The 131,478-nt window shown below is 45.9% G+C and overlaps 2 protein-coding genes and 3 long non-coding RNA genes across 5 annotated transcripts in view; 1 reads left to right on the top strand and 4 right to left on the bottom strand.

The window, feature by feature from the left end:
• The window catches only part of cntn5 (contactin 5), a 205,952-nt gene extending 200,419 nt beyond the window's left edge, over positions 1–5,533 (bottom strand). The window contains exon 1 of the mRNA XM_064301519.1: positions 5,069–5,533. The gene's annotated coding sequence lies outside the window, so the exon portion shown is untranslated. The remainder of the gene's footprint in view (positions 1–5,068) is intronic.
• A 7,439-nt stretch (positions 5,534–12,972) lies between these two features.
• LOC135236722 (uncharacterized) lies at positions 12,973–64,342 on the bottom strand. The gene is made up of 4 exons (XR_010324659.1): positions 63,656–64,342; positions 45,919–46,067; positions 28,760–28,934; positions 12,973–14,181 (listed from the first exon to the last, which is right to left on the bottom strand). It is a non-coding gene; the product is annotated as an uncharacterized LOC135236722 (long non-coding RNA).
• Positions 64,343–79,387: 15,045 nt separating this feature from the next.
• LOC135236552 (uncharacterized) lies at positions 79,388–82,216 on the bottom strand. Its single transcript, XR_010324612.1, has 2 exons — positions 81,807–82,216; positions 79,388–80,997 (listed from the first exon to the last, which is right to left on the bottom strand). It is a non-coding gene; the product is annotated as an uncharacterized LOC135236552 (long non-coding RNA).
• A 25,947-nt stretch (positions 82,217–108,163) lies between these two features.
• LOC135236545 (F-box only protein 40-like) lies at positions 108,164–115,714 on the top strand. The gene is made up of 3 exons (XM_064303002.1): positions 108,164–108,246; positions 109,116–111,002; positions 114,613–115,714. The coding sequence occupies exons 1-3, from the start codon at positions 108,244–108,246 to the stop codon at positions 114,826–114,828; spliced, it is 2,106 nt and encodes a 701-aa protein (XP_064159072.1). The 5' UTR covers positions 108,164–108,243; the 3' UTR covers positions 114,829–115,714.
• On the bottom strand, positions 114,690–118,359 carry LOC135236549 (uncharacterized). The gene is made up of 3 exons (XR_010324610.1): positions 117,141–118,359; positions 116,728–116,807; positions 114,690–114,801 (listed from the first exon to the last, which is right to left on the bottom strand). It is a non-coding gene; the product is annotated as an uncharacterized LOC135236549 (long non-coding RNA).
• Between the last annotated feature and the right edge of the window lie 13,119 nt (positions 118,360–131,478).

Below are 131,478 nucleotides of genomic sequence, written 5' to 3'. Positions count from 1 at the left end.
TAAAATGTTCTCACCACAATCGTTCTCAGATGCAGGCGTCTGTGTATATACATATACGTGAAGCATTTGGACTGAAGCTCTGCGCGCAGTGTATTAACACACACTAATACAGGCTGGCGTGGGTGGTGCTGCCGCAACGCCATTCACTAAGAACACCGCTGAACAAGCCTCCATCTCCTCTATTCAAAACAAACACCGGTGGAGATGAGCCTGACCTTGGAGGCCCTGTCATACTGATTTCCTTTAATAAAGCTCCCCGCGCATGCAGTCAATCACAGAAGACCAAGAGAAACCGAGGCTCTGCGCTCGGCTGCGGTAGCCACACCCAAGGGAAAGGCAAGCAAGCAAGCCCCTGCCGTTCCTCGGGGGAAAGCAAATGAAGGAAGGACCAGCAGAAACACGAACATTTTCCCAGCAAACGAACCCGGGCCGCCTGCAGGTATTCCCAGGGCCGGTATCCGTCAAGGCCTTCCATTAAAGAAGACGCTGCGGCACGGCGCATTTTGAAATAGATCTTCCCGCCGCACGCGTCCGCTCCTCACAAACGTACCGATGAGTAGCCTGGGCGTGAAAGATAAAGCAGTGAGGTGCAATAAGCATCAACCCTGATTTAGCAGCGCTTCAAGTAAAATAGTTTAGGCTAATGCAACACGGAAGCTAACTGTCCAAAGAGGATGAACAACGCCAGTGCGGCTTGTTAGCGTTCTGTACGCTAACTCCGCTTGGAATGTTAACGTTTCATATCTTGTTCAGGCCTGGGATCGATCCCAGTTTAAATTCAGTCGATTCCGGGGAAATTAACTGAAATTCAATCAGTTAACTGAAAGATTCCCCCACGATGTTCTGCAGAGGTTTATTGGATTCATCGGTCAAATTTCAATTAGTTTCCCTAATCGACTGAGCCGAAACGGAATGAATCTCCACCGTGGCCTTGTTTTCTTTAGCGCATGCGTGTACATTAAGTCACGTGTGGACTTAATGCTCAACCAAAAACCTTAATACTCAGTGACTGGGGGGGTGGTAACGTGCAAAATGATCCTGCCATTCAAAGAGATTCAACAACAAAGTGCTCCTTCATAACGCACAGTTTCAATCAGGCTTCACTCACTGACAGCCAGATTAAATCTTTATCGTTTTTTTTTTTTTTGCAAATACAGTGTGAAGCAAGGCGTGTGCATACACGCCGAGAGAACAGAGGGACAAGACGGCGGAGTATTGATGTACGCTCATATTTTATTTAACATAAGCGAGCTGGAGAAGATTCGCAGCAAGGTGCTCTTTTAAGAGATATATTTTCATAGGGCAAAAGGTGAAAATGTAGCATTAATTGGACTTCACAAACAACCCCCCCTCTCTCAGACACACACACACACTCTCTCCCCCCTCCCCCCCACCCCCCACACACACACCCCCCCCCACCCTCACACACTACACACACACACCACACGCAGCACACCACACACACACACACAACACACACAACACACCACACACACACACCACCACACACACACGCACACACACACACACACACACACACACACACACACACACACACACACACTCCTTTGGTCCCTGCTGATCTCTGATCTGAAGGACAGCGTTCACACGCTGACATGCGGGGACCAGCAGGGAAGGAGGGAGAATTTGCACAACAGAGGTTTCTAATGAGAAGAGCCCACAGGCACAACTACCATCACACGCTGAGGCCAACGCGAATTAGGAACAAGGCGACAAATGTATCTGCAATTAAACTGGAGGATGTCTTCTACCGGTCAAGTATCCGATTTTTAGGATACTTTAACTAGCGACTCGGACACAAATTAGCCTTGGTTCCCAGCGTGAGATTTCGGCTGAAATGAGGGGTGTGACCTAACCGCGGGACGCCCTGCGAGCGGCCCAGTCGCAGCTGCAGCAGAGGCCTCAGACCGAGGCCAGAGGAGCTGGCACAGGCCCCCGCTATGGAACATGGCCAATAAAACCACCGGGCGTGCTGGAGCCAAGTCCGCATTCGATATCAATCCCTCTCATCTACAAGCAGACCGCCTGCAAGCTTTGGGGACATTAGGTGACAGGTAACTCCCTATACACATATATATACACACCGCACCCCACCGCCCCCCACCCCCCCCAAAAAAAAAACTTTAAAAAAAACTAAATAATAATAACAATCCATCCATCCATCAGCCTGGTCAGGGTTGCGGGGCTGCTGAAGCCTATCCCAGCATGCATTGTGTGAGAGGAGAGAATACACACTGGACAGTTCGATCACAGGGCACACACACCATTCACTCACACACCAAGGACACTATGGCCCTCCAGGACTGGAGTTTAACCGGCAGACACTGCGACCCTCTAGGACTGGAGTTAAACCTGCAGACACAGCGCCCCCTCCAGGACTGGAGTTAAACCTGCAGACACAGCGCCCCCTCCAGGACTGCAGTTAAACCTGCAGACACAGCGCCCCCTCCAGGACTGGAGTTAAACCTGCAGACGCTGCGGCCCTCCAGGACTGGAGCTTCAGAACTCTCCTTTCAATGTTTCTGTGCATTGAAATGGATTCAAATATTGTTGCCGTGTAACAACAAAAAAAACCCTGTTTTTAAATAGAAAACTGATGGAGTACATTTTATCCCCGTAGGACTGGTATAAACTCAGCCACAGCCGAGTGTAAACGCTGAGGCTGTTTCTGCGCGGATACGCTGAGCGGAGACGCCTCGTTTTGGACAAGCAGAGGGCTCTCCCTAGTGGGCAGGGAGCTGAGAACGAGGCACAGCCGGGCTGGATGAAATAACAGCCTCCTCCTCCTCCGAAACTAAACAAAGCCGTCCCACGGACCTGTCTCCAGTGTGCTGCTCGGGTCGATACAAATCAAACCACAGGCCCCTCCGACACAGGCTCGTGCTTACAACACCGTTAGACGCATCAAAATGATTAGATTTCTTTCTTTTTTTGTGCGTGTGCGTGTGTGTGTGTGTGTGCGTGTGTGTTGTCGCCTTTTGGCTTTCAACTCATTGAGTTCATCTGCTGAATAAACTCCCCACCGCCCCCCCCCCCCCCCCACAACCCCCAGCAAGACGTGTCGCTAGGCCGACCGTCGCTAGGCCGACCGTCACACAGCGAAGGCAGATTGCATTGCGGCTGTTTCCAGGGAAGGATCAGAGCGGAGACGCGGCTAATAAATCCACCCCCGGGTCAAAGGTCACAGCGACAACGCGGGGAGGAACGGCGAGCCGGGAGATGGAAACGAACCGCCGGTCTTCAGACGCGCCAGTGAGGTTTCATTAGCATGCGCTACGTAGCCCAGCAGCAACAGCGAGCCCCGTTTGTGTATGTAAAGCAGCCCCCGCCAAGGTGAACCCCCAGCAACAGTCTCCACGGATACAGCAGGGGGAACGGTACCTGTGACATCACAGGAGCGCCTATGTACCGCCTGACACGGAGGGGTCCCAGAGCTTACGTGGAGCGCCACTCGCGGTGCACTTGCAGTCAACTCCGCCAGGGTTCACACAGCCCTGTTCAAAAGAAGCTCCAGCAGCACAGAACCTCAGAGACTTTTTCCAAAAAAAAAAAAACTTTATCGCTACAGCTGCTCAGATAACAATGCACACAGAGAGTCAAACGGGGAGCGAGCAGATGCAACCTGACTTGGCTAATCACGGCTCTGCTCTTAAACGCGCACAGCTGCTCCGCCCGCCCCTGCGTTTGAACCGCTCTGAAGCTAGCCGGCGTAGCTCAACTTCAATGAGGCTGGCGCGAATCAAAGAGCGCGCGCCCGTAATGAGCACTCGATGGCCTCGGAGCACCACTGGCCACTGCCCATCCGCAAGGTATAATTTACACAATGCATCAGGCGCTGATTGTCTGCCGTCCCCGTTTGTTCGCTCGCGCTGAGTAGCCTGTAATCATGCATTTAAATGCCCCTTCATGTCCAGAGTGCCGGCACTGAACAAACAATAATAATTTTTTTAAAATGACTGACAGGTTCTGTGGACCTACCATAGAAATGCTGCCACTAGGTCACAGTCTATACCAGTCGCACAGCTAGCTGGTGGATGCATTGCACGAAACTGTGGCTCTCTCATAAACAACCAGCCTTCCAAACTGTCAGGGCTGTGTCATATCTGTCTCCACAGCAACTTAGCATCTACTGAGCAGAATATAGTTACATCAATATTTCATCAGAAAAAAAAGCTCATATAGATTACCGAGACTGGCAATACTTTGTACATTTAAGACATGGCAGTCAAGCCCAATAAATTGTCAAGAATTCCGTCTGCTGTCAAACGTGCGGCAGTAGGGAGAGCGCTCAGCGCGCCTTGCTGTTAACACGCACTGAGCCGAGTGAATGGGTATCATCCAAGCGCAAGAAGATTAATAAATGAAGAATTGGTAGCGTACAACAGTGACTGTTAAAAAATAAATGAATTCCTCATAACATAATAACATGGGTGGTACGGTATTGATTTTTTCCCCCTCGGTGCAGCTCTGTAATGTAAAACAGCGTCTCCCCCTGTAGCTGCTTTTAATGGGTCAATTGCTTTAAACGTGGACGCAAGCTGCGAACCGAGCTGGCAGGGTCCGGTTGATTATTTAAAACTACAGCGTGAACCAGGTTTCAGAAAAAGCGTTTCTCGGTGGGAAATTGCAACGTGCAAAAATCCGATAACTCCTCCACAACCAGCGGCACCATGCATGAGTGATCAAGTAGTTTCAAATCAACCTGTTAAAGAAGTCACACGAGTTGGAGTAGCTGTTTATAAGTCAACCTTCTTTCCATAATAGTAAAAACGAGATTAAGAAACAATGGATAAATTTGGCAGCTAAAATATAATAATAATAATTATTATTATTATAATTATTATTATTATTATTATTATTATAAATAAACAACGTATATTTTCCAGTAAACTTGTTTATATTTGTTCTTCAATAGTTTGTTGATTTAAGAAGATACTAAACCCGTGGCTTCGATTTTATATCACTTTCATTCATTATAAATGTTTTCATCTTGCCCGAAATATATCGGCTGATCAATCAAAAATAACTCGCTCCGTAGGCTACTCACTCTATATGCGGAGGAATGCAATGCTGTTGATCATTCGTACTGCTCCAGCCTCGTGCTGCACGCTCCGTCCGCGAGCCCCGCTCGCCTGCAAACCTGGTGGGAATGCGGGATGGCAGAAGAGCTTGTATCCAGAGGGGTCCTCTCGAGTCTCTAACTAACGGACCGACGAGTGTAGTACATCCTTCGTTTCAGACCTGGACGAACTGGATTCGGACCACTCCCTGGTTTGTTATCGTCTGTCTTCGTTGCTTTCTCCTGTGCGAGCCCCCTTTCACTCGGCGTCTTACGTCGTCACACGGAAATAAAGCCACTGTGTGCGTCGCCGCAGTTTATTCCACAGCTGTTCGCCTCCACTTGAGCAGCGCGTGCCTCGCACTGGAGCAGTGTGCTACACTGCTTCTGGCAGCTTCCCACCCCGCACGCGCCTCTCGCCGAGTCCGGCTTCAAGTGCGCGAGTTGCCATTCGAATTCCACATTTTTCATCTCTCTTATGGGATGCCGCACAGTTATGCCTGATGTGTTATTTGTTTGTTTGTTTATTAATTTATTCATGTGCTCAAATTGTGTATGGTCTGTGCATTTTCGTATTTAGGTTTTTTTTTTAAATCGCATGCTCATTTTCTAGTGATTTCACATTTATATTTAGGCAGTATAATTCTGTGGTTAGGGGACTGGGCTTGTAATCAAAAGGTTGCAGGCTTGATTTCCGGGTGGAACCCTGGAGGCAACCCCAGTAATTGTACCGAAGTAAAAAAAAATGTTCGGCATTAACTTTCATTTTGACAGGCTTCTTTGGAAGCGCAGTCAACAAGTCCATACGACACAACAAATATCATTCCTTTTAATGGAGCCCAATCTTTAAAAAATCACCCCATTCAGATTGTGCAGTAGGTACCTACTAACCACAAGGCTCAGTTGGTTGCAATCAGAAGACTGAATAGGTACAAGATCAGTCTTTAAAAAGCACCCCCATTGAAATCGTGCACCGCGAGATTTTGCGAGGAAGTTAGAAGTCGGTTGGGGCGAAGGCAACGTGAATCCTACGCTAGTACTATTAACGTATTACAATAGATTGCTTGCATTGTTCAGATTGTATTATATTATTATTATAGGTTATATGTATTATCCAATGCGTCATCCAGTGAACATGCAGTAACTGACTACGTTTTTGGGTGCCTTGTGTGTCAAAGAACCTTTTTTTTTTTGGCTGCATGATGAATCTGGCTATCGACAGATTTTCTGAAGCTGGAATGCGTTGTAATGTTTGCTGAAACGATCGGAGCCGGGTTAAAAGTGAGACAGGCCGAGTGGCTGATTTGGCTGTCTTCATTTAATTTACTTTCAGCATTCCTTCGTCCAAAAATGTTCCAACAAAAGCAGTCCAGAAACGGATACAGTCCAACATTGAATCTGGCGCAACGCATCATATTACTAACTGACACACGTACAAACAGTAATATTTACATAATGTTACACTGAACAGCATTTCGGGGTGGAAGCGAAAGTGTAGTTGAGTTTTTTGTGACCAAATATTTTTGTTTATTTATTTTTTGAGAGTGAAAGTTGTGTAGAAGAAATGTGAATTCAAAGTCATTTTGTGTATGTGTTACGTTTTTGGAATGTTCTCTTATGCCTGCACGTATCTGAATTTCCTCTTGAACATAAACTATCTATCTTATCTATCTGTCTTTCTCTGACATATTTTCAGATAATGTGAATACATGTTTTGATATATTCCATATATGTCATTATTATTATTAATAATAATAATACATTTATTTTATATAGTGCTTTTCATGGTCTCAAAAACGCTTAGAGGGTTTGGATGGGTAGAGAGGTTGAGGGGAGGTGGTGCTGAGTTGCTGTTCTTCAACCTTGTTCAGTTGGCATGCGTTACATTACATTACAGGCATTTAGCAGACGCTCTTATCCAGAGCGACTTACACAACTTTTTTACATAGCATTCATTTTACATTGTATCCATTTATACAGCTGGATATATACTGAAGCAATTTCGGTTAAGTACCTTGCTCAAGGGTACAACGGCAGTGTCCTACCCGGGAATCGACCCTGCGACCTTTCGGTTACAAGTCCAGTTCCTTACCCACTGTGCTACACTCCTCCGCTACACGCATGCCTCAACTGCACCCCACACTCTGTGTAAGACACATTCCTTGCTCATTGCTTATGTATGCATTTAGTTTACTGCATGCATTTTAAATATCAGCGGGTTAAATACAATTTAATTTAATTAAACATGACACTTTCATTCTTGTGCCCTCTTGAGGTTGCCTGCTGTTAGCCTGTTACTCACTAGGAGATATCTCACACACATATAGGACAATAACAGAACAACAAAGCCAGATCTTGCAGGTGTGAATGGGTGAGGCTCGCATGTGTCTGCATCTTTAATACCCATAGCTGGCTCTGGTGGAAACAATTAACTTTTCCACTAACTATACTATTTATTGTGGGGGTGGGTGGGGGCAGCAAATTAAATGCAAGTGTACGGTAAGTTGCTCTGGTCTGCTAAAAGCCTGCAATGTAATGTAAAAATGTGTGAAATAAATTAAGCTGATTACGACAGTACAAACACCTTGCAAGTTTAAGCAGTATAAACAACTGACTATGAATGGGTAATAAAACATATACATATATATATATATATATATATATGTGTGTGTGTGTGTGTGTGTGTGTGTCTATATACTCCAAATACCATGTATTTGCTCACAGTGATTAAATCAGTCTAAAGTGGTACATGCATAATCTGTATTGTGCATAACACCACAAATGATGGAATATCATGAATCCCTGTACCAAGGATGCGTGTTCACCTACAGCATGCACGGTGTGAAATAAGTACAATTACTGTATGTTTAAGTAGAAGTAGCAAAAGTCATGGTAGCATTGCGGCAGTAGTAGTAGTAGTAACAGTAGTATTTGCTGTATGACGTGGATGAGCAGCTCTCCCCGTAGTAGCAGGAGCAGTGTCAGGATTGCCGGCCGTATAAATAATTGAAACACCAGTAATGGCCGGATATCAGTTAATCTGCTCTTCAAGTACGCGCCCAAAAAGGGCCATCGACTGCAGGAAACCCTCCCCAGTCTGCCGGCGCAGTTTATGCAAGGCCTTTAAATGGCCTCCTTCTCCGTGGTTGACTGCCTGTGCTTGGAGAGCTTCTCATTTGATATATTATCAGACGCCTGTGTTTATCCAGCAAAGTAGCTCTCCCGGCTCGCTCGCCCGCCCGCCCAGCGCGTTGTTTGCTCTCTCTCTCTCTCTCTCTCTCTCTCTCTCTCGCGCGCGCGCACGCACGGAAGACTCATTCTCTTTCGCTTCTGAAGCTCTGCTACGGTGGTGGCATAGCATGCCATGAGCATCCCAGTGTTTATACTCATGACTGACTGAATGGAACTGCACGTGCATTTCATATTCTTATTCATATACTTATGGGGTAAAATTCGAAATAAGATTTTTCTTGGGCGTATCTAATTCCAGCCAGATAAGAACACACTCCAGTGTTAAATGTGCTTAATGGAGCCAATTTAGCGCTGACCATTGCGCCGTGGCTGCGTGCATGCGTATGATGTAGTCGAGCAAATAAGGCTGTGGAGAATAATACCGGTAATGAAGTCTACTGAGTGCCTGAAAAATTAGAATCTCTTCACTAATTCAACGGCTAAGACAGAGAGAGAAAAAAAGAGATGTTTCACATTTATTCAAAAAAAAAAAAAAGATATGTCACAAATGTTTACACCCCTAATAAATATCCATCCATTATCTATACCTGCTTATCCTGGTCAGGGTCGCGGGGAGGTACTGGAGCCTATCCCAGCGTGCACCCAGGACAGGCGGCCGATCTACCTCAGGGTACCCACACCATTCACTCACCATTACTAGTAATTATTTTAAGTGAAATCTACCAAAATATTTCTTTATTAATATGCTACTACTTTATTTTTTTATACTGCTGAGTCATGAATATGTGCATGCATATGATATTGTTGAGCAAGTAAGGCTGTATGTAAATAAATACATACTGGTAAAAAAAAAACAAAGTATATTGCATGCTTGAAAATTGAGAATCTTTTTTACTTAATGCAACTGCTTGGAGAAAAAAAAAGATGTTTCACATTTCTGTTCGTAACAAAAAAAAATTGTCAGAAATTTTCACACCCCTAATAATTATTTCAAGTAAAATCTACCAAAAATATATCTTGATTAATATGCCGCTACTTTTATTATAAAAATTTAAAAAAACTTTTCCAGCTGAAAATTTGTTCTATGGTCCCTTGGCTTCCAGTTTCTCAGAGGTGTAAAGATGACGTAACACACATACGCAGTCCATATCCCATCCATCGTGTTTGGGGAAAAGGCAAACAGACTCTGCAAAGAAGGAAGACAAAAGGCTGTCGACCTTCACAAGTCGAAAGACGGTTACAAACAAATAAATAAAAGATAGCACAGCGCTACCACTAGCTACCATTTTCACCTATGATGAAAAATGGAGATGGGTATGGTGGGACTGTTTCACATCTGTTTCGGTCCTGGGGGCTCTTGTTAAGGTCAGCAGAATCATGAACTTATAGTGTGTACCAATACATTTTGCCCATAAAACTTGGTTCACTCTGCCAGGAAGTTCAAACTTCGTATCAAAATCGAACTTCAACGCTAGACAAGAATCCCAAGCATACACCCCAAACAAAGAAGTGGTTTCAATGGGCATCTCGGTGTTCAGACTCGAACTCCATTTTGAAATTAAAGAGGGCTGTTCACAGACCAAAGGTTCTGGAAGACCATGAAAGATTGTGTATGTACACATGGTCCCTTTTAACCCTTTCATGCATGAATTACTACAAAACAGAGCAATATTATTATTATTATTATTTTACTTCTAAGAACATGTGAATGGATGTGAAAATTGGTTGGCTCCATGAGAATATAAGCCACACATGCAGATTACAACTCTTAATGCATGATGTCCACTAGAGTGTCATACACAATATAAAAACAAATGTAATTTTTTTGTTAAAACTTGACTCATAATGCTCCTTGCATCATACCTAACAAGAATTTTTTTTTTTTTTAAATCACCTCAGTTTTCTCTTGTATAGAAGGTTTTCACAGTTATGCCATAGGTACTTTGAATGTCTCTACCTCCACCCACCATTTTCACCTCCAATGTATCTAAAACTAGAAAAACCAATCAAATGTAAGGATATGGAGAATTTTATTGAGCGATATGGAGCATTCAAATTTTAGGCAAAGGTCCAAGGACACGGCAATCATGCGGTCTGGAGATCAGAAATGTTTTTGACTAGGCAAAAACAGACTTTGAAACAGACTGTAGTGGAAACCATGCATGAAAGGGTTTTAATATGTTCACCAATCTGATAAAACACTAGAGGATTCAGTGGTGTTATACAGAACTGTACCCTCTGAAGATAGAGGTGTTAATATCGTTTGGGAAATGAATGTGTAATTAAGAGGGAAATGTTATTGGCCGATTGCATCTGACCATTATTAAAGTAGAATGTGTTCCATAATTTTGTGAATTAAAACATAGTGTGGTACATTTTTAGTGTCTTTTCTGTTTCAGCTGCTGTATATGAAGGGTACAGAGAGAGAGAGAGAGAGAGAGTAACACGCGCGAGAGAGCTAACACTCCCCCGAGCCGCCCCTCCCTCGGTAGCTCTGGGTAAAGATATGAGGCAAATAATATTGCATTAACCCGGGGTTCAATTAAAGGACGCGCTAATAGATGTACTCCGCGTGTTCTTCACGGCCAACTGCACACCACGCGCAAAAAAAAAGAAAAGAAGAAAAGTAAAGAGGACAGGGAGCGAGTCGTCGCTTGTCGCCAGCCCCCCACCCCTCCCCCCCAGACGTCCATGTCAGTGTGAATCTTTCATGATGATGTCGGGCGGCGTTGCGTTGTTGCGTTGTGGTGATTCAGCCCGAACGCTCTTCCCCCGTTCCGCAACCCTAATTTAAAATAACCGTGGCGCATAACTCCGCCTCCCCCTCAGCCCTCTCTTCGCGCTGCGCTTCCTGCGAGGCGAACGCGCCGCTCCTTCACGTGCACGCGTGCTGTTGGATGCATCTGTTGTTTTTTTTTTTTTTTTTTTAAAGGAGGGGAAAAAAACCTCAGTAAAGTTTAAAAAAAAAGAAAAAAAAAAGAAGGCAGGACAGCAAAGTTAGTGTCTGTGGGAATTTATTAGGCATTAAAACCTTTATAGCAAAGGCAATACAAGGCAAAAGTGCATTGGCAATAAAAGAACATATTCTACCTTTCAAAAAAGTAAAGCTATTATTTTTTTACGATCGTTTTTGCGATGAGTAACCACCACACCATAGCGGAAATGCTCTGGTTTGTAAATCAATTGAGCTTTCTAGCTTTCATAATTTTACACATCTGCATAAACCACTTTATTATTATTATTATTATTATTATTATTATTATTATTATTGATCTGGTTGCAGACAGTTGGTTTGATTAGCCTGCTGCTGTAACTAGACATTTAAGAAAAATCACTTTTTTTATTTTATATTTTTTTTAACTTATGGATGCTGCACAGGAAGTCTAGGAACGCAAGCACAAAAACATGCGCGATATTACCACGCAACTTTATAAATGCGTTTTAGAAAATGGTTATATTTTCCATGGAAACCACAGACCTGCCAGCACTGCACTGATATATATCGCACCAGACGTCATATTTTTAAAATGGTGGCTCACTGGGCCTATCACAAAAAGTACCGTATTCAGAGCTCATAATCTCAAGATCATGAGGTAATTATTTCAGGATTATTCATGATTTTAGCCCAGGATCAGAAGAAGCATGGGGAGATTTTAAACGGACAAATCCAGCCATGTACATAGTTCCCCTAGTTACCACTGAAAAGCTTCAGCGAAACATCTTTATCTTATGGGTGGGCAAAACATCTCCAGAGCGCTCGCCGCTTCGTGTCAGGGAAAGCGCCGCGCTGACGCATTGTGAATTCTCCCCCACGCTTCCTGTAATAAAAGAGCGGCTTATCGCAGTGGTCCTCAGAGTGGATTGTGTTTCACCCACAACACAAGAAGAAAGAAAGAAAGAAAAAAGAAAAAAAAAAACGCGCAGCTTTCCGTAAATGACAGCCGAAGCCGTGTCCGTTTGACCTGTGGACTGAATTCTGTGTAAACAGGACACAGCCTTTCCTCAATGTTGCTGCTCTCCGCCATCAACTCCCTCCCCCTGCCACACAGGAAAATATAAAAAAAAAATAATAATAATTATACTAAATATGTATGTGTCCCTTCTGTTCCTCATATCTTTCATATCTCTTATTGTCCTTTCACATTCCCCCCACCTCCTGTCTGTGGCCCTTGAATGGCACCTCCCTGCCTATCCGCCTCTCCTCCATCACTAATTACCCAGCATCCCCTAGTCCCGTCGTTACATCCATTCACCAGCCTCCACACATTCCTCCCTAATCATCCGGCATTATACCGGCTCTGTGCTTTCTCTAGAAGCTGGAGGAAATGGAGGAATGGCTCACAATATACATTAGCCCCTACTTCCACCCCAATGCCCCCCCCCCCGCCCCCACTCCCAAAAATAAAACACCCGCCCACCCCTTCCTTTTTGGGTGAGGGTGGGGCAGGGTGGGGGCATTGAATGGACTTCTCTGTGATTCTCAGCGCAACACTGACAAAGACAGGGATTCATTTCCAGGGGCTTGCCTAAGCCCCCCCCCACCCCCCACCGCCCTCCCAGATGTGGGACACATCTGTTGCTTTGCTTTTTTTTCTCCATAATGTAAAGAAAGGCGAGACAACCAAGTTAGTATCCTTAGGAATTTATTGAGCAATAAAGCTTACAGTGTGGCAGTACAGTAGTATTAGCCAGGCATTCATTTCTGGGTGGCTGGCTGAGCATAAACCCAACCCAACCCCCATACCACTCAACCGCACCCCATCCGACACCACCCCCCCTGCTACCCACCCCCAGTTCAGGATTCAGTCTCGCTCTTCTGCTTTCGAGGGCTGTGCGGCACTTCCTGTCTCCTAAAATCCTGGAAACAGTTCCTCTCGTCCGAATGCTTTCGTGCGGCTGAGACACGTTCGCAAATTCGATTGTTATGGTTTTTTTTTTTTTGACGCAGGAACTTAAAAAGACAGACGCTAGGAAATACAGCTAACACAAGTGTTAATCGTTGTCGCTTCTGCATTAGAACAGAGAAAGATTTTTGTATTTTTCTTGTGTTCTCAGCCATCGGCTGAACGGCAGTCACTGATGCTAATGTCTAAGCATTGTACCTGTCGCACAAACATACTGTTTTAGATTTCCATCAATTTGGAAGAAAATGTATAGGAAAATTACCTAGCCAAGAAAACAAAATCAAAATCAAATACAAAAAAAAAAAAAATACACAAGCAGGTTTTCTTGAAATATCTGATGTTACCAAGATCCATAGACCCACAAAAGATTCATATGTAATGAACGAGTTTCGAGATTTTCCTGAGTCTGAGGTGGGTTTGAACCCGGGCCTCTCACTCGACCATACATTTCAAAGGCAGTCAGCTAAAGGCAAAGCCTGCTACACATAGACCCACAAAACTGCCTCCCCCAATATAATATATAGATAAGATTTGTGAATTCATGTTCATGAGTTCACAAGGTTGAAATAAAATGGCGATCCTCAGTTGGAAAGGATTCATTTTTAAGAAATAAGATATGGGGTATTGGGTTTGGGGGAATCGATCGGGCCCTGAACTTATCGATCGGGTCTTTTGAGTACAGGCATGAAACAGCTTCATTACATCAATACAACACAGACAGGATCAAGCATTTCACCGTCGGAATACATATAAGAGTGAGGCGATGTTATTCTGCTAGGACTGGAGTAAAAAAATTTTTTTAATCTTAGCTTGTTAGTAATACTTGTGTAAAAAAAAAGCCTCACCAGAAAGTTCCATTTTGTCAAGAGGACGTGAAGAGTGGTTTGTGTCGGACCAGTCACAAAGAATGACGTCAAGCTGAAACCTCGCACAATGGCCACTTCATCCGGGGAGAATGCCAGTACTCAGACGCTGCGGTTTCCTCGCCGTATACGAACAACAATTCTTCAGTTCAAAACGACATGAAACAGAAAACAGGCACACTTGTAATCTACTTTATTTTTTTCATTTATTTTATACTTTTATACTCAAATGATTTGCTGAAGCATTCCTTCCGTTGCTTAACACACTACGCTGCCCCTGGCTGGGCGCGATGCGACACAACTGCTCCCAGCAGACCGATCTGCCTGGGACATCCACGGGCCTGGGCTGGTCAGCGCTGCATCTGTGCAGAAATGCGTCCGAAACGAAAAGATATACGATCGCCTCGTAACCGAGAGCGGTGATATATATATGCACCCTGAAGACCGGAGATGATGAAGCCGGAAAAATATGCGCTCCTCGGCACTTCTGCAACGTAAAAAAAAATGACGGCGTGCGTTCTTCGTGAACTCGCGGGGCCGCACCGAGCGAAAAGACAGATGTGCCTCTGTCCTCATATCTCACTCCCGGGGGTCGCCAGTCTGTCAGAGACGCCGCTGGGTCGCGGTGATTCCCCCCCCCCCCCCCCAGGTCTACAGAGCAGGCCCGCCGGCAGCCATGACAGGCGACTGTTTAATATCCAAACTGTTTACTAAACTAAGGAAGGAAACACAATCTCTCTGTGTTTATAAAAAAGTAGGCCCTGTCCCTACTTTCTTCAGTTTGGGCTTGTCCACTCTGCTTTATGTAAATGCTAGACTCAGGAATAAGGAATAAATCATATATCTTATAAGGATTATGCCTCTTTTTGCCTGGCCATTTTTAGTGGAGTTATAAATGGAGAATTTTCTTGGCTCAAAAACCTCCTCTGGCAAAGCATACAACTGCATGCATTGCAGAGGACTGCAAGTCCCACAATGCTTTGCTTTCACAAGCAAGAGAAGGGATGACAGAAATGTAGGTGCATAAGTCAGTGCAAGTCGCAAGTGACTACAAATGATAAAAAGCCATATTGAACATGAATAATAAATAACATGAGCAATTAGCCTGTAGCGATGGAACAATTATAGCAAAAAAAAAGTTAATTCATTGAAAGTAACAAAAAAGTGAATAAAAGTTTAGTGCTATTAGCTTAATCATTAAAACTTGATTTGTCAAAGCTAACTTCAAATATTCTTTACATAATGGAATAGTTCCAAAACAGTATTCATAAGTGAAGACAAATGCGAGGTATTGAGATGAACTTGAAAAAAGCACTTTTTAATGTGGATTTTATCTGAAAGATATGAACCTCTTAATGGTAATGCGCAGGTAAATGGAAGGAAATTAATTTTAGCAGCTAAAACATGGCAGCTCACAGAAGCTATCGAATTATATTTGATTAATAGATGAAGTCGATGATTCTCCCAAACCACCGTCTCATATATCATTTTTTTTTTCTTTTTTCTGGGCGCACATTTCTCCCCAGACAGAAGAAAACTTCTGTTTTCATTTGTTTTTGGAAACCAGTGAAGAAACTTTAGGACGGTTCTGGCCGGCCTGCAGACCATATGGGGCAAATGTATGACTGATTACAAGTTCCTGTTCAGCCCAGCAAACAAGGCTCAAGCACTGGGTAAGAAAATGCAAATGTTGAGGGGGAAAAAAAAAACATTTTTTCAAATGTTTGAATGGTACAGGTTACGCATCACAGTATTTGTTGTCGATGTGATTAACGAATAAAGATTTTCGTTTTTGTAAAATAAAAAAAAACACAAGTTTTTCAGTTTCTCTAAATCTACAGAACCTGGACTGTCATCTTCCAGAGACAAACTCATGTCCGTAAACACACCTAGCACCAGTGACCATAAGCAACATTAAATATAACAACAAATGTAACGGGGTAAAAAAATGCTATGCAGTTCTACTTCAGTATAGCAATGAAATCCATCATCACTGGTTGAAACACCATTACAGCTATCCAAGGCTTTTCAAAGAATATGTGCTGTAATTGTAAGGAAACTGGGCTTGTAAATCCATGGTTGCAGGTTTGATTTGGTGGGACAGTGCCACTGTGCCACTGGACTGAACTGCTTGAGTAGATATAAATGGATGTATATGCCAGTGTGTGTTAATGACTGTTATGTTAGTTACTCTGGATAAGTCTCTGCAGAAAGCAGAAAATTACTATGAATCTGTATTTTAAGGATAATTGCCTCGGTGTGTTTGGTACATGCAATTAGAAACTTTGCACGGAGTTGTTTGCTTTTGAAAATATGAAGCTCCCATTTACATGTGCACGACACATTTCAAATAGCGAGACAGATCTGGGAGCTGTGATTCTGCAGAAATTAGCACATCACTGCTTTTCCCAGTACGCTTTCATACTAAGTTACACACACACACACACACACACTCACTCCTAGCTGTTCATTTAGATGTATAATCGGGGTAAATTTATGCCACGTTACTCCTGTCTCTCCACAATATTTGCCCGTACTTCAACTGTTTATGTTTTTTCTATTTTTTTCAGACAAATAACTATTCCTGTCTATTCTATTCTATTTCCTGTCCCCACTCTGTTGTCGAGACTGCAGGAAGCTGAAGTTGCTAAACTGGTGACAGGCGTCATCGTGCCTGAGAAAAAAAACACCAGAAATATAATTTTATGGCACAGCAGATGCTGAGGAGACAGAGGAGGTGTATTATCATTTGAGTGGTGGATTGCTTCCTTTGTGTTGATGACAGTGAGAACATCTGCAGGTTGAGTATTTATGGCACGCGAGAACAAGCATAAAAAGAAATAAAAAAAATCTTTCACAGCTAAACGATTAAGGACGTGTTTGATGTGATATGAGGAAAAGAGAGAGAGGAAAAAAAACAACTGAAGCATAATTACAGTTTTGCCTCATCAGAGATCTCAATCTTGAGGACTGAATTTCGCTTTTTTCTGATAATTAAAAAAAAAAACGAATTCTCAAAATTATTAGTTAGATGCTGCAAAATTGTATGTATGAACGAATACACTTGTACACGTAAACAAGCTCATTTAAAAAACATATTAAATACATTCTACTGTATTTCAGGGTTTTGTCCTGTTATCCAAATGTGTTAATATTTCCCATGTATGTTTGGGTATATCAAATGGTTTGAGATATTTTCCAAACCTGATTTGAGATGCATTTTTTTCTTTTTTTGGTCAGCAATTCATGGGTCGACCAGACGCCTAATTTTTCCCGGGACACCCCCATATTTCAGCCCCCTTTTCACGCGTCCCGACTTATTGGGAGAAAAGCGTGCTCCGCCATTTCAGCCACAGCGTATTTCTGTGGGTTCTCCGACGGTAACCGCCATCACTGTCTCAGTGCGTTACAAACAGCGTCGTCCGGCCAATCAGATCACACGGGCAAATCACCTCACAGAGGCGACAACAACAACAAAACGGAGGACATTTGTTAACATAATTGTTGAAAGAATTGCACAAAGCGAAATAAATCCACTTCTGCTTCACGCAGAGGAAAATACACGCCTGTCAGGGCGAGCCTGGTTTGCTTTGATTTTTAGCTCCGGGGTTTATATCGAATTTTTGTAAATTTTAAATCGCATTCTGCGTGAGCCCGCTTCGTCTTGCGTGCGCCTCGTGGGCGTCGCCCGGTGCCGTTCAGCCGCCCTGGCTCGGTGCTCCGCCTGCTCTCGCGCGATTGGTCGACGCCTGTGTTCTAGAACGGTTACGGGTTTTCCTGATGACAAGCCGTCACTGTGCGGCACTCTGGGGCTCGAACACCTGCCGGTCATGATGGGAGTCTGTCACCCCCCCCCCCCCCCCCGACCCCCGCACGGGTGAGACGCACATTGTCTGAGAGGGGACTGGTCCGAACAGATGGGGTTGAGACCTCATTACAATATGGGGGGAGGGGGGTGCGGAAAATGGGCATCTCCCCACGTTTCCACAGCAACTCAGCACTAAGCATTTCCAATCCAGGCCCAATTAAAACCGATGAAGGAGACAACACACATCTACGTGCAGCAGTGACGACACGGAAAGAGAGGCCCCATAAAAACCCCTTTTAAATAATACATTTGTGAACACGCTATTTAAATACTGCTACAGATGTTTTTCCCCTGCAGGCAGAAGGGGAGTCCATATCCATCCCGGGCATCGGTGTGAATTTATGATTCTCCTCTAGTTCCTCCCCTTTTTTCCGGAGCTTTCTTCGCGCTCTCTCCTGCGCGCCTCCACGCGCCTCCTCCTCCTCCTCCTCCGGGCGTACAAGCTGCACCGGGCAGATAAAGGGAGGCGCGGGAAACCCGGAGACGTCCCCCTGAAGAGCCCGGAGATTAAAACGAAACGCAGGCGGCCGCAGCGCCTGTGGCCTGGAGCAGGCGGCCCGGAGGCTGTCAGAGCCGGGCGATAAGAGCGGCGATAAGCCAGCCCCGCAGCCCCCCCCTCCCCCCCCCTCCCTCCAGCTCCACACCCCCCCCCTAACCCCCCCACAGCCCCCGACCTTCTCGCGTGCACCCTGACCTTCTCATAGAGCTGCTAGCGTACTCCCATGTCCCAATACGGGACGCGACACAGCGGCGACCAGAATCAATCACAATGCCGCTCATGTCAGGGTGAGGGGGCGGGCAATGCGTGCGGAGTCTAATTTTCTCACTTCTTATCGAAATTAAGTGAATGTGGAGTGACCGTACACAAACCAAAATTCGATCGGTCAGCCAACCGGAGGACTATACACGGGGCGAACCGTTTTTCGGCAGAAATCGCCAGGATGTCACGACTAATGCAGGTTTTTTTCTTTTTTCAGGTGACCCTCGCCCTCACAGGTCTGTCGCAGTAGCCGGTCCTCCTGTCATCCGGAGGTCAGGGAGCACCTGGAGACAGGTAACCGCTCTGACACGGATCACACACACACTCTGCAGAGCCCAATGGCGGAGGATTCATGCGAAATAAACACAATTACAGAACAGGGACCTGCATCGGCACAGACCAGGCCCCTGCATTATCATACATCGATCTTGTCTCGTTGTGACTGTGTGTGTGTGTGTGTGTGTGTGTGTGTGTATGTCAGGGGGCTGGGAGAATCCGGTTATGATCAATTTAACAATTTAATTATATCCTCTTGTAATGAAGTCACTGTAGAAATATCAATTATGTCATGTCATAATAAATTGGGTGCTTCCTCGTACAAGGAAGCAATGTAGACCATCAAAGGGTGAAATCTAGTTGAATTTCATGCGCTGAACAATATGTATCAAGCACTTAGATCTGAAACGGAGATTATATTGTTCCGCTGACCCAGTTGATACCCTCCACACACACGCTTGGAATTTTAATAAATATACATGACGTTGGCGCATTACAAAAGGCTACATACGTGTGTTAAAGGCCTATGCACATTTAGGGTATGCTAAAGTGCTATATAAAGATATATGTATATAGATGTTAAAAAGCTATGTCCATGTACATTAGAGGGTTATGAATATGTATATTAAACCTCTATGTACATGCATATTAAAGCGCTACATACTTGTGCACAGCAGCAACTGCCCTCCCTTAAAAAAGACTTCATATTTTCACAAGTAGTATTCTTTTCTCTTCTTTTTTTTTTTTTTGCTTCATAAACAGTTTATGTTTCACCGAGTCCTGAACTCAATAAACTGTTTCTGCAGAAAAAAACATACATTTATATGTGGGGCTGAAAGCTAAGCGAAAAAATGTTGATTGAATCCAAGGCCGTTTTTATTTCTTTATTTTCGTCAGAGTGAGCACCCCCAGCATATTGATTTCCACGCTCAGATGTCTTTTGTCAGAGCGCGGCTGGTAATTCACCTCTAATCCCCTTGTTTCTGGCCCGAGCGCCGCTCTGCGATTCTCAGAAAAGCCCGGGTTCCGCCGTCCTCCGGCTCGCTTATTACTTTCGTGTCACCCGTGGGCACGACCTTGCAAATTTCGATGGATTTAACATTACACTTTTCCGAATATCGACTAGGGAAAAGGGGGTTGCCTTACGCGGCTGAGCAAACAAGTGAGAAATGACCAAACTGGAGGCTTCTGTATGCAAAGGATACAGTTTTTTTTGTTTTTTTTCCCCTCCCTCTTTCTGCGCATCATATGAAGCATTTTCTTTTCTAATCGTTATTTGACTTTCTGTTGTGTGTGACGTCGGGTTGTTGTGTGTACCGTGTCCTGGTCTGTTTTGGTCGTTGATTGATAATATGGCCCAGCAATTAATTGCCCCTCAGAGATAGATAAATAAAGTTTATTAAATTGAATCGAGCCCTTTCAACCACGCCACACTACCATCCGCAGTTACCTGAAAAAAAGAGCGGGAAAATTCGGGTGACGCTGCTCAGCGGGAGTCACGCAGCCAGCTCCTCGTAACTTTCCAAACTTTCGTGTTTTTTTTAAATATTCACTTTCAGCCTTTCAGACCAAAGCACGTTTAAGTTGATGAGAAAAGCGGCTTTATCACCAGCTCAATTTAACACAGCCCCCCTGTGTGTGTAGCAGTGTGTACCTGTTAAGCTCCACTAAATTTCCACCGGAAAACCATTGGGTGTCGTGACAGAACAAAGCACATTCGGGTTAGATAAGGCTGCTTTAAGTACAACTGTAAATTGGTTCTCCGCTTCCGGATGGAACCGGTTTTAAGATTCACTTTGGCTTTAGCCGAAGACGTAATAAAATCTTTAGCATGAAAAAAAAAATAAAAAATTAGGTTGAACAAAATACCAACATTCGAGATTCGTAGAGCCACTGTGCTCCAGATTTAATACTGGGGAGACAGTACCACAGGGAGGCAGTGAACACAATGCCTGTGAGCAGAGTGCAAGGAGCACGGCAAAGCACTTTCATAACATAGCCCAAGCTACGTAAACCTGTACCCAATTAATGCGACTTCACTGTTTACATCCCTCGATAGTATTACAAATAATTTTTGGTCACAGCAATGGATTCCGTTGCTCACGTCTTTCATTCATATTCATATTCATATAAATCCAGTCAGTAGTATTCTACATAATCATCTGTGTTTTTGTGCTTCAAACAGAGATGATAAATATGCAAAAATAACTATGTTAGCTATATAGCTAAATTCTCACTGTTTAACAATAGCCCATAATAATGTCCCATTTTCAAAATAAGGACTGATACAATACAAATATGGCCAGAAATTAGCTTCCACAGCTGTCTGGTGAAAATATTTTTGATGAAAAAAAAGGTACAATAACAGAGAAGTAAACAAAAAAAGAAGATTCTGGAAGTATACGTGAACACTGAACCATACAGCACATACATCTGAACATGCCTAATGGGGCCAGGACTTATGCATATTTTCCAGATGACACATATGTAATCGCTCGTTTAACATTTCTTATCCCATTTAACTGATGGGCCATTGTGCCTGCCATTGGAACCCGGGCGACCTACTATAACCACCACAGAACTTCCTCATTACCGCGAACGTGACGCGGGGATATCATTAGAGTCTCTATGGTACTTTCAGAGTGCGTGTGCGCGATATCATTTCCAAGCGGCACGCGTCCGTGCACTTAACGGTTGAAGCCTGCCATTGTGCTCATTGTTGAAGGAGAAAATGGAGATAGTTAGAGAGGTGTGATGGGCCCATTCAGCACAGAAAGCCGAGCCGGGGGAGAGGTAAAATGGTGGCATTGTACTGAGGAGAGCCGGGACATTAAACGACGGGGGGAGACGAACCCAATTCATCCCCGCTCGCGCTTTCGCTCGGCGAGATCGCACACCTGCCCTACGGTTTTCATTAGCGCTCGCCGGATAGCGCCGATCAGGTGGGCCGGCTCAGCCCATGAATTATTAACGGCGGCTCGACGTCCGCGCCGAACGTTGGGTTTGCGTTAGCCGAGCGGGCCGAACGCTGGGTTTGCGTTAGCCGAGCGGGCCGAACGCTGGGTTTGCGTTAGTCGAACGGGCCGAACGCTGGGTTAGCGTTAGCCGAACGGGCCGAACGTTGGGTTTGCTTTAGCCGAACGAGCCGAACGCTGGGTTTGCGTTAGCCGAGCGGGCCGAACGCTGGGTTTGCGTTAGCCGAGCGGGCCGAACGCTGGGTTTGCGTTAGTCGAACGGGCCGAACGCTGGGTTAGCGTTAGCCTGAACGGGCGACGTGGGTTTGCTTAGCCGAACGGGCCGAACGCTGGGTTGCGTTAGCCGAACGGCCGACGCTGGGTTTGCGTTAGCCGACGGGCCGAACGTTGGGTTTGCTTTAGCCGAACGGGCCGAACGCTGGGTTAAGCGTTAGAGAACGAGCCGACGCTGGGTTTCTTAGTCGAACGGGCCGAACGCTGGTTGTTAGCTGTTAGCTGAACGCTGGGTTTCGTTAGCCACGGGCCGGCGTGGTGCGTTTGGAACGCTGTTTTGCGTTACAGTGGCGAACGCTGGGTTAGCGTAGCTACACGGGCCGAACGCTGGGTTGCGTAGCCGACGGCCCGAACGTTGGTTTGCTTAGCCAACGTCCGACACGCGGGTAGCGTTGACACGACGCCGACGCTGGTTGCGTTAGCCGAACGGGCGACGTTGGGTTGCTTTACCGAACGGCCGAACGCTGGGGTTAGCGTTAGCCGAAGAGCGAAGCTGGGTTGCGTTATGAGGCCGAACACCTGGTTAGCGTTAGCCTGAACGCTGGGTTTGCGTTAGCCGAGCGGGGTGAGCCTGGGTTAGCGTGCTAAGCTGGGTTTGCGTGTAGCGGTGGGCGAATGCGGTTATGTTGGGGGGGAAAACTAGTTTGCTTTAGCCGAACGGGCCGAACGTTGGGTTTGCTTTAGCCGAACGGGCCGAACGCTGGGTTTGCGTTAGCCTAACGGGCCGAACGCTGGGTTAGCGTTAGCCTAACGAGCCGAACGCTGGGTTTGCGTTAGCCGAGCGGGCCGAACACTGGGTTAGCGTTAGCTGAACGCTGGGTTTGCGTTAGCCGAACGGGCCGAACGTTGGGTTTGCGTTAGCTGAACGCTGGGTTTGCGTTAGCTGAACGCTGGGTTTGCGTTAGCCGAGCGGGCCGAGCGCTGGGTTAGCGTTAGCTGAACGCTGGGTTTGCGTTAGCCGAGTGGGCCGAACGCTGGGTTTGCGTTAGCCGAGCGGGCCGAGCGCTGGGTTAGCGTTAGCCGAGCGGGCCGAGCGCTGGGTTAGCGTTAGCTGAACGCTGGGTTTGCGTTAGCCGAGCGGGCCGAGCGCTGGGTTAGCGTTAGCTGAACGCTGGGTTTGCGTTAGCCGAGCGGGCCGAGCGCTGGGTTAGCGTTAGCCGAGCGGGCCGAGCGCTGGGTTAGCGTTAGCCGAGCGGGCCGAGCGCTGGGTTAGCGTTAGCCGAGCGGGCCGAGCGCTGGGTTAGCGTTAGCTGAACGCTGGGTTTGCGTTAGCCGAGCGCTGGGTTAGCGTTAGCCGAACGGGCCGAACGTGTTAAAGAGAGAAAGCCGCGTGCGGGTTCTTCCTTCTCAGCAGCCCTCAGTTTTTTTTTCTGAGAGAAACCCTCCCCTCCTCTCCCTCCCTAGTGGTGGAAGCCCATTTGTACTGGAATAATTCATTACCTGTTCAGTCGGCGGTGACAACACCCGGCTCCATCTGCCTCGCTCGCCAACCCCCCCTCCCCCCCTCGGGGATTTTGCTGCCCTCCACACAACGAGGACGGTCAGTGTGAGACATATTCGCCCCCTCTCATCGCATCCGTTACCGCTGCTTGATTGATTCATATCCGATCACCGCACGCGTCAGGAAGCGTTTGTGGAGCCAAGTTTAAATGGGAGATGTATGAGGCCCAACACCTGGTGACTCGATTTACCAAACCTGCGGGTGATGGACTATGCGTGCGCAGAAGCGGGGGTGACCAGGGTTACGGCAGGGTGGGGTGAGGTGGGGTGGGGAGGGGGGGTAGACAGGTTATGGGATTTGGGGGAGAAAAATCATACGTCATTTCCTTTATGACATTTCTTTTATTCAGAAGATTTATTTCCACCGGAACTGAGGAGAAAGGAAGAGCTGAGGCAGGTAAGCTTCGCGGCTCGTATGTGGACTCAAGGCAGCGCGTGAACTATGTTCATCGCTCGTTTGACCCCTTTCTGACTGAGGGACAGACTCCTGACACATCCAGCCCTGACACATCCGCCGAGCGCATGCGCAAAGGGAACTCACAATCTGTGAGTGTGTGATTGGCTCTAGCAAGTTTTATCGAGCGTTCTCATTGGTCAATACTCAAAACTGGCTGCCTCCTATTAGAATCGCCTCCACAAGACACCAGAGTCTCATCAGGAGCAGAAAGCGGCCACCTTGCATCATTAGTAAAGCACATCCCCATGGACTCAGCCAGCCCGGCCCGGAGAGGCGCGGGGGGGTACAAGCCCATGACTGTGACCCGTGAGGTTAGGGCACCTGGCTCGACCGGCACTTTCCGTCTGTCGCACCTGCTGACCTGTAACCACGGAGAAGCTAGGCCTGCGGGGCCAGCTGTGACCTCATAAACCGTGTGTGATAAAGAACCGCCTGGCCCCGGATGAGATTCAGCTTCTTTTTTCTTTTCTTTTCTTTTTTGGAACTCTTCTCGCCCAGTTAAAACCCTGAGCAGATGAATGGGCTCTCCTCCCTCCCTGGTTAACCTTAAATTGCAGCTCTGAGACTTGGCATCGTGTAATTACTCATCCTCCTCTTCTTCCAAAAAAAAAAAAAAAGAGAGAAAAATGTTCCGAGCGTGCCAGCGAGATAACTCCGAGCCGTTGACCTTGAAAAGTGTTGTAAGACACGAGGAGGGTTGTGACACGCTGGGACACGGTCTCTCAGTCCGGGGGGAGAAGAAAAAGGGAATGACGTGACGGAGAGAAAAGCCACAGCGCGGAACTTTATCTGAAAGGCTGGAAGTATCAGTGTTTACAGGAGTATTACAGGGATGTGCGATATTGATTGCAGTCACACGCGGTGAAAACTGGGGGGGATTTTTATTTTTAGACGTCCCCTTTTAGCTGGTTAAGGGCCTTTCAGATTGCATGAGCTGCATAGAGGTCATGACAATGAGGATGATGAAGGTGTTGATGATGGTTATGATGATGAGTATAGTGTTGACAAGCAAAAGACTGCATCACATGACAATGCATTAGAATAAAATAAGTTATGCTATTAGAAAAGCATGAAGTTAGTACTTCTGGTACTAGCTCTGGCTCTTTCTGAACACACTTGGTGCAGTATACCCTTCCAGCACAATATTTCCCACAATCCCCTTCACCTTGCACGGTCACTGCCGGCCACGCCCTCTCCCAGAATCTCTCGGGGGGTACGCAGCTGCAGCTGGCGCCCCACCCCAACCCCCCCGCCCCCTGGTCTCCGCGGGAAACGCAGGGGCACATTCTCTTCTGCTTTGACCCACCTCCTGGGGAACAGCAGGATCAGCAGCGGGACGCAGCGGGATCCCAGGTCAGACACAAGACTGGCATCCGCCATGCGAAGCCTGCCCCGTTTCGGTGCCCCCTCTTCAGTTATGCGGTTCAGTGATGGGCGTCCCATCCCTGTGCTGCGAAACTGCTAAACCCCACCTCACACCCCCCACCACCCATCCCTGACCCCCCCATCCCCCAACCCCGACCCCCCCACCACCCATCCCTGACCCCCCCATCCCCCAACCCCGACCCCGCCACCGCCCATCCCCGACCCCCCAGTCCATCTCCGACCCAGCCCCTCCCACCCCTGCCCCACCCCCCCCACCCATCCCCAACCCCAGCCCGACCCACCAGCCCTACCCCGACCCCCCATCCCCATCCCTGACCCACCACCAACCCGACCCCCCACCGCCCATCCCCGACCCCCCACCCCATCTCCGAACCCAGCCCCCCGACCCCCCGCCTCCCACCCCCACCACCCATCCCCAACCCCCCAACCCCCAACCCCGACCCCCCAGCCCTACCCCGACCCCCAGCCCCGCCTCCCGCCCCCACCACCCATCCCACCCCATCCCCCAACCCCGACCACCAGCCCCATCTCGAACCCCAGCCCCCACCCGAGCCCAGCACCATCCCACTTCTCGTCACTCACTGCATTTCCTTATTCAAAACTGGGTACAAAATAAATTAATGAGAATAACAACTGTGCTTTCTAAGCATATTTGTTACCAAAACTTTTTGCTGTCACATCAATAAATTGTTTATGCGCCTTTTTTGTGAGCCATCTTTCGAATGTAATCATAAAAATATGAATGTTAATGCTATGAACATTAATAATATGAATGCTAAAATGTATGTTAATAAAAATGTCTAATCAAACCAGTTTAGAGAAACACTAAATATCTGTATCAGGCTCATCATACTAGAAGACGTATGATCAGATATCAATTTTCATAAAGTATGACGTTTTTTTCTCATCATGCTGTGTCACAATATAATTAAAATGCACTGCATTATTTTTTTTTAAATGCACTCAGAATTGTACAAAAACAGATCATCCTGAAGCAAATTAGCCCATAATGACTGCCGTTACCAGACAGACACAAACACGCATTAAATATTGAGGCAATGGCAGAACTGTAAACTGCGCAAACGAGAAGCCATTCATTCCGGTGCCTTTTAATGACAATGTAACGTCAGCCTAGCCGTAGTGGATTACTTTTTAATGAGCGATATATTAATGCTTTTCCAACACAACCAAATTCACTTTGGGCCCATTTCTCATCGCTTTCTCATGTCTTTTTAAATAAATTTTATTTATTTTTTTGTCACGCATTATGAATTCATCCGAGGTTTTTTTTTTTTTTTTTAGCCGAGGGGAATTGCAGTTAAGCTTTTTGAGCTGCTGTCCAAGCTAATGGCCACAGCTGTACGCTAAACCGTGTCATCAGTAATGCATTATTGATTTATTTCTTTATTCATTTATACTATTCCTGTTTATCACGGCTTCCTGCTGGGCGGTCCAGCAGCCAGAATTAGCCGTGAATAATTGCAGCAGCACCGAGCAGCCGATTCTCCGGGATCGCTCCCTCTCCGAATTGGAGATTGTATTTATATTTAGACCTGCTCGGCTACGCGAGTAAAAACCTGCAAATGAGATTCCCATCGCAATTAAGCCCCAGACATCCTCGTTCATTTCAATCAACACGTTCCCTCATTTTCTCTTTTACACTAATTGCAAGAGTTTCTTTTTTTTTTTTTTTTTTATCAAGGCAAGCAAATATTTTGAGTTAATTTTTGGTGACTGCTAAATTCACAAAACCGCGTACGTTCAGTCATAATCGGCGGCTGGGTAGTATAATGGGCAAGGCATTGGTCTTTCCAGAGGTTTGACTCCCGGGTAAAACAGCGCCATTGTACACTGCGTCAGTATATATCCAGCTGTATATATGGATGCAGTATAAATTCTACGTTAAAAAGTTGTGCAAAAGTCGCTGTGGATAAGAGTGTCTGCTAAATGCCAGTAATGTACATTTAATCACTGGGGAAGTACAGAGGGTTATAGACAATATATATATATATATATAGGTTATAGTTAGAGATAGGATCACAAATATGGAAGGTATCGCGAATCAAACCTCTAGCCACAGGCGAGGATTTTTGAGGGGGTTGGGAGTGTACCGGTTTGTGGACTAGACTGAGCCACACAGACCCCCCCCCCCACAGGGTGTGTTCAATCATATCCAAAAAGTGCCGATTTCAGCGCAAATTTGCTCCAGCCCAGCATGAAGACAGCAGATTCTACTTATCGAGGTCTTGACTGAAGAGCGCGGTCGGTTAACCAGGCTAGCTGGATCAGGTGCCATGGCGCTGGGCTAACACAATAACGTTTTCTCGGGTAAGACCGGACACTTCTGTTCCAAGACGCTGAACTAAGAGCACAGGTCCGCATCTACAGCAAATCGAACGGTTTGCAACCAACAGCCACTCACGTTGATTTAGAGGTTTTGCACCAGCAGATCAGTCCCTCTCTTTACTCGGTGATATAATTAATTAGCTGTTTCCAGCCCTGTAATTACCGGAGATGATAACCTTGCGATATCCCCCACCCTGAAGGTTCACACGGCTCGTTAATTCCCGGGCATATTGGCACATGCTGAATTATGTCAGCAGAAAAGTCACAGGCTCACATAACGGATGTCCCGACAGCAGCAGAGGCACGGGGAGCGGGACAGGGGTGAATTACAGACCCCACACTCCTGTGTCATCCGCTGCCAAAATCCCTCCCCGGATCTGCTGCCCTGCAGTGGGACACCCCTTATCTACTGCCTCTGCTTCAGGCAGAAGAGCAATCCTAACCCCCAAACCTCCACCCTACACACACACACACACACACACACACACAAATGAACATGAGCGCACACACACTCTCACACACACACATACACCCTCACACTCATGCACACACTCACACACGAATGAACACGAGCACACACACACACTTTTTCAAATACACATGCACACACGCATACACACACACGCATACCCACACACACACACACACACTCACACACACACATACACACACACACTCATGCACAAATGCACACACACACACTACACACGCACATGCACGAACACACACACACACACACACACACACACAGGCACACCCTCACACTCATACATGCGCACACACACATACACACACACACACAGGCACACCCTCACACTCATACACACACACACACACACACACACACACACACACACACTCACGCACACACACACTCACCTCCTCACACGCGGGGTCTATTTCACTCTGAGGACAGTACACCTGGGACTCCGTGCAGCAAATGAAATTGATTGACCGCGCCCCTCTCCTCCCCAAACTGCTGACTGCGGTCCTGCGGTCCTGCGACGGAGTCTCAAAATGAGGGCCTCCGCGCTCGCGTCACCAGGACGAGCGTCTGAAAGCAGATAATGAAGTCATCAGGAGGGGGTCTGGGCCTGGTGCATAGAACAGAACCGCACCGGCCAAGGCTGAACAGACAGCGTTCTCCAGCGAATGCACACAGGACCAGCTTTTTAAGCACTAAAGCTTTGTAGCATTATACAGTCAATACACATTTCATGTACTTTATCTGAATGCGCCAAGTAACTTCTTCTACGCATTTTAAATACCATAAGCTGCTCTTCTGTTATTGCGATATCACTTTGCTGGATATTTAACACAGGAAATTTTCATTTAAGGTAATACTTAATCAATAAAAAACAGAACAGAAATCCTTGTAGCCATGCAAAACATGGTCACTATTATTACCTCATATTTCCACAGTTTGAAAGCAACAAAGATATACATATGCATACGTGCAAGTCGCCCCCCCTCAGGAAATAATTAACATGAGGCTTGGATTCATGGCAACATGCTAATTATGCTATGTTTGTTCCAAGAAAAAAAAAACCAATAGCTATGAAGGACGGTCCGGAGGGCGATGACTCATCTTTCCCTTGCATAAGAAATGCTTACAGAACCTCAGTGATGGAATCCATGCTTCAGTTCTGAACAGTCACCTGTCTCCTGTGGTTTTCCTTTCATCAGGTCACACACAGGTGTGTCACCTGATGCCTTTCAGCCTTCCAGGTAAGTCTCTGTCAGAGAAAAGCCAGCCTCAGCGTTTACTCTAAACTCTAACTGTGCAAATTGCCTCAGTGGAATGTCAACTGATTTTCTCATGGTGGCAATCAATTTTGTCTTGGATAAAAACTACAGGACAACATTTAAGGGACATTCAAAAAATGAATGCGCGAGAATGTCAAATGGAGGAGGTCTATAACAGCTGTGTGTAATCAGAGCTGTAGTCCTGGATAAACTCTAGTTTAGTCACCAAATTTATTTCTGTATTATATTCTATTCTACTTATTTCCCCTGTAGTGTCATTGATCAAGGAGTAGGCACTAAATTACCAGTTAAGCACCCCAGAAATTCATCCACCTCAAAGTGTGCTTTCTGCTTCCTACCCGCAACCAACAGCTACACTCTACAGCTATGCTGATTGGTCAGCGTAATATGGTTACTAGCACACAGACTGGATCGGCTCATCCTATTGGTTGCTCAGACAGGCAGCCTATCCGCATGACCAATCAAATGACAGTATCTATCTTCCTTGGTCCATCATGGCAAACGTTCACTGAAGATGAAGCTACTGATATCCAACCACACGTGGATAATGTGTTTACTGACAGCGACTGATTACATTGCACATCATTAAACTGCAAATCATTTCAATCAAGTGAGACAGAGAAACAGCTAATTCAAATTTTAACATACAAACATCAATGAAATTATCAGCTGATCCATTACAGCTACTACAGTAACAACGGTGATGAGGAATGAATATTGCAATTTTAAGCAAACCGGTCCTGACTCTGAGATTTGGAGATATGCAGATCGGAGTGTGCGGATTGACTTGTTTTCTGAGTGCTGATGGATTCAATTAGCGTTTCAGAAACTCAGACTCTCTCATCAATCTTAATTAGCAGCGGCTGCCGAATTCTCTGGAATCATCCAAGGCGAGGTTTTCTGAGGCTATCACACGCTTGGAAAAGTGCGCACTTCCCCCGGAATCTGCCTCAAACGCAGGGCCACGTCAGCGTGTACGTCCTCCGCCATGGTGTTGGCCAAAGAGCTTCAGCGAAAACCCACTGTGCTGCCCCCCAAACCCCTCCCCTCCCCCGCCTATCCCACCATCACAAATAAAGCACGTCTTTCTCCCTGGGGCTCCTGCCCCTTCCTCACCCTGAGTTCACAGACCGCTCCAGCCCTGTCCCTTTCCTGAGATCACAGACCGCTCCAGCCCTGTTCCTCTCCTGAGATCACAGACCGCTCCAACCTGGTTTCCCTCACCCTGAGTTCACAGACCGCTCCAGCCCTGTTCCTCTCCTGAGATCACAGACCGCTCCAACCTGGTTTCCCTCACCCTGAGTTCACAGACCGCTCCAGTCCTGTCCCTCTCCTGAGATCACAGACCGCTCCAGCCCTGTTCCTCTCCTGAGATCACAGACCGCTCCAGCCTGGTTTCCCTCACCCTGAGATCACAGACCGCTCCAGCCTGGTTTCCCTCACCCTGAGTTCACAGACCGCTCCAGCCCTGTTCCTCTCCTGAGATCACAGACCGCTCCAGCCCTGTCCCTCTCCTGAGATCACAGACCGCTCCAGCCCTGTTCCTCTCCTGAGATCACAGACCGCTCCATCCTGGTTTCCCTCACCCTGAGGTCGCAGACCGCTCCAGCCCTGTCCCTCACTCCTTGGTCACGTACTGTTGCAGCTCTGTTCCTCCCCTGCTTCATGCTCCACACCTTGATGCAGCCTGGAGCTCCTGATGCATCACCCTGCCCCTCTAAACTCCACCATACTGAACAGCACAATTTGGACTTCTACTACTCCACAGTTAGCTTATTAGCTCAGCTGTAACCTGCTAAACCCAGTTTATTTTCTGTGATTGATCCCTTATTACATTTCTGTTATGTCCATTCTACCACTACTTTACACCAGGCTGGCCAGCGAAGGATGGGCTCCCCCTCTATAGCCAGGTTCCTCCCCAGATTTCTTCCCATTGGGGCTGGCTATTTGGGGGTTCAGGCCTGATATTTGGCTCCATTCTTGCTCTTTTTTCACTCTTTTCTGCCACTCTGTAAAGAGTCTTCGTGACAGTTTTCTGTAAAAAGCGATAAACAAATAAAACTGATTTTATTTGATTTCAGGTCTGAAACCAGCCAAGCCTCGCTGCCATGACAGCAAGCGAAATAAAACGTGCCGTAAACACATCGGTTTGTCCTAAAAAACCGTTTCTGCAGCCCATTCCAAACTAAAAACAGAACGTACCGTCCCTGTAATGAGTTTTTTCCCTCCCATGACAGTTTTTTGTCTGTTTGAGGAAAAAACCCATTCCTACAAGTGATTGGTTTTTGTTTCATTGGGGAGGGGGGTGGGGTGGGGGGGTGGGGGGGAGAAGCTGTGCTAAAAAAAAAAAAAGCAACCATGCTGAAGTGTCCAAAAGCAAACGGCATATTTCCCCATATCCAGGCAAGAGGAGGCGCAGGCAAGGGGAGGCACATGCAAGAGGAGGCGCAAGCAAGAGGAGGTGTCGGCAAGAGGAGGAGGTGTCGAGCAGTAATAACAAGCCTGAAAGACGAGAAGCCTGGCGGGATCCAGGCGCTAATCTCATCACGCACCGAAATGCACCCCCCCCCCCCCCCCACGCAAACGCAGAGCCGCCAACGTAGAAACCGGGCCTCTGAAAAGGCTGTAATTGAGATATATAATGTGGCGTATATTGAGTGTTCAATCTTGTGTTTATATCTAAAGCAATTAACCCAGGACCTCCAAACTCCACACAGACCCCCTCGCTCCTCTGCTATCGACTCTCCCCGTATCCGATTTAGGCTCAATCTGTAATGAAATCAGATGCAAATCAGTTTTCATCCCCCCCCATCTCACCCAAACTCCCACAACCCCCACCACTTCTTCCCCCCTCCACTCCTGTCCTCAACTGATCCTCAGTTTCTTCATCTCAGAAATTCAGCAAACAGATTTTGGACATCACCGTTTCTGCGCTGTCTCAGTTCCTCAGTCACTCGCACACAGCAACAGGAAGTAGACACAAAAACTGCTGTGTCACACGTGAGCCAGCCGATACACACTGAAGCGCGCGCACCTGCAATCTGTGCACAGACTATCCATTACCCACAATGCACAGCCATGCACAGTGGCAGTTAACGCCGGGGTGTCTCTGGAGCTTTTGGGGGCCCTAAGCAGAATTTTATTTGCCCCCCCTTAATCATGGGTCGTGGGGAGGGGGCAGCAGGGGGGAATATTTCATATTTTAAAAGCTTTTTATGCAGTGAAAAGGAGCCCTTTTGCAGGAGGCTAGGTCATACGCACAGTGTAGTGTTGTAAAAGGCTAACCCACGTTTGTTTAATTTATACATTTCTCTCATGAGTTTTCCATCTCTTTCATAGGAGTGAAACAAATACGAGTTTGGAACACGTCCTGCCATTAGGAAACAGAGAGTGTATGACAAGACTCCTTTATGTACTTTACTCTCACTGAAACTTAATGCCTTTTGTCATTGTCGTCACGTGCCTGCTAATTGCTAATCTCTAACTGGACTCTGACTGCTCTTAGTTTTAATAAACCCACAGTGTAAAAAAAATCACATTCGGTGACAGAAACAGTCAAAAAGAAGCTGCAAAAAAAACTGGTACCAGAGAATGACAAGGCCTGCCTCCTCATGTCCATCTCATTTAAAATAAAATAAAATAAATATGCTGATCCTTATTACAGCGACGCCGAGGATAACCTGAGTTTAACCCGAGTTTAACCCAGGCAAGCACACTGGTATGCCCGGCATGATGCGTTATTTTATGCATGAAAGCAGCTGATATTGGTGTAATTCCATCCGTTGATCTGCTTGATATTTCCTTATTGTTTGCCATGTAGGTGGTTAATATTACCTGCACTATACCCCTGGCCTTACTCTTTCAACCTGCACACTTTTTTTGTTACACTGTGTTCTCAGAAAGAAAAAAAAAAAAAAAAAAACACCTCTCGCCTCAAAGCAAATTCAATATTTCAGGACTCCAAGAGAACAAGGGTTGCACAAAATATGCTTTGATATTTCTGAGAAAGGTGGCTGTCAGATATTTTCAAAGAAGATATGAAACACAAAAGTCCTGGTGGTGTACCACCCCTCTGTTCAGTGTCACCGCTCATGAAATGTGGCTAAAAACAAAAGAACAAAAAAAAAAGAGGTTAAAGACCTATTGACAAGGAGGAAGGTAGAAACTGTGTTTTTATTGCTCCAAATACCAAACATCAGCAACAGGAAAGAAGAGGAGGAAAAAAGAGAAATAATCTGATTGATTTAAACTCAGGATTTAGTCCCAGAAATAGACACTGTGTGCTCACTGCAACTGGTCTCGAAATTCAGCAGGTGCACTTGGAGTACGAGGTGTCTGGAGGATGAAGCCGTGTGTGTGTGTGTGTGTGTGTGTGTGTTTGTAAAAATGAAAGGGAGTAAAAATGAAAGGTCAACTTCACCAGAGTATAATGCCAAGCTTTCACTGTCCTCACGCCGACAGGAAAGAGAAGCTAATCGCTGCCCTTCATCCTTACCGCCGTCACACACAGCCAACCACAGCGGGCGATGCCGTCTCTGTGTCTCTCACACACACACACACACACACACACACACACACACACACACACACACACACACACACACTCGCACGCACGCCGACTCATTCAGCCTCGTCCTGCTCCATCTCCAAACCTCCTACTCCACCTACCTCCCGCTGTACCTCCTCCTCCATCTCCCTACCTTCTGCTCCGCCTCCTAGAAAAAGTACAAACACTTGTCACCTGCTCTTCAACATACTCCACCTTTCTTCTCACTGTTCTCCTCCTCCTTTTTTCTCCACCTTGCCCACTCTACTTCCGCCACCTCCTGTTCTAAATCCTCCCCAGGGGTAAATCCTCCCACAGTCTCCTCCAAACTCAGGTAGGCTGGCTCGCTTGCTCTCTCTCTCTCTCTCCCTCCTCTCTCCCTCCTGAACCATAATTGATTAGGTTAAGTAGCGAATGAGAGAAGGTCAAGCCCAAACACTGCAAGGCGAATGCCATTGCTTGTACATACTCTCCAGCACACGCATCACATCCAGCCAGCCAGCCAATCACAGCGTACACCACACCCTGATATACCCTGCGCTGGAAAAGCTTCTACACCAGCCAAAAATAAATGAGAATTGTTAAAACCTGATTGTTGAGTCTCAGTTCCACTGCAGATCGAGGACTACACAGGCTGCACAAACACGGACACAAACAGACACACAGTCACAGACACACAGTCACAGACACACAGTCACAGACACCCAGTCACAGTCACAGAAACCCAGTCACAGACACAGACACACAGTCACAGTCACACACACAATCACATACATTTACACAGACACACGCACACACAAATAAACACCACACATGCACACACATACACACACACACACACACACACACACACACACACACACAATCAGGAGGAAAAGGCTTACGCATTAGAGCACATTCGCCCGCCCGTCACTAAATTAATCAGGAGGCTCAGCGGAATCTCCTCGCTAATCAATCCTGAAAGAGCAATAAATATCCAGAGAAAAAACGTGTACCCGCTAGGAGCGGAGACGCTCGAACCCGCTGCGCACAAACAGCGGTTCCCAGGGGCCCAACGTGATATTTAGGGAGGATTTACAGAACGCAGAACTCTGCCCTGAATAACGCCAGCGACCTGGATACCAACAGGCTTAATGGGCACAGGTTACGCACAAGAACATCCATCTGGTTTCCAGTCCGTGCTGTTCCTGCTCGCTCCCCAAACAGAGCTGAACGACGCCCCGCTCATCTCCACACGCCCGCTTCAGGTCATCGTTAGAAATCCGGGTCAGATTCAACCCGTCCACCGAAGCAGACTCCTGCTTATCTCTGACATTCAGCCCCACGCACACACGGAAGCGCTCGCCATAAAAGGACAAAGCCTGTGGCCTCTTTGAAGCGTTTGGAAGCGGTGAAGGAGGAGACATTTCTCGGGTTCCCTCGTGATTTCGGCACCGATGCGAAGGCCCCACGCTGGACCCCGGTAACCCGAGGGGCGAGCCACGGCTCCCTAATTAAGCAGACCTGACCGGGGCGCCTCACTGCAGCGAAGCCGCACGTGTGACAATGCACTTTAAAACGTTCGGTGTCAACCGCAACAGCGCTGCGTTTATAATGAGAGCGACAGGGAACACGTGTTCTCTGTCAGAACAAAATGTAGGCTACCGCATCGCAGGTGATTTTATCACTGGACTTTTTTTCTTTTTTTTTTCGTCAGTCTTTATTTTTGTTTTGACATGACCGTTTCACCTTAATCAGTATCTGGATTAAGAGCAACTAACAGGAGCAAGGCGGAGTCGAGCTGTCAATCACTGGGCTCCACCAATCAATCAGGTTCTCGCGCCGCAGCGAAACAACGATTGGCTCAAATCAGCGAATCGCTTATGTCATGCAGCCGTAAACTACGCAGGCAGGCAGGCAGCAGCTTGTCTGAAACGCAGCCGCCAGGCCTGATCGACTCCCGCCCACAGGACTGGACACATCGCCGTGTTAAAAAGCACGGCGTCGGCTGCCTGTTTAACAGGGCATCGATCACAAGGTAGCAATCGCCACGCGTACGGGCGTTAATGAGAAAGAGTCCTCACACACCGCAAACATGCTGACACCACAACCGTGTGCCAGTTAGGTCCTAGCAGCTGGAAGGCAAGGAACTTATTAGCACCCAGGTGTTCAGGGTAGTTTTTAAAAGCCAGCTGAAAAAAAATTCACAGTAGCTGCCCCCCATTTTTGATTTATGGAACCGTGCTCTCGCATGACGGTGGGCACGGTGGCATAGTGGTCAGCACTGCTGCCTCGCAAGGAGGAGGTTCCGGGTTCGAATCCGGGTCCGACCGGATCCTCTCTGCGTGGAGTTTGCATGTTCTCCCCGTGTTCGCGCGGGTTTACTCTGGGTACTCCGGTTTCCTCCCACAGTCCAAAGACATGCAGGTTAGGTGCGCTCCTGCAGGTGCCCTTGACCAAAGCACTGGCCTCAGAGCTGGAGTTGGTCCCCTGGGCGTTGCACTGTGGCTGCCCACTGCTCCTAAGTAACTATGATGGGTCAAATGCAGAGGACAAATTACCCCACGGGGTCCAATAAAAAGTATATCTATATATCTTATCACTAGTCCAAAGCAACAGGGGCCAGGAGGTGTTTCTGCAAAGCACAGCTTTGTGCTTTGCACCCACGCTACACAGCTGCCTTACAGTGCGCTAGCTCTCCCCTGTAGTCCAACAGACCCTGAACACGAAGGACGAGGAAGAGGAAAGGGGAGAACACGATGGCATTGAGCCCATATAAGGCAGGAAACAGTGTGTGCAGCACAGCTAAGAAAAAACATCGCAGCCTCACTGAAAGAAACCAAAAATCAGCAGCTGCCACATATCAGATTACATCACTGCAGATAATCAGTATCAAGTGATAAACACAACATTTTACATAACGGCACAGAGTAAAAAAATAATAATTTAAAAAACACGTTAATAAACAAAAACGTCACCGAGATATTTTTGAAAAGGAGCTGTCATCACATTTTCCATAGCTGCGATTTCGACAAACCGTTAAGACGAGTTGGTTCAGACGTGTTTTCGAATGCTTAGTAACATACGCATTCCGGTTTTTTTTAAACCACATAATTCTTATATTTTTTAAATTATTATTTTCTAATTAAATCGAAATAACTGTCTTTTCTTGTCCTTCCGTAACATCCTGCGCCTGTCAACGTAAAAGAAATGACAGTTAGACGTACGCAACAGAAAGGAGGAGGAAATGTATCCACACACCCACTTTCATGTTTTATTTATAAACTCCGGTTATCAACTGTCAGTGAGATTAAAAGCGGGATCTGAGTGATGTTCTTATCGCGGCTCAGCGATACCTTTTACCGCTTCCGCACGGCCCCCGCCGCCGCCCGTCCCAGACCCACGCCACGCCAGCGCGCAATTTTCTACCCAGGATTTACCGTGATGAGATAGACATCACCGCTGGCCTTTTGGGGGGGGGGGGGGGAACCACAAAACCCGCCACGTAAATCAGTCTCCGCAGGCCTGATGTGCTTATTCCTAATCCTGTCACGGTTTTCAAACAAAAAAAAAAAGAAAAAAGGAAATTCCCCACATATTTCACACGGGCTATGACCTGACCCATCGCCGGGGAAAGCTAACCCGAAGCAGTCTTTGAAGGTGGCATATCATAAAGAGTTCCATCTTCTGTTTAATCTTGGTTTGAGGCAAATGGGCAGTTCTGAAAATAGGTTTGCTGCAGATTCCAACAGTGCCTGGGATATTTGAATTATGACCAATCCCTCCGATTAAAAAAAAAAAAAAGGTGACAGACTACTGTTCGGGACTGTACTCATAAAGAGAAGGAGTAGGATGGCTCATTGCAGAATTCTTCTGGTGATTTGACAGCCTATTCCCATGCTGCTGTTCTCATTGGCTGTTTTCGCAGGAAAATTACGGGGCAAGCCAATCACAGTCAGCCAATCAGGCATCTGTAAAATGTCACGTCTTCCTTTCTTCTCCCAAAATAACAGCGCTCGCTGGCCAGCGTTCCAACGTGAGGCGCCGTTGCGGAGAAAATCGTTTGAACACCTTGAGAGGAAACGAACAGTTTTTTGCGCGAGAGAGAGATCCAGTTACGTACCGAGGAAGGTCCAGTTTGCCCACCAGAGTAACCGACACCCTGAATGATGGACAGAACCCCTCCAGTGAGAGAGGCCCATTGGACAGCACCCACAGATTAAAGCAGGGGCGCGCGCTGCCCTCAGGGACCCCGTCGAAACCCGGAGCGTAATTAAAACGCAGGCTCTGGCCTCCCAGGGGACATTCTAACCTGGTTTAAAATGAGATCTTTTGGGTCAAGTCTCAGGACAGAGGCAGAGCCGCTGAAAAACAGCGCTGGCAGTGCTGGCCCTGCCGCTCCTCGGAGTCTGAAGCGTCTGATCTCTGATCTCAGATCAGCCGCCACCGGCTGCAGGGCTCTCTCACAGTCCCGCCTTTCTGCCACCTGTCTGATATCTGCCCCGCGTCTGATACCTGCCAGGGCGTTATTACATCTCTTACCAGATCAAACTCTTCAGCTGGCACTCTGTCATCTGCTATGGCTACACACACACACACACACACCCATACACACACACACACACACACACACACACACACACACACACACACACACACACACACGCATACACATACACACACACACACACACACACAACACACACATACACACACACAAACACAGCATACACACACACGCACAACACACACCATACACACACACACGCATACACTACACACACACACCACACACACGCATACACATACACACACACACACAACACAACACACGAATACACATACAACATCACACACACGACACAAACATCAGCACAACACACTCACTGCAACACACTGACATCACATACAAACATGCACGCACGCACGCATGCACACACACACACACACACTCTTGCAGACAGTAACGCGTTTGTTTTCTGATGTACCATACATTTTCAACCCAGTAAAAATATGACACTCTAACATTAATATTGCAATTTCAAGCACAGGCCACATCAGGTAAAGAATTCCCGGGGTTGCTAGGCACCAGTAAATGTTATTGCTACGAGCAGATTGCCTCTCTCCCTGATTATCTAAAGGCAGGTATTGATATTTTCCGGTGGTTTAATATGGTGGCCTGGTTTAGCTCACAAACAAACGCAGCAGCGATATCAGCTTTGCCTGCAGTGTACACCGGCCCCCCCTCCACCCTAGCCTCGTTTGGTCTCGTGCTCTGTCCCCACCTGACTGGGGCGTGGCTTCTACCCCCCCCCCCCCCCACCCCCCACCCCCTACCCCCTGTACTTAAGATCCCGCCTCCTGAGGCATGCTGGGCATCCCTGATCCCGGAGGAACCCTGTACGGAGGTCAAAGGTCAAGATATATACACATAGAGTAGTAATAGATACATAATAAATACATAATACATAATGTTTCTCATTCCATGTGCCCTGGAGGGTAATGCCTTTCATTTTTCGACAGTTTAAACGGGTGACCACAGGCTAAATATAATTCATAAACTCAAACAGAATTAATCTCCTCCTTCCTGCAATTCCATGAAGTGGTAACCACAATAACCGATGTTTGTGTCTGTCTATCTGCAAAGGATAATTCAAGTACAGGTTCAAATAAAAATCCAAAAACTAGTACATAATAGTGTCTCTTTGAGATAAGTTAAAGCAGAAAAACTGGTTTTAAAATAAAGGTACGATTTACTGTTTGGCAGTGAATGTTCTTTGGAAACACCGGTACCAGAAATGGAGACTGTATTTATTGATGGCATAGCCGGCTAGCCGATCAGCTAAATACGAAATGCACGGCCTTGCACAGATGTCTGGGACAAAGAATAAGTAATCAACATTAGGGGCCATCTTGGGGAACATGAATTCCCCGTGCTCATGATCGCGTTTCGGGAGGAGGGAGCACGCTCATCTGCACTCCCCTAAACTAACAGGGGAGGCCGCAGTGCTGAACAGGAACACAATTAATGGCCCATTAAGCCCAGGTTTGTATAAACTAATGGGAAAAAGAAGTGCAAGCAGCACACATCAGAGTTCAGGTCCAGTCCTGTTTCCATTCAGGAAATTAAATGATAATTAATAGGTAGCAGAAAAAAGAAAAAAGAAAAAAAAAAAACCCGACCGAATATTACAGCCGTTTTTCAAATCACGAACTGAATTTCAATTAATTTGCTGAACTGAAATGTCCTGAAATTGTACTTAATCCCAACCCTGGAGGGGTAAATGAATGAAAACACGCACACACACACACACACACACGTACACACATATACTCTCTCTCTCACAGACACAGACACAAAAACACAGACACACACACACACACTGATGTCTCCCCCTAAATCTCCACCCTTGGATTTGGGGAAACGGGGCACCCCACTAACATCAGCCTTAGCCCCCATCAGAGCAGCAGGGGGCAGTCAGCAGTGACAGAGGCACGTTCTGAAACAGAGGGGGATTCTGGGATAGGAGGACCCAGAATGCATGGTGGGAAAAGGAGTTCACAGAAAGCTGTCCTAGGACCGGCCAGGCCTGTATGAACGAGCACGTGAAAGACCACTGGCAGGGTCTTAAAGAGGGGGAGACGGGATTTAAGAGAGGTACGGTCCCACGGGCCCGCAGGGGAGAGTGCCGCACAGCGAAACGCTGGCTGCTAATCCCAACCCGACACGGGACGGGACGTCCCACAGCGATCAAACACACTCCGCCAGAGTAACACGCGCCCTCCATTAGGAAATGAACCCGTTTCTGTGCTTCACAGAGGCTGGAATCCATTACCAGCAGAACGAGCTGCATCTGTGAGCTACAAAAAAGAAAATAAAAAAAGTGCTGTACCAGCTTTACAGCAATCTAGCCTTTTAATGATAAGCCAGAAAAATAAATGAATAAATAACATGCGCACTGTAAGGCCATGTTTACCAGGAAATCCTATTTTATGCCGCTGAACAGGAACTGTGAACTGTAAGGTTATATTTATGCAATTACAGAACCGCAACACAGCGGTGATATTTCAGTTCCATTTCATGCTCCGCGAATAAAAATTTTAAGCTTAATTTCGTTTTCTGTTTCTCCCCTTCATTTACAGATTTCTTTTCCCCAACTGAGATCACCAGATAAAGTTACGGCTAACATCGTTGGAAATGCCTCAGATCAAGGTATGAAATTCATTAGTTTTCTGAATAGTTCACTTGTATTGCTCTTTGAGAGTAGCTCATATTTTCAAAACATTATCACCAGATTAGAGTGTCTTGCCTTCAATAATTTACCATAATAATTTAAACCTGATTGTAAATAAGACTTAAATGATATTTCACATTGTGGAAATCATCCAATTTCAGAAGATCTATCCTACATGTCCACTCAAGCCTTGCTGCACACGTTATCTTATTTGAGTTTCCCAACTTTAACGTTCTCTATTTTTTATTTATTTAGTTATTTTATTTCTTCATGTAACAGTGTTAAGTAGTATTTCTATAGAATTCCTCCAGGAAGTAGAGATCTCTCATAAGGCTTCCTGCTACTCCTCATAAGGTGGATACAGCTACAAAAAGACCTACTCCTGTATCAAAGCAGAGTGTTCGCTCAGTGAGAATTATTTCTAACACTTTTTTTTTTCTCTCCTAATCCAGCCCCCCCAAAAAAAGAAGAGGGAAAAAGATCAAGGGCCTTTTGTTAGAGAAAAGCCTCAGCCCTGGTGGGGGGGGGGGGGTGTTTGGGGGTGGGGGGGGGGGGAGGAGGACAGAAGCATCAAGCCGTTTTCCTCAGCACCACCACAGTTCATACACTCGCGTTCCAGACTGCCGTTACCTGCTTGGACAGGTGTGCTTTTGATTTTGGCCACCCTCCGTCCGTGAGCTCTGTGTCTGGGGGGCCCCCCTCTTTTCTCCTCGGACCCCGGGCCCCCCCAGATGTGCCTTCCTCCCAGAAACGCTGTAGATTTCATTATTTTACTTGTCGCCATCATACCATCTTTCCACAGTGGGAATACATGAGGGCTTTGTTACCGAGGATCTTCTTGGTACCTGTATGAATTTGTTTCTTTTTATTCATTTTGGATTTGCCTGCGTGTTATCGTCATAAGGAGCCTGCAGTTGGCATTTCAGACAAATGATGGTTAATCAACTACTTCAGGAAAGGTGTTTAAATCATCTGTGTATGATAGTGTCAGGGTGATACTGACATAAATAGTCCTTTATTGTTGAGAGGTGCTTTACCATTTTAATTAATTTCATTTAACTGAAGAGTAATTGTGAAATTAATTAGCAGCACAAACTCAAACAGTTCAATGTGGTGTTAAACGTACAGTGCATTTCAATTTGAACAGAAATTACATCACTTAACCCTTCCAAGAGTAGGTTTTATAGGAATGCTTCTACAAAAAATTAGAAGTGATTGTTCTAGAACTCCACTGCTTGGAACTGCAAGTGGCGACTGTTACATCAGCATTAGAACGTTCAGTTAAGAACACATTCTAATCACATATCTGTGACCTCACACCCTGAAGGGTTGAGACTGCAATGCGTGACGCCACCATCGTAAGAGCTCTATGCACAGGAGGTGAAGTGCCCATTAATCTTATCTCCAAGAGGGACTTCCTCCCTCCCCTCCCGCCCTCGCCCTCCCCTTCCTCACCACCCCCCCTCTCCGCCATATGGCTTTCAGCGGTGATGTAAGACTTCCAGCTTGTGGGAAATTTACACATACAGGGATTCCAATCAAGCGTGATTTATTGGAGAGAGGAAACAGCGATCCCGATGCACAAGGCACATCAGGCAAATGGCCGGAAAAGTTGCCACGCGTGTCTTTGGGGTTGCGGTGAGTGGAGCGCCATGGGGGGTCAAAGTAGTCTCTCTCTCTCTCTCTCCCTCTCTCTCTCTCTCTCTCTCTATCTCCCTCCCTCTCTCTCTCTCTCTCTCTCCTCTCCCTCTCTCTCCTCTCTCCCTCTCTCCCTCTCTCTCTCCCTCTCTCCCTCTCTCTCTCTCTCTCTCTCTCTCTCTCTCTCTCAGACCACAGAACAGCGGGTCACCATCACGCTAATGCAAGGACAAAATGGCCGACTGTAACCCCGTAAAAAAAGGAGATTTCACGAGACACTGCCCTTCTTCCGTCGTCTACAAGCCAGTAAAATATTCGGGAACATCTCAGGATGCTCAGTAAAGCATGTCGCTAATGCGTCCCTCTCAGATTGGAAGAAGCTCCGCAGTACATCATTTGGCTCGGGGCGGAGTTAAATTCAGGGGGCATTCATTTTCATTAAGTTTGTGAACAAACACACCGGTGTGGCTGTACACACGGCTAAACGTACCGCTAAGAGAAATGAGCACACGGAGCGCCGCACCGCTCCAAAGCAGACATCGTTGGCCTCATTTCGGTCCAAGGATGGGCCCCTCACCCTTGGCTTTGGATGGGCCAGGAGTTGATTGACACGTCCTTGAACCGATGGGGCAGAGGGGTAAATCTGACCCCTTGGCGCTCGGGCGGAGCCCTTGGAATCATGGGATTTATTGGCTTCTTGTGGCCCCTTGAGCTGCGAGGCCTTGATGGCTTTAGTCATCCATCTTGCCTGACCTTTCGCAGTGTAATGGCATGTCGGGGAGCATGACTCCCCAGGCCTAACCTTGAGAACAAAGCAGGGGACAGCGGGGGGCGGGGGCGGCGGGGGGCGGGGGCGGCGGCGTGATATCAAGGGGGGGGGAGTGGAGGGGGGGGGGTGTTTTTCGCATGCCTTGAGAGACTACCAATTTGTCCGACATTTCTCCCAGACAGAACAAATACCTGAGAGACAGAGAAAATTAAAGGCTGGCAGTGACAGGAGACGTCGGAGCTGAACGGGAGGACAGTGACAGACTAATGCCTCTCCTCCAGCCAGACGCAGCTCACCCTTCCAACAGCAGGCTTTATTTATCTATCTATCTATTTATTTATTTATCTATGATGTTTTATTGGAATGTTGCTTCAAAGTTCTGAGTCAGTGTTCTAGAACGCCACTGCTTCTGAACGCCAGCAGCCGCACAGCACCACCATGCACCCTGCGCTCCCGCCCAATAGCTGAAGCTGAGCAGGTGTGGGCGTGGTTGTGCGCTTGGATGGGAGACCACCTGGGAAAACTCTGCTGTAAGAGATACAGTTTTTCGGATGTGACGTTAAACCTGACTCACTGTGCTCATTAAAGACCCCATGACACTCACCGCAAAGAGTGGGGGGGTTCCCCGGTGTCCTGGCTACATTCCCAACCTGGCTCTCTCAACCTGCCACCTAGTCATCCCCCGATTTAAGTGGTGATGGAAAACTGTTCTCTCCCTCTCCACCTCAGACGTGTGGTGGGTGTTCTGGCGCAAAATGGCTGCCGTGCATCACCCAGGTGGGGGCTACACACTGGCGGAGGCTGAAGTGAGCTCTCTCTCTCATCACTGTAAAGCACTTTAGGAGGGTTGGTGCTTGGGGCCTATCCCAGCATGCATCAGGCAAGATGACGAGTAATGAAGCCACCGTTCAGAGTTTACACGTGAACGACATGGCCGAATGCATCGGACACAACAGACGCACATTTTCTGCTTCCGTTTCCCTTCTCAAACGGTATCGGGGAATTTAACAAGAAGATGGATCATACACAAAAATGATATACTATAGATTATATACTGTACATATACAGTGAGCTCCATAATGTTTGGGACAATGATATGCTTTTTATTTATTTTTCCTTCTTCTTCATTTGGCTCTGTGCTCCACAATTTTAGATGTGTAACCAATGATATGTTGTAACTAGGTAGCTGTTTCGTAGGTGACTTAGTTAATGCACTCGTCTTAACTACTGCTTGTATTTTTGCATAGATTGCGTTGTTGCCGTTCTCGTTGTTTAGTGTTAATCAGTTTAACCTACAGGGTCCAAGTTGAACTAAGCGGTTGTTTCCTGCACTTGGACCGGTACTTCTCTCTAGGGTTTTCGTCATATTTGTTCCTGGTTATGGTTATACACTTTGTTGTCCGTCGCTCTGGATAAGAATGCCTGTAATGTAATGTAATGTAACCGAAAAATTCAGATGTGGTTAAAGTGTACATTCTCAGCTTTTATTGAAGGGTAATTTTTACACACTTTGGTTCTAACATGTATAAAATACATCAGTTTTTATAGCTACCCCCCCCCCCCCCCATTTCAGGACACAAAGTTTTAAAAGACATGCTTACCAATTAAAGGCTCATTCATATTCATACATATTCATAAACAGAGTGAGCGGTTCCTCTGAGTATGCAGCCCCACCCCCCCACCCCCCTGCCCCCCACCTTCAGCCTCCATTGCTTTTCATTCATTAATAAGGAACCATATGCAAGTTCGGTTAAAAAAAATAAAAAATAAAAAAACAGATATACAGCAGTGTGCTGCTACAAAGTTGTATGGCTTGCAGAAAGAGACCATTAAGCATTTGACTGGATAATAAATTCCCAACACAGAAATGGCACCGAATGCAACGGCAATTAAGCCCATCTCATAAAATATTCACCAACACCTCAGTCTGGGGTGCGGCATAAATCACGTACGACGCCAAGATGAGTCAACTTCGCACCGGAGAGGGAATCACGTCCTCACATGGTTTTTTTAAAATTTTGGTCAACAGAACAGCAGCATCTACAAAGATTCACGAGGCGCGTATTCCGTGGGGTGCAGAAAACGCGTGGTTTGGGGAAATTACCTGTTGTGTCGCTTGTGGGTCCAAAGTTTAGCAGCGAAAAAAGGCTGGTTCCTGATACAGACTGAGCTGTTCATTGAACAGCAGCTGTTTTTTCTGTGATTGGAGAGGGAAGGGTTTTCAGCTGCACCTCCCAGCAGATCGTTTTTCACCTGAAAGACAAACCCCGCACAGTTCATAACATAACACGTAGCAGTGAAAATAACACACAGCATAAATATTTTTATTGCCAAAGACGCATCTCATCAATAATGCATAGAGGAGTTGTGCATTCGCAATACATTAAACGTTAAAATGGTGACCTATTTTAGCAGCTTCTCCTCCTCAGAGAAGCATGCGGTCTCCAGACAGCACCGTTAAGTGAACAGGCCGGTCCTCTGGCACTCAGAGCAGAGGACGGGTTCTATCGGGTCCACTGCTCATTTACAGGAGTCCCAGCTGACACATACATTAGCATTCCTGCTCACAAGCTGTGGGACTTACAACGGCTTAAAGGAAGGAAGTGCAGCAAGACCTGCGTTCTCTGAATTCCCTCCAGTGCGTGGTCCCCAGCAGGTTTGAGCTGGGCTCATGTTTTGATACTTAGCAGATGTGCTCATCCATAGCGATTTACACAGCTTAGCTCATCCCCCCCGCACCCCCCCCCCCACATACAACCCCATTCATACAGCTGGATCTTTCCAGAATCAGTTCAGGGTAATTATCCTACTGAAGGGTACAGCAGCAGTTTCCCCTCCCGGGAATCAAACCTGCAACCCCTGCTTGAGTTATGAGCCCAGTTCCCTAACTGTTTTACTACACTAAGCCCCCCCCCCCCCACCCCCTCCCCTCTTCCCATTTTCAGTTTCTGTGGCATCAGCGATAACGCGCAGCTCGGAATGCCGCGCTGAAGAACCTTCCGGAATAAATGAACAGGCGCCTGTGAGGTTCTGTGGCACGGCGGCTATGCTAATGACCCTCTCCACAGGTGGCGTGTTCGCGTACCGCGGCGCGAACCGCTTCCTGCGTGACTCTCCCGGGCCCGGCATTCCGACTCCGCCGTAGCCGTGACGACGGCCGGTGATTCATGGCGTCGGCGAGCCGGGCTTCCAGGGGGCTTGTTACCGGGGATCAGGAACGGCTGACTGCATGGGGGGGGAGGGGGGGGAGGGAAAGGCTCCCAGGAGAGGAGACATGAATGGACGGATGGATGCACAGCGACGGAGTGATGAATGGAGGGGGGAAGGTGGCAGGAGCCCATAAATCAATCTCCTCTCCTCCTCCTGCATCGCACAGGAAGGGCTGCGGTGAAGCCTCCTCCTCCTCCTCCTCACACGTTCTCTCACCGTGTTTCCGCCCAACTTCCCTCTGCTGTAAGCTCAATTTCTTTTCCCCCCTCTCACAGTGCAGCACAGCTGCTGTCAGAGACTGCGCATGAACAGCGAACCGGCGGGAGTTTCCCCGGGAACGCGAGGAGGCCGTAACTGCTGCTTGCGCCGCAGGCGTTTGTGTGCACGTGCCCCGAGGTGTGCGCTCCTAAGTGGTGTTTGCGTTACCGGTGGTGGTTCTGAGGGTAGATGTGCCCGCGGTAGTTTCGGGCTGCTCCTGTACCGGCTACTGGGCTGTAAACACGAGTACGGCACGCCCCCGGTCCAGCCGGTGCCACCGGGGTCGTTTCCCCCACCTCACCGGCCCGGCTGGGGAGGTCCACCCCCCCCTCCACCGCTGCGCCGGTTCCTCCGGCCGTTCGGCGGGCTCCCGCGTGCCGATTACGCGCCCCCCCTCGACCACTGGGGGGGGGGGGGTTGGCTGGCGATCCGGCTGGGCGGGTCATTCTGGATCAGCTTGCCCGTGCCCCGTGGCGTTCAGGCCGCGAGAGCCGGGACCGCGCTCTTCCTCATCCGTCATCATCGCCGTCGGCGCCTCACTCCATATGCACCGCACCGCCCTCGCTCACAGCGGGGCCGCGGGTTCGCTCGCGGCTGCCAGGTTCGGCGGCTCGCTCTCGGCCCCCTCCCCCCCCCCCGGGCTCATCTCCGGCCCCCGCTGTTCGGCTCCAGCCCCGCGGTGCTCCTCGCCCGAGCTCAACAGCACCAATTACCCCCCCGCGCCATAAACCCTAAAACAAAAACACAGAGAGGGAAAACACGCTTTTACTATCTGCAGATAATAATAATAATAATAATGCAAACACACCCAGAGCTGGATGAGAGTAATCCCCAGCTGGGTAAGACAGGGACACTAAAGCGCTGAATATAATGATACAGTCCCCCCTATGACGCAGCTGGAAAGAACTCATTTGGCTTCAGTATAAAAGGCACACACACACACACACACACACACACACACGCAGGCATCCGTGCTCTCAGTGACTGGCCGTTATCTCTGCGATTTGGGGACGGATCACGGGTGCCTGTGTGGGTGCTGGTGCGAGCGTGTCACCGTGGAGTCAGTCCGACGTTCCCATCTTTTAAACTTTCCTCTTCAAACTCGCGTTCTCAATTTCAATTTCCCTCGCTTCGAGCCCCCGAAATTAATTGAAAATTCTTTGTCTGCAATTAGCCCGTGGAGATGTGCGTCTGAAACACTTTAAATTAAATTATATTACTACGAGAGAATGGCAGACAGGTCTCAACCAAGCATGACTAAACTGTAAAAAATCACTGGCAAAAATAAATCAAGCCATATTTACGTATCGCGACCACAATATGAAAAATAATGCACAAACGGCATCAGAAAATGGCAGGGCGTGGAGTCAAAACCATAAATAAACTGAAAAGAAAGGGACTCACACCCTTAATTACGTTCTCCGGAAAGCGATAGCCTACATTTATTTCACCTCAAACTATAAAATGCCAACGTGGAGAAGAAAAACAAAACCTATCACCTGTATTCTTCAGTCCCGATGAAGGGTTCTGTAGCAGAGGCATCTTTAGTTAATTACCACCACAACGAACATAAGTGTTTCATTTACACATCATTTTTTTTCTTTCAATATTTCAGGGACTTTCAGGGCAACTTCAGCATCAGCTGGCGCACTGTGACCTGCATTGAGGGCGCTGTATTGGGGTGCGGCTTTTGCTCACTCCAAGCAACTTGGCATCAGCAATACTGAGCAGACTCCTTCCATTCTTGCAGACTATAGCCGTTTGCACTCAGCTTAGCTGAAGGCGCAGATGCTGTGATGTCATATTAATTGTGAAGTCACTTAAGCAGAAATGTACAGTTGTCGACAAACTTGTCCCGAAGCATAAGGGCCTTTCTTTGTCATTTACTGCCAACAAACCAAAATGTATTTTTTTGCGGCATCGGTACGGATGCAAAGAGTCACACTGCTATTCTCTGCATCTGGGCTGGATTCGTGCTGTTCCAACTCCACAGTATTAATGATTAATGACTTGCAGACACCTCACGTCACCATTTTAAAACGTCTCATTTTTGTATTGCCAAAATAAATTGGTTTTTTTTTCTTCTGTAGCTGATTGTTAATTGAAGGAAAAAAACAAGTTTGTATCAGGATTGCTCCCATACTCCTGCTCATTATCCACCAAACTGGACTGTTTAATTGTTTAAAACTTTTCTCATTTGTCAGCCTGTCATCTTGGGAAAAGCGTGTCGGTTGATGTGGGACCGTAGTTCATATAGGAACTTAATTACGAGGCTCATTCACGCCGTCAATTACTGAAGATTTGTTCTGAGCGTTTATTTGTCAGAAACGGTCCATGGCCCAGTTCTCATCTGATTAAGGACCATTTGAGTGCTGGCTGGGAAATCTCACTCGATTGTAAATTATAAGTGCACACGCATCGAAAGTAACATTTAAAAAAACACCCATACTCTGCCTAGTTTTATAGGCCCACGGAATTAGAAGTTTATATTGCCTGTCACAGTCCTGAGACTGCACACAGTCCTGCAACTTAGAGAAAAAATTCATTTTCTAGAGGTGCAGCCCGCTTGAGCAATCTAGCCAACAGACTGAGATGCGGTTAGAAAAACAAAAACAAAATGAACACAAGCACACAGAGCAAAAGAAAGTGTAACAGGGGATCTTCACAGCAGTATTACTGGAATTTTTGTTCCAAAAAAAAAAACCCTATTCTTTTTCAAATCAAAAATATAACGGTCCTGCAGACGGTAGATATATTACAGTCTCTCCATGATTTAGCGTTCTTTTATTTCTGGCTAGTCCCTGGGAAGTGGTCTGCATAAGGAGTCCTTTTCTACTGCCTGACTATCTTGGCTTTTGAGCACCTGTTTAGTCCTCCATTACTGAAGTGCATTGGGCATCTTCCTTTTCTTCCACTTTTCCTGAACTTTCTTTGAGTCCTGCGATCCAGAAGTGCAAGCACGATTCTTAAAATTTGACAAACATAAACATGCAGCTAAGAATACACAAAGCTGTCAAGAGCAACGCTCAGCGTTGAATTGTGGGAAATATTTATAAGGGGTCTGTGACCTGTTGCGCCGAGCAGCGAGAAAGATCCCAGCGCATGAAAAAATAAACTGGAAAAGCAAATCATGTGACCACAGGAGAGAACCGTGTCCAGGAAATCCTGCTATTGGATTACAGAAACAGCATTACTTTGGGACACACCCATGTCTGGTTTTATTGCTGTGTTCTATCCTCTAAGACGTGACCGATCCTGATTTTTTTTGTTTGTTTTAGATTGATGAACTTAGACTTGGGGTTTGTGGGCATGGGGACACTTCCTATGGGATGGGGGGTGGGTGGAGGTAGGAGGTAGGAAACTGTCTGAAGATGTTATTGTTGTTTTTATTACTCAATAAACAAAATTGACTTAAAACAAAATAAAAACAAAACAACTTGGGCTATTAGAACTGAGGAGGGTGTCTCAGGATGTCAAGCCACTGGAAAAAAATACAAATAATTGGAAAAGGAATGAGTGTCTTATGAGAGATAACAGACCTCGGCCAAAAATTATTATTTTCAATTCTTTAATCCTTCAGAGACCAGTACAAATTCTACAGAATTCTGATAATTAAAAAGAAAACTATTTTCATCCATATTCAGAACAAAATTCTTATTCTTGTATGATTATACAAGGTTTTTTTTTAACCCCATATTTTGGCCAGGCATCATCTGTCTCTAACATTCAGACCCTGCCATCCACATCCAGCCAATCAACACCATTCCCTCCCTCCCCTGGATCCTTGCACAGCCAATCAACACCATTCCCTCCCTCCACTGGACCCTCACGTAGCCAATCAACACCATTGCCTCCCTCTGGGTCTCGGCCAACCTCAGCTGTCAAACTATGGCAAATTTACAAACCAGCTTACACCACCTGACCTCACTCCAGAGTATAATTGGTTTCTGTCACCCTGTCCCTCCATGTCATTAACCTCTGACCTCAGCACTGTGAAATCTAGAGGCTGTTGTCTTGAGTGACACATTGGAACAAGACTCTAAGCCCAGAGTCACAGGCATAGTTTCCTCTGCCATACACACACCTCCACCCTGCCTCCATACACACACCTCCACCCTGCCTCCTTAGACACCTCCACCTTCCTCCATACAGACACCTCCACCCTGCCTCCACACAGATACCTCCACCCTGCCTCCTTACATACCTCCACCTTGCCTCCTTAGACACCTCCACCTTGCCTCCATACAGACACCTCCACCCTGCCTCCACACAGACACCTCCACCCTGCCTCCACACAGACACCTCCACCCTGCCTCCACACAGACACCTCCACCCTGCCTCCATACACACACCTCCACCCTGCCTCCTTAGACACCTCCACCTTGCCTCCATACAGACACCTCCACCTTGTCTCCTTACAGACACCTCCACCTTGCCTCCTTACAGACACCTCCACCTTGCCTCCACAACACCTCCACCCTCCTCCAGACACCTCCACCCTGCCTCCACACAGACACCTCCACCCTGCCTCCATACACACACCTCCACCTTGCCTCCATACAGACACCTCCACCTTGCCTCCATAGAGACACCTCCACCTTGCCTCCTTACAGACACCTCCACCTTGCCTCCATACACACACCTCCACCCTGCCTCCACACAGACACCTCCACCCTGCCTCCATACACACACCTCCACCCTGCCTCCTTAGACACCTCCACCCTGCCTCCATACAGACACCTCCACCCTGCCTCCATACAGACACCTCCACCCTGCCTCCATACAGACACCTCCACCTGGCCTCCATACAGACACCTCCACCCTGCCTCCATACAGACACCTCCACCCTGCCCCCTTATAGATACCTCCACCCTGCCTATATACACACACCTCCACCCTGCCTGCACACAGACACCTCCACCCTGCCTTCATATAGCGACATCCACCTTGCCTGAAATTAACCTAATTTTAGAGCGTGCTGTTGTCCTTTGTTTAATTTAATATCGATGTGTGCTACTGTCACTTTCATTTATGAATTTATGTAGGCCTATTTATTTATTTATTTGTGTTTTTTGGAAAAGATAATTGACAAAAATCACAAGCAGGCTTTGTCTTCTTCCATTAGTAATAAATGTGTAAACGCTGGGTGCACAGCTCCCTGTGGCTGCGAACAGGCAAATCTTTGATCCCACTTCTAAAATAATGCCGACCCACTGCGCTTTTGATCCCAGAGCCTTGATGCTATCGCTGTAAGAGAACGCCAATCAGCAAATTGCACACGCAGTGTGTGGACACAGTCTTCTGTGTGCGCACCTGCTGTTCCAAAACAAGCTGCAATTATACCCGCAGGAAAAAAAAAAAAAAAGATCTGTTCTTGACCCCGACTTGTTCAATAGCTGCAGATCGATACCTGACCTGACCTTTTTCTGACAAAGGGACCGGGAACGAGCCGTCTGCTTTCCATGCTGATATTTTGTAGGATCTCGCGCAATCGGAACCAGCCCCTCCACGCTTCGCAGAACGGAAATCGCACGGAGGCAGAAACAGACGACACAGACGAGCTCCTTACGTCTAACGACTCCAGGGACCGACAAATTCTAGTCCTCCCGGATTCAAGCGCCGCATTTGGGCCTGTCAGTCAACGTGTTTGACTGGAGCACTTCCGAAAACACACCTGGGGCGCCCGTCACCCGCCCGTTTCCCCGGGGAATGTTAAATCAGATGCAGGATACAGGCGCACGTGGAGCCGCTCAAGGCCGGGTGCCTGGGTCTCATTATTTTACCGTATGCACGCCCCGCGTGGGACAGGCAATCTGTCACCGCGCGGTCACGTTCCACGGACATGCGGTCGACCGGTCTGCTCAACGAGCGTAGCGTCTACACAGCCTACAGAGAACGCGTTTACAAACTTCCGTTTCTCAAAAACAGCCTCTACGATCACACTGCTTCTTCGATAACATTTAAAGCGTTAAGCCTTTAAGGAGAGGTCTCCAAAGCAAGATACAATTACAACAGCACAGGCTTTTTTTACGGAGCCACGTAACGCATCCACACAGGCCCTGGTTTTTATGGAGCCACATAACGCATCCACACAGGCCCTGGTTTTTATGGAGCCGCATAACGCATCCACACAGGCCCTGGTTTTTACCGTGTCCATGTCCTGCTCACACACACACACACACACACACACACACATCAGCATGAATTCAAACACTCCTTTCAGCCCTAGCCTCACATAATAGCATCATACCAGCTGTTCGATCTTTTTTTCTTATTACTATAATTAGCCTAATTTGTTTAGTAGATAGACTATTGCCTTATTCAGGATCTCCAACGTAGCTTCTTCTTACACATTATCCATTTATGTAGGTGTGTATATAGACTATTTTTTATTGCTATAACTAGCCTAATTTGTTTAGTAGATAGACACCCTTACTCAGGAGCTCTAACGTAGCTTCCTCTGTACACATTATCCATTTATGCAGGTGTATATATATTTTTTATTACTATAACTCATTTGTTTAGTAGATAGACACCCTTATTCAGGAGCTCTGATGTAGCTTCCTCTGTACACATTATCCATTTATGCAGGTGTATATATATTTTTTATTACTATAACTCATTTGTTTAGTAGATAGACACCCTTATTCAGGAGCTCTGATGTAGCTTCCTCTGTACACATTATCCATTTATGCAGGTGTATATGAGCAAAATGAGCTCAAGTTAAGTACAGCACCACTTAAAGGTTCAACCAGGCCTCACCGCAGGGGACTTACTTCAGAAATGTAATTTTTTTTAGTTTAAAGTCCAGTTATTAATCTCTTCACCACAGTCTCCAGCATTGACCTCACATCATGCATAAGTGTATGAAAAGCCACAACCCTCCACATGCTCCACTCTCCTAAGCACAGTAATTTATGATATGTGCATAACAGCTTTCTGCTGTGCCTATGTGACAAATATTTCTTATTTGTCACAGTACCATAGAAATTAATACCCATGGGGTGAGAAAAAAAGTTTGCCAGTTGTTTTTTAAATTATGTCCTTGGTTCCTGGTGACTGATATATCCATATGTCTGCTGGACAGTTTAAGTAGCCTATGTGTTGTAATAATAATAATAATAATAATAATAATGTTAATATTTAGACGTCAGTAATGGCTTTCCCAATACTCATTGTCATATTGGTCTTTATTCATGCTGGTGGAATCTAATCTATAAGCTTAGAGTGGATTTAAGATGAGACTCACAGAATTTGAGATTAGCCCAGAGGATAGAGGTGATGCGGGAGTATAATGGGTAAGGAACTAGCCTTGTAACCTACAAGTAGCAGGTTCAATTCAGGGGTAGGACACTGCTGTTGTACCCTTGAGCAAGGTACTTAACCTGTTTATATCCAGCTGAATGAATGGAGGCAATGTTGTGTAAGTTGCTCTAGATAGGAGCGTCTGCTAAAGGCCTGTTACGTAAATATAAAGCCTTGCTCACCAAGTACAAGCTTCATTTGAAATGAACTGTGAATGCATAGTCGCCACCCCCCTCAAATAATGGAGGCTGTGCAGCATTGTAAGTCAGCATTGTAAGTCTTGGAAAAATGTCTAAAGTCTAACACTGCATAAGCTGTTTCAGATGTGCTTGAAATGTATTGTCTTGCCTTAGACCATGAGCTCCCTATTGTCCCATATATAAAGCTGGCAGGTCCTCAGAAGGTACCACAAAATATCCTTGATTACAGACAAAAAATGTCTGGACCGAACAAAATAAATTCAACTAAATTCAACTAAAACTGAAATAATTTATCAAAAACCTCAGAACGCGAATCGCTTTGAAGCATCCATTTAAACCGATTTTTAATGGTAAACGGACACATTACATTAGCATGGGAATGTACACTACCCCATTAAAATGCCCATAAGCTCATGTTTCCTGCGGGTCACATGCCAGGGTTGAGGCTATTTCCAGAAGACAGTGACTCAATGGGTAGGAAGTCCACACTGAGAGACGCTCGAGAAAAACCGACACATTTCAGCTAAACGGTCCAGTAAACCCACAGTTCAGACGCGTAGCGCAGGGGGACACGACAAAGACACGACGAAGGAACCCACTGTAAACCCCCCCTCCCCCCCAGGGGCCCGGGTCGGGGGGCTCAATCCGCAGAGCTTGTTCGCCCGCGCAGACGAGCGAGAGAAATGGCTTCACACGACTCCCACGTTAGCCTCGTACGCTACTGCTGCTGAGTCATCCTCAACGCCCCATCAGAGCTATTAATAGCGTCGTCGCTCTTCAAATATTACATATTATTTTTTCTGCTTTGCGCCGCGGCAGGGCCAATGTGGGGGGGTGGGGGCGTCTGGGGTGGGGAGGGGGGGGGCGGGGGTTAGTGTGATATCACTACTACAGCAGCGTACGGAGGAACGAGGCCATCCGCTGGTTGGTAGAGCTCTGGCTCGGCTGCAGAAATAATGGCGGTCCAGGGGGAGTTGTGCTAGGTGACCACACCGGCACGGTAGAAACAAATGATGGGTTTTTTTTGTTTTTTTTTTACTCCCCTAGGAGGGGGGGGGTACCCTGCTTTTCCCCACACTGCCCACTCTTGGGACCATATAAACACGAGTAAGAGCATCCCGCCTGCCACAGACTGAAACCGCTCAGGGAAATGGCGGCAAAATGCAGTAAAATGGCAGCAGAGCGTGGATTTCACCTCCTGGTCTCCAGTGAATAGCTTTCAAGAGGCATGTTACCACCACCAACACACACACACGAAGGACAGACACTTTCTCTGTGCCTAGCGGAGTGCTGCACATTGGTTAGGTAACTCTTTTCATCCCAAGGTTGCTGGCTTGATTCCCAGTTGGGGCACTACACAATTGCATCCTTACGAAAGGCACTTAACATGACCTGCTTCAGAAATATCCGGCTGCATTAACTGTAAATAAAATAATATAAGGTTTGCAAAATACCTCTGAATAAGAGTGTCTGCTAAATTTCCTTAACTGTAAGGGAAAGATCGGCTGATGGTTCTAGATCCTTACCTGATGTATTAGATCGACTGAGGGTTCTAGATCCTTACCTGATGTATTAGATCGACTGAGGGTTCTAGATCCTTACCTGACGCATTCGTAATCTCACCTGCACCTGCCATGTTTCATTTCACTACCTGATCCATTTGGGATCTTCCCTATTACGCAACGGACCGCATCACTTACAAATATGCAACAAATCCAAGCTTCTCGTACATTTGTATTATAATAGCACAGCCCTAAACCACAGGTGTCAAACTCTGATCCTGGGGGGCTGCAGTGCCTGCTGGTTTTTGGAGAGTTCTCTGCACCAGTGGTTCATTCAAGTCACTGACTGGCTGAGGACTCCACACACCGTGTTCTCAAGGCCTTAATTGGCAGCAGATTGAAAGGAAACCACAACAAGCGGCAGACACCGCGGCCCTCTGGGAGTTTAGTTTGACACCCCCCCCGGCATGAACCGTTTCTCGTGAGGGAGGAAAGCCAGCCGCCATGGCTCAAACCTGCAGCGTCAGCAGAAATTCTCTCGACTGGTTTCGGGTGGATCAGACGCTCAGGTTCTGCACCGAGCCGGCGACTCTTTACCGTCCCGCGAGCCGGGAGGAGAGAAGGAAGTCTTTTCAAAGCCTCACGGCCAGAGTGACTGGGTCAGCATCACCGGCTAACCTGCAAATAAAGCAAACTGCATTTCGGGAGGGAAACTACAGCAGCGGTTCCCAACACACACACACACACACCGCGTGTAATTTTCAAAGCGGGAACTGCATTACAGTCCCACAGGGAACGTTCCTCCTCACAGGCACAGGCAGGCCCGGGACACCGTCAGGCCCGGGACCCCGTGGAGCGTAGGGTCTCGTATTAATCAAGACTGACAGGCGTTATTTTGGCCAAGGTGACAGGCTTCCAGTGCGAACACGACGGCGGCAGCATCCCTGATTTATACGGAGACAGCAAGATTTATGACGGGGACATCGGGGGGGGGGGGGGGTCAGACGCGTTTGGGGAAACCGCGAGGCCGGGGGGCGGGTAACGGCTGGAGGGGGGCCCGGAATCTCTGCGTCGGTTCCATTATCGCGCGGCGAATGCGCCCCGTTTAACCGTGTCCCGCGACTCAGACAGGGGAGCTTTATTTTTAGCCGTAAAGGGGAGCAGCGAAGGCGACAGCTCATTCCCGCCCGCTGTGACTTTGTCAGCTTCGCAGCGTCGCAGGTGGCAGGAGGGCCTCATGCTAATGCAGGAGCCCTGCGCTCGGCTCTCCGTCGCCTCTAGTGGCGAGACGTCGTCACTGCAGCGGTTGCTCCGCGAAGAAGGGAAATGGAGTAGGGACTGCATGTGCTGTGTTAGGGGGTCACACTGGTGGTCTAAGACAATGCAGAGTGGAAAGATGTGTTTATTGTTGTTTGACGAGGTGATGTGAAGTGTGGACCAGGACTTCCCAGACTTTCCCAAGCTCACAATCTGCTTTATGAGCAAAAGCAACCCACCCCTTATTTACAGTGTAGCTTTACCTGTTAAAATATGGAATTGACACATTTTAACATGCTGAAATTAGGATATAACGTGTTTCTGAGCACGTAAATAGTGTGCTCTTACTTACAGCCCATTTCTATTTGTAACCCCTCTCAGAGACTACCTTCGGGTTCTCACCCACAGTTCAGCAAAGCCCCAGTGGAGACCATAGAGCCAATCTGGAGCCTAGATCTACACACTCAGGAAAACAGGGGAGCATGGCCCAGTCCTGAATCAGCAGTGGAAAGAGGCCATTTCAGCAAGTGTGCTGCTGGATTCAACCAACATCTCCACAAACAAACACAAAAGTTCAGGCATAAATCTTACAGAAATTCACATACAGTAATTGATTTTTCAACATTTATATTTTACATGCTGGATCGACATCTGCCGGCATCTGGGTCCTCTAAATCCCTCTCAAATATATAAAATTTAGAATGAAGTTGTGTGGATAAAGCTACATTTCCCCCTGAGGTAAATGTATGAGCAAGATTAGATTTTAAAAATGATTTAAATTGCTAAATAAAATAGAAACATGCAAAAAATACATTTAAAAAAAAAGGCATATAGGTCCACGCAACTCTGGGAGTGTGAAACATTATCTGAACTCCCTGGCCCCTTTGGACTGGAGGTCCAGTAAAATACTGCACACAGCGAGTGCTTACAGCCACATTCTTTACCCTGGAAAAAAGGCTTTACGGTTCATAAACTACACACCATATCATTTCAGAGCAGGTCTACAAACAACAAAGCTAAATATAATTCAGAATTTTACATACGGTATTTCTTTCAAAAACACGGACATTTTGACCTGTACTTTCAGATTTTCAAGTGAGACCGCAACATGGCCGCCTTGCAGGAAGAGGGGATTTCAGAGAAAGGAGGCCCGTCTCCGGGCGCCGCTCGGCCTCCGAAGCGTAGCGGCAGCCGCTAACGAACTTCATCGCGGCGGCTTTTTTGTTTTACATTACATTACATTATAGGTTCTTAGCAGACGCTCTTATCCAGAGCGACTTACAACAAGTGCATTACAAAACTTTTCTCTGAACGGCGACGGCGGCGGCGTGAAGGTGGCGGGCGGAGCGCACGAGGACGAAGCCCGTGGCAGCGCGGCGGCGGCGGCGGCAGAGCAGGCCGGGCGTGGTGTCAGACATAACGAATGGCGCCTCTCGTAATGAAGTCATGACTCGTCCTTGGTCGGCCCTAACACCCAGCATGCCGTAGTGCACCTCGCCGCAAAGTTTCAAGAGCTCAGCGGGAAAAACACACGGCGCTGTCACCACACAAACCTGGGAGTTTTACAAAACGACAGACTACAATGGGATTACGCTTCCAGTGAATCACAAATATACCAAATCCGTAATATGATGTAAATGCAGGCAACCTGTTCAGCTGTAATTTTTTCTCGTCATGCGAATTGAAAAAAATAGTTTCCCGTTCAGTGTCACATTTGGTGGTTGTTCATTTTTTAAAAAGCCTTTTCTGCAGTTATATAAATTGTTCTGGAAATTCACATGGTGCAATGTCACTTTTCTAATGTAAATTTTCTAATACCAATAGATTTTGATATTCCTTCGTTTAGCATTAATAGTGGTGACACTGTTACACTCCTGGGTCTCCATTCTGTCTGCCCCAAGGGTCCCATACGTTTAAATAATTAAATAATGTCCTGACCCAGGTTAACATTCTGACACTGGATGCATAGCAGCATGTCCGCAGTGGAAGTTACTGAGCACCAATCAGAAAACAGACCTTATCTGCCCATTTGCAGATGCATATCGATGTCAGAAATGGACATAATCTCCTGCACCGAAGAAGGTGTTCACATCCAGACGCTCGGCATAAATTACCAGACACGGCCATCCACCTCTCGGGACGGACCGTGAAATTCCTGGGCAGGAACTAATCCGGCATACCCGAGTCACAGGCGCGGTCCGGGAGCGCACAGAAGGTTCTGGAAGCACGCGTGTCCTCACGGGGAAACTACCGCTCGCAAACCGACACCTCCCCAAATTTCACAGGACGGGCAACTTCCAGAAACTCCTCTTTTCACGCAGCGTGATTCACGGGAAACGCGTTTGATAACCGGTGGCCAGACACTGCCGGCAAATCATGATTCAGGGTAGCGCAGGGCTTCATCTGGCAGCACTCAACCATGACCAATAGCATAATGCTGGCTGAAACTTTGCATAGCCAATCGTATTTCAGGACGCCCAGCCCGCAGACTGTAACTCCTCCTCTCCATATGCCCGGCAGAAAGAGCTTCTTCTGGGGCGCAGTCGACACGTCGGCAAGTGATTTATACGGTTATCCTGGTCACCGGAAGCCATTCACCACCAATGCCCTCCGAGACCAATTAACACACACCAGTGCGCTGGAGGAACTGTACACACACGCGAGCTTAAATCAGGTTCTCTGTATTCACGCAGCCCGGCGGATCAATAAGGCGATGGACCATTACTCGTGAGAGAACGAGAGCGCAGATACGTCTCATCGAACGTCTCCGTCATAACGCTGTCAATAATCACGAGTCGATGCCAGACACGCAATTAAAAACCAAACGAAGTGGCGGAACACAAATTGGACGCGTAGGCCAAAGCGGTGTCTTCGGGGGGAAGATACCGCCCCGGTAGACGCGCTTCTCGCGCTCTGAGGCCGTTGTAACCGGCGGTGAAAACGCTGACCGCTCCTCACAGAGGCACGCGAGGCCGAATCCAGAGAGAATCTCCGCAGCGAGCACCCGGTCATCATCGCCGGAGGTTATCGGACGCTCGGAGAGAGCTTGTCTTCAGAGCCCCGGGTGCGCTGCCTATATCCTTCCCCTGCTGACGGACCGCTGTATTGATTTTCCAACCTGTCACCGCTAGACAGTACCGCTGCAAGGCACCGTCAGTGGAGATAATGACTTTTGGCCAACTTCCCAAACTTGAATTCTGGAGATTCCAAGGAGATGTTGCCAAATGGGATAGAAAATAAAAAGTTTTTTTTTATTTTTATTTTTGTTGATTGACAGAACACACTAACAAGCATAGTTGTGTAACCCTGGTATCTTAGCTAGTTGTTGCAGTGGAATACAGGGACACAGGCTGGGATTAGAACATCCACTACAGATTGTGACATCACCCCTGAACAACCAATGACGATTGCGATTAGTTCCCTCGGTTGGAGACCATGGTTTGATTCTTTCAGCAAACTTGCCTGTTAGTTTGTCCACAATAACTTTTCAATATTAATGTGCATTTTGAATAAACAAGTCTCTGACATTTATAATTGCTGATTTACTGCATCATTTATTTTGGATGAAATGTTAAACTGAGGTCCTGACTGTAGCCAATAAAGGTCCCCTTTTAAAAAAAAAAAAAAAGAAGGTCTTGGAAAGTAGAAATAAAATTTTAAATAAAAAAATTCCAACATGCAAGAACACGTGAGCGGTTTGACTACAAGACGCTGAACTAGATCTCAGTGTAGGGAAAAGTGAGAGCAGGTGTCTAGATTCAGGCACACACACAGTGCCAGCTGTCATTAGCAACGCTGAGAAGCAGACAAGCCCCTGTATCTGCTACAAAGGCCACGCGAAGGTGACTAACGGAAGGCAGCAGACGTAACAGGATAGAGAATTTATGCAAATCACGCACCGTCTCCCCTGCCTCTGGGGAATTCCTAAAACTCCGCTGTGAACTTTCGAGAAGTTTAGCATTTTTCAGTTCGTCCAGGAAACCAGCAGAGCGGCGTGAAATTGAGCAAAACAGACAAGACAGAAGAACAGATGAAGAAAAAACAAGCAGAAAATCGTCCAGACCCACGGCGCACCTGTACAAAGTGTCCTGAGTAAAACTTGGCTAACTATATAGCTAGCTAGCCATGGCATGTCCTCACCTCTGTAACGTTATTTGTTGTCCTCCGTATGTCCATACATCTGTATCGGTGGTACGCGCTAACTAGGTTAACTAAAGTAGGCAAAACGCTAACATGTTAGGGTTAGCCAAAGTAACGATAAAGCAGTGCTTAAAAATGTTGTGCCGTTCAAAGTGGTGATTTTGGTAGATGCACCTGCGTCCTACTAAACGAAGCACCACCTGCGCATGCTTCCTACCAAATGTACCAATGGTCCATGAGTGAGTGAGTGAGTGAGAGACCACAATTTGCCACGCATAGCCCACGGCAGCAGGCAGTCCTGCGGGCCGTGGGAAAAAGGATGATCTGACCATGGTCTTCTGCTGAAGACGTCTCGCCAAGGTGTCTGCACATGCTCAGTGCGGAGACAGCCTCTCCCCAAAGCGCTTGCAGCTGGAGCTTGGAGTCTCCTGAACGCGTGATTCAAAGACAGGGGATGGCCGTAAAAAAAAACAAACAACGGAAAACGTGCTTTTCATAAGGAGCCACGAACGACCAGCGGAGCACAGTAAAAATGTGCACCTTCAAGTTCAACTCCAGCGGACTTTATACAAGCACAGGGCTCGCATGCAATCTATCAGGAAAATGTACTCCACTGGAGTTCATTTAACGCTGAAGAATTTTCCTGTGTAGTCCCCAAGATGTGTAAATATTTCACAGTAGAATTCACTGAATTATAAATGAGCTGCGCGGCGCATAAGTTAGGGAATCCACTGGCACCCCACTTCATCCCTATGGTGGATTTTTGCTGTGAACAATCATATAGCCTAGGCCAGATGCATTATAGGAATATCGCAATCCCGATTACTTTCCAATCTGTTCTTTTTCTAACTGATCATTAGGGAATCTTTTTTTCAAATTGGGTATCGATTTCAGTTTTCTCTTTCCAATTTGGTGAATGTGGCTATGTTGGAGAAATTTTACTGGGTACAAAAGAACAGTTAAGTCTAAACTGAAATGCGAGAAAAGAAAAAAAGAGGGAAAAAAAACCTCTTATACGATTTTATTGGTTCTGGCTATAGAGCACCACAGAAAAGTTAAAGAAAAAGAAACAACCGAAATAGTGTAAAACAAGAAGCTGAAGTAAAGGATAAAGAAGAATACGTTGAAGGCTTTAATGTAATAAACAAACAAACGAGTGAGTGCGTGCGTTCATATCGGGGAGAGTAAAAAATGCTTTCGTGCTTGTGACTGCTTCCTCCTCACCGGAAGATCAATAATTGGAGAGAACTGCAGGGCAGAAATGAAATGGGAACAGTAGGGGAGAAACTTCTGTTAGGCTGCGATCAATACATTTAGCTGCAGAGCTGTACTGCCGGATGACATCAAACAAAGTACTGTAGCGCCGCGCATGTCCCCCACGCAATGCAAATAGCTCACATCCAAAACCCCTGATAATGGAGCTGTCTGTATTAAAGAGGACGGAGGATTGACTGTGTCTATGTGTGCACGCATGTGTGTGTGTTACATCGGGTATATTTCTGCCTGCGTGGTTTTGTGTGCAGGCAGGTTATATACTGACATGGAGCATCCAGAAGACAGGGCCAAGTATTTCCAAATACCAAAAAGTTGCTATGTGGCTTAATAGCTATCATAAAAGGCAAACTGATTAAAAATGCTTATTTGCACAATTTATGTATTGCCATGAAACCTGTGGCAAACCTCGCCAAACAGCACTAGCCCATATAAAATGACTTCAACATTGCTTCTGAAAGAGAATGTTCAGTGAAAGCGTTCAGGTATGGCAAGGGGAGATGACAACATCAAAAAAGTCCACCAAATTCTCAGTAAAACATTGGAAACCCTCTAATGCCTGGACAACAACCACAGCTAACACCAGCCTCAATACACGATTCGCACGCACGCCGAATAATAAAGAAAAACAGTAATCATATCGCAAATGGCACGTAATCTGGCTGATTATGACTGATGGCAAAAAAATGATTCTTACCATATGATGCTCTTGAGGGAGTTTAACCCAGAGGAAATCAATTAGCATAATCCATTAAATGGCTCGTGCACCGCCGGGGCTTTTAGCATTGGGCCTGGGACTCGACTGCTCCGGGTGGACGGCACCACACTGATCTCTAGCGGTAGTAGCACTAACGTTAATGGCTTTACCATTGCCGTTGTGGTCCTAGATCGCTGTTAGCCAATGACACGTGGGCTTGATTAGTTGGAAAACCAAAACCAGCATCGATCCTGTCTGGTTAAGGAACACTGGCAGGGGCTGGTGCTGCGGAATCTCTTTCCTCCGTTTTCGTAAAGAAAGCACCAAACAATGATTGTTTTCATTTCCATTCGTTCATTCATTCGTTCCACAAACCAAGTGCCAGCTAACATACTGCACACCCCATGTGCCCATGTGTATGGCAAGCCGTCAATGTTGTGAATGATTGCGCCAAACAATAGGACAATTTAAAATACTGGGATGTTTAACGATATTGCTGCCAGCAATGCTCGCCATACCAAAATGACGCCCATGTTTAGGGAACAACGACTCAAATGTAATCTACTGACATTATAATAACATAGCAACGATAGCTTTCTTCATCAATGATGAATATTCAGAACAGTAGGCTAAACGACGCGGGATCGTTTTCTCCATACGTGCCGATGACGGGGTTAGGATTTGCCACTTGAGTGTTACAGTTTGTAGTCCTTAAACCAGGAAGTAATCCCGCTTTTATGAACCATGGGTTCCCCTAGTCAGATTCCAATACATTTTTCCTATAGGGATTTCGTTTTTTGCGAAAATAAGATATGTGGTAAACGTAAGCCTACGAGAGTTTCACGTTTTGTTGTACGAGATAAATTACACCAATTAATATCTCAACCGTTACGTCATCACCGTAACACTCTATTCCAACGCTAAAGGAACACACCCATTTAGAGACAAAATGCGATTGGTTACTTTTGCTATCACTTCAAAATGTCGCTCCAATCCAACTATATAGGCCTATGCATGAATGACAAGCTATACCGATCATTTGAAGCAACCAACTCAAGTAATAAAAGGGAAGTTGTTTTGCAAATGTGCTAGGTATTGAATTTTCTCATTGTGGAATTTTTTTTCCCCAAAACCAGACCACCGTTTTATTAACCACCAAGTCATTATTCAGCAGGGTAAACATGAGAATGCGTCATTCTCCCCGAGTCATTTACGGATCTGTGAACACAAAGGTTTTCCGTTTCTTTAATTACACATCTTTTAGAGAATCCATAAAGCTTGACCCTGTATCCATCCACCGACGCCAGTCTGTCACAACATGCCCATTTTGAAAGTAGTTTTTAAAATTAATGTCTTTTAAAAAGCTTGTCATTATAGTCGAGCCCTACAGTATGCTGAACAGAAATGTAGACATTCTCCACAAACACTGTGATACAGAGGTGTGCTGGAACTGTTATAAATATTTTAGATATAATTCCTCTTTCACCATAACTAACACAGCCACGAGAACTCAGATCACCCGCTAGAGCTGGTGCTAAGCAGTTACAGCATATCCATCATTACCAAAATATTGTTCAGATATTGCATAGATTTTAGATGTTTTTAATGAACTTTAAAGATGCTTCAGATCAGTCTAATTTTGTGAGCTAGAGCCAAAATATTGGACATGCACATGCACACACACACTCACACACACACACATACACACACACACACCATGTATCATGGCGTAAGTCGTTGTCTTTCAGTGCTGTCAAATAGCAAGGCTTCAGGCAAACAGAAAATAGTCTGAATTTGGAACTTGGCAGTGGACATGTCATTGCGAACAGTGCTGTGCTGTCACTGAGCAGTTTGCATCGTTATGCTGGAAACAGCTCTGCACTCTGGCATAACATATGCGCTTACAGTCATATTCAGTGCAATTACTCTGTACCCAATCTGATAGGCTGAGCAAAAAAACATCTGATTTTCCCTTCGCATCGAACCGTCATTCAACTACGCAGGTCAGCGAAACAGCTGTGACACTGGCTATCGATATCCATCTATCATTCCTAAGTGTGGGCTGACCTAATCAAGTGCTCTGGGCCAAAAGTAATTATTTCCGTCTCAACGTAGCTCTGATCAACACGGTGGACAGGACCAGCACAGCATGCTCTGATGTGTACGGCACGCAGAAATAGCCTGAATAAATGAGCCAGCTTACCAATGAAACACAACATAAAATGCACAACATGGAAAATGTACAACACATAAAATTCACAACATCGAAAACGTGCAACACATAAAATTCACATCGAAAACGCGCAACATAGAAAATGCACAACATGGAAAACACAAAATTGAAAATAGAAAATGCACCCCCCCCCCCCCTTACAAAGGAGTCCTGATGTGAGGTGGTGTTGAGCTGAGTCATCTGATAGCCATACCGCTAAATCAACGTCATTGCTAAGTTTCAGTTTATATGCCGCTGGCTGACCACCCCGCAGCGTGAGAACACTTCTGAGTCCCAGTTAAGAGTTAAAATTATGCAAAACAGCACTTATTTGCTTGTGCTGGAAAAATTGAAGCACTTTATCCCTAAGATTTTTACACAAAACAGCAGGTGGCATTTTCTCGGGCATTTTTATAGCTCTGGTGCATGCACCGTACAAAGCCCACACCACTTCTGTTCATTTTTCAATTTATATGAACTGCTAATGCACCATTACATTACATTACAGCAATGTAGCAGATGCTGTCATCCAGAGCGACTTAAACAACTTTTTTTTACATAGCATTTACACTGCACCACTTGGATATATACTGAAGCAATGCAGGTTAAGTATCTTGCCAAATGGTACAACGGCAGTGTCCAACCCGGGAATCGAATCCATGACCTTTAGGGCTGTCGACGGGGCATATAAAAGTGGTTATGTCACGTAGAAACAATTTACGACGTAGTGATACTAATTTTGTTATATTATTTCTAAGTAATGGATTGTGTGTGGAGTAATACTGTTTACGAACATGCTGTTTGATTAGCTGTCACTGCATCAGATTTACAATCACAACCAATCGGCATCCAGGATTGAAACAATCCATTTTTATAGTAATTATTGAATTCTGTTGGCAAACCGAAGAGCAACACAGACTGGTGCTGTCTATAAATTGAATTATTGAATAGTTTTACTTTTCAGTAATACGAGGCACAGCTGTGATTCGACTAATAAAAGCTAACAAAAGATTTCTCTGTAATATCGGCAACAGAACGTAAAATCCCCGCCTTAGAAGCTGTCACAGTTTGTGCTGGTTTCTGATTGGGATGCAACCAAAGCCAAATCTCCATTAGCGAAGATGTCGAGCGTTTACCACGCCTCATCAGCACCCTGGCCCGTCACTGCGGCTTAGTATTTGTGAACTGTCATAAGCCTCTGATTTATGCTGATGTAATTAGCTCATGAATAATTAACGAGCCCCCGCATGCACTTCATGCAAATCCTGCACAATTAGATTGACAAATGCATGGCAACTGTTGTCATGGCAATATAGGAGACGCTAGCTGATACAGGACTGATACAACGCAGGGATCTGACTGGTTCTCCGCAAAGGGAAACACACAATTTATTAAAACATTGGTTGAGATGATCTTTCATTAATTATGGGATTTATTCTCACTTCATATATGCAGACATCACTTTGTTAATGTTATGACGATGCGGCACACTTGAAAGAGAAAATCTCATTTATCAATATTGATGGCAGAAGTACTCAATCATACCAAAAAAATGAAATCATATTCATATTTTTATGCACCTTGTTTCGCCCACGGAGCATTTCATATTTTAAACAGAGCTGCATTAATGCGCCTGGAATCCTATTACATTTTAAGTTAGTGATAAATATGACATTGCTTGCTTTTTGCGCTCACAGCTATAACAGCACATGTAGCCTATATTGCTTAATTTCATTTTCTTCTGGGGAAAATGTTTCTCCTAAAAGTTTCTCTTTGCTGTGCTGTTACATAATCTTCGGGAGAACAATATATTTTGATAAAGCACATTTAAAATGAACAGTATCAGCACTGAGAGGAATCATAATTATATACAAAGAGTACATGATAGAAGAGGTCATCTTGCAAAACAAAAAGAATTACTAATACATTTTTCATAACTTGCTGTCTCCCCGCTTCTGTTGTGAACTTTTTATTTCATTCTCAGTGTGTCATCTCATGTATAACGTCTATTTATTGGATAAAATTATTTGAAAAAAACATTGTGTTTATTGATATCAGTTAGATCAATTAGGTGATTAGATATCAAGTTCAATTTGTATGTTTGCACACACACACACACACACACACACACACAACTGTAACAATTAACATAGTAATCGGATCAAATAATATACCAATATATTCATACAATATATAATACTACAAACGTGGCTTAAATATTAACTGTACTTAGAACTTCAGGATGTAAACAGATGCCTCAGTGGCGGTTTCCATTTAATCTCAAACATGCAGAAAACCTTCATCTTATCTTTGTCACTTTCGACATTCAGAGTCACCCAGCAGAGCACACTATTGGTGATGTGAGCTGAAATTTTCTGAATGAAGGATAAGAGTTCTCAGATTGTGTTTGGGATGATAAGGTGGAAGGTATCGCACTTTTATATAATTTTTACAGACTGAGACTTTCATTTTTCTGTGCTATTCAGTCATGAAGCACCACACTATAATGAATAATGAACTTTTGCAATGAAGAATAGGATCCATTACAAAAAACTGCAACCCTGTGAGATATCGTGGAATTCAACAAATTTCGCAGTTTAAGTGCTTTCTATGAATGTAATGTTAGGACTACCACGTTTCAGTCATTGACGACCTCTAATGATGACATAAATAATCATTAGAGACTGATTAGAACCGCCCTTAGAATCTGCCGAGCCGATTGTTAAATATTTGTATTCCATAATTGGAGCTTTGGAGACATTCTGTCAAATTCTGATTCTAGTGGTCCCAGGAGATCCCTGTTCTATCAAAATCTATCAAAATCAACTCTAATTCATCGTAGTGATAATTTAATTAGTAACGTTATTGTTTGAGGTGAAAGTAACGAAAGAGCATTGTGACTCAAAGGAAGCCAAGGTTTTCCTGCCTAATAGCGTATGAGTTTGAGCTACTGTTAAGAGGTTCATCTACAATGTTTGAATAATTTAGCACATTTTTAAAATGATCTAATCTTGATAAAAAAATATGATTGCAGAACACAGTCACCAAACTTTCCCCAAGAGTCAGGGAGGAGGGATGTACAAATGCGATGGACCCCAGGAAGATTGTAAAACATTTCAAATTTTCTGTATATGTGCAAGAAATTGAAAAGAAATTAATAAATAAGCAGCCCACACTGTGTATAAAACTATACGTCTAGTTCCTGTGGCATTATGTGTGCAGTGCTTTTAACAGACAATCATGATTGTATTCAGCTAAATTTTGGGTTGGCAGATAGCTAAATAATTAGCAGTTTGTGGGAGACGTTAGGAGAACAGACATTGTTTCTTTTTTTTTAATCACCATGTTACTAGGCAGCCATGGAGAGAAAAGCTTCCAAGATACTCAACAAAAGAAACTTTCAGTGAGTGAATTCTCTGCAGCAGAAAAGTTATGGCACAGCAGACCTGGGTCAAAAACGTATTTGTTTCGGATTCACATACTTTTCTGTGCTCTATTGATCTTGCCTGGTGTAACTGAGCCTGCCAATATGACCAGAAGGTGGGGTTTGCACTTTTTGAGAGTATTTAATTGGTTCCAATACGCCAGACAAGATCAGTAAAGCGTAGAGAAGTATTTGAATTCAAAACAAATACGTGTTTTGATCCAAGTCTGTGGCACAAACTAGTGGTGGTGTGGAGTGATTATTATCTTGGGGATGTTGGACAGGGAGAAAATGGTCTTGTCGGAGACCACGGTCTTGACCACCAAAGAGCAAGACCCAGACCAAGACTGTATGGGTTGTAGACCAAGATCCCAGACCAAGACCACGTTTATGTGATATCGAGCCCAAGACCACAAGATGTAGAATCCATCTCTGTAATGTGTATCTAGAGACCAAAACCTGAGAAGTGTTACAAGTCCAAGGAACTGAGTGAAAAATCTCAAAAATAATATTTTAATGACCCTTTTGAATGTATCGTAGCGGGATTTCACACTATAGACTAAGGCAAACAGGCCAAATGGCAGCGAGATTAGGTAATGATGGAGAGAAAAAAGTTGCTTCATTAAAAAAAAAAAAAAAAAAAAACTGGGAAAGAAGAAATAAATTAGAAAAAAAAATGTAAGGAGGAAGAGGAATAAATTAGATCACACCCAGGCTGGCGTGGGTCTAAGCGAGGCGCTCATCGCGTCCAATTCATCTGCTGTTCTGAGAGAGAACCAAGCCACACCGCCATATCATACAAGCGATCACAAAGCCGTATAATCTGATCTGTAGCGCGTCGCTGGAGATGTCACAGCACTTTCCTTTGCCACTGCACTGTCTCTATTCCGTAAGGCACGCAGCTCCTTTCATGTTCAGTCATAATTCTCATTTCCTTTTTTCGCTCCCAATTAAAAATAAATTTGTATTTAATAATGCATTTTTTTTTTCCCCATTGCCAAAGGAAGTGATTATCAACCGATCCATATCACCCAGCTCAGTTACGGGGACAAGCTAGATCTCTTAATAAATGAATAAACAAACAAGCAAACAAACAAACAAACAAATTAATTCATTCAAAAAAGCACTTCCAAAATGTATAGGGAACCATCACATAATCTACTGTGGGGGGGGATTTCATTATCAGGGTATTTATAAACTCAGTTTGCCATCCACTTCATCCTGTGCATCACAATATTTTAACTGTACAAATCAGCAGATACTGCTATACTTCCTGAAGCTAATTATACTGCCTGATCAATAAAGTCTGTTCAGCATACTTTTCTGACTGAGCTGGAACAATCTTTGTGTGGCCTCTCATTCAGTAATTGCATTAAATATATCAACAGTTGAGAGGCTTAGACTAAGGGTAAGTCATAATTATATGTAATGGAAGTGTAATTTTAAAGGCAATTACTTTTCCCATTTTACCTAGGGTAACTGCTATTGAAAGTATTTCAAAAATAAATAGATAAATAGCCTGAACATGTTAATTGAAAAAAAATACAAAAAATAAAAATAAAAAACACACATTTAAAAAGGTATTTGCCCTCGTTTGGATGTCCAGGGCTGTGTGAAAGCTGCAGTCTGAGGGAGATGGCTGGAGGAAAGGCGGGTAATTGTGGCTTTGAGGGCCTAGCCAGCGGCCATTTTAATGAGCCGCTCGCTCTGCACTGCCAGCGGCAGGCGGCTCTGTCGTCTGATCTCCTGTTCCACAGTTCAAAACGCTTCACGTGATCTCAGTCCTTAACACCTGGCTCCCGACAAGTGTGGTATTCTTGCTTTCCCAGAAAATTAATTAGCGCTCGGGACTGGTGGCAAGCACATGGCACTTGTATTTGAATGATTTTAAACTGCCATAAATTTTTTTTTTAAATGCTGTTTAAGAGAAAAAAATATTCTAAAACAAAATGAGTGCAGACTATGTGTATGTGTAACCTCAAATTAAAACTGACAGTATGCACATTAACCTCCTATTCATTGTTATATATATACATACACAATGAATAGGGGGTTAAAGTGTAGATTGTCAGCTTTAATTTGAGGGTGTTTACATCAATACCAGGTGGTTTGTGAAGGAATTACAGCCCACACTCATACATATAGACACAGACACCTGGGAGGCATCTACATATGTTCAGTGTATGGTAATGATACATACAAATCCATCATGACTAAATGCACACAGTAACTTTGTCAGATGTGAATAAACACAATATGTTTGCCACACATGGTATGTTTTACATATAATGGCATGTATAGAGAGAGAGAGAAACATTTGCCAACTACCCCCAACTACTTCAGGGGAAGAAATTCTTGCTTCCATATTTGCAAAACATGGGTGTCCATATTCATCAACGTCACATGCTCATCCAAACCACACTTTTCTGCTCAGGGTCTTTTTTTGTCACAGGATTTTGAGTTCCAGTACTGTGCAGGGAAGTGACTGAGCAATAAAACATCCAGATGAAGGAAATCAGTTCTTATCTGGTGTTTATTTCTAACAACAAAAAAAAAAACAGTTAAACTTGCCCTGAGTCCTGGCATCATATGAGGTTCTCTTTTAGAGACGGAAGCTAAACTCTTGCATGGGTGGCTAAGGAACTGGGGCATGCACATGGCCACATACTGAGCATCATCAGGTGAGCATGCCTGCGTGCGAGACTGCTGCTGTCCAAGGTCCTGTAGGCCATCCTGTCTGCAGGTAGGAACAGGTACAGCTGCTGTCCAAGGTCCTGTAGGCCATCCTGTCTGCAGGTAGGAACAGGTACAGCTGCTGTCCACGGTCCTGTAGGCCATCCTGTCTGTAGGTAGGAACAGGTACAGCTGCTGTCCACGGTCCTGTAGGCCATCCTGTCTGTAGGTAGGAACAGGTACAGCTGCTGTCCACGGTCCTGTAGGCCATCCTGTCTGCAGGTAGGAACAGGTACAGCTGCTGTCCAAGGTCCTGTAGACCTCCTGTCTGTGGGTAGGAACAGGTACAGCTGCTGTCCACGGTCCTGTAGGCCATCCTGTCTGCAGGTAGGAACAGGTACAGCTGCTGTCCAAGGTCCTGTAGGCCATCCTGTCTGTAGGTAGGAACAGGTACAGCTGCTTTCCACGGTCCTGTAGGCCATCCTGTCTGTAGGTAGGAACAGGTACAGCTGCTTTCCACGGTCCTGTAGGCCATCCTGTCTGTAGGTAGGAACAGGTACAGCTGATGTCCGAGGTCCTGTAGACCTCCTGTCTGTGGGTAGGAACAGGTACAGCTGCTGTCCACGGTCCTGTAGACCTCCTGTCTGTGGGTAGGAACAGGTACAGCTGACAGCAGCCAAATAGGAGGATTAGCCCTTTTGCTATCTCTTCTCCCACCCCTCCCAGCATCACAACCTCACTCTAAGCCACTCGTGTCACATTTGTTAATAGGCTTAAACATATCACTTCTCAGGTATGAGCGCTGAATCTAAAATTAAGCGAATTCTGAAGGGTTACACTGACAACATTTTCATGGATTTGGTCCCTGGGGAACAGGGTGAGGGATACTGGAGTATCTCTCATCTGAGATCAGAAAATCTCCCCTGGAATATGGAAGCAGCAGCAGGAATGGTACTTGCTTACCTGTGGCTGCTGGCGACTGACAGATCCTTTAGTCAGTTAGTGAGGGTGTTGGGGAGGCGAGTTCATCTTTCAATGCATACTAAGTTCGGATCCAGTTCCGGCACATTCTGTTAGGCGTAATGCACCGGAGACATCAATGTGACAAGAATACGGCTTTAACTGAGATGTCGCATTAGACTTGCGAGAAGCGAAATAACATTGAGCAGGTTTTATTTTCTCTTGGGAGTTTCGTATCCTAGGCAATAACTTTTTTTTATCCGCAATTCACTCCCTTCACTGCAATTTTACCCTCGCTTTGCAATGCCCGCCCGTGCACAGCTGCATTTTTAGTGAAGGCGGTGGCCAAGCAGATGCTCTTCTCGCAAAGCACGAGATGCTGCCAGCTGCCTGGTTACAACACCACAGCCCACAAGCCAACTTCGCACAGACGTGAGTCACAGGAGGAAGCACAACGGGCAGCTCTAGCCAGCCGACTGTGGACCACCTGATCGACCAGCAGGGGTCACCAGAGAGCAACGAGACACGGATCCCGGTTGGCTGACCCCTCGCTGACCCCTGGACGAAGCTCCTGCCAGTTAAACAGCGCCCTGCAGGGCCAATCAGCAGCAGCGGTGCCTGGCAGAGCCCGTAGCTTCATTTCGACACGCCTCCGGATCTCTAAAGCCGTGCCGTAAAGCGAGCCGACTGCAGACTGTGGGCAGGGGGGGGACGAACAATCTGTGCTTTAATTACAAACAAACGGCCGTATTTCCTACAACAAAGACACGCGACAAGGACTATCGATCGAGGAACACGACTCCAGCGGAAGCCATTGCCCGACTGCCTCGGCCGGGAGCCCGAGCGGCTGGAGAAAGCACGCAGTCTGCACCGCGGTTATAAAGCATCAGGGGCTCCTCACGCTGCCGCAGACTAATTCCTGTCCTGCGTATCCGTATTGCATGTCAGCGGGATGTGGAAACCCGAATAAGTCCGGCCTGTGTAACTGCCTAAAAACTGAAATGGGAGAGGACTCAGACAGCCAAAATAAAACAGGCGCATTAAATATTACAGAAAGTCAATAGCATCGACCCGCACCAATCTGATATATATTAATGTCTAATTATCGTGCCGTGTGATTGGCTGGCTCGTGCTGCCCTGTCTCTCTGTGGCAGAAGGGCCTAATGCACTGAAAACCGTGTCCATTTGAGAGATCACATGCACAATATCCTCAAATTAATGCATTCCTTGGGGATGCTTGGAGGCTTGTCCTTTTAAGGCGCTGTTCCTGTGTGTGGATGGGTCCCATGGTGTGGTATCTGTTAGGGCACTGTTCCTGTGTGTGGATGGGTCCCATGGTCTGGTATCTGTTGAGGCTCTGTTCCAGTGTGTTGATGGGTCCCACGGTCTGGTATCTGTTAAGGCTCTGTTCCTGTGCGTGGATGGGCCCCATGGTCTGGTATCTGTTGAGGCTCTGTTCCAGTGTGTGGATGGGCCCCATGGTCTGGTATCTGTTAAGGCTCTGTTCCAGTGTGTGGATGGGCCCCATGGTCTGGTATCTGTTAAGGCTCTGTTCCATGGTGGATGGGCCCCATGGTCTTATCTGTTAGGCTCTGTTCCTGTGTGGATGGGCCCCATGGTCTGGTATCTGTTAAGGCTCTGTTCCTGTGCGTGGATGGGCCCCATGGTCTGGTATCTGTTAAGGCTCTGTTCCAGTGTGTGGATGGGCCCCATGGTCTAGAATCGAACCTGGACCTCTGTTTGTGGAGTCACATACTGTCATAGCATTGCTGAGCATTGCCTGGGGGTGACAGTACTCACTGAAGCTGCACATGTAGTCTTCCTCCAGCTTGCGTCTTTGCGATCTCATCTTGGGGAGCGCTGTATGAAAACAAGCACTGGATCTTTCAGAAGCTTTTCCGTGCTCTCTCGCATTAGCAGGGCAGATTACAGAAGAAGCGAGAAGACCTGCTGAGTTTTACTGAGCTTTCAAAATCGAGGGGGAAAAGGGGGGAGGGAACATAAAATTTCCAGTATTCCTCAATCGTTCACTTACTCCTGTACACCCCGAGCATGTAATGGCGTCTAACTGCACAATTTACTCAATGGGGCCACTCCTGTTATTCAGGAACGCCTCCACTGTGCGGCTGGTGCTGTGTGAATGTTCTTTGAATGCGGTGCTCAGGGGATTCGCTTTTCCTTTCTTCCCATGAGGCCTTGCTGTGTTTATTCGGGGGAAATGGAGAGACTGCGGTGTGTTTGTATGGTGGGTGGGTGGGTGAGGGGTGGGGGGGGGGCGGGTGGGGAAGCAATGTTGTTATTTTCGGATTGCGACTGCACAATTTGAGCACGCTTTCTAAAATGCATCCAATCTAGTAAATCATCATTCAAAAAATTGTGAAAGTTAATTTCATGGTGAGGGAGAAAAAATGAACTACTGTTCTGTGAATCGTGGCCAGATTAAAGATTGTGTAATATATATATTTTTAAAAAGCAGTTTCTCTTACCAAAATGATGCATCTTAAAAATGGTGAAAATAGCAATATTTCTACGTGACTCAAATCACTAACAAAATATATTGAACTGCAAAATAAATCACTTTCACCTGCAAGAAACTCTGTGTTATTATCAGGAGCAGGGAATCTTTGTAAGAGGCGGGTGCATCAATCTTACTGTACAAATGTAGAGGTTTCACAAACAGCGAAATGAAAATAAAACACTGTGTGTTCAAATCACAAAAATATTGTGAATTATTGACAATTCAGACTCAATCAGACAATCAGATCCAACTAATAAAATAAAAAAAAAAAATAAAAAAAAACTGTAGTCCATTGACATTGTATGTTATTTATTTATTTCGAAATGAGCAAACTTCTACGTTCCCTTTCTAAACTGCCTGCATTCATAATATACCGCTCTGACATTTACTGGACATATACGGGAGACGCAGAGGTGTTTATTAATAAGTTAGGAGAGACATTATTTACTACCAGTCACATTAATAATGTTTTCACACGTCTTTGCCTTGTAAACCACTCTGGACACGCACGTCAGCTAAATGGCAGTGATGTCATTTCATGTCACAGGGCTTAAATGCCTGTTCCGGTAGGAAACCTTGACAAAGACGAAAACAGCATGTGTCAGGTTTGTGTAGACTCATTGACTTCATTTGTGGAAAGCGTGCAACAGCGATCAGAATTAGAATCAATCCCAAATTGAATCTGATGGATGATGTTGCTTTAGAAAAAAAAACAGACGTTTTTTTTTTGTTTGCAAAATTCCGAGAAAACCTGACATCATCATATCATCTAAATAGGGTGAAAAGGCATTCCTAGTTCCATGTGGTCATATCTGTGAGTGTGTAATAAATGTGGCTATTATAGTACTGAAGACAATTTTGCTAGTATAAAAAAATGCATGTGTTTTTCAGTCACTGTGACCAAACTAGTATCCTGGCTGGGTCACATGACTTCCCGGCACCACATCAAAGCCATAAATTCAACGGTGGAGGAAGAAAAGATTTTCAGATTTCTTTTTTTTTTTTATTTCAAAAGATTTTTGAGTTTTGTCAGGAGAACACGGAGAGAGGCGTAGGTGGAAAAGAGCGAAGGGTACATTTCACACAAGGGGAACGAGGAAGCGTTTATTTTGCAGAGAGCAGCTTTCCCGGTCTGTGCTGCAGAGGCAGGGATCCTCGGGGCGTGGTGCGGTGCGGCAGGCTTCGGCCTGTGGGCAAACGGTGGCCGCGGACGCGGCTGCAGCGCCGGCTCTGCTCGTTAGGCTTCACCGTCTCATTACGTCCTCCGGTCGCCAGCGTTTGGGATAATCGCTGGCGCCAGTGTGAGCCGTGTGTGTGTGTGTGTGTGTGTGTGTGTGTGTGTCTGGGCCACTGTTTGGATTTTAGGTGCCATTTCTGGTTTTTTTTTCTTTTTTTTTGTTTTGTTTTTTTATGGGATCCAGTCCCGTTTCCCTGGTAGAGGCTGGGCGTGGTGCCTGTTCTCTGATCTCTGCGCTTTACACACCATGTGTCTCTCCCCCAGCGCTTCACACAGAGCCTTCCAGAACGTTCCCTGCCTGGCAGACAGACACTCCGACACACAGCTGTCAATCTCACAGCACACATATATGTGTAGATAATTATATATATAAGAACACTGTGACACACAGCTGTCAATCTCACAGCACACATATATGTGTAGATAATTATATATATAAGAACACTCTGACGCACAGCTGTCAATCTCACAGCACACATATATGTGTAGATAAATATATATAAGAACACTCAGACACACAGCTGTCAATCTCACAGCACACATACATGTGTAGATAAATATATATAAGAACACTCTGACGCACAGCTGTCAATCTCACAGCGCACATATATGTGTAGATAAATATATATAAGAACACTCTGACGCACAGCTGTCAATCTCACAGCGCACATATATGTGTAGATAAATATATATAAGAACACTTTGATGCACAGCTGTCAATCTCACAGCGCACATATATGTGTAGATAAATATATATAAGAACACTCTGACGCACAGCTGTCAATCTCACAGCGCACATATATGTGTAGATAAATATATATAAGAACACTCTGACACACAGCTGTCAATCTCACAGCGCACATATATGCGTAGATAAATATACATAAGAACACACTGACGCACAGCTTTCAATCTCACAGCGTACATATATGCGTAGATAAATATACATAAGAACACACTGACGCACAGCTTTCAATCTCACAGCGCACATATATGTGTAGATAAATATATATAAGAACACTCAGACGCACAGCTGTCAATCTCACAGCGCACATATATGTGTAGATAAATATATATAAGAACACTCTGACGCACAGCTGTCAATCTCATACTGCTTACATACATGCATACACACATCCATATATAACCAGAAAATGGGCAGGAGATTGTGGGGACTGAGCAGCCGTGGACAGGGGCATGGGGATGGCTCGATGGTTAACCCGCCAGATTTCGGGAGCCGATTTTAGTGTGAATTTCACAGGGATGATAAGGTCAGCTCTGCCCTGCTCTTTTTTTAACGGTGGCGTGAGGATCTTTAATGACCGCGGTGAGTCCCGCGTGGGGGGGGGGGGGGGGGGCTTCACTGTGACCCACACGGACGGGCGACGGACGAGGCCCAAGGGACCCATCAAAGAAAGTTTAAACCCTCAGGGTCCCATCAATCATCCCTCAGACCTGTAAAAACTCCTAGGCCCTCAGAAGCCGGATGTTTGTTCAGAAAAGGCTAAAGGTCAGCATTATGCCATTGTTGCCAGGGCAACCTCACCCATTAGAAACTGTTACTGCTAGGTGGGAATGAACCGCATTTATACAGTCACGGTTTATCAGAAATGCGTCTGATTTGAATCGGTTTTGAAACAAAAAATTGCTTTTTAATGAAGCACATAGACACACATGGAAACTGATTTTTTCAAATGTGAGTTAAGCACCACATTCACAGGAGCCAGCTCCAGTTCTCTGGAAAGACCCATGTTTTCATATGAGGTTCATATGTGTCAGGCTGTTTGTGGCATATGTGGCTTTTTAATCAAAGGAGAGTCAATCAGCCAGTTATGTACTCAAGCTGTACCACAAAAAACAAGAATTTTGATGTTACAAGATTATCAGATTTATATTGCATTCATACTGCATTTCATTTTTGTTAAAATATATTTCATGCACACAAATCTAAAAATATGCAACACAATTACACACTATAGTAACTCACAACTTAATAACTAATAATATGTAATGAAATATAGTGAACATTTATTTTACATGCATTATTCATGCTTTACATCACCCCCTTGGTGAACACATTTTGCGAACTCTCTTTTACTTTTACTGTAGATACACAGCTCATGCATATATGAATGGAAGCTAATATGTGCCTGTTGTGTATTTTTAAGTGAATACTGCATTTTGCGCTGCATTTTAATTGGGCTCATTGTTCTGTAATGGGTGAGCGTGGCGAGGGGACCACGAGCGGTGAGCGGTGAGCGGGGGGCGGTGGGCGGTGAACGGGGGGCGGGGGGCAGGGGGTGGTGGGCAGGGGGCGGGGGGGGCGGTGGGCAGTGTGCGGTAGGCTCTTTGGAGAGCGGGGGTGTGAGGACAAGGTGAAGCTCTCCGTGTCTCCACAGGGCTGGCAGAGCCAGGCTCCGGGCCCTCAGAGAGCCTCTGCTCTGCAGCTCCATCAGCTCCATCTGAATATATTCAGCAGCCCTCTGCTTCTCATCAGCTGCGAAGGCATTGGGGGGGGGGGGGGGCGGAATGTTCCGGCTGATTGCCGAAACTGGGATTAAAAAAAAGGGGCCTATCAAATTGAACACGGGGCAGGGAAAGGAGCCTTTCAAATTGAACACGCAACAAGTAACTAATCCCAGCTGCTTGGGGATAAGTCCAAATTGAGAGAAAGTTGGAAACTGAGAAGAAGAGGAGAGAGGAATGGGCAAGGTCACATACATATTCTTTATTTTTTTAGCTGAAAAGCAATTCAAGTGAGGGAATTCATTTTTAAGAATAATTTAAGGGAACTGGGTTAAATCTTTCTCCCTCCTGATGAATGTGTGTTTGTGAGGAAGCCAGTTGTTACTGCCGTTTAGAATGCAGAATCATCAGCAGATGCTTTTATCCAAAGCGACTTACAGACGTACATTTCACGCAGTAAACAAGCACCACCTTCCCTGTGCTTCCCCCACGAGATAAGGAGAGAATGGTGAGACAGAGTGACAGGTAGTATTTTGACAGACAGATACTCAGTAGGCCATAACTAGTTAATGGAAGTTAAGCAGTTAACAGATCTGACTGCGACTTTTATGGAATAATAATATTTAAATGTTTGTATACAAGCTACGTGTACAGTATGTCTCAGAGAGGTGTGTGTCTGTATGGGGGAGGGGAGAATGCGGGGGGGGGGGTCTGGGCAGGGGGCTCGGTTTGTTCGTGTTGTAATATTACATCCCGGTGGAATATTATACGTGGTGTGGTATTTCTTATGAAAACCGCTGAGGTCAGGATCGTGTTGGGGAGCAGGAGGACGGTTGCAGCGGCGTCCGGCGGCCCGTTAGATTCGGCGGTAATGTGATTGCGCGGAGTCGCTGCTCGTAATCTGCAGACGGAATGCGTTTCACCCGCCACCTCCCCCCCCCCCCGCCCCGTCATCTCCGCTGTTGTTTTTGATATCGCAGTCCGCTCCACTTTAATATCCCCAGATTGATGCCTGCGCTCTTCTCTGCCGCTATTGCTTTTCCATTCCACTGCAGCACAAAGCCGGTGGTCTTAAAAACTATCAGGAGGGGTGCGTAAGGGTTTTATTTTTTTTTTTTCGTGATTGTGTTTGCTGCAGTTTCTACCAGCGTATGTTACTCCAGGGGTGTGTTTCCCAACCTGGGGGGGGGGGCAGGCACAGTGTCTCCCCCCCCCCCACAGGTGATTAAGTCACTGATCAGCTAAAGGTTTCCTTGATTCCAAATCTGAACTAGTTGCAAGGGAGGCACTAAAACCAGCAGACATTTTGGCTCTCCAAGACTGGATATAGATATGTCTGTGCTAAAAAAAATGCATTATGGGTAGTTGTCCAATGTAGGACAGCTTGGTTAAACTGAGTGGGTGCACAAGCACCAAAACGTCTAGCAGTAAAAAAATGAGAGGAGAACATGGCCGTTTTTTAGACTATGGAAACCCATGGATCAAGGTCCCGGGGACCGGCGGGGAGGACCCGCGGGGGGGGGGGGGGGATCCGCGGGGGGGATCCGCGGGGGCGGCTGGCTTTCGGTTTTAGCCATAACATCCGCAGCCATTTCAGTCCCGGGGACACAGGTGGGGTGAGTCACCTGTGTAATTAGGGGCTTAATTGCTCAGTCAAACGTTGAGTGTCGATGAGCACCTATACAGCAGAGCCACCCAACCCTGCTCCTGCAGGTGACGGCGTCCTGCAGGTCTCCATTCCAACTCTAATTTACCTCTGCTAATTAGCCCCTGACTCTACTGATTGGCAGCTCGATTGAATGAGGTCTGCTTAGTTAGGGTTTGAGGGAAAACCTACAGGACAGTAGATCTCCTGAAATAGGGCAGGGGGAACACACACACACACACACACACACACATGCACACACACGCACACGCACTTTGTTATTATAGGCAGATTTTCCCCCCGTTTTTTGAAAAAGGCTTCTCATTATCAGTGCCACAAAGTAAGCGTAGTTTTGTTGAGCGTACATAATACCCATTTTTCTTAACATCTGGATCATCTTTTCAAGTCCATTTCGCAATTACAACATAAAACAGTCAAATTATGCACAGAGCACACCCATTATTAACATCCCAAAGTAATTATTTTTTCTCCCGTTTTCACTCAAGGAAATTGCAGGCAACTGAAGAAAAGCTAAAAATAAAAGCACAGCTGGTTTTGCATAGAGGTACATACAGTATCCACAGAGCAACTGCAAGGCAGGAGGGGTCTTGGCCTGGTATGAGCCTGCAGTGTGTACCTTAAGTTACATCCTCCATCATGTCAGACATCTCTAATTATGCATATCATAATTTCAAAATTATTGTAATTGTAATTCATTCACAATATTATTCTCAAATATAAATTGATTCCCTGTAGGAAAGGTGTAAGAGTGCTTGGGCTCAGTATCAGTGAACCTGTGTTTAAGTCAGCTGACCCTTGTTCCAGGAGGGTAATGCTCCAACTACTATGTACTGTACTGTTCCTCCCTTCTCTCAGATCCTCTCCAGCTAATGGACTGTGCCTTTAAAAACAAACTTCGGGCGCTCGGGATAGATCAGTAAATCGCACTTTAAACAGCCTTCAATCTCACAAAAGAAAACACGGCAGGAACGTCGCGGCATTGCCGTTAAATGTACCTTGAAATTGCGTTGTGTCCTTTTGTGAGGGAACGAGCGTAGATCAGCGACCGCGATGACAGGCTAGCAGGTATGTTAGTCAGGCAATGAACCCAGGTTAGATACGGTCGCGCCTGTACATCTGTAATGGAGGGCAGCGTGAGCCGCAACGTATGCTTTAGAAAAAGGATCCTCTTCGCTTGCTGACCGGAGACTTGGCTGAAATGATTGACGCGCTAAGCGAAAAAAAAGCGTAAGTTCCTGGACTCAGCTGAGACCGATAAGCAGTCGGATTTTCGACTGTTGTGCTAAGATGTCCGTGGGAATGTGATTGGCTGTTGTCTTAACCGAAGGACTACGCTCAATCAAGCTGGGCGCGACTTGCCCTGAGGAACACGCTCTGAAATTAACCAGCCAAAGCAATGCGGGAATTCCCCCCTGGATCACAGAGAGCAAATTATATCACTCAAATGTGTATTTGTACAGACGAAAGTAAACACAAAGGTTCGACGGAATTAATTAGGCTGATTGACCTCTCATTTCTGTAATTGCTCTTAATGAGTGTACTTGCAGCAGTATGCTTTAGAGCACTCGTTGAATCGTAATACAGTACCAGCCCTACGAGGGCCCATTAGAGATTAACAGTGTATTTTACAATTGAATAACACCCTTTATTAGGACTTAATGTTCAATTACTAAGAGCCTTATACACATGACCTAATAACGCATTACTGAGCTTAATTTAATTATCATTAGGTCCCAAACCATAGTTAATTGATATTAAATGATGTGAACACAGCCATGATTATGACATTATAACCTGGATTTATGGGCACCTGAAATCTGCTCAGATGGACATTCTGAATGTCTACAGTGAGTGAAAACCTGGAGTCACTGGGATGGTTATTTGTGGTTTGATGATACCCGTATATTATGAATCAACATCCAATCATGTGAATAACAACAACAGCAACAATAACAATAATAATAATAATAATAATAATAATAATAATATCAACAACTGAATTAAGAACTCTGATTTCTTTCTTAGTGATAACCTGAGAAATGCAAGTAATTGTGTAGCCAATCAGCACCTCCTCCCCCACCCCCCAGACTGCCCTGCTCCTCAGTCTTTATCGCGTGTTAAAACAGCCCCCCCCCCCCCAAAAAAACTGTCCTGTTCCTCAGCCTTTATTGTGGGTTAAAACAGCGCCCCCCCATAACCCCCCGCCTCAGGCCGCAGAGTGCTCAGATGCTGATTAACGCTCCCGTCCTCCTCTCTCTCGCTCTCTCTCTCTCTCCCTCTCCCTCTTCCTCTCTCTCTCTCTCTCTCTCTCTCTCTCTCTCTCTGACCTTCAGCCCAGTCCTAGCTGACAGCCGTGTTGCACTGGCAATAAGAATGCAATTCAAGCAGAAAATAAGTCAATACCAGGCCATTAGTGAAATACAGGGGATTGCGCTATGTGCATTTTTAAAGTAATTGCATTTCAGATGTAATCCCTGGCATTTTTTTCCTCTTCATCTCCTATGATTATTGAGTCGATTTTTCTGTTTTCTTCGGCAAAGGTCAGCCGGTAGCGATGAAGTGCTGAAGTAGTTTTATAACATCACATTCGTATGTCCTTGCACTTCAGGCTTCAGTCTTTTCACCCCTGTCAGTAAGCAGAGTGCATATACTTTCCTTTGGGGAAAAAAAAAAGTATTTGTGGCAGTGCTCACTTGTAGCACCTACACAGAGTGAAGACACACCTCTTCACATTGCACAATGGCTCTCCTTACCCCCTTCAAAGAACCTTTTTAAATGATGATATAGATGTGTAAAGATGGGTTATTTGTCAGGTGGCACTTCAGTTACAAAACAAACTGTGGTTAGGTTAACACGACGCTTACTGATTATAAATGGGCCTCCGTGCCTTCTTGGCTATACTGCATTTCTGTGTTCATGAGAGGAACACTAATGTTCTCCTTTACTGTACTGTACAATGCTATGGATAAAAGCATCTGCCAAGTGTGTAATGTAATGTAACGTAACGTAATGTTACCCAATGTAATGCACTGTGACGTAATATAACGTAATATAATGTAATATAACATAATTATAACGTAATGTAATGTAATGTGACGTAATATAACGTTATGTAATGTAACGTAATGCAATGTATTGGAACGTACTGGCCAGCATCTTGCTTTGTGTGTACCACCAGCTCATTAGAGGCTAATCACACTTCCAAGCTTCCGTGGTAAGGCCAGGTGAACTGTGTGAAAGGTGTGCGTACCTGTCCCTATGCATTGCACTGAAATGTGACTGATCGTGCTGTGATTTTGTCTTCTTTTTTTTTTACTCTTGCCTAAGACTGTAGCTAAGAGAAATGATGCTGGCAGTTTCGTATAATGGTTAGGGACCTGAGCTGGTCCCTAGTAGGTTAGTAACCCAAAGGCTTGCAGGTTTGATTCCTGAGTGATTCACGGCTGTGAACTTGAACTGCGTCAGTATTCAGCCATATGAAAAAAGAACAAAAAAAGGTGGTGTCAGGTGCTCTGGATTGGAGTGCTCGCTAAATGCCTGTAATGTAATTAGCATTACTGCTGCTGCTGAGCCCTTAATTTCCTCACCCCATTGAAGCAGTGATACAGAAAAGGATGTAGTTTAAAAAAAAAAAAAAACAAAAAAAAAAAAAAACGATAAACTAAATGTTGATTTTGTGGTGAGGTTTGTTGTGGGCTGTGAGTGGCAGATATTGAGGTGTAATTACCGTGGACGTGATTACGGTAAGCCCTCGCTCTTTTGAGACTGCACGAGAGGTGCATTAACTGTACGAGGGAAGCCTCCTCCGAGCATAGCTCATTTTCAACAGACACTGCCAGATTTAATCAGCGTGCAAATTCTGAATGAGAGGGAAGTCTTAATGGATTACACCGTCACACAAGACTTACAGAGTGTGATGAATTACATGTTTGGAATAAACAGATGCAGACAAATCACTGTTTTATGTAAAGAGTGGATGGAATGAAGCTGGCATATTTGTATTACAAATCAGCTCTGGCCCGCTGAGATTTTAAATAATTGTCACCTCTTTTAATCTCCATGGTCATTTAAAAATCCCATGGGGCACTTATCACCAACAACAAGTGGGGTTCCCCAGGGTCCAGGAATCGTTCCCTTTTAGAAGTCTGGCCACCTGCTCCTCTCTCTCTCCCTTTAATAGGCTTAATATTGATTGCGCCTCTTCGGGGTTTGGTGAACGTACGATGGCAATAAGTACCAACGAATGAACTAATGAATCATTGCATTTATACAGTACCTTTCCATGTGCTCAAAAGGGCATTACAGTGATGCGGGGAATCTAACCTCAGCCGCCACGAATGTGTAGCACCCACCCGGGTGATGCGTGGCAGCCATTTTGCGCCAGATCGCTCACCGCCACCGACAAATTGTGCTTTGCTGGACACGGTGACAGTTGCTAAGGTGGAGTCACCCCACATCCGTCCCCAAGAACAGCGCGAGTGTTTGACTGTGCTGGAGGCATTGGTCCTGGAATGGAGACTGGGGATGGGGATGGGGGTGGGGGGGTGGGGGTGTGGGGGGCTTGCAGATTCTCGCTACCGCGCTAAGCGTGAAGCCGGGGCTGTTACCCGGGGGACGCCGCGAGTCACATCCTGTTTGCGTCCGATGCGGAGAGAAGCGCTTTTTTCCCTGCAAGCTCACGAGCGTAGCCGTGGTACACAGAAGAAAGCAGGGTGGGTGGGTGGAGAGGCAGGGATTGGGTAATTGGCAGCACGGCGATATTGTGAGATGACATCACCCGAGGTACATATTTGGGGGGGGGGGGGGTGGCTGCAACAAATAGATCCATGGAGGCCTGGAAACAGCAATTACCAGGTCTGACGTGGCCCTGCGATGTTAGGATACGCCCGCTCTTAAAGAAACCTCCTGCTCCTCCAGCTGCTCCTGCTCCTCCTGAATCTCCTCCTGCTCTACCTGCTCCTGCAGCTGCTCCTGCTCCTCCTGAATCTCCTCCTGCTCTTCCTGCTTGTTACGGCTGGCTTGACTGGCCGCAACAAACAAAGTCCAGATGCACCAAAACAAGACAGAAACTGATCTAAAAACAAACCCAGACATTTATTAATCTAAATTACAAACAAAAACACACAAAGTTCACAAAACCAAAGCTCTCCACACAAATCACAAGCCCCAAAAGAAAATCTCCCCTGCCTCATACTACTGGGCTTATATTGGGCCACAGGCAGGTGGAAGCAATCAGGCAATTAAGTAATTAAGCAACTACCTCCACCTGCACTACCCAGGCAAGCAGAGGCAGGGGACGTAACACTGCTCCTGCAGCTCCTCCTGAATCTCCTCCTACTCTACCTGCTCCTGCAGCTCCTCCAGCTCCTCCTGAATCTCCTCCTGCTCTACCTGCTCCTGCAGCTCCTCCAGCTCCTCCTGAATCTCCTCCTGCTCTACCTGCTCCTGCAGCTCCTCCAGCTCCTCCTTCTCCTCCTTCTCCTCCTGAATCTCCTCCTGCTCTCCCTGCTCCTGCAGCTCCTCCAGCTCCACCTACTCCTCCAGTTCCTCCTGCTCCTCCTGAATCTCCTCCTGCTCCTCCTGCTCCTGCAGCTCCTCCAGCTCCACCTACTCCTCCAGTTCCTCCTGCTCCTTCTGAATCTCCTCCTGCTCTTCCTGCTCCTGCAGCTCCTCCAGCCCCTCCTGCTCCTCCTGCTCATCCAGCTCCTCTTGCTCCTCCAGGTCCTCCTGCTCCTCCAGGTCCTCCAGGTCCTCCAGGTCCTCACCATATGCAGAGTTTACTCCCATTGTTACAACAGCAGCAAGGACCAGGACCTGGGGAAAAAATATAAAATATATTTTTCAAAAAGTTATCATAAGGTGAATTCATGACGTTGTCATATTTTTGTTTATTTTTTGATAAATTTACAGTAAGTAAGAAATGGAGACTACAGGATTAAAGACATTACTTTTTTTATAATTATTTGTTTGTTTGTATTTGTGTTGGTACCGATTTGGATAGTCATTTTGAGGACCCAAGGAAAACTAACTGTCACCATAGTGACAGCTAATGGGGACCCTTTACTAAACAACAAACAATAAATGTTGTTCTAATCGTGGTTAAAGGCACCAAAAATGCCTCTGATGGCGAGGCAGTGAGATGCTGTTCGCTTTGTGCTTCCTGTTTAATGCTTTAACGGGACGGGCCAGACCTCCTCTGAATGGTGAAGGCTTGTAGTAAATCTCAATGTTACTCAATCCCAAATGCCACGTCTCGGTTCAGCACTTCCTGTGAAAGGAGAGAAAAGTTTAAACGTCTTATCATAAGGAATAATAATGAGGCCATGTTTAATTAAAATTAAAATTATATACATATATACATACAGTATATAAATATATGCAAGTGATCTCAGCAAGATTATGAATACTAATGATCGTAACCCCCATTTTGAACTGTGGTAGATACATGATCTATGCTAATTTTACCACATTTTTCTTTCTTTTTTTGCTTTCTGAATTAATCTAAATGACAGGATTCTACGTTTTTATACAAAGCCTTTAATCTGTCCTCTGCTGGCTGCAAGAACGCAGTGATTCAGGCGTATAGATCACGTCACCAATGGCTACTTCTTTTTTTTTTTTTGGAATGCTAATCCCGTGAGATCACACACAACATTGCAAGGTCCACAAAACTATGAATTTTTTTTCTCTTCTGCCTGGATGGTGGTGAGTACTGGAAGGGATCAGATCCCCTGCTGGACGCCCATCTGAATATGTATGAATCACAGAGCTTCTTGTGTCAAAGCAAAGCACACCATACCGACTTGATTGACCTATGGTAATAGCACATAAACAGTGTGCTGGGCTTAATGTTTTTTTTTGGTTTTCCCATTTTCTCCCTCCCTGTAGCTAATCCAGAATACTGCCTAAGAACCCAAGGAAGTCTCTTCCTCTTATCAGACTGTGATCGCACCAATCCTCCATCTAGACCTCTCCGTTCAGCTTCCTCCTGCCTGTGAGCTGTCCCGTCCTGTCTGAGCTCCCAGCAACCTCTCCTCACATCTGCGAAAGTCTCAAAAATCACACAACGTTTCTGTTTAACCCTTTAAGGTTTTTTTAACGTTCTTTTTTTCTTCAAAATTCTAAGTCAGCGTTCTAGAACTCCATCGCTTTCAGTCACCGGTAGTGATCGTTACATGGGCATTAGAATGTTCAGTTAAGAACATTCTAATCACATATTTGTGTGATCCTTTGCAGCCTAAATGATTAACTCGAAGGTTCTAGCTCACATAAAATAAACAATCATTTCACTTCTATTATCTCACGTGTCTTTGAGTTAAGCACCTTGAGAGTGGGAATCTTATGACTGCACCTGTGCCTGTCTCTATCGCTTACGGTGTTTCTCACGTGAAATGCACTCCTGTAAGTCACTCTAGCCAAAAGCCTACGTTAAATTATACAACTATAAATGGTAAATTGTGTTTTCATAAATGAAAGGCTCCCTCATTGTACCTCATCATGACACAAATTTGTTTCCCGGGAAAATCATAAGCATTCCTGTAAAATAAAGCACACAGGACATACAGCATGTGTTTTTAAGACCGCCGATATGTACGGCATTGTACAAAAACATTTAGCTTTTCATTAGGTCAGGAACATAGGAATCAAAGCAGACAACGGATAATATAAAAGTGTTGAAAAGAGGATCGACAGAGGAGTCCATGCGAAATTGTGACCGAAGAAAATCAGTATACGAATCAATTCTACTTCAAGGGCCTACATTAAAGGATTATGTTTAAGTAAGGGTCTTCAGATAATTTGGCATGTGTTAAATGGAAATCACTTCATCATCTAAAAATAAGTGTCACAGATAGTGTTCGCTGAAGACTGCTACGGCTGAAGGGCTCAGTCCCGGTAATGTGCGACTTCACTGCTGAATAGCAGCTGAGCACTCCTCTATTTTAAAGGTTTTCATCTTCTTGATTAAACTCTAATTGAGATTGTCTCTGAAGCCACCCACAGCGAAAGCTCATTCATCTGTCCCAAAGTACATGTAAATTCCATATAAACTCAAAGTAATGTACTGCCGTTACGCATTTACTGTACAAACTGGATTGTGTTTCATTCAACATAATTGACTTACAAATGGCAAAACATTTATCATTATATACAGTGATCACTGAAATTCTGTAGCTTCCAAGGTTGTGACAGACACACAGATGAATAAATAAATGTTGGTGAAGTTAAAGGATGGAAATACATGTCCTAGGCCCAGCTCTGGCCTTGTATTGTGATGTGGACTTTCTGGTAAGTCGCTCTGAAGGTATCTATTAAATGTTTAAATGTTGCTGTTTCATTCAGTACTGTGCACAAGTCAGAGATCACCCTCTTGGTTATTCAATTTTCAGTCAAATCAGCTATTCAGGGCAAATTATTTTTTTCTGTGACAGACAATGATGCAGGAAACATACATTTAACAGATAATTGCAGAAAAGCTGCATATAATATCAAATCTATCAGTATTTGTTTTGGCTGTATTGTCCCAACACAAGTTGTTAGCAAATGGGTCAATGATGTTATGTTAGAACCATTTGCCTTCAAATGTGACTATAGCATATCCAAACAAACGACTGTCCAAACACATTGTAGCTGCCTTTATTTGTCATGTGTGTCTAAATTGGCAAGGGCATATTTCCGATGAAATTAGATGTAAGATAATTCAACTGCATTAGGAAGTGCATCAGGTGACAGTCAAAGGAAAGTAAGTGAAGAAAAAACAGGAATTCAAAAGATTACTGCAAGATTCTGATAAAATGGGAATCTGTGCAAGAACTGGTAGAGCACCAAAACTATCACAACCACAAAGACGGTCCTTAAAGATTTTATCTTTGAGAGATGGGGGGGAAAAAAACAAGCTCTCAGATTTGAAGAACTCCACAGGTGTTTCTGTCAATCTGTCCATGGTGACAAAGCAACACAAGAGAAGGAAATTTGAACTAGCACACACTGAAACTGGACACCTGAGATGTGGAGAAAGGTTTTGTGGACCGATGAGTCTAAATTTAAGTTTTGCTTTTTTTTCAGGAGGAAGAGAAGGCAGAATGTTTGCAGTTGAAGCAAAGACACACTCTCAGATCCACATCTACAGACACGAGTCAGGCGCGGTGAAGGACCAGTGCAAGTTTGGGGTTGCAGAACAACATCTGGAGTTGGTGATTTGGTTTTGATCGAAGGCATCATGAAAACTGATTTCTGTCAGGACCACTGTCATCAAGTAGAACTTTATTGACAATAAAGGCAATACAGTTATGTTTGGCGGTATGGCTCTGTTCTGGAGCTCTCCCGCCAACCACGCAGCCCGTGATAAGGCGGGAGGCCAGCACAAACCCTAGAGGTACACAGAACAGATCCAGCAGCAAAGCAGTTTAACACATATGAATGGAGCAAATGCAATTTCTTACACATAAGGATGGCATACAACTCTTAACACATAGGAATGGAGAATGCAAATTCTTGACGCATGGGGATGGAGCTGGTGTGGTGGAGGGGATTTACGAAGCAACGTGCAGCGCTTGCATGCAGGAGGAGCAGCCGAATGAGTAGAGGGAGGCTGTTTAAGTAGACCGCCCTGTTAGTGAATGTACTGTGATAGGCGAACATCACTCAGCTGAGCCATCAGCTGATTCGGCCGGAGCGCTTGACTCTCGTGACCTGCCAGAACTACGCGATGCTCCATTTTTTAAAAACAAACAAATCTTAACATGTCATGCAATGGCCTTTGGACAATGTTTAACTGAGAGCAAATTCATTCTAGAGTAAGATAATGACCCCCAAGCACCCTGCTGAGAAGATCAAGCTGCTGGCGTTGCAGGAGCCACCCCAGAGTCCAGACCTCAGCATGATTGAATGTGTTTGGCAGTCCAAGTAATGCCAAACACGTTTAATTATGCTCCGGTCTGAACTTGCTTCGAGGTTTTTCAAAGAAACGTGCAGGGATATTTTCCCACGTTTCTGGTAAAACACCTCCAAAGTTCAGTCTTAGAAGTTGGTTCCATTTTTTTGCTTCGAAGACTGAACCTTGGAGGTGTTTACAAGAAACATGGAAAAATATCCCTGCAGATTTTTTTTTGAAAAAAAATAAATAAATAAAATAAATGAATTTTTTTTTAAAAACCTCACAGCTAGTCTCCTGAAAGGAATGGAAGCTGTAATAAATTGGGGTGGACACGCCTAATGCTGAAATATTTGATATTTGTACACAGTCGTGGATGTTTTTGTGTAAATTCGCGTTCAATACATTCTTGCCGCATTTATTTTCTGGCACGGAAAAATAAATAACCTGCGCATAATGGCTGTTTCCGCTGGAAGGTAACGGTGAATAAAAGAAAATGGCGGCCTCTCGCGCACAGTGCTGCACGGCACACGATGGAATTCAGGCTCCCGTCAAATAAGCACGGCACTTACCGCGCAATTTTCAAGCACACACACACACACACACGCGCGGCCGCATGAATAGGTAATACACTAAACAATGTGCTGAACATAATTTACTGTATGTAGGTCACCGGGGATGAAAGCGAGAGGGCCTCGCCGGTGACTAAGGGGACGATTTTCAAGAGAGGAGAAAAAAAAAGAGGAATATAAGGTGCATTAACCCGGGGGTCGTTCTGATATTCCAGGACATTGTATTGCCGGTGGCATTTCATGATATTTTCACAGTGTCAGTGAAATATGAGCGTGACTATTTCAAACAGGAAATCTGGGGACTCGGTGGAGCTTGTCTCCCTGGTAACCAGTTTCCCCTCAGTCAAATCTGTAAGTTGAAGAGACATCGTTCCAGACATACCAGCAAGTTAGACTGAGGGAAAACAGGTGCATTTGTCTAATGAAATGAGTCGCCTTTTTTCTTCTTCTCAGGAACAGAAAATAAAGTACAGGGATAAAAACCGATGCCAAGCCAAACTACAATTTCATCCACTTTGAATTTCCATATGCTTCAAACCTTCAAAATAACCCTACAATTCACCCCTAGGAGGTATTTTGTATCACTAATTAAACAGTACCATGGAAATGGCAGTGGTGATATTCACAGGTAGTCAATAAATGCCGGCGGTAAAATGCATGCCAAGGCACGCGTACACACACCCTGCAGCAGGGTCATGGGGTGGCATCTTCTGTTCCAGGGCAAGAGCCCTTTCCCCCCCCCCGTTCCACTGAAGACCTGCTCTTTCCCTGCAGCCATTTCACCCTGGTGGGGCCTGTGGGGTCCTGCCTTCACTCTGGTTCTTAAACAACCCACAGCGCTTTTTCGTAAGAGGAAAATTCCCACAAAGCCCGAGGAGGCTCGCTCATCTGATTGGCTGTGACACCCCTTACATTCCCCAATCGCGTCGACCCCCCGGCTGAAGAGAATTGCAATGTCAGCTGACCTACCTGGTTAAGTTAAGGGTGAATATATATACGTTGAAATTTGAGTTTTCACGTTCTTCTTGCGTCCATGTGGGTTTCCTGCGGGTACTCCGGTTTCCTCCCACAGTCCAAAGACATGCAGGTAGGTTAATTAAAGAGTTTAAATTGCCCACAGGTGTGAGTGTGTGAGTGAATGGTATGTGTGCCCTGCGATAGACTGGCAACTTGTCCAGGGGGGGTTATTCATGCTTTTCACCCAATGTCTGTTGGGATTGTCAACCCCCCCCCCCGCCAATACCGTCAGAAAGGCGACGAACATGCTGTACAATTTAAACAGTTTAAGCCCGTGGTACGCAGTCAAAGACAGCTCGTCTTCAAATATGAAATGCGTCGACAGGTGAGCAATTAAAAAAAGCATAACACAATATTCCAGTCCAGACTCCCATTCTGAGCCTTCCCCGTGCATTCGGAAGGCTGTACGGAAAGATATTTTTAGTGCGAATACATTCGTTATGTAAAAGAATAAAGGGGGGACGAGGTCCAAGATGAGTCACGGAGATAACAGAGTACATGATCGCGCAGACGAGATGTTCCAGGGACTGAATTAGCCCCGAAAAAAGAGAGGGAAAAGTCCATCTCTTTCACAGCCTGGAACGTCTGAAGGTCTCACGGATTAAACACAGGATGATTCATGGATTATTTTAAAAATTGTGTTTGTGTGGGGTGGGGGGTGGGGGGTGGGGGGGGTCGTGGTGGGAGTTTTCTAACTAGCCAGTGGACAGTCATAGTGGAGTTGCCAGCAGCCCACTTGTACTGACAAATTAATTTGCAGTAAATTAATTTGAACATTTTTTTTCAGTGCTTTTTTCAGTGCAACTCTTTGCCTTGAGCTCGTTGATTAGATTGTTAGAAAGAATACTTTCTCATTTTGTGTTAATTAAACACAAAATTAGTTTTACATTAGCGTGATGGTGGTAAAGCTTATATAATATAAGACAGGTTTCCTTTGGTCTGCTTCTTGTCTGATGTGTGGGTACTGTATGTTACTGCATGAACTCTGCTGAACTTTTGGTTTGTATATATGTTTTATCGTTAGCATATTTCCTGGAAAAAAAAATCTTGATCTCCAACTGCCTGTTTAAATAATGGAGACGTGCACGGGATTTTTGTTTGTTGTTTGATGCCACAGAATAAATGTGGAATATGGAATATGGAAGTAAAATGACATGCCGTTATCTGAGCCGTAGACCGAGCGGACGGCCGTGATTGGCTGACGAGTAAACACCGCCGTTTCCCTGTCATGTGACGCCCCGTCCTTTGGGCTCTCCCGACCGAACTGCGCTCCTGAGCCGGGCGCGGCGTTCGCGCGTCGAGCTCTGCCCGTATAACGAGCCGCATCGAAGCCCGTCGATAAGCGCAGCGGACAAACAGACATTTATGCTACGCTTAGGGGGACGAGAGAGCGGCAGAGGGCTGCTTTTTACACACTTATTTACTTTGGCCTCCCGTACGGCGAGAATATCGCAGGCGGTACGTTTTGCTAAGCAACACGGGAGTGCTTTCTGCTACTAGGCGGCTATCAGAAATGACATGTTCGGCCTCCCGATGCTGTCGGCGAAGGTTTCGCTGGTTTATGACCAGCGTTTTTAAACAAGGGGGTCCCGTGAAAGCACCGTAGAATGTCCTTGGCCAGACTTGGTACGCAATGAGTAAATCTACGGTAGATTTGGGGAAACATTTCAAAATATAATACCTTTTTAAAAAAAAGTTATGACGCTTTTGAGCCCGAATGGGGGTCCCTGGATTGGGGAAGGCGGAAAAGCGGGTTTATTATGAGGAAAGGCCTCTGATGTGGAGTCCTAGCCATGCCAGCTGTCGCCAGCAAATCCCCACGGGGTCTTGCACAACTGACCCAGGGAGGAAGGATTCCTGGGTGTCATCAGTGCACCTGTGATCCCCCCCACCCCCGCCACCCCAGCCAATCAGGTGCCCACAAACGTGCTTGTACTAACTGCACATGCACTTCCTATCTCCATGTCCGTGACATCACGTTTTTAAATGGAGAGTGTCAAACCAGAAGAGCAGAGAGCAAATCATGAGAAAAAAAGTGCAAAAAATATACAAGTACATTTTTAGAGCTGAGTATGTCAGATCTTTTTTTTCCCACAACCACAACTTCCAGCACATGCACGGCATATTTCAAAAGCGCTCACATACGACAGATTTTTAAAATGTACACGTGGGACAGATTTCATAAATGTACATGCAGGGCATATTCCAAAAATGTGCAGGTATAGCAGGTTTCAGAGACATTTACATCACACAGAGTGCTGTGAAGTGTTCACACTGCCAGCAGGGAGCCAACTTACATTTCAAAATGCACAATTTAATGGAGTATGGCAACTCTCGCACATAACACCGGGCATATATCAGTTAATGGTCCATGATTAATCACTGAACAATGGCTAAAGAGTACTGGCTTTTAGACTAACGGTGGAGAGGCCTGTAGATAAATCACACTACACCTCATTGCGAAAAGACACTTTCTTGGAAAGCAAACATAATTATCCCTCCTGCTGTTCAAAATTGCATTTAAAAAGCTAGAATGTCCATATCGTATTAAAGAGAAAGAAAGAAAAAAACTTTGACGTCAGCCACGAAGTGCCAGATTTAACACTGAAATGCAGAAGCTTGAGACTACAAGAGGACTGAGCTGCAGAGAGCGGTTAACACAGGGCACGCACCAGAAGATCAGATCTAAAAAATGTATCGACATTCCACTCCATCACGAGATAAAGCTCTTTCCAGTGTTCCACCTAAAACACACTCTGACATCATTGGCTGTGTTGACATGCACATCAATATCACAATTATTGGGAGTAATCAGATGTGTGTGTGTGTGTCTGTGTGCGTGTGTGTGTGTGTGAGAGTGTGTGCGTGAGTGTGTGTGTGTACGTGCATGTGTGTGTGTGTGTGTGTGCGCATGAGTGTGTGTGTGTGTGAGTGTGTGTGTGTCTGTGTGTGTGTGTGTGTGTGTCTTACGAAAAAAGGAGGAATAAAATCCCTGTGTGTCCACCATGGGACCTATCTCTGTCAACACACTGTGGACAATGACAGAGAGTGCCCTTTGGTTTAGAGGGACCTAAACCAAACACAGTTCTGCAGCATAGAATAAACTCCATAAAACACACACACACACACACACACGCACACACACACACACACACACACACACACACGCACACACACACAAACACACACACACACACACACGCACAAACACACACACACACACACTGAATTACATATTTAAAAATATTGTACAAGATTAAGAAAAAAATAAAAATAAATAATATCTTGCACAGAATATTAAACCACGTCTATATTGATAAATCTTTAAATCTTAATTTCTTGTTTCTGGTCAAAGTTGCTGTCTCAGAATCAGGGATACATTTCCAGTAGCATATACCAGCATGTGCTGGATGTCTAATGTGCGATTCTCCCGTGAATATGCACTATAAGCACGTACAGTGAGTTCCTGTCAGATCCCTCTTAAACACCCCCCCCCCCCACTCCCCCATTCTGCTTTAATTCTACCTGCCTGAAGGCGATGCCAGGCGCTTTGAGAGGGTGACACAGGCTTCCTCATTTCTACCCTTTAATCAGTTACACGCGCCGCGTAATACGCAGGATGAAGAAACTGTGTTCAATCAAACTGTGTCCTCTGATTCTTAAAAGGGATTGGTAAGATGAACAGCAAATCCAGCACAGCTGCATCTGCAGGACAAGGGAGAATTGCTGTAAATGGAGTAGAAATTAATTCACACCAATGCGAGGAAATGTATTTATTTATTTATTTGTCTGTTTGTTTGTTTGATTGTTTATTTGTTTTGGTATATTAATTATCATTTTCCATTAAAGTACAAACACGGCTGTTTATATATTTACTTATCTTATTTATTTTATTTTCAGAAAGTTGCCAATGCATGGGAGCAATCTGCCTGAATGCAGCAGAGATGTGCAGTATTAGTGTCCTAAGGCTATTTGCTGTTTAAATTTACTTGTTTGATTTATGTTTTAAACATTATGAAACGCATTCAATCAACCTTTTCTATTACTCAGCCCTTTATTGAATTCTACCCGGGCTATATATGCCATAAGCTCATAAGCCTGTCATAAACTGTCATAAGCTTGGCATTAAACCTGTAATAGCCAGTCATTCTGGTGTGTTACAGCTTGTGCTAGATTTCATTACTCTGTGATGTAATACTGCTCTCACTTTGTAAAAAAAAAAAAGTATTTTCAAATTTGATTTGAAATTCACTACACGCATTATGACAGTGATATGAATCTGGTTGTGAGCAGTAGTACCCTGTCAGGATTACAGCGGGTTATGCAGGCTTATGGCACGCAGTCTGAGTGCAGTACTGGCAGTCCGAGACGCAGCAGAGACGCTGATGTGGGGCCGGTATCCACATCGCTTTGGGCTGTGGAAATAAAGTGGATTCAGGAGGCATCTCAGACCTGTCCACAGAGCCCGTGCAGTGAGTGTTGACACACATAAATACTGAAAGGAGGTATGAATTATGCAACAGATCCCTTCAGCTCCTGTAAGATGTCCATCCTGCCATACCTCGAGCTTGATGGCAAGTCATCCGAATTGGGGTGATTTACTGAAGAGTAAATGATGATCACTGCCAGGTACAGCCGGACGGGGGGGGGAGATGGATCAGAAATCTTTTCACGGCGCGTCTTTACCTCTTTATTATTTACTGGGCTGACTTTGATGACTTTCATCCTCCAGGCCTCTTCTTCTGACTGCTGATTGGCCGACCCCTCCCATCCCCACTCCAGCACTCTCCTGTCTAATTGGTGTTTTGGAATTACGGTATTTTTGGTTCTATTATTATTATTATTATTATTATTATTATTATTATTATTATTATTATTAATAATGTTTTTATACGGATGCTATACAGCATGCATGCACAGATAGCTGCCAATATCTAGGAAACGTCAGCCACGGTATCCCCCTCTCTGCAGTTAATGAACCTGCCCTGCACTTGCCCTAGACTGATACTTGCAGCCTCCTGAGTCATAGTTTCTCATCTGCATTGCCTTGCATACATAACTAATGCATGGACATGGCTTTGAAGAGCAAACGCTCTCACCCGCAGTTGCCCCTGGTTGATGAGTTTCCCTCGGACGTCAGTGCCATTTAAAGCACGCACATGATTGCACATACACACGAGTGTACACACACTCATGGACACACACACACAATCATACACGCACACACAAACATGGACACACACACATGCACACACAAACATGGACACACACACACACATCATGCAATCAGTAATAAATTATGCACAGTTATGATGAAGATGACAGACAATTAAGAGAGCACTTAACCTCACTGTCTCTAACAGGTAAGTCATTGTTGGGCATTCATGAGTGTGTAATGATAAATAACAATTAAGAGATCAGTTAACCTCTCTTGCGGACCTGCTGTCCTTAACAGGTAAGCAGTTCTTGTGCATTTGTGAGTGTATGTGAGTGTGAGTTGTGTGTGTGCTTGTGCGTGTGTGTGTGTGGGTGTGTGTGCGTGTGTGCGTGAGTGTGTGTGCATGAGTGTGTGTGTGTGTGTGTGTGTGTGTGTGTCAGGGTGCAGAGAGATTCGGTGGAGAGGAGGGGCCTGGACAGGCGTCTGTGTTGGGCCTAAGAGAGACTTTCAGGCCAGTGTGCATCTGCAGCATGTGCCCAACTTATTAAGGCCATGAATCACAGCAATGAGACGTGTGTGTGTGAGTGTGTGTGTGTGAGAGAGAGAGAGAGAGTGAGTATGTGTGTGTGTGTGTGTGTGTGTGAGAGAGAGAGAGCGTGTGTGTGTGCGTGTATGTGTGTGTGTGTGTGTGTGTGTGTCTGTGCGTGTGCATTCACGTGTGTGTGTGTGTGTGTGTGTGTGTGTGTGTGTTTGCCTAGAATGGTGTTTAAGGGCTTATGTGCTCAACCACCTTCACACACAACACTCCCGTGAGCCAATCACGTCGCTTCTTGCACATGCAGAGCGAACCCTCAGTCATGTTTAGGTCAGCAGCATCCTGTGTAACACGCTACTGGCCCTCAGGTTCCGGGTGTCAGATACTTTATTATTTTCCATCTGTCCTCGTTCCGTTTCCCATGATTCACTGTAATTTCGTTTAGAGTCGCCACTGTCGGCGGTTTCCATAACACCTTTCTCCCGCTCGCGGAAAAAAACGGAACGGAACGACGACTCGACGAAAGCGATGATTGGATTTTCCTTTTTTTTTCTTCTTTTTTTTTCGCGGAAAAGAGGTGGGAGCAGCACTTCGCAGAGCTGGGTTAGGGAACATTAGCAATTATACCCGATATCTCCTGCTCATTCTCTCTGTTGTTTTTCAGAGCTCGGAAACCGAACCGATCCCCAGGAATCTACATTTGCGAAACGGTCTTCATACTGATATGTTGTACCTTACGCAGAGGCATACATTCATTTGGGAGCTGTGCTTTGTGTTACCCTTTAGGACATCAGGTCAGTCCAGCGGCTTTCAGCCAAGGAAATGAATTCATTTTACATTCATTCGTATTAACATAGAAACCATTACTAATGTGCTAAAGTGAGTCCTCTTCATTCAAGTCTGTCTACACGGTATTTAATTACACATACATACATGTTTAATGTATATAAACCTATTGAGCTGTATGTTTTTGAGAAGGCAAGCGTTACTCTGACTTGCGTTTGGCTGAAACGGCAATGCGTTTAAATCCTCTACTCTACACGGTCAAATAATGTAAAACGCTATCCCGTGTATTTAATCCGGTAGTGTGAAATCAGGCGTATTGCGTGAAAGCGCATATGTGTGAGTGTGTGTCGGTTTGAGTGTGTGTGTGTGTGTGTGTGTGTGTGTGTATGTGTGGGTGTGTGTGTGTGTGTCTACGTTTAAGTCTGTGTGCATATGTGTGTGTGCATGTATGTGTGGGTGTGTGTGTGTGTGTGTGTCTGTATGTATGTGTGTGTGTGTGTGTGTCTACGTTTGAGCCTGTGTGCATATGTGTGTGTGTATGTATGTGTGGGTGTGTGTGTGTGTGTCTGTATGTGTGTGTGTGTGTGTGTGTGTGTGTGTGTCGGTTTGAGTGTGTGTGCATGTGTGTGTGTGTGTCAGTTTAGTTGTGTGTGTGTGTGTAGTTGTGTGTGTGTGTGTGTGTCGGTTTGAGTGTGTGTGCATGTGTGTGTCCGTGTGTGCATGCGTGTGGAGAAACGCACATGCAGACCTAACTAAGGACTGCGTGCGTTGAATCCCGGTCTATATAGACTGACTCCTGATGGCGGAACATGATCACGCTGGGCCTGCTGATGCCGACGGACGCGCGGACGCGGGCCAGTTTGAGCGCAAACACATTTAAAATGCCATTAGTCCTCTCCAGCAATGCCAGAGGATCCCATTAATACCGCTCCCATTGAAACGAGTCCTTCTCCCCGCAGCCCCTTTTATCAATATCGAAAAAAATCAATATGGCTGCAGTGACCCCGGGGCCGTTTGTTTTCGAATTTATGCCAGCAGGGGAACGCCAAGGCTTAAGCAGCTTAGAAACGTGTGACCGGGACCCGAATGAGCAAATAATGGCCAGTGAATATCAAGAGTTTTACTTATTTATTTATTTGTTTATCTTTTAGCGGGGGTTACCTTAGGATAGCCTACACATTCATAATGCATGTAAAATTGCATGTGTGTGTTTCTTCAAACTGCGCGGACATAATTTTAAAAGATCAGGCATTGGAGACATCAAAGCTCATTGATTTTTGCACAGGCCCGCAATCAGAGGGCCTGTCGGTCACAGCAGCAACGCCCGCTGTCTTTATGTCTTCACGCTTTTTCTGAAAATGTGTTCCGCCGGCGTTAAAATTCCACCCCCAGCCGAAGACCGAAAGAGGGACAGGGGAGCGGGGAAAGACGCAGGAAAAGGAAGACGCAGGAAGGAAGACGCCGTGCGATCGATCGATAAATGAAGAGCCGCGGCGACGAAGCTTCGCTGCGAACGCAAGGCTGAACCGGCAAAAAAAAAACAAACAAAAGAAACAGACAAACGAAGCCCTGCTCGTTTGAATAACTGACACGCCATGTTCAATACCGGCTTTATAGTGCTCCAGTGCGCTGACAATGCGTACCTACGTCCTGCCAAATAGGGACCACCCAACACCTCAACAAATTTGGGGAGTGGGACTTGGGGGGGGGGGTGCTCATTGTCCTCATCCTTTTGGAAGATTTTTGTTTTGTTGCTAGCTGTTGGTAGAGATCTCTCTGTCTGGCATTATTCTTGCGTTCGGTTGTTCTGATTGGCAGTCTGCTGTCTTGGCTGTGTCTTGGCTGATTTTTGCACGCATGCTGATGCACACGCACGCCCCTTTGTCTCATTTATAAAGTGCACCGTTCTGCTGAGTCGCTCACCTTTCCTGTGTTAATAAGGAGCTTGACTTCCGCAAGGTGTAATTACTTTCCTGGCTTCACGTCACAGTTTTACAGAGGCTGTACTGTGCTATAATTTTTATCCTCCGCTTCCTGTTCCTGAGTCCGGGGGGGGAGGGGGGGGAGGGTTATGCCTGTGGAGCCTAATCAGCTGCTGATGTGGTCCAATCAAGCTGCCTGGTTCTCCCCATGTCCACGTGGGTTTCCACTGGGTACTCCGGTTTCCTCCCACAGGCCAAAGATATGCAGGTTAGGTGAATTAGAGAGTGTAACCTGCCCCTAGGTGTGTGTGTGTGTGCACTGAGATGGACTGGCAAACTGTCCAGGGTGTATTCCTGCCTCTCACTCAATGCATGCTGGGATAGGCTCCAGCACAACCCCCCCCCCACCCCCCACCCCCCCTGCCCCGCCATCATGACCCTGACCAGGAATAAGCAGGTATAGATAATGGATGGATGGATAGTGACATTATCACATTCAATAAAGAATAAACTTTCACTGGATTGGGTGCTTATGCTTAAAATACATGCATAGTACAGCAAAGACAAAGAAATCCCTGTGGTTAACGTGAATAGAAAATGATTCAGCTTTCCCATCACAGAGATGCATAGTATTTGTCCCTCAGTGCGCCAGATGTTTCTAAGGAGCGTCGTGAAGTTTCTTTGCAGAGACAAAATCTTTGATCTCTTTTGCTTTTATGGCGAGAAAACACAGGAGGGAGCAGCGAGAGTCGGAGAATCTGACAAAACTCACAGAACACAAACTGAGAGAGTGAGGGAATGAGAGAGAGAGAGGGGGAGTGAGAGATAGAGAGAGAGAGAGAGAGGGCACAAGGGAGTAAAAGAGCCAGAGCGAGTGAATGAGGGTCTGAGATCTGTAAATCTCCACAAAGATTTGCAAAATATTATTCATGCTGAATGGTATTCATGCTGAATTTCTCTATCTTACGCAGAGGGGCAAATTCCTTATGTGCTGCATTGATTTTGTGCACGTCAGGTCAAGGCACAGGTGTCCCAATGAAAATAATTTGAAATTATTCATCGTCAAACATTTAAACAGTGTATGCAGTGACTGCAGGCCTGTGTGTGTGTGTGTGTGTGTGTGTGTGTGTGCGTCTGTGCATGTGCGTGTGTGTGCATAAGTGTGTGTGTGTGCATGCGTCTGTGCATGTGTGCATGAGTATGTATGTGCATTTGTGTGTGTGTCTGTGCATGCATGTGTGTGTTCATCCTTTTCTTCACAGTCAGAGGCCTGGTAGGGCTGAAAGCACAGCCAGTCTGCTGTCACATGCATGCAATCTTGGGACACATCGTATTTGCTCACATTGTATTTCCTCCCTGAAATAATTCATGATCTGATAAATTCTCCCCACAGATGTGCACCTGTGTGTCACTCTCCAGGTTGTGACCACGCCCCACAGAGCTGGGTCCCCTGCTGCTAATTGCCTCAGGACGGGACATAGCATTCACAGGCTTTTACATGATTGGCAACACAAACCCTGTGATATTTTCTGCGAAACTGGTGTTTATCTGCCAGAAAGGTCTCTCGCAATGCTGATCCTGTATCTCGTCTGGATACCAACTGTGCCTGTACCGCCCTCTCTCTCCATGCCACCAAGCCCATCCACCCCACCCCCCCCACCCCACCCCCCAAAAAATAATAGTCCAATAAATAAAAGAATAGATCAGTCATGCCGTCATCAGTAACCACGGCAACAGGAGGGGGGTTGAGACCAAACAGACAGTGTCAGAGGAAATACAATCCCAACATTTAATAACGGGAGATACATAAAACATGAACGGCCGCATTGTTCGCCCTCATTAGGCCGGCTGCATAAACCAGAGGAGAGTCACAGAGATCGTGCTGCACAATGCATACAGCGTCTCTGCACAAATTACAAGGCACAGGGAGCCAGGGACTGAGAACTAAATCCCCCCCCCCCCTCCCCCAACCCCCTGCACAAATCTCAGTTTCAATTCTTATCTATTGTTTAATTTCAGAAAACGAATTTGGGTAAATGGGAGCACTTGCCCGCTACCCACTGTTTGCCCAATGCGCAATCAGATTTCTGGGGCTAATAAAAGAAGAAGAAAATCTCAGTTTCATCCCTAAACAGATCTTCTTCTTTTTTTTTTTAGAGGAAATGCATTCATTTTCATCATAATTTATTTATCTATTTATTTTTTTAATGCGAGTGCTCTCTGCGTGCAACACTGCCCACTGCTGGAGACTTTGTGCATAGCAATCTGTGTAAATGCACCACTTTAAAAAAGGTTGGTTCAGTTTTAAAAGCACACTTTGAAAGAGACAATGAAGCCCCCCCCCCCGGAAACAAAGAGGTCTCGGAAGCTGATGGATATCTACGCTGGCCCCCATTATTCCTGGGGGGCTCATTTGAGCGAATTCCTTTTTTCAGGATACTGTCTTTGAAGTTCCTCCACACACTTTTCATCATACAGCTCGTGCTTCCTCCTCTCTTCAACATCATTAAGATCTCGGCAATCACCAGGGCGGACAGATCAGTCCTGAACGTGAGTCTAATCTGTCTGCGCGCGGTCTCTCCGATTCTAACCATCAGCGAATTTCCGCCGTTTACAACAGAAAAGACGAAAAAAAACTTTTACTCTGCGAGGACATGACGGAGACCCATGTTCGTGTCTCTTCAAAAAACCTCTAAAGCTGTCCAATCAAAACACATGGTTTTATTTTTATTTTGATAAACTTTGAAATACTTCCTGTGTATAATGTTAGATGCACTAATCCGAATTTTACACAAATGTTTCACCAAGCCATAAAATAATCTACAGATCTGGCATTAAAATGTAAATGTAAATGGCACACCGGGCTGTGTAGTAGCCTATGTTTCATAATCCGTATTTAATTTTATTTCTTTTGTAATCGTCTCTGGAGACGCACGAGCCTTTCTTTAACATAATTACAGCACCATTATTTTATTCCCTATGTTTCTTTTTTTCAGTTTTTTTGACTCCCATGCATTTTTAAGCACGTCCCTTGGCTGCGACGTTCCTCAGCTTTCGGAGCGCACAGGCCAGCACACGGGTCCCCCCGTTTAAAGGGGCGTGGTCAGTCCCTTTGCCCCTCTGCGGATCAAGCATGGCCGCGTTGCCTGCCTACATTTTACTGATGTCTGAAGGGTTAAATAATTAAAACGATTATTGAACGCAACCCCCCCCCCCAACCCACCACCGCTCCATATAATTTGAACTCTGGCAAGAAAAGCACAGGTAAGCAAGCCATAATCATCGTCTGCATCCATGAAACACCGCAATCAAAGCCTTTCGCGCTTAGCGCCTCACTGTACACAGAACAAGACGGCCGTAAATTCATCGCACGCAATTAGCGGAAATCAATGGCGCATTATTATCGCCTCTCATTGCATAAATGACATATCTGTCCCAGGGCCGCCCCCGGACCGCACACACCGCTCGACTGACGGTGACATTTCAGAGTAATGGGGCTGCTGTACGAGAGTCCGGAGACTGCCCGGCGATTATGAAGGGAAGGCACATTGATTTACAGCACGTATAAAAGCATGTTGCTTTATGTGCTTGGAATAAGCAAGGCCTGTACCAACAGCCATATTTATGCTTTTTTATGACCGGGACACCATACCTCCGGGGGACATTTTGTTGGAATTGCCCCTTTTGAAATGCCAGAAATAAATTCAGCTGCAACTGAGTATTGAGAGGACTGTGTGTGCGTGTGTGTTTGTGTGTGGTGTGTGTGGAAGTTCGCATGTGTGTGTGTGTGTGTATGTGTGTGTGTGTGTACGTCTGTATGTGTGTGTGTGCGTGCGTGTGCGTGTGTGCATGCATTTGTGTATGTGTGTGTGTGTGTGTGCATGCATTTGTGTGTATGTGTGTGTGTGTGCATGCGTGCATGCATTTGTGTGTGTGTGTGTGTGCGTGTGTGCATGTGTGTGTATGTATGTGTGTGTGTGTGTGCGTGTGCGCACGTCTGTGTGTATGTGCGTGTGTGCATGCATTTGTGTGTGTGTGTATGTGTGTGTGTGTGTGTGTGTGCATGCATTTGTGTGTGTGTGTGTGTATGTGTGCATGCATTTGTGTGTGTGTGTGTGCATGTGCGCATGTGTGTATGTATGTGTGTGTGTGTGTGTGCACGTCTGTGTGTATGTGCGTGTGTGCATGCATTTGTGTGTGTGTGTGTATGTGTGCATGTTTGTGTGCTAATAAAAATTTCTATTCTATTCTATTTCTATTTATCCTGTTTTTTTGGTAGAGAATGGAACCTGGTTTACAGCTGCAGCTCCTGAATGAAAACCTACACACTTACTTATATTAATTATGCTCTAAAACAAGAGAGATATTTTATTCAAGTATGCCAGATAGCATTTCTGTGCCTTAACATACTGTACTGCAGATCTTCATCAGAACATCTTAACGTTGCATATGTTTATTTCTCTTACCGAGGAATGTAACTCCAACTGCCCCTCCCGCCTACACACACACACACACACACACATACACACACACACACACAAATGCATGCACACACGCACATACACGCAGACGTGCACACACACACACACATACATACACACGCAACGATCAGCAGGCACCATGTACCCCAGGGGCCTGTTCTGTCCCGTCTCCCTGCCCCACAGTGCCTCCAGTTCCAAAAAAACCTACTCTGCAAAGGGTTAATTCAATTTTGGGGGATGCGATTCTATTGCCATTTAGTTGATATTATTAGTCCGTTTCTGATGATAGATGTGATGTCACAATGCAGATGGAAGTTATGATGTCATAATGCAGATGATGAATTATGATGTAATAATGCAGATGATGAATTATGATGTCATAATGCTTCCAGCATAAGTCTGGTAAGGAATGGCCTCCTCAGCAGGTGAAGAATGTTTGCTTGCTTGGTGGGTTTTTGCTTATCAGTGTATTACAGTTCATTCACACAGCTGACTGATGGAACTTAATGTTTTTTTTTTTTTAAACTGCTTTTGAAAGTCTTGTCCAGGGAGTCTTAAATGATAATGAATAAAAATAATTTTTGTTGTAAATCGTCTGTTTCATAACAGTTTTCTGTTGTAAACTAGTTCAGTTGTTAAATACAAGTCCCACAGACCTAATGGTGGGATAAAAAAATAAAAAAACCACTTAGAAGATAAATTTAAGTAAGTAGTTATCAAACCCCAGAGGTGTCTCCTGGTTCTCCAGATCCCTGGAACAGGGATGGCACTTTGGGTTCCGACCCTGCACACCTTTCACGTTTACAATCCCGCCAAGATTAACCAGGCTCAGTTTGGACTAATCCCCAGCCAGAGCCGACTCATCACCTCGCCCCCGGCCGTGAATACCCCCTTTATCCGTTATTACCCGGACGGACTGTAAAAGCAGGCTTCTCTCCGGTGTCTCGTTTCCAGCGCTCCAGTCTCATTTCTCTGCTCCCGCCGTTAATGTGACGAAATGAGGATCCTTCTGCCCATCCGGGAATCAGGACGCTCCCCGCCCTAATTAAGTAGTAATAGCGTAAACGCCGTTACGCGGCCCTGCTTTATCGTTTTTTATTAAAAGCGGACTTGGAGCCGAGATTATGTCAGAACTGAGGTGTGTTTATAGGGCTGTAAAACAGGCAGGGTGGCTTTTACCGTTTTCTCTTTCTTTTTTTTCTTTTCCTTTCGCAAGTCGCCCCAGAATGTTTCGCAGAGGAGCAGTTTCCAGATTAATGAAAGAGCGGGAGAAGGCGGAAAAGCCTGTGAATCACGGCGTCAATCTAACTGCCAGGTGCCTTCTCATCAACTCCGACAAATTTATCTCCGCTGCACTGTCCCCTTTAATGACAGCGTGTGTGTGTTAACCCTTTGAAGAGTAGGTTTTTTTTGGAATTATAATGTATTTCTCTCTGAATTCTGAAGTCAGGGTTCTAGAACTCTACCGCTGTCAGTCCCCAGCAGTGATTGTTACGGCAGCGTTAGAATGTTCGGTTAAGAACATTCTAATCATGCATCTGAGATCTTGCATCTTAAACGGGTTTATTTATTTATTTTCACAAAGGAGGAACGGTAGATGTCTGAGGGGTGCCAGTCATCTCCACTGCATTGAGGCACACAGTAATTTTCTGACGGGACAGACACTGATTACCACGTGCTAGCTGTGGGACGGTGATTACGACAGCTGCTGCAGCCCCCCCCCCCCGCCAGCTCTGTCTGACAAACACTTATCACCGCAGCAATCAGGAGCTCAGTGACAGCGACGTCCACATTATTTATCTGTTTATCACAGTTTATATATTTTATTAAAATGAGTTATTTTTAAAATCATCATCATCTTCATCCTCTTCAGATGAATGAACGTGTTTTGAAACACCATAGATATATGCATAAACACAACGATTGTGAAGGCCCTGATAAACCAGAGTTACAGCTTTTAAGGGGGGGGGAGTCCCACCAGATTCCCAAATTAACAGACTTTTAAAAAGAAATCTTAAACATACAGACAGAAACAAAAAGATTTAGAAGAATCATACTGACATCTAGTGGGAAACTATGCAACAACAAAACATGAACTAAGAAAAGTGAATATAAATGTGGATTTTCACAAATCAGGGGGTCTTAGTCTTTTGAGGGTGGGGGGGGGGGTGGGCAGTAAAGCAGTGGATCTGCATTGCACGTTGGGGGGGGGGAGGGGGGGGGGAGTGTGTGGTAGGATGAGCAGGTTCCCTGGAGGACATGACATGGACATGATGCAATTAACCTACAATAATGGCTTTACAGTGAGAAAACCCACTGAATTATGGTACGATTCAAATCTGGGACAGATCGAGAAGTTCTCTGAATAACTCAGGACACATGAAAAGGGGCTGAAATAATGGGGTGTGTCCGGGGATAAACGGGAAATCTGATCATAATAATAATTCATTGCATTTATATAGCGCTTTTCTCTAACTCAAAGTGCTTTACAGTGATGAGGGGGAACCCCCTGCTCTTTCCGAAGAGTGTCATGGGGTCTTTAGTGACCACAGTAAGCCAGAACCTTGATTTCAGATCTCATCTGAAAGTCTCCTACAGCACAGTGTCCCCATCACTGCACTGGGGATTATTCAACCGGAGGGAAGATCATCCCCTACTGGCCCACCAACACCACGTCTGATTACCCTAGCATGTGGGGGTGGCTGACGGCACTCTCACAAACATGGGGGGGGTGGGGGGCGGGATTTCAGCGATGAACATAGAGACACAACATGGGCGCTCCAAATTAAGAGAAAAATTAAAATACACTTATTTTTAATGCTTATATTTACGCTTATTATCAGTTCTCAAACACTGTGTACAGTTCAGGAAGCAGGGTCTAGCACCCCCTGCAGACAGACCGATGCGCTGCAGTGAATGTCCGGTAGTAAATGAGGCCTTTAGCCTGACCTTTCCCTCCAGTGGCCCTCCGCTCTTTATTCTGACTACAGTCGTCTATTTTTAAACTCTTCCACACGCTTCAGATGCTCAGAACAACAAACGGACGCAGTTGCAGAGCTGGCCACACAACGGGCTCCCTTCACGCGCACTATGGTGAGTGACTTGTGTAGACTTTTCCATGAGGGTATTAAGCTGGCGAACTGTGTTCGTAAATCACCGTGTTTTCAAAGTTTACGAAGGGCAGCTTAGAATTTTCTTCAGCTCAGCTTTTTACGCTAACCCATAACCTAACCAGATAATGCATGAACACAGCTTTGTAGAAATCCGTACGGCAGTAAAATAGACACATGGGGATATTAATTTTAAAAAGTGGATAGCAAGGTGACTAATCAGAATGGCTATAATTAAAATGTCATAGTTCACAGTACTGTCAGATTAGACTATGGAGTAGACTGTACATTTAATAGTCTTACTCCTCTAGGATTTTATTCATGCTTGCTTTTGAGACTGACTTTGTACTGCAGGGACAGAAGCGTTGTCACAAAACTAGAGGCATTTTTTTTATGTTGCCAAGTGATCGCGTTGCTTTTTTGTTTGCCATTTGATTAATGTATTTAATTTAAACAGCATTCAGAGTATCTGTCCATTGTGTGGAATCAACAACAGTGTTAACACCATGGTATCGACACACTGCCATGTTCACAAGGTCAGTAGGGTTAAATAGACTCTTCCTACACAATGCCATGTTCATAAGGTCAGTAGGGTTAAATGGACTCCATGTTCAGAAGGTCAGTAGGGTTAGATAGACTCCATGTTCAGAAGGTCAGTAGAGTTAGATAGACTCCTCCTACACAATGCCATGTTCACAAGGTCAGTAGGGTTAAATAGACTCCATGTTCAGAAGGTCAGTAGAGTTAGATAGACTCCTCCTACACAAGCCCATGTTCATACAGTCAGTGGGGTTAAACAGACTCCTCCCACACAATGCCATGATCTCACAGAGCGTTGCCCCTCCTCTTCAGGGCAGGCAGAAGAAGGCCGTTGCCGGGCAGCACGCTCACTGCGAGACGTGCTTCAGCCGGCGCTGCACGGTTCCCGTGGAGATCTCCGTTTCCTGTCCGGTCGCCAGCTGCCGCCTCCTCTGCGGCGCGGTCTTCCACGCGTGCAAGCAGGAGGAGCACCAGCTGCTGTGCCCGCTGGAGAAGGTGCCCTGCCTCAACGCCGCCAGCGGCTGCCCCTTCGCCCTGACCCGCCGCCGGCTGGCCCGGCACCTGGAGCGGTGTCCCGCCAGCGTGGTCACCTGCTCCCTGGACTGGAACCGCTGGCCCGTGGCGGAGAGCGACGGCGCCCTCTACGGGAACCTTCTGCAGGGCTCCCGGGCCGAGGAGCCGCTGGACCTGTCCATGGCCGTGCGGGACCAGGCGCTGCTCTTCCGCTCGCTGAAGATGGAGGCTCTGTTTCCCGAGCTGATGGAGAGGGAGGAGAAGCCCGTCCTCCCCGAGGAGGTCCAGGGAGCAGTGGGGGGCGGGGCCAGCGTGGGCGTGGGCGTGGCCTCTGCGAGCCCGGAGGGGGCGCTGGAGCACGGGATCGCCGATACGCAGGAGCTCACGCAGGAGGAGCGCGACGCTATCGCCAAAAACAGGGAGGTGGCCGGCGTCGAGAACTATGCGTCGTGGGAAGCCATTTTCAGCAAGGAATGGAGAAGCTGCCAACAGACGGCTAAGAACCTGGGAAACGATCCGAAAGCCAGCGAGGGAAAAGAGCAGACCACTCCGATGAGCAAACAGGCCGAGAACGGGGAACGCGCCACGGGACGCCACGGAAGGGACAGCACCAGCGCCGCCGACGTCGCCAAGACGGGCCTCGCCCCGTGGCAAGACGGAGTCCTGGAGAGGCTGGGGAAGGAGGTCAACGCAGCGGAATACAACATGTACCTGGTGCATCATGGGAGCATGCTGATTCGCTTCGGCCAGCTGGCCGCCTGCACGCCCAAAGAGAGGGACTTCGTCTACGGGGGCCTGGAGCCCGCGGAGGTCCAAACCGTCCGAACGTTCAACGTCCCGTACAGCTACAAAGCCAAGCGCAACCACCTCCGGGACCCCTCCACCAGAGCCAAGAGGGAGGACAAAGGGGTGGACACGCCCCGATGGGAGGGGACCGCTCCCCAGAAGGACGAGGTGGAGATGACCCTGCTGTGCTCCTTGGAAAAGGAGCTCAGGGGCCACGCCGTCAGCGAGAGCGTGGGGACGGACGGCCTTTTCGTCGACGTGGGGACGCAGACGTACGCCTTCCCCTCCTCCCCGTTCCGGGCGGGCGCCTCGCTGGCGGACGTGGTGGCCGACCGGGCCCCGGGCCTGCACCTGCAGATCCAGGCCGAGAGTGTGACCCGGAGGCACAACAGGTCCACCTCGGCCTTCACCTTCCTCTGCGGCCACGCCTTCCGCCGGGACGAGTTCCCCGCCCACTTCAGGAACGCGCACTCCGACATCCAGTCCTGCCTGAGCGGCTGGTTCGAGCAGCGCTGCCCCCTGGCGTACCTGGGCTGCACCTACAGCCAGAAGAGGTTCCGGCCCGCCAGCCACGGGGCCACGGTCACGTACGACCCGGACGCCGGCGCGTTCAACCTCCGGCCGGACGTCCCGACCACGCTGCCCGAGGACCCGAAGGACGGCCGTCCCGACAGGAAGGGAAGCGCCCGAAACCCGGAGTCCCTCGGCGACCTGCCCTTCGAGATCCTGCGCCACGTCGCGGGCTTCCTGGACGGCTTCAGCCTGTCCCAGCTGGCCCGGACCTCCCGGCTGCTGCGGGACGTCTGTGCCACCCTCCTGCAGGAGAGGGGCATGGTGTCCCTCAGGTGGGAGAGGAGCACGGACTCCCACGGGGGCTCCAGCTGGAGGTGCAGACAGAAGGCGAGTTACCGACGAATGAAAATGTGCATCGCAAATACTTAAACTCCAGTTAAATACAAAATACCCCTGTGATTAATAGAGTAGTTTACTGCAAACTGAACAAATTGCAATCACAGATTGAAAGAATGTTGTTTGTTTTGACCATTAGTGAATAGAGAAACTTCTGCTGAAAAAAAAAAAAATTGCCGGAATTTTTCCTGGGGGGGTCTATACATTTCCAAAAAAAAGCATGATTCAGATTTTCACTCAGATAGTCTACTATATCAAAAGGAATGTTACACAGAAGGTGCTCACCACTGAATTTGTTTTTTTCTGTGGCCACTGACTCAACTGCTGCCAGTAGCTAGGAGGTACGCTCTCAGAAAAAAGGGTGCTTTGGGTTGTCTCCGCAGGGAAACCCCTTTTCCTTCTTTATGGAACCCTCTGAGGCAGGTTTGAAAACCCTTCTGGAACCCTCTGTGGCGGGCGTGAGAAGTTGTGAAAGCTCCCAGATCGTCCCGTTTTTGCCCGAACAAAGCACCAGGACCGTTGTTCCTGTCAGGAGACACGCGGCTGCTCGAACCCCACTCCTTCTCAGAGTGTAGACACTGTAAGGCATTCGTTACGGCCTTCATCTTGGCTCCTTCTCAGAGTGTGGACACTGTAAGGCATTCATCACGGCCTCCATCTTGGCTCCTTCTCAGAGTGTAGACACTGTAAGGCATTCGTTACGGCCTCCATCTTGGCTCCTTCTCAGAGTGTAGACACTGTAAGGCATTCGTTACGGCCTCCATCTTGGCTCCTTCTCAGAGTGTAGACGCTGTAAGGCATTCATCACGGCCTCCATCTTGGCTCCTTCTCAGAGTGTAGACGCTGTAAGGCATTCGTTACGGCCTCCATCTTGGCTCCTTCTCAGAGTGTAGACACTGTAAGGCATTCATCACGGCCTCCATCTTGGCTCCTTCTCAGAGTGTAGACACTGTAAGGCATTCGTCACGGCCTCCATCTTGGCTCCTTCTCAGAGTGTAGACACTGTAAGGCATTCGTTACGGCCTCCATCTTGGCTCCTTCTCAGAGTGTAGACACTGTAAGGCATTCGTTACGGCCTCCATCTTGGCTCCTTCTCAGAGTGTAGACACTGTAAGGCATTTGTTACGGCCTCCATCTTGGCTCACGTTGCTCATCGCTGACATTCACTCCGTGATGAACTCTCCTGCTCCTGAGATACCCCACAGGGGTACCATTACACCGCATGCTTTCTGTCGGTAACTGGCGCCATAAAAACAAACACGGGTCTATATTTGCGATAGCGCTGTGCTCTGCAGGTATTTGGGTCAGCCAGACCCAGTCTGCACCTGGTAATGGCTAATGCCTGCTCTGGCTTTCCTGGCTTTCAGCCACAGATTGTGAATAGCTGCTGATGTTTTTTCAAAAGAAGACCAGGTTAAAACCTAGTATATGGCTGGACCGGCCGACCAATGGTGTAACTTCATCACTCACTCAGTCACTCACGGTCATTTGCGTTTGTAGGGCTGGCCCCGTTGTTGCGATCCAGCCAAAAAAAACTCCCTTGAACTAAATTAATTTGATAGAATGCATCAAAAACAAATTTTCACAGAAACAGCCACTTAAAAAAATACCTCCCTTCGGGCTGCCAAAAGGATTTGTGAAATACTTACCTAAAATCTTTAAAAGAAACTGAAAATACAAGCACACAAAGCGCAAAATTAATGCAGAACATGTGCTACGATTATGCAAAAAAGCAAAAACTCTGCTCTCTTCCTCATATCTACAGCTTCCAAAGAGTTATGCTTCAGTCCACAGGGAGGGAACCAGTGAAAATGCAGATATGTTTGTTTGGACCAATTAAAGCAATGGTTCCTAAGGTGCACGTGGAAGCTGTTATCTGAGATTGGATCATATCTCACACAGGCAGTAAACGTGGACCCCCAACCGAACTGAGACGTCGCTCTTCATTTGATAAGGCCATAAAAGAAACTCCTAGAGTCACATGTAATCAAACCAATATGTTTCCTTCTTAAATTGGCCAAGAGAAAAAAAAAGCAGTTGAAAGCACAACTGAGGTTTAAAAAAATAAACAAATAACAACAATGGCAATGTTAAAACGACATTTTATTGGAGCAGGACTGTGTTAAACTGCCAGTGGAATTTGGAAGCCCAGTAGCCACGCTCTGCTAAGACGTGGAAAGCTCCAGGGCGATAGCTCTGACTGTTAGCGGCCGGTTGCCAGGAAACAGGGGTGTGTGGTCAACAGCCGCTGACCTCAGTCAACGGGAATGCAAACATGACATCGCTGCCACTCAGCACCCTCACTGTAACATGGCGGGAGACGGCCAACGGTACAGGACAGGAGTGTAGCACAGTGGGTAAGGAACTGGGCTCGTAACCGAAAGGTCGCAGGTTCGATTCCCGGGTAGGACACTGCCGTTGTACCCTTAAGCAAGGTACTTAACCGGAATTGCTTCAGTATATATCCAGCTGTATAAATGGACACAATGTAAAATGCTATGTAAAAAGTTGTGTAAGTTGCTCTGGATAAGAGCGTCTGCTAAATGCTTGTAATGTAATGTAATACTAGGCTGGTCTCCTGCCATGAAGGGGTTTGGCCAACAGTAGAGCCATACTGTCTATCAGCTTTACAGCAGAACAAAAAGGAGGGAAAAATCGCAGTGACTGTTCGCTTTCACAAAGTCTGGTCTTTAGACTTTGTGAAAGTTTGTTTATTTGGAGGTGACAAATTTGTGGCACCTTATCCTGTTCTAGTACATGGATGGGTCCCAGAGTCTGGTATCTTTTAAAGCTCTGTTATAGTGCATGGATGGGTCACAAGGTCTGGTATCTGTTAAGGCTCTGTGCTACGGCATGGATGTGCCCCATGATCTGGTGTTTGTTAAGGCACTGTTCTAGTGCGTGGTGCCCCATGATCTGCACCACAACAGCACATGCTTGTCTGCAGAGGTGTAAAGTCCAGGGGTCAGAAAGAAAAAGTCCTGCCATGTGTTTCTTCATCCCGTGAACACTGATTTCACTGACAGCTGGTTTCACTCATTAGTTCTACCTCCTAGTTGAGGAATTGTAAATTAGTAAATCCAGGTGATTGGAACACAACACTGAGGAGGACTAGTACTTTCTGGACCTGGATTGTCCACCTCTGCTTCTCTGACAGAAGTTGTAGCAATGAGTGCTGACAGGTTTAGGCCAGGGCTGCCCAACCTTGTTCCTCCAACCCTAATTTGCCACACTTGACCCTACTAATTAGCAGCTCAATCCAGATCTCTAGCTGCTGAATGAGGTGTAGCTTTGTTAGGGTTGGAGTGTAAACCTACAGGATGGTAGATCTCCAGGAACAGGGTTGGGCAGCCCTGCTCTAGCAGTTGAATGAGGTGTGGCTTTGTTAGGGTTAGAGTGTAAACCAACAGAACGTTAGATCTCCAGGAAGAGCCCTGGGCTGGTTTAGGCATTCTAAACTGGCAAGACAAGGTGGCAATGTGGGGGCCAGCAGGGGTTGAGCACGATAAAACAATCTTAGAGTTGGTGAAAGTGGCACCGTACTCCATTTTCTCTACCTGTTCCCCAGTGAAGGTCTTCTTCCCCCCCTCCCTCTCCACAGGTGTGGCAGTTCAGCAGCCTCTTCTCCCCCGTGGAGCGGTGGACCTTCGACCGAACGCCCTCGATGTCCGAGCACCTGAAGGCCTGCCCCTTCTACCGGACCGAGGAGAGGAGCGAACCCTTCGCCCTGGTCGGCCTGTCCGACCGCCAGGAGCAGGACGGGGAGCAGAAGAGTCTCGTCCGCACGCTCCTGGCAAACAGACGGCATCGGCCCTGAATCAGTGGCCCTCGACACGCATGTTATCTGATGCAGCAAGGATCAGAGTCATTACATCGGCATTCTGTCAGTTCAGCGCCACCTCCAGGACATGAGTGACATAATGTTTTTTTTAAAAACTGAAATTCAGTTGGTTTTCTTGCAATGTGGGTGAATGATGCAGGAGATTTTTTTTTTTTTTTTTGAGACATTCTGTTGTGTGTAATTAATGACATAGACTATGTACAGTAATCTTGATAAGGCTTTATTAAGGATGAGTTAGGAACCATTTTTCTCCAAAAGAGCGGTCATGCATTTATTCTTCTCCATAAGAGAGGTTATAAATTCGGTCTCCCTTGCATTTCATCAAGTGAGATCTTGATCAAGTCATCTTAGATTGTCATTTTATAATATCAAGTTACCAAATGTGAAATTTTGAAAATATAAAAACCTGTTGAAAAAAATAGGTAAATATTTTAAAAGAGTAAGGCTGACATCTAGTGGACTAAAAGAAATCCAGGATATGATCTCTAATTTGCCTCCAAATATCAAACGGTAATATTTGCCTGTAAGTAAGAATATAATGCAGTAAAATGTAGGCTAAATTTAGGGGGTGATTTGGATCATTGGTCCCTCATAAATACCTTGAAAATCCACAATGAGAGTGGCCCACATGATCCTCCACTTATAATAACATAACGTCCCCCTGACATGTCATTATAACAGTTAAAACATAACGTGTGTTAAATAAATGACCTTCTACAAATCGATATTTAAATATGTTCTATATCTAAGCAAATGGCTTCCCTGAATTAAATTTGACAGAAATAATCTCTACAAAGCATCAACATCTAAATGAACTACAGTTGAAGAAAATAACCAACAGACATCCTTGCTGTCCATCAATTTTTAAAAAAGCTTACTTCCAGTTCCATCTTTTTAAAAATTCTCTTTAATGTTGGTACAAAATGCAGAATCACGCGTTGGGCTGACCTTAAGATACAGGGTTGTAAACGCCTGTACTAGGAAGTGCACATATTAAACTGCCCCAATACATCTACTTTAATAAGATTTCAAGTCACCTCTATGAACATAAATGTATTAAACTAAATCTCCGGTCTGCACTCAGACGGAAGGAAGACTGGCGGGATGGGGCCATCGCTGGTCTCTGCCATTTATCAAATTAAATTGAGGAGTAACTGACATAGGGGGACTATAAAACTTAACGACCTAAAACCCGTGACTATGCCCCGCCGCAAGCGAACATCGCGGGGACGGGGAATTCTCTTATGAAGAGTCCCGGCTCTCCGTGGCTAAGCCTCGCTTCAGCGCTCCGAGCTCTGCGATTGGCCGCGGCTAAAACGCCATCAATCATCCCGCGAACTGCGCGGCATAATCATTGTTTACTTTACTAATCATTTTCATGTAGGGTTATTTCAAATGACAAATCATCCTGGAAAAATACGGAAAGGTTCCCCCTGACAACTAACAGCCTACTCCCCGACGACCGCGCGCCACTCAGATGAAGATGGATAGTCGGAAGGACAGAAATTAAGCCCCTTTACCCCTTCCATCAGCAAATCTGTCCAAGTTTCGCGTTCGAGCCCAGAACACATTTACATATATTTGCATGATCTAATTTATGCCATCCGATTGTAATATCCACTTACGAAGAAACCTCGGTGAACTGCAATGAAAAGGATAATGTGTGCTAGCAGACAGCCACCGAATGCTCCTAACAGTTCAGACGCTTTGGCCCGCCCTACACGACTGTACTGAGTGACTCATATTTAAAATGCAAAGAGCGCACGGCAACATTGGGCCAGGTCTATATTTACTGGTGCCAAGGACGTCAAATGAGCAGATGCTCTTATCCAAAGCAACTTGTGATGTAAAAGAACAAAAATGTAGGCTACCCACCTGACTGGCATAAACAACTGGGTGGGACCTGCTCAGCAAAAATCCCAGACCAGCCAGGTAACCCCAGCGAACTGTTCCAGCTAAAAACCAAAATACAAACTATAAACTCACAGAGGAAACATCCATAACATAATAAACTAAAAATACCTTAGAAAAAACTAAGATTACGAAGTTCTTAACAGGTATTTGTTCTTCAAAGTACAAAATACATGTATAACGCAAATGTAAACAAAAGCTCCCAATAGGGCGCTGTTCATTTTAAGAGCAACATTCAAATCCAGGGAGGGTCACGATTCCAGCAATTCTAGATTACGTAAAATGACCTATTTGGAATTGAGGGTTTTAAATGAGAAAGTCTTTTTTGTTCAGGTACAGAACACTTTTTTTTTGGTTTAGAAACACTCATAGCTTACCTGGCAGGGAAGTGACAACAAGGAAAGGGAGGGGGGGCACTTTTAGATCAGCTGGTAGTGTCTCTCTCTACCACAAAGCTCTGCACGAGAGCATAACAGCGCATTTCATTCGCTCATTACAGGGCTGTTAGACCACGACTATCACCGCTGAAATTTGAGTGACCACATACCCACCATGCCGGCGCTGGCTTCGGTCAGACGAGCTTTTGAATTGAGAGCAAGTATTCCGTTGAAATGACGCCTCGCGAAATGCAACAAGCTGTTCCACGGCGTTCGGCAGGCCACGTTAGCAGCAGAGCTAATGCGCCGCGTGCATTAGCAGGTCAGCGCTCGCGGCACCTCTTCCCTCTCATGCTACGACATCATCGATTCAGAGATGAGTCACAAAATAAACAGAACCGAAAAGAAGAGAAGGCCTAAAAAAATCAACATGATTCTTTGTGATCAGTGAATAACACGCATAGAAATGCGCTGTTCAGAGACAAATATGATACGTGGCCGTGCTCTCTGATTAGCAATTTACTGTTTGCGCTCTGACTGGGATGCAAAATGGGATGACGTGATCCTTTGTACACAGAAATATGTTCAATGTGTAAAATAAACAGTACTTATTAGTCCCTCCTGGACCCACGGAGGTGTTTTTAGAGTTGATTTCAGCGCTAGGAATTTTACTGTGTAACACAAAACTTATGTTAAGGCCATGTTAAAAACTTTCTAAAAAAAATTGCAGTTTGATTAATATAGTCTAGTACCCTTGGAACTGGAAACTGCTGACGTTAATGCAAAATAACATTCCAAGCTCCCCAAATATTGATTATGCAAAAATATGCTAATTATCTCAGGAGGGGAAACCATCAGGGCAGTTCTTACATTCACTGGAGATAAGCACATTCCCTTGAAAGCATTTGCCTCAGAGAAAATTTGGCAGAGAGACCAAAACATGCCCTTCAGTCCTCAGATGCCTGCTAATCAGAACTCCTCGTCATTTAATGAGGACCTGCAATATTTTCTGCAAACAGAACAGCAGTTTTAGACTGTTTCCATGGCTCCCAGAGACAGGTGCCTGACTTGGGGGGGTGGCCAGGTCCGCCCCTGGACTCTAATAGGCCACCCCTAGTGCCACTCCCAAAACCAGGAGCTGTGATTGGCAAATTGGACCTTCCTTCAAGGCAGCGGTTCCTCCAGTCAAAAAAAGCCTGGACATGGCACTGCCCAGACCACCTTGTGGATTACAATGAAGCAAACTCAAGTTCAGATTGCTTTTATCTATTGGTGACTAAGGCTAGTTACTAAGATTTTTATTTTGCATTGACTGTTCACATTCATGCATGTGACCCATAACTGACAGAAGTATGAATAGACCTCTGCCCTGAAAGAACCTGTATCTACCCAAATAAGATAAAAAGGAAAAGAATTAAAAATATCTGCACCAGACAAGTGACCTTAGAAACAAAAAAACATTATTCAATGTGACACTTTGTGGTCCATGGCAAAAGTACTTCTGACTGTTGAGTGCCTATAACACTTTTGATCACAACTTTTACTAATTGTGTGGCAATAATAAGCTGTTGCCGACCATCTAGCGAGCCAAATTTATTCTTCTTCAGTGGGAAGAGTGCTAAGAGCAATACCCACACTAGAGTGATTACAATGCAGTGCCTCAGCCCAAGAGCGAAATGGTAATACGTTCAACAAAAAACAATTAATTCTCAATTTTGACCCCTTTACTGAGTGGTTCGGGCAGTGGCCAGCAAGATTTGATTGATGATGCATCCACCCCTCAGGCCGAACATATAGAAGTGGTCCCAAAAATACAAACACCCTCTTTTTGGTGCTTCAAAGAAAGGGCAATATACTCAATTTCACAGATTGTCCCTGATTAATATGAACAAACGCACTCTTGGAGAGACCGAGTAAGCCGAATGGATTCAAGAAACAAATATTTCACAGCATCTGTACGAAGCACTAGACCAGATTTACCACAGGACGGTTTTTAACCAACAGTTCCCTTTTCCACCACTTGATGGCACTCTAATCTTAGCCAAGCGCTGCTCATCTCATACACATGAAGTATACTGTGGCCCCTTAAAAAAAACATTCTTATTTCCACTCCCCCTATAAGCGTTTTTAAGAGTGCACATCGAGAAACTTAAATGGTGGGGTGGTTTTCAGCCGAAAGTGGTAGAGGGACCAAATCTGCTTTAGAGTGTACTGATGATTTCATGAAGTCCAACGGTTAGCCTGTATATGCAACGCACATTGCTAATTGGAACCGCTGAATGAGTAGGCTATATTTTAAAAGAAATAGAAAACTGCACACGCACACGTGCCGTTTATAGATAGCAAAGCACAACTAAAGTAAATATTAAATTCCCCAGAGAAAAAGAGGCAAATTAAGGGAGAATAAAGTGGATTGACCTTGGAGACTCGCATCCTCAGTACTGAACTACGAAGCGCAAATCAATGATATTCCTCACGGTTTGGCATTGACGTGGACGGGCGTTTAACTTGAATTAATGCGCGCTTCGCGCACCTGACGGGATGTTATAATTATGGGCTGCGGAAGGCGCGAGAGGACCCTTGGGAGTGGAACTTAAACACGAGGAAAGGCATTACCCCTGAGACTCGTGCGGGAAAAACGCTGCAATTAGTAAACCTAACCATACGCGGGAAACTGGGGGAGGTGCGGTGGGAGGGAGCAGCAGCTCCTGCTCTCACTACTGCTCGTGCGTTACAAGTGCAACGCAATTAAGACTTCGTAACGAAAAATAAAATAAAAAAAAACAAAAAATAGGACCGTAAAGTCAAAACTATAACGAACCCATAAGCGGAAGGAGACTTACACCTATAAACCTAGTGACAGCAGCAAAACGCAAAGAACAGCAGGTCGCCGGTTTTATAATAGGCTTGATGAGGACAGGTGGGCGCACCTGGGCTAATTGCTCGTCAGTCTCAGGTGTGTGCGCCTGCAGGTGAGACCACTGCCGCCTGAGCTCCTGAAGGCCTCCTAAGCCTGTGGGAGACGTCAGCCATCTGTGACCCCCCCCCCCCCCCCTAAAAAAATGAGATGGACTGACCCTCATTCCACAGAGAAAGGTTTTGCCTGAAATACAACTCCTCTGAAAAAAAGCTTTAAAGATCGCACTGAAGAGGTGCTAATCGAATAGTCTGTCTGATTACACACCACAAAGTAATAAGTAATGTTTTTTAAATAATATAAATACATTTTTGTGCCTCTCATGCAGTTTAAAGAGGCTGGCTATGGGTTGCTTTAATTGCTTTGAGTGTCTGCTTTTTTTTCGCCCATATGCTTATGCCTGTCTTTAATTGGAGAAGCTTTATGTGCATTTTTAATGATCAAATAAACCTGAACTAATATATTCCCAAATCACAAATGAGCACACACACACACATGCAAGTGCGCACGTGCACGCACGCACGCACGCACACACACACACACGCACAGACATACACACAATGTATGTGACTTTCCTACATTTCTCATGTTCAATTTCATGCTGTACTATTTGGAATCAGCCAGCGTTTCGTACTGGTGATATAACTGCACTTACCCTGTCACAAGCATACATAACATATTACAGACCGGCTTATTAAAAAATAGAAAGAAAGAAATGACAAACTCAAGAAGCAGAGAGAGAGAGAGAGAGAGAGGGAGGGAGGGTGGTGGTGCCAGTGTGACTGAGAGAGGTGGGGGGAGGGGGGAGATAAAGGGAGTTTAAAAAAAATCTTCTAAATGAGAAATGACTCCCCTTATTTATTAGGGGAAAAGCCTGACAGTCACACTGGCAGTGCAGCATGTCACCCCCTGTCTGAGTCTGCGGGACAGGGTAGTGACTCTCTGTGTATCATGAACGCATCTTTTTATCTCTGCTGTATTAGCATTCAATCGATACATTCGGTAATGTTATTCCCTTTAAAAAAAATGTTATTTTCAATTTGAGGGAGAGTTAGAGAGAGAGGGGGAGAAAGAGAGAGAGACAGAAGCAGTGTTGCAGGGGTGCACCAGATTATAGAGGTTCACACCTCTTTGCCGACCATCTCCTCATCATATCCCCAAAGCCATGCAGGAAGATCAGTCATCCATTTCACATGCGTTTGGCATAACGTACAAGTCCATATAATAACTCAGCACACCGCTCCGGGCTATACAGAGTCAAGACGTCAAAAAAAAAAAACATTTATAAAATATTTACTTCATAATATCAAATTAATGCAGTCATGGCCGCAGGGGTACAGTAATGAAGTTGAGATAAAAACAAATGGCACGGGGAACGGGCGAAAGTAAAAGAACCTGTATCGAGCGCCGGTCCTTCAGGGGTCCGCGGGAGCCCGCGTGATTCATCACTACGCATCACATCCTGCGTTCACAGCCGTTACTGGCCGACGGTTATGGAGGTGTCGTTCTGTAATCGGCGCTTGGACCTCACGCCGTCACTTCCTCAAACGTTGTTCATCTGCGATTCTTTTCCCGGGGGGGGGCTGCATCGCGTCTTCATTTCGCGCGACGGCTACACGTGGGGGATTTCGGCACGGCCTCCGAGTGCGACCGGCGCGAGGACAGTCTCCTCTTTGCCGGAACTTTCTCCGGAGTCGCCAGGCCTGTCACCGTACGCGCGGCGTGACGAAGGGCGCGGCTCGGCGCTGCCCTCGGGGCGCGTTTAAACGGACCCACAATTCCCTGCGCTGACAGGGGACGTAAACCGCGGTGTCAGTTCGTCAAAAATTATTTACGCTTTTCTTTAGCAGGAGAGATCCAAGGAAGGAAAGAAGAGGCAGTATTGTATATGAGAAGTGCTGGGTGTGTGACTGTGTGTGTGTGTGTGTGCCTCTGTGTGCTTGAGTGCGCATGTGTGTGTATGTTGTACCTCTCTGTGGGTGTATGTATGTATGTGCATGCATGTGTGTGTGCGTGTGTGTGTTGTGCCTCTGTGTGTGTATGTATGTGCATGTCCACGTGTGTGTGTGTGTGTGATAGAGACAGAGAGAGTGTGCTTGTTCACTGAACTATGATGAGACAGGCATGAGCATGATTAATGGGTCACTTTGTGGAATACATACGGGTGACAGATTCCCCAGCTCTGAGTTATACGCTCCCTGTCACTGGAGAATCCCTCACAGAGCAGAACATGATTCCATACACTCACAGAACAGCTCCCTCACAGAGCAGAACATGATTCCGTACACTCACAGAACAGCTCCCTCACAGAGCAGAACATGATTCCATACACTCACAGAACAGCTCCCTCACAGAGCAGAACATGATTCCATACACTCACAGAACAGCTCCCTCACAGAGCAGAACATGATTCTGTACACTCACAGAACAGCTCCCTCACAGAGCAGAACATGATTCCATACACTCACAGAACAGCTCCCTCACAGAGCAGAACATGATCCGTACACTCACAGAACAGCTCCCTCACAGAGCAGAACATGATTCCATACACTCACAGAACAGCTCCCTCACAGAGCAGAACATGATTCCGTACACTCACAGAACAGCTCCCTCACAGAGCAGAACATGATTCTGTACACTCACAGAACAGCTCCCTCACAGAGCAGAACATGATTCTGTACACTCACAGAACAGCTCCCTCACAGAGCAGAACATGATTCCATACACTCACAGAACAGCTCCCTCACAGAGCAGAACATGATTCTGTACACTCACAGAACAGCTCCCTCACAGAGCAGAACATGATTCTGTACACTCACAGAACAGCTCCCTCACAGAGCAGAACATGATTCCGTACACTCACAGAACAGCTCCCTCACAGAGCAGAACATGATTCTGTACACTCACAGAACAGCTCCCTCACAGAGCAGAACATGATTCCGTACACTCACAGAACAGCTCCCTCACAGAGCAGAACATGATTCCATACACTCACAGAACAGCTCCCTCACAGAGCAGAACATGATTCCGTACACTCACAGAACAGCTCCCTCACAGAGCAGAACATGATTCCGTACACTCACAGAACAGCTCCCTCACAGAGCAGAACATGATTCCGTACACTCACAGAACAGCTCCCTCACAGAGCAGAACATGATTCCGTACACTCACAGAACAGCTCCTCACAGAGCAGAACATGATTCCGTACACTCACAGAACAGCTCCCTCACAGAGCAGAACATGATTCCGTACACTCACAGGACAGCTCCCTCACAGAGCAGAACATGATTCCGTACACTCACAGAACAGCTCCCTCACAGAGCAGAACATGATTCTGTACACTCACAGAACAGCTCCCTCACAGAGCAGAACATGATTCCATACACTCACAGAACAGCTCCCTCACAGAGCAGAACATGATTCCGTACACTCACAGAACAGCTTCCTCACAGAGCAGAACATGATTCCGTACACTCACAGAACAGCTCCCTCACAGAGCAGAACATGATTCTGTACACTCACAGAACAGCTCCCTCACAGAGCAGAACATGATTCCATACACTCACAGAACAGCTCCCTCACAGAGCAGAACATGATTCTGTACACTCACAGAACAGCAGCTGGAGCAGCGCCGAACAGCTCCCAGGAAAGACACTTCTACCTTCACGTTTATTTACGCGATATAATAATTAATGGACACATTCCTGTTCATTATAGTATGCAGGAATGATTTTATCTAGACACGGCACATGCAGTACGGTGTCACATGGTCAGCTGGGGTGAGTTCATCTAGACACAGCACATGCAGTACAGACAGTGTCACATGGTCAGCTGGGGTGAGTTTATCTAGACACTGCAATTGCAGTACGGTGTCACATGGTCAGCTGGAGTGAGTTTATCTAGACACAGCGCATGCAGTACGGTGTCACATGGTCAGCTGGAGTGACTGTATCTCCCTCCCCCTGGGTGCCATTAGCTCACCCTGTGACCCATAATGAGCGTTTCCCCCGGGAATGATTACGCACAACATCTGATATTAGTTGTTATTGGACATCTCTCCCATCGGTTCGCGCTGACCTGACCCTGACGGGGACACACATTCAATCACGCGGTACGGCACACGCACACGCGCCGCGCGATTGCTCCTCCGTGTCACCCGGCTGCAGATTATAGTGGCAATTTCAATCGTACACACACACACACACACACACACACACCGAGGAACCGCCATAATGAAAATAAATCAGAGTGGAGAAAGCCAAGGAGACAATGTAGCCGGTTATAAATGTGTTTTTTTTTTCCCTCTCCAAAATTCCTCCAAGCAACTCTGTCTTAAGTGAACGGTAGAAGAAAAATAAAACGGAACAAGAATGTGTGACACATGCTTTATGGTGACACGCAAACATAATATTAGGCGCATGTTTCAAATGAATACATCCTTGTGTTGATGATACGTTTTATCTTGTTACAGCAGGCGAGACTTGTGTGCGTGTGTGTTTTCAAATACACGCACCTCAAGCTTAATAGACAATATAATGTAAAGTAATCAAATTACAAGGGCAACGCGACCTACCACTGTGCACAATTAGCATTTAAATTAATCTCACCTTTTCAGAATGTGCTTGCTTTGAAAGTTAGCGGTAGAAATAAAGACCGGCTTAAATATCGTTCGCTGAAAGGTTGCGCTGTCTTGTTTTCCAGCCTGCCACGTTCCGCGTAAGCGTTTGTTCACATCACACTCCAGTCGCGCACACGCACACTGTGAAGTGTATGACCTTTGACCTTCTCAGTGAAAACGAACATGGATTTGGTTCTATTAAAGCGTGCATTAGTGTCAGAAGACACTGGCCACACAGCAAAAATTCTGTGTTATTTTAACACTAGAATCCTGATTCCGTCAGAGATCACGTTTACATTTATGCTGAACGCACAGAGCAGAAACCGTCTTGTCAGATATCCAGGTTGCTCATGCCTAAAGACTTGGTAGCTAATACGACATTCACTTTACTAATATGACCTTTACTAATACGACCTTCACTTTCCTAATATGACCTTTACTTTTCTGATATGACCTTCACTTTACTAACATGACCTGTGACGTAGTGCTACACCATTTTATGTCTAGTTATATGACCCGTACAGATTGTGTATCTCATTAATAAGGAACAGAACAGATGTGCATTATGTTAGCACCACACTCACGATGTAAAGCTCTGCTTCGGCATCATCCTCACTGACTCCAGTGATTAGTTGTTCCTAACAACATATCCAGGGACAAACTGGAGCGGATTGAGAGTTCAGTGTACAGTGGGAAAGCATACTGCATTGGGAAGTGGACAAATTAAGTGCACTCTTGTGTCACGCAAAGTTGCTCTTTAACATGACTACTGTACGTGTTTCTAATTTTCAGATTAAAAACAGCGTACCTGTTACCTACTGAAAAGCTTTATAACCCTGGAATTCAAAGATTCAGGGAAAATCCAGGTTCGGAAAGTAAAAGTCCTCCCCAGTAATTTGTTCCAATCACCAGGATTTCCTAATTAGCACAGTTCCTCAGACAGGAGCTAGAGCTAATTGGTGAGATCAGCCGGCTGACTTCACGGGTAAAGAAACACATGGCTTGAGGTTTACCTTCTGACCTCGGGACTTTCCACCTCTGCTGACACTTAACTATATCAATACATCGTTGTACAGACAGATACTGCGCTGAAATGCATCCATATCTCATATATCTTGCATGATGTTCTTTATAAATATGTTCTGAATACATAATCAGTCAGATTCTGCAGTGAAGATTAAAAAGAAATGAAACGGGGGGGGGGGAAAAAAGCAACCGTTTTCTGGCGGTGTGAGAGAAAGGCCGTGGGAGGCCTTTGGTCCGTCTCTCGCCGCTGGGATAATCGCTCTGAACTCGTTTTGTGAAAAAAGGCCCCTCACAGCCTCCCACACAGAAAAAAAAGAAAGAGAAAATGCCTCTCTGTGGTCCAGAGCCCAGTTAATGAAGACAGGGACTTCAGGGACGGGTATCGTGCAGCCAAAATCGCCACGGCGACCGGTGACACCGCCGCAGCCGCAGCGGCGGCGGCTAACGGAGCTATTAGCGCCGCTAGCGAGCGCACAGCGGCTCACGAGCGGCCTGCCGCCGGCGTGGATGCAGGCCCGCCAGCGTTTGGCAAAACCAGCACTACGGTGGCCCGCTGGGGAAAATTCAAAGGCCAGGCAGTTAAAAGTCATAATGAGGACCTGCAGTAGCGCCGATTTGCAAAACTGTGGTGTGCCGACGGCTGGAGCTGAGGGTGATCCAATAGGCACCTGTTTGCTTTGTAGCGCTAACTAGTGCAGTTATTTTTTTACCTTTACTACTTTTACTACTACAAATACTACTGTTACTACTGTTACTGCTGCTACGACTACTGATAATAATCATAATAAAACTAATAGTAGATGTCATCATCATCATAATATTCATGATCACAGTAATTTATTTTCCTCAATTGTCCATGATAGTTTATGTAAATGCTGTAGCAGCTGATACAGAACATCCATCCATTATCTATACCCGCTTATCCAGGGCAGGGTTGAGGGTGGTGCTGGAACTTATCCCAGCATGCATTGGGCCAGAGGCAGGAATACACTTCACACTCACACTCTCATACCTATGAGCAGTTTAGAGTCTCCAATTAACCTACCTGCATGTCTTTGGACTGTGAGAGGAAACCGGAGTACCCGGAGGAAACCCACACGGACACTAGGAGAACATGCAAACTCAACACGGAAAGGCCCAGGCCCTGATTCAATACCTGGAGCAGCTGATACAGATTCCCAATTTTCCCAGCCATCCCTGGGAAAGCACACAGTTTTCCCAGTCATTCCTGAGGAAGCACACAGTTTTCCCAGTCATTCCCGAAGAAGCACACAGTTTTCACAGTCATCCCTGGGAAAGCACACAGTTTTCCCAGTCATCCCTGGGAAAGCACACAGTTTTCACAGTCATTCCTGAGGAAGCACACAGTTTTCCCAGTCATTCCTGAGGAAGCACACAGTTTTCCCAGTCATTCCTGAGGAAGCACACAGTTTTCCCAGTCATTCCTGAGGAAGCACACAGTTTTCCCAGTCATTCCTGAGGAAGCACACAGTTTTCCCAGTCATTCCCGAAGAAGCACACAGTTTTCACAGTCATCCCTGGGAAAGCACACAGTTTTCCCAGTCATCCCTGGGAAAGCACACAGTTTTCCCAGTCATTCCTGAGGAAGAACACAGTTTTCCCAACCATTCCTGACGAAGCACACAGTTTTCCCAGAGCTTCATTCCCGGGAGATTCAATGCCCCCCTCGTGTGTCCGCCTCAGCAGACACATGACTGCCCTGTAATTCAGAGCAGGCCAGACTGGCCACCGTGTCCACAGTGTCACCGTATAATAACGCAGAACCTCGCAAAAACCTCTTTCATGGGAGAAATAAATAAATAAATGCAACACAATTTGAAAATTGGGCATTGGCTTTATGCCCCCTCTCTGTTTGTGAGCCAGCAAAGCAGAGAGACACAGAGACTACATAACCCAGACTCCTCTGTCCAGGCCCATTCCACTCAAAAGTACGGGCCATTTCACACACCTACGGGCCCAACGTTAAGACACAGATGAGGCTCTCTTTGAAAAACGAGGCTGCATGGTACGGCTCCCGTCCATACTCTGAATCAGTTATCGCCCATCGAGGTTCCACACTATATTAATTACACTGGTCTAGATTAAATATTGATCAAATAGTAATACTGTGATGATAATGTGGTTCATATACAGGAGAATAAATGGGGTTGGGGGGGGGGGGGGTGGGGGATCAGCGGTAAAGAAAAGCGAAAGGGAAAACCGTTGTAATTAATTTCAGACCACACTTCTGCATAAATGTATTTTGAACCATATGTACAGTACATTAGGCTAATCAATAGGGGTACTTAAAAAAAAATATGCGGAGAATCTTTTTCATTAATACCAAAGCCTCCATACTCCAACAGGAAAGGGAGGGAGGCAGAAGGCCGAGTCCTGTCCTTGGGTTTTTCTTCACGGAAAAAGAGAGAGAGAGGGGTTAAAAAGTTTAATGACGTGGTGTCTGTCGCCCCGCGGAGTGGCATGGCTCACTTTCGGGGGGGGGGCAGTCAGGTGGCAGACAGGCGGCAGACGTTCCTCAGAAAGAGGGGTCTGGTTATCCTGCCTCACTCTCTCATGCTGTTTTAAAACTTTTTTAAAACATCTTTTTTTAAGTGTAAAATTGAAAAATCCTCAAATAAAAAATCATCAACCATTGAAAAAAATTAATGGAATAATGACTATGTTTTAAAAGTCATTTTACCAGATTGCATAAACAGAGATAATATATCAGTTGCGAGTTAGCAGGCTGTACAAACATGTAGTCTGTTATATATATATATATATATATATATATATATATATATATATAGCCTACTTGTTAATTGACTTGTAACCTTTTAAGACAGCTAGTTAGAAACATGCAAACAGGTGTCATGTGTGCTAGCTTGCTTAGCTATTACACTAAAATCAAATGACAGTTTATTTGCAGAATTAAACTAATCTAGCAAAAAAATAAATACATAATGGAGATAACAAGCTTGTCATATATAGATAGAATTTCAGGGAATGAGTCTGTTTGTCACTGAGCAATGTTGTTAATTCGTTTGTGTAATTCTTGAGCAGAACAGTAGACAACTTCAGAAACTTCTGCATTTCAGGAACTACATGCTTTTCCCAGCCTGTAATGTATGTATGGACAGATTGTGAATTTGATACTTGCTGCTTGTTGTTAATGCTAACCGTGTGAATAAGAAAACCTAAAATTGGGAGTTTACCTGCTATTTTCAGATTACCAAAACGAACGTACCACAGACAGAGGGGGAAAAAAGACAACTTTCAACTTACTCAAAAGTGTTTTTTTTTTTCTTTTCTTCTCATAAGCAGTTTCATGAAATTAGCTTGCATCCTCAGTTAATTTAGCCAAGCCGCCCGTATCGATGTGCAGCTGTTGGTGCTAAACAAGCTAGTCAAAGCTAAATTTGGATTAGTGGCCCAAGAAAGGCGGCTGAAAAAAAAACATGCTATCGAAAACTACTTACTGAGCAGGGCGTTCAGCAAATTAATTTGCTCAATTACTCCATCAGCACATTATTTTTATTAAGATATCGACTAATTCTGCAGCTGTCGTTGAACCGATGAACGCCAGAGGGACAGATATGTCCTTTGCAAAGCACCAAATGCTTATTTTGTGCATTTCTGCAAGTTGTTCTCAAGAAAAACACACAGTAGGACAATTTTCTGCTTAACTAGCCTTAACTTTTTTTCTGCTTGATATCCATGCGACGCATCAGCTAAACAGTCGCTTCGAAAGGGCAATCATGATGCATGCTGAAATAACATTTATCATGGTTATATTGGCTTGAGGTAAAATAATATATCTATAACTCAACCTTATTTGATATTCTAGGATAATTCACTTATGCAAATGCTTCTTAGCTGTAATGGATCACCAGAATGAGTATGTGGACATCAGACTAATTCAAGGCACCTGCTACCAAGGCTGGATTATTAAGAGGGCACACTAAAATCATTAAGATGTGAGGGGTTGTAATGCTAAAGAGCCTGTTTACCCTCTCAGTACAATCCCAATAAATCCAAGGCAGGCCGTACAGACTTTCCAAAAAATACCCAATAAAAGATTGACAACTTATGCGCAGTATTGGTTTGAATTCCGGTATCACAATTAGCATTAGTATACATACAAGTACAAATAGACACAACTACACACAGACACACATGAACGCACGAACATGCACACACACACACACACACACACACACCTCCAAATATCCAGTGTGAAGCAATAAATATTGAGCATACTCGGAAAAGACGTCCCATAATCGTCGTAGTCCCTGGTGCACAAGATTAATTGCGATGCGCAGAGATCTCAGCGAACTATGCATGGCTTTCCGGCATAAAATAAATAATGAATAAAAAAATTAATAAACAACCACCCACTGGGCATCAACGCAGCGTGAAGATTTCTCCGAGCGGTAGCCTACACCGGCGACTCTACAGGTTCCATTTTCGGAGCAGCCCTGGCTTGCTGGTGCTCGCTATTCACCAGCGCTGTGCGTTTCAAGTGGACCCCGAGACATTTTCACCTGGACCCCGAGGCTTTTTACCGAACCGTCCCCCACCAACGCTGGGCCACAAATTAGCATTTGGTGTGTCCCCCCGCTGGATTGCCTTAGTTTAGCGTCATTAGTGTGAGAAGCAGAAGTGAAAGAAGTGGAGGACGGAGTGTGGCACAGTGGGTAAGGAACTGCGCTTGTAACCGAAAGGTCGTAGGTTCGAATCCCGGGTAAGGACACTGCCGTTGTACCCTTGAGCAAGGTACTTAACCTGCATTGCTTCAGTATATATCCAGCTGTATAAATGGATACAATGTAAAGTGCTAAGTAAAAGTTGTGTAAGTCGCTCTGGATAAGAGCGTCTGCTAAATGCCTGTAATGTAATGAAACGTACCGCTGTTATAAAATCTCGCAGCGTCGCCTCTCTCTGTCAGATGAAATTAACGGCAGCCAGCGCAGAAAGAGCTCGCCAAAGCTGACGCAGTCGCGGTTTCAACCTACTACGCCATTCAACCGGAGGGCCGTTACTGCTGCACTTTCTCCAAGTGAATTTAGCGAAATTAGGTTCCGCGTGAGAGGAAACAGGCAGTGCTCTTTTCCCGAGTTTCGTCGTACGACGTCTGACAGCTCAAACCATGTCTAGCAGCTTTGTGACAGTGGAGAGAGTTGAGCTCCCGTGCAGGATGCTCGCATGTCTACAAACAACGGTCAGGAAAATACAAACCGGAAAGCATATTTTTTTTTGTTGTTGATCGATGCCTGCAAACAGAACGACAGCCCGGTGATGATGTAATTCCTGTCTTTCCATTCTGTGTTTTTAGGGTGTCAGGCACAATAATCGCACCCCTTCTCTCCTCCGCATCGCTGAAGAACGAGGCCCCTGGTGGGACTCAACCCTTTCGGGCTATAGAGGCCACATGCCCAAAATGGAATGTGCTGGGTGGGCCCAAATGGGGAAAAAAATGTACATACAATTTATAATGAACAATTTATTCTCAAAAAACATCAATAGATCACTGAGAGATAATAATAATAATACATACATACATACATACATACATACACATGTATTAATTGAATTTCCGGAGAGTGCATTTGGGCCCTTGTGTGTGGGGGTGTGGGGGGGGGGGTGGCATTGAAAGGTTGAGGCACACTTCCCCCTATCAGCCCACAGCTCCTGTCAGTCATATGGCTCCAATCAGTCTCCAGAAGATGCCAAGTCTAGCATCTCCCTTCAGCAGTAATCAAACACCACAGCTGCAC

This window comes from Anguilla rostrata, chromosome 12 (assembly GCF_018555375.3).
Source record: "Anguilla rostrata isolate EN2019 chromosome 12, ASM1855537v3, whole genome shotgun sequence".
NCBI classification, from domain to species: Eukaryota; Metazoa; Chordata; class Actinopteri; order Anguilliformes; family Anguillidae; genus Anguilla; species Anguilla rostrata.
The sequence above is the reverse complement of the archived record's forward strand: the minus strand, read 5'-3'. Positions and strand labels throughout refer to the sequence as shown.

Bases quoted from the DNA above. Each gene is read 5' to 3' on its own strand.
- LOC135236545 (XM_064303002.1), top strand. The intron at 111,003-114,612 runs GCGAGTTACCGA...CCCTCTCCACAG, and splicing joins GCTGGAGGTGCAGACAGAAG to GTGTGGCAGTTCAGCAGCCT.